The sequence below is a fragment of the Coenobita brevimanus genome, chromosome 47 (assembly GCF_032717465.1).
Source record: "Coenobita brevimanus isolate Jiangsu-jjx chromosome 47, ASM3271746v2, whole genome shotgun sequence".
NCBI classification, from domain to species: Eukaryota; Metazoa; Arthropoda; class Malacostraca; order Decapoda; family Coenobitidae; genus Coenobita; species Coenobita brevimanus.
In genome coordinates, this window is record NC_137000.1 from 13,277,175 (window position 1) to 13,421,353 (window position 144,179).

A 144,179-nucleotide genomic window follows, 5' to 3' on the forward strand; every position below is an offset into this window, starting at 1 on the left:
AACCACCTCAGTGAATTTCTCCTAATCTTCTCAACCACATCCACCCCACAACGTTCCTTCACTTCTTCATTCGTCAACCTGTCCCTCCAAGTCACTCCATATGCTCCTCTCAAGTAACTCATTTCCACTGCTCTCACTCTTGACTTGTTCCCCTCTTGCAAGGTTCACGCCTCGCTTCCATACGTCAGGGTAGGGACCACAATACTATCATGCAGTGACTTCTTAACTTCCATACTCACCTCCCTATTTCTCATCATTGCTTTCAGCGAACCAACAACCTTCCTTCCCTGCTGTACCCTTTCACGCACTTCATCCCCCAAAGTTTCATCCTTACTCATCACACTACCCAAGTACTTCAATGCACTCACATTCTCCATATCCTCACCATCCAACCTCACTGTACATTCTGTGACTTCATTCCTCTCAAACACCATAACTTTACTTTTGTTTACATTAACTTTCAGCTTCCTCCTCCTACACACTGTCCCAAATTCATTCACCAAACCTTGCAACTCCCATTCATCTTCACTCAACAATACTGTATCATCAGCAAACAGCAACACCAGAAGCTTCCAAATCTCACCCTCATTCATTAGAGCCACCCGCACATCCACTGCCCTACCCTGCACCTCCTTTACGACCCCATCCATGTATATATTAAACAGCCATGGAGACATCACACAACCCTGTTTCAGTCCCTAATTGAGATCAAAGAACTCGCTCAGCTCACCATCCACTCGCACCGTAGCCCTAGCTCCTTCGTACATACTCTTCACAGATTCAACAATTTCCCATCCACTCCATATATTCTTAATACCTTCCACATACCTTGCCTATCTATTCTGTCATAATCTTTCTCCAAGTCCATGAAGGCAGCATACACTTTCTTTCCCTTCTCTAGATACTTCTCCACTAAACATCTTAGAACAAATATCTGATCTACACACCCTTTTCCCTTCCTAAATCCCCCTTGTTTTTCTCCAACTAGCTCCTCTGTCATATGCCTAACCCTATCAATGAGTATTCTGCCATATATTTTACCAGTCACACTAAGAAGGCAAATACCCCTATGGTTACCACATACAGTACTTCTCTCTCCCCTTTCCCTTTGTATAAAGGAACAATTATACCTGATTTCCAGTCCTCTGGAACCCTTCCCTCTTCCCAAGCCAATCTACACAACTTCCATATCCATTCCACAACAATCTCACCCCCATACCTCAGCATTTCACCACACACTCCATCAATTCCTGGGGCCTTTCCCAACTTGATCTTCTTCATTGCTTCCACTACACCCGTCCTACTGATCTCTTCCTCCCTCCTCTCATCTCTTCTTCTCCCAGCCATTCCCCAACCACTTATACTCGCACTGCTGTCACTCTCTACATTCAACAAATCCTCAGTGCTCCTTCCATCTCCTCAATTTCTCTCCCTTCTCCACCAACAATCTATTATCCTATCTTTCACTCCCCTACTATTTTCCCTTTCACACTGCCTTACTTTCTTTACCTCCTTCCAAAACAATTTCTTACTCTCCCTCCATTTCACATTCAGATTCCTCCCAAACTCTTCATCCACTTTCTTCTTACTCTCCTTCACCAGTCTCTTCACCTCCCTTCTCCTGCTCACATATTGCCTACCTCTCTCTTCTCTCTCTCATCTTCTCCCCTACCTCTACTCGCTAACCATTCACTATATGCCTTCTTTTTGTGTTCCACAGCTCGTTTCACCTTATCATTCCACCATGCTGTCCCTTGCATCTCCTCCTCACTCCACAAACCACCTCACACGCTGAGCCTATCTCTTCCGTAAATATCTTACATACGTCTTCCACCCCTTCCATCTGCTCTAGCTCATACCTTCCCAATCTTTCTTCCACTATGCTCTTATACTCTGCCATTTTCTCACTATCTTGCAAATTCTCCATTCTTCTCACAGGAGCTGTTTGCTCCTGTCTTCCCCTTCGTCTCCTCAACCATTTTCTTTGCAGCTTTACCTTGGCCATCACTAAGTGATGGTCCGAGACTCCATTCCCCCGCCCTCTCCACACTCTTGCATCCAACACTTGTCTTCTCATTCGCTCATCCACACACACGTAGTCTATCATTGCCTTTCGTTCAACAAGTTCACCATCCATCCTCCTCATTACTCTCCATGTATACCGGTGGATCATCTTGTTTGAGAATCACTGCTACAAGCAGTAGTGTATAGGTCGGGTGTTTTTTGGTTTTCATTTTTTTTTTTCATGGTTTTCTTGGTGTTTAGCATTACTTTGGATATTTCTGTGTGTATTTTGATGCCTAAAAACAACAGATTGACCTGAAAACAGCACCAGAATTAGGCAGGGTACTGTACATACTGTAGTGTACAAGTCAGGTGTTTTTTGGTTTTGAATGTGTTTCTTTCACGGTTTTCTTGGTTTAGCATTACCGTACTTTGGATATTCCTATGTGCATTTTAGTGTATAAATATGGCAGAGTGACCTGAAAACAGGCCAAAATTAGGAGGGGTACTGTACATGCAGCAGTGTATTGTTAAGGTGTTTTTTGGTTTTCAATGGCTTTTTCATAGTTTCCTTGGTGTTTAGCATTACCTTGGATATTCCTATTTGTGTTTTGATTTCTAAATATGGCAGACTGACCTGAAAACAGTGCCAAAATTAGAAGGGGTACTGTATGTACAGTAGTGTATAGGTAGGGTACTTTTTGGTTTTCAGTGTTTTTTTTTTTTTTTTGCATGGTTTTCTTGGTGCTGAAAATTATCTTGGATAATCTTATGTATGTTTTGATGTCAAAATATGGCAGAATGACTGGAAAACTGTGCCAAAATAAGGAGAGGTAGCTACTGTACATACAGTAGTGTAAATGGGTGTTTTTTTGTGTGTCATTTTTCTGCATGGCTTTCTTGGTGTTTAGCATTATATTGGATATTCCTTTGTTTTTTCTGATGTCTAAATATACCCGAATGACTGGAAAACACTGTCAAGTTAAACATGGTTACGGTACAAATAGGTTTGGTATATGTTGGAGTGGCCCTGGTGAGAGAGGATAGTGTTTGGAAAGTCCCTGTACTGTTGTTTGCAGATGATACTGTGTTGTTGAGTGAAGACGAAGGGGAGCTGCAAGGCTTGGTGGATGAGTTTTTTTTTTTTGTTTTTTATTTTTTTTTTTTAATGACAGAACGGAGGAAGGAAAAACAAAAGGGGAAAAAAAAAATAATCCATACACCAGATTACTGGTGTCCTCTGTTCATAAAATATCTGTAACAGTTAGACTTGAACAGTTGTAGGTTGAAATTTGGAGGAAAACAACTCTGGGGAAGCGAGTTCCAGAGAGATGCAGTTCGGGGAATGAAAGAATTCTGATAGGCAGAAGTTCTGCAATATGGTTGAGTGACATTCCAGTCATGAGCGCTACCAGATGCCCGTGTAGCACGAGGGAAGGCATGGAGAGGGGGCACCATGGACGCAACTTCGTCTGAGCATTTGCCAAAAAAATATCTGTAAAATAATGCAAGGGAGGCAACATTCCTTCTTACTTGCAGGGGAGGTAGTTTATATGTAATGGCAGGGTTGTTAATGATTCTAACAGCTTTATTCTGAATTTTGTCTAGTTGTCTTAATGCAACCTCTTCACAACCATCCCACAAGGGTGAGCAATATTCAAGCTGAGAGCGCACATGACTCTTATAAATTATAGCCAACTGCTCATCGGCGAAGAAGTTACGGACTCGGTACAATAATCCAAGTTTCTTTGAGGCGGTTTTAGCAAGTGATCTGACATGAGAGGTCCAGCTAAGGGCACTGTTAAGTGAGACACCAAGAATTTCAATACTTTTGGAGATGGGAATATTAGTAGCACTGAAGGTAATGTACGAATCTGGCAATATCTGTCTATTAGTAAACTGTATATATTTAGTTTTACTAGCATTAAAAGAGACAAGGTTGTTTTGTCCCCATTCACTGATTGTAGATAGATCTTGATTAATGGAGATGGCTGTACTGAGTTGAGAGGTAGAGATATTAGACTTTGTAATTGGATGTCTGAGTGTGAATGAACTATGTAGTGTTGAGTCATCTGCATATGAGTGAATGGGATTGTGAGTGACAGATAAGAGATCATTAATATGAACCAGAAAGAGGGTTGGCGCCAGAACTGATCCCTGCGGCACGCCGGCGTTAATTGAGTGGAAATTTGAATATACATCATCTACTTTTACTCTTATTTTCCTGTCACTAAGATAAGAAGAAATCAAAGGAACAAAAGACGTTAGTCCATAGCAAGGGAGGTTGGACAGCAGGGAACGGTGCCATACTCTGTCGAAAGCTTTAGAGATATCAAGAGCTACTGCATGAGTTTCTCCAAAAAGATCAATTGACTGATGGATCATATGAGTTAAGAGATTGAGTATGTCAATGGTGGATCTTTCGCGGCGAAAACCGTATTGTCTATCACTAATTAAGTTGTTGGATTCAAGATGTTTAACAATATGCTTATTAATTAAAGTTTCAAATACCTTACCAAGAGAAGATGTGACAGCTATTGGTCTGTAATTGGAGGGGTCAGACGAACTTCCTTTCTTCGGAACTGGGTGGATATTGGCTTCTTTCCATGAATTTGGGAATAAAGAAGTACGTATGCATAGTCTGAATAATTTAGCTAGGACAGAGGCAAGTTCAGGGGAACACTTTTTCAAAACAATTGGCGGAATTCCATCTGGGCCTGGAGCTTTGTTGGTAGGTAAATTGTCTAGGATGGATTTTACGAATCTTGTCTGTATTTTAAGTGGGGCAATTTCGGGAGAATCAAGTTTGGGAGAGTGTGTAAGAAACGGAATCTAAAGGTGAATGTAGGGAAGAGTAAAGTCATGGTCTTTGAGAGAGGTGAAGTCAGTGAATGTACAGCGAGGTTGGATGGTGATGAATTGGAAAATGTGAGTACGTTTAAGTACTTGGGTAGTGTGATGAGTAAGGATGGAGGTTTGGAGGGTGAAGTGCTTGAAAGGGTACAGCAGGAAAGAAAGGTTGCTGGTTCCTTGAAAGCAGTGATAAGAAGCAGGGAAGTGAGCATGGAAGTGAAAAAGTTACTACATGACAGTATTGTGATACCAACTCTAACGTATGGAAGTGAAGCTTGGACGTTGTTGGAAGGACACAAGTCAAGAGTGACAGCAGTGGAAATGAGTTATTTAAGAGAAGCCTGTGGAGTCACATGGAGAGACAGGCTGACGAATGAGGATATAAAGGAGCGTTGTGGTGTGGATGTGGATGTGATAGGAAGCGTTATGAGGAAACACTGAGGTGGTTTGGCCATGTGGAGAGGATGGAGGGTGAAAGACTGACGAAGAGAGTGTATGTGAGTGAGGTGGAGGGGGGAAGAGGGAGGGGGAGGCCGAGGATGAGATGGAGGGATGGGGTGGAGAGGTATATGAGAGAGGGGGGTGTGAGTTGGGAGCAGGGCAGTGAAATGGCAGGGGACAGGGCGATTTGGAGGTGATTTGTTTGTGGCCACCCCAAACGGGATTGAGGCGTCTGGCAATAGATTGATAGATATGTTGGAGGTTGGGTATGGGTAGGGTCTGGGTATGGTAGGGGAACAGTGTACATTATCTGGATATTGCCACTATGTAGACATGCCTTTGGCACTATTATTTCTGGATAAATGAGGGATTACTATAGTTCATTAAATCGAGCATCTACTGTACAGATGTTTACAAAACCGTAAGAAACAATAATCTGAATTAATCTGTTGCACAGTTCTAGGTCAACTTTCTTCTTCGACAATTCTTCCGTAAATAAAAAATAAGCAAGATATTCTGGGGTTTTTAATGTGATGTCAAGACTGAAAATATTAACCCAAACCTAGTAATTTTTCTTTCTGTGAAAGTAAATAGAAAAGAATGAATCTCAAGCCATTTTAGGCATTAACCTACCCATACTCTACTTAACCAAACCTAGATTCACCTATACTTAACCAGTCCTAGAGTCATGCCATTCGAGCCAAACAGAGATGGATTTCCAATCGTATTCTATGCCGTTGGCAGAGTCCATCTTGAATCTGATTTCAGATTTGAAAACATGTGACAGACCCACTTCCAGCCCTCTAATTGACTGAATGAGAACCCTAATGCATGAGCAAAAACAAAAGCATACTGTCTATAACAATAATGCACCACCAAGAAACAAAAATACACTGCTTTTAATGGACAAAATGTAAGTAAACCACCAGCACACCATGCCCGTAGCCAGGGGAAGGGGGGTCGAGAGGGTCAGACAACCCCCACCTTCCTAAAGTTCACTTTCTCATGGTCTTTTTTTTAAATATCAGTGCAAAAGGCACTCCGTTGTTCAGAAGTTTTGTGCTGCTTCTCAACGCCGCATATGCATAAACGCAGACCCCCATGGCAAGCACACAGGACACCTTTCACCAGTCAGCTGCTATGCAAGTCCAGAGTCAGCTGAAAACAACCCTCCTTCTTTGAAAAGTCTGGTTACAGCCCTACACAGGCACACATTAAAGACCCACAATAACTCACTAATTTTTAATATGCAGAAAATATGTCTTAGACGAAGGTTGACTTAGAACTGTGCTATGAATTCTATCTATCTACAGCCAGATGTCATAATTCCATAAAGGGTGGGCATTTGCCTTTTAGTTGTTTTATGGGGAGGGGGACTAACCCTTTGCTAATGCACTTGTTGACACATGGGGAACATCTATGGGTTGGGTATACAGTTACCATCCAAATCTGTCAATAATTTCCTGGCTTACAGGAAATCATTAGGCTTGTCACTCAATGCAATGTCACCTGGAAAGGAAAGAACTCTAATAAAAAGTGACAGGACAGATGGGTGACATACAGGCTGATTCAGAAAGATAAAGGTGAAGAAAGAAGCAGACATCATTACATTGAGTGGATGATGGTTGCCACCACTTACTATTGCAATTAATTGATTCATATTAATATTTCTTAGGAATCTGGTGTTAATATATACTCTACTATCTCTATGATTTGCTACAGGGCATGTGGCTACACCTACAAAATTATGACCAGTGACAACCTGTAACTTTATTTGCTGAAGAAGGAGTGTGACAAGGCCCACCACATTTTGCTACATAGCTATGTACTCTATGTTAAGGTTTTGTAAACACTATCCCTTTCCCCCAAATAAAGCTCTAATATTAATGTTGTGCATTATTTTTACACTGACAATATTGCTAACTACAGTTTGTTCATCCAAAGGTCAAAATTTAGCAATATGAATGAAAACCTCTCAATGACATTAATTAGCTTGTAAAATTGTTTTAAAACATGCATAATAATAAAAACCACCATATGCATTATATGCATCAACTGGTGAGTTTAATAATACAGTATAGTGAACTTTCGACATATGCCAATTTCATAAACTAACATAGTGAACCTCTAATATATGCAACTTTCATAATTAAGAAACTTATTTAGTGAGCCCTTTATATGTGAATTTCATAATTAAACAGCCTGTACAGCAACTCTAATAATATATGCCAATTTCATAACTTGAAAAATTGTATGGTGAACCTTCAATATATGCCAATTTCATTATTAAACATGAATTAAGAACCTTTAATAAATGCGTATTCATTATTAAATAACCTAAAATATGAACCTTTAATACATGCTAATTTTACAATACATTTGTACAGTAAAACTTTAATATGACAATTTTACTCGTGATCACCTTGCGGGGACTCCTATATAGTGTTGCCAGACGACCAAGGCTAAAATTCCCCAACTTTCGTGGCAAAATTTCCCCAAAATTCCCCATGTGTTCACGTATATTTACCTTAAAACAATAAAGTAGTGATATATATGTGATAAAACATTAGTGAGCTGGAAGAAATGAAAGGGATTACTTCTATCAATATTTAATTTCTAATATAACAAAACTGTAACTCATTATGCTTTGCATACTTTTACATATATATACCGGTGTGTTTATAACATCGAGAGAACTTATGATATCCTAGAGAAATAATCTTCCTAAATGTAGTTGAGTTTTGGAAAGCAGCCGATGATTCCGTAATATATAGTGCTATGGTCGGCTGTGCAGCTATGCAGTTTCTGTATGATAAGCAAAAAGTGTCTCTTTATTAATAATCACTGCTTAGTGGAAATAAAGTACTTGATTTTGAATTTGTGTCGGTGTTTCAATATGGCCGCCAATTTCACACGCCCGCGGCGGAGAAAGCCACTCCATATTATATAGCTCAGTGGTTCCAATGCAGGAGGAGGCCTTCAAACGTAATGTATAATTGTATATATGTGCTTCCCATGGTGAGATTCACATATGTTTAGTTGATAATAAGAAATTACCCAGATTTTAAATTAAAAAAAATAACTGCGAAAATTCCCCCAAATCACAACCGAATTCCCTCTTTCCCTATTCACACCTTGAATTCCCCAAATCTAGAGAAAATTCCCCATGTCTGGCAACACTGCTCCTATACTACCGTAAAAGAAGTTCCATTCCAATGGAAATGCGCGGAAACATCTTGATTAAATTATACCTTTGCCAAATTGATGGCAACTGTATGCCGAACACAATCTTGATGTTGGATTAAATTAGTCAAACATCCAGGGGAAAAAAAAAAAAAAAAAAAAAAAAAAAAGGGCGTCTGGGCACCTATATAATCACCCAAGATGTGCTCGATGGACATCTACTGTGCTGTCATGTGCAGCAACATTAACTATGTTAGCGACAACGTGCCACCCAGCTTTACAAATCAGCTTACAGCTACCATTCTTGCACCGCTATAAATGATAAACAATTTTTTGATTTGTGTAATTAACCAAAGAAAAGTATTCACGAAGAGAGCATCCCGGGTTCCCATGATAAAATAACTAAATGCGGGTTCCCGTCTGCCATGTTTACCCGTGGCCATTGACCAATCACAGGACAGAACAACTTGCATCTACCAACTCAGCCAATCACAACTTAGTACATTTGTACAGCCAATAACAACCCAAGTCAGACCCATGACGTGACCAGATAAAATCAGTGCAATAATTCCGTGGTTTTCCCTTTATAGATTAGTATTTATCATATTACGTCAGTTACAGTCCAGACAAGATATCCATCATCACCTAACTTATTCGCATAATAAACAAGAATGAACGGCGAAAGTGGAAATGTGGACAAGAACTGTACGCGATGAACTGTGAGGCATCATTGATCAGTTGCCAACAGAGAAGGGTGCGAGTGCCTCAGACGGCTGCGGTGCAGGCACGATTAATTTCTTACAGCAGTTGATGAAAGTTCATGAGAGTTTAGTAAAACCATCATAAAATCACGTGAAAAGTAAGTACCAGTTTAATTAATTTTTAACGGTTTAGCAACTGCAAGGAGCCGCGAACTCTCCACTTCCAGCGGTGCTTTGTTAACCTAAGTCTTTTGTGTGTGTACTGTTTTAAAGATAAGCAGCAGTGGTAGGTGGTGGCGACCATCATCCACTCACTTGATGTAGTGCTGCCTACTTCTTCCTTAGCCATTATCATTCCTTTTCTCTCTGCCCTCCTCTCTTCCTATTTCTCCCATCTTTCCTGTCACTTCTTAATGCTTTCCTTTCCTTTACCGTACAGGTGGCTTTACACTGAGTGACAAGCCAAATGGTTTCCTGTAAGCCAAGAAACCGTTTACAGCGCTGGGTGGTAACCATATAACCAAACCATACGTGCTCCCTACGTGTCAACGAGTGGGATGGTGAAGTGTTAGTGCCCCTCCCCGTAAAACAAATAAGTCAAATGGCCACCTCTTACGGGATTATGGCATCTGGCAATAGATAGATAGATAGATTACACTGATATAATATCAAAGCGCATACTTTGCAAATCGAACCATCAGAAGAGGTGGTCTAATGCTGTATTTATATATATATATATATATATATATATATATATATATATATATATATATATATATATATATATATATATATGGTGTTTGAGAGGAATGAAGTCACAGAATGTACAGTAAGGTTGGATGGTGAGGATATGGAGAGTGTGAGTGCATTCAAGTACTTGGGCAGTGTGATGAGTAAGGATGGAACTTTGGGGGATGAAGTGCGTGAAAGGGTACAGCAGGGAAGGAAGGTTGTTGGTTCGCTGAAAGCAGTGATGAGGAATAGGGAGGTGAGTATGGAAGTCACTGCATGATAGTATTGTGATCCCTACCCTGACGTATGGAAGCGAAGCGTGGACCCTGAAAGAGGGGAAGAAGTCAAGAGTGAGAGCAGTGGAAATGAGTTACATGAGAGGAGCATGTGGAGTGACATGGAGGGACAGGTTGATGAATGAAGAAATAAAGGAACGTTGTGGGGTGGATGTGGATGTGGTTGAGAAGATTAGGAGAAATACACTGAGGTGGTTTGGACATGTGGAGAGAATGGAGAATGAAAGACTGACTAAGAGGGTATATGTAGGTGAAGTGGAGGGAGGGAGAGGGAGGGGTAGACTGAAGATGAGGTGGAGGGATGGAGTTGAGAGGTATATGAGGGAGGGGGGGGTGAGTTGGGGGGAGGGTAGTCAAATGGTGGGTGACAGAGCGACTTGGAGGCGTTTTGTCTGCGGCCACCCTTTGGGGGATTAGGGTGTCGGGCTATAGATAGATAGATTATGATAAGTGGGTGCATAAGAGCATGTATTGGCACTAGAAGTAGGCTGCAATATAATGTTAATTTTAAGTGTGTTTTATGTAAAGGTGAGAGGTGGGAAAGGATTAATCTTGCTGTAGAGTCTCATGGGTTTGGGGAGTTTTATACGTTTCATTTTGCTCCATTATTGAAGGCTCCAGTATGCTTGCATGCATCGGCCTTGTCACCTAATGGTGTCTCTCCATGCTGCTTGATCTCTTGCAGTTTCCCTGTTTAGTTCCATATTCCTGAGGCCACACTCAGTGACCTCGTCCCAGGTCTTTTTCAGTCTGTCTCTTGCTACCCTGTCCCTAACATTAACACTTCTCACTTTCTGCACCCAATCATCATCATCCATCCCCCTCACATGCCCAAACTATCTCAGTCTACCCATCATAACACCAGTACACTCCAGTCCCATCCTACCTCTCAACTCTTCCATCTCAGGCCTTGCACTCAGGGACGTACTGCACACTCGTCTAATCATTGCCATTTCTGTACATGTGAGCCTGTAAATATCCTCTTCCTTTACTGCCCAGATCTCAGTGCCATGCATTACACTCCTAACACATGCCACATAGAGGTCCCTTAGCACGGAGGGAGAGTCCTTTCATTGTCAGGAGAGGCAACAGCTCCCTGGACCTCTTCCAACCACTCCTAACTCTAGCCACTCCAGCCCCACCTCCAGCACATAACATGTCTCTCAAATAACAAAACTCTTCCTCACACTCAAGAGACTCACCAGCAGGTTCAATCCATTCACACCTGGCGATTTCCACATGCTCTCCCCGACACACCATACGTACCTTCTGTGAAATCGGTGTTATCCCACAGTCTGCCTCTAATACCACTACATGTCTTATGCACCCACTCATCACAAACACTGCACAAGATGAAATCACTTCCCACGTGCTTGTGGCAAATCGCACATGGCCACTTTCCCTCTTCTTTGACAGTACATCCCCCAGACCTAGATACCATCACTTTTATCTGCATTTACTCCTAAGCCCTTGTACCCCCATACCATCTCTCCATTTCGTTCGCCTCCTTTTCATTCTCTGCAATCAACACCAAATCATCAGCATACAGCAGCACAAGGTTATGAAGGAGTGCATGGGGGATGTGCATATGGTCTAAGGAATGCAGAAGGGGAAAGGATACTCGAGTTTGGGGAGACAACGGACATGATTGTGTGCAACACATATTTTAGGAAAAGAGACAGTAGGTTAATTACGTAGGAGTCTGGGGGAAATAGCAGTCAGATAGATTATTTTCTGGTTAGGAGGGCCGATAGGAGGTTAGTGAGGGATGTTAAAGTTATAGGAAGTGAGGAGTGTGTGCAGCAGCACAAACTATTGATTTGTGATATGGTGCTTAAAGAACAAGTGATGAAAAAGAGGACTTATGTACCTAGGAGGAAAATATGGAAGCTGAAAAACCTAGTAGTAAAGGATGCCTTCTATAGCGAGTTGAGGAGAGTGGTGGCTGAACAGAGAGCTGTAGACAGAGGCGTTAATGAACAGTACAGAGCCCTCAAGAACAATTTCTTGAGAGTTACTGATGTACGGTAACATGCAGTTGGACGAGAGGACCACCAAGACATAAAGTAACTTGGTGGTGGGATGAGGGTGTAGAAGCTGCAGTTAAGGAGAAAAGAAGGCTTTTCCAGGAATGGAAGAATGGTGGTAGCAAAGAGGAATATTTGGCTGCCAAGCATAGGGCTAGAAGAGAGGTATACAGGGCAAAGTCTGAGTCACAGAGACTATTACTTGATAACGTAAATCATGGGGAAAGGAAAAATATGATATTTAGGGTGGCAGGTCAAGTGAAGAGGGATAATCGGGATATTATAGGTGAGCGGTGTGTGAAGAATGATGAAGGAAGGGTAGTGATGAACAGTGAGGATATTAAAGATGCATGGAGAGAGCATTATAACCGGTTGTTGAATGAGGAGTTTGACTGGGACAGGGAAGGTTTGGAGCTAGCAGAACCAGTGTCTGGCCCTTGGCCTTTGATTGATGCTGCTACTGTGAGTGAGGCAATAGGCAGGATGAAGGTGGGGATGGCAGCAGGTGTGTCTGGGTTGACTGCCAAAATGTTGAAGGCCTCAGGCGATATAGGGGTGAGTTTAGTCACTGACCTGATAAATAGGATTATTTATGAGTATGTTGTCCCAGATGATTGGCTGAAGAGTGTAATTGTAAATGTGTATAAAGGGAAGGGTGATGCCCTGGAAAGAGGAAATTATAGAGGTATAAAGCTTTTAGATCAGATAATGAAGGTAATGGAGAGAGTTTTAGAAGGTATGATTAGAGAAAGAGTGAATATTGATGAGATGCAGTTTGGGTTTATGCCAGGTAGGGGGACCACTGATGCTATATTCATTGTTCGACAGCTTCAGGAAAAATATATTGGTAGGAGAAGGGATCTTTATTTTGTTTTTGTTGATTTGGAAAAGACCTTTGACAGAGTGCCTAGAGAGGTGGTGAAGTGGGCAATGAGAAAGCTTGGCTTGGAGGAGTGGCTGGTTAGGGTGGCTATGGCTATGTATGTGGGTGCTCACACCGAGGTAAGAGTGAATGGAGATTTGAGTGATGAGTTTTCCGTGAATGTTGGTGTGCATCAGGGGTCAGTCTTGAGTCCCAGTGTTGGTAGTGCATCAGGGGTCAGTCTTGAGTCCCAGTGTTGGTAGTGCATCAGGGGTCAGTCTTGAGTCCCATGTTGTTTATCATGGTATTTGAAGCCCTGTCACGTGACTTTAGAAATGGACTCCTGTGGGAGTTGTTGTATGCTGATGATTTAGTGTTGATTGCAGAGAACGAAAGGGAGGCGGAGGAAAGGTTTAGGAAGTGGAGAGATGGTATGGGGCACAAGGGTTTAAGGGTAAATGCAAATAAAACAAAAGCGATGATATCTAGGGTAGGTGGCGGTACTGTCAAAGACGAGGGAGAGTGGCCATGTGCAGTTTGCCACAAGGGCGTGGGAAGTAATTCCATCTTGTGCGGTGTGTGTGATAAATGGGTGCATAAGAGATGTAGTGGTATCAGAGGTAGACTGCGAGATAATTCTGATTTTATGTGTACGGCGTGTCGGGGTGAGCAGGTAGAGATTGTCAGACGTGAAAGGATTGAACTTGCTGGTGAATCTCTTGAGTGTGTGGAAGAGTGTGGAGATTGTCAGATGTGAAAGTATTGAACTTGCTGGTGAATCTCTTGAGTGTGTGGAAGAGTTTTGTTATTTGGGGGACATGTTGTGTGCTGGAGGTGTGGTTGGAGCTAGCTCTGTGGCTAGGGTGAGAAGTGATTGAAAGAAGCTCAGGGAGCTGTTGCCTCTTCTGACATTGAGAGGACTCTCCCTACGTGCTAAGGGGTCTTTGTATGCAGCATGTGTTAGGAGTGTAATGCTGTATGGTAGTGAGACCTGGGCAGTGAAGGAGGAAGATATTCGCCGGCTCAGACGTACAGAAACGACAATGATTAGGTGGATGTGCAGTGCGTCACTGCGTCCAAGGCCTGGAGGGGCTGGGTTTACAATTGAAGAGTTGAGAGTTAGGATGGGACTGGAGTGTATTGGTGTTGTGATGAGGAGAGGTAGATTGAGATGGTTTGGACATGTGGAGAGGATCGGGGATGATAACTGGGTGAGGAAGGTGAGAAGTGTTAATATTAGGGGTAGAGTTATGAGGGGTAGACCGAGAAAGACATGGGACGAGGTCATTAAGTGTGACCTCAGGGTTAAGGGACTGAACAGGGAGGCTGCAATGGATCGTGCAGCGTGGAGAGCCGCCATTAGGTGACCAAGACCGACACATGCAAGCATGTTGGAGCCTTTAAAAACGAAACGAAACAAAACAGCATCTCCCATGGGAGTCCATTTCTGAAGTCACGTGAGAGGGCTTCAGTGCCATAATAAACAACAAGGGGCTCAAGACCGACTCCTGATGAACACCAACATACTGTACATGGAAAACTCCATTCACTCGTACTTGGGTGCTCGCACCTATATTCTTGGTCATAACCACCCTAACCAGCCATTCCTCAATTCCAAGCTTTCTGATTGCCCATTTCACCACCTCTATAGGGACTGCATTAAAGGTCTTCTCCAAATCAACAAAAGCAAAGTACAGTTCCCTTTTCTTTCATAGATATTTTTCCTAAAGCTGTTGAACAATGAATATGGCATCAGTGGTTCCTTTGCCTGGCATAAACCCAACCTGCATCTCATCAGTATTCTCTCTAATCATACTGTCTAGAACTCTCGCCATTACCTTCATTATCTGGTCCAAAAGCTTTTATTATTTGGACAAAATATATGCTGGAGGTGATGCTGGAGCTAGCTCCACGGCAAGAGTAAGGAGTGGTTAGAACAAGTAAAGGGAGTTGTGGCCCCTGTCTGCACTGAGAGGGCTCTTCCTCTCTACTAAAGAGTACTTGTATGCAGCTTTAGTTTAAGATTATAATACCATACATGCTGCATTAGTTAGGACTGTAATGCTGTACATGCAGCTTTAGTTAGGATTGTAATGCTGTACAGCATTGAGACTTGGGCAGTGAAGCAGGAGGATATTCATAAGATCAAACATACAGAGATGATAATTATTGGGTGTGTAGTGAGTCCTTTAATGACAGGCCTGGGGGAGGGAGGGTTAGGATGGTGAATGAAGAGTTGACTGGAAGGATGGGACTTGAATGTATTATGGTAAAGTGATGAGAAGTCTTAAATTGAGATGATTTTGACCATGTGGAAATAATGAAGGATGACAACTGGGTGTAAAGGGTGGGAGGTGTGAACGCTGAGGGTAGAGCTGCAGGCAGTACACTAAATAGATGGGACGAGGTCATAGAGTGTGGTCTCAGGGTTAAGGGATTGAATAGAGACTCTGCTAGAGATTGAGCAGCATGGGAAGCTGCCATTGGGTGACCAAGTTCGATGTATGCAAGCATGTTGGAGCCCATATAAACAAAGCAAGTGAACAAAACGATGAAGCATTTTAGGCATTAACTTACGCTGGCCCCACTTTAACCAAACCTACACCTCAAGCAGTTAATTCTTAAGCAAAATAAACTTCAATCTTACCTTAGTTATCTACCTAATGTCCTTGAAAAGCAAGAGCAGGAATGGGAGAGCACCTGTTGCTCACAGAAGCCATGGCAATACTGCGTTGCAAGGCAGCAACTCATCTAGTGATTAGCTACAGTGTATCACGAGACTGTCACCTTGTTCACCAACTGTCTATCTTTAGTCAGACACTAGAATCCCGTAAGGGGTGGCCGTTTGACTTTGAGTTAGTTGTTTTATGGGGAGGGTATAGGGATACAGGTGTAACCTTCCACAAACCAACTTGACGTCTAGGGAACATATACGAGTTGGTTATATGGTTACCACCCAGCATTGTAAGTGGAACTTTCCTGGCTTACGAGAAACTATTTGGTTTCTCACTCAACGGAAAGCCACTTGAAACAAAGAAGAGTAATAAAAAGTGACAGGAAAGATGGGAGAAATAAGAAGAGAGGAGGGCACATATGAAGTGGTCAATAGCTTGAATTGTTGATGAGCTGAGAGAGAAAGAGATTGTCCAGGTGCTTGAGGGTGCAAAAGTGGATATATGTGAACTGACTGAGAAGTGGATATATGTGGACTGACTAAATGGAGAGGAGAGAATGTGAGAGAGTGGGAGTTTGGATGGGGTATATGTGCAGGAGTACCAGTAGGTGATAATGAGAGGGCAAAAGAGGGGATGTGTGTTGTTGTGTGCAAGAGATGGAAGAAGATACGCTAGTATGGATCAGTTGGTTCAAGGATTGTGTGGATAAGACTGAAAGTAGGAATACAAGCATGGGTGATTGTGTATGTACATGCCCCAACAAATGACCATGTGAACAGTGTGAATGAAGAGTTCTGGGCAAGTGTGGAAGCGTGCATGGAGAAGTTTGAGAGGAATGAGAGAGTGTTTTTGATTGGAGATATGAATGGAAAAGTAGGGAACATGAAGGTGTATGGAGTAGTTGGCAAGTGGGGTGTGCCTGCAGAAGTGGATGAGAATGGTATTGCTCTAGTGGACATTTGTGTGGGGAGGGGGTTGGTGATAGCCAAGTATACCCTGGTTTAACGATGCAGTTGGCTAAGTAAAAACTCATTGCTAGGTGGGGTATCATAGCCTATATCGGGGTAGATTTAACATGTAAAGTATAGGGATGCGTTTTTGAGCCTTGGGTTTCCCCTCCGACCAGGTCCTAAACCTACCGAAATGAGTCCAAAAACAAGCTTCTAGCAAAACTAAACCCCCAAATAGCTTTAACACAAACTGAACTAAGCCTAAAAGCAGTTTAATACTCACCTAAACCCAAAAATAAAATATGAAAATCATTAAATACAAGTCTGAAATAAATCAGGCTTTGTAAACTGTACCCTACAATGACAATGTTCACCCCCCCTGTGACTAAAACACATTAATGTAAGTCTAAAAGCAGTTTATAAATCAACCTAAACACAAAATTTAAGTCTAAAATATCATCAAACTTGGGGGGGGTGGAATCTAAATCCATCGTTAAACCAGGGTTTGGCCATCTTTAGGCGGGGTACGTTGGTATTTCTATCCCCATTGCTAAGCCGGGGTATCGCATTTAGGAGTACCGTATATCGGGGTATACCTGTGTACCTGTATATGTGGGAAGTGATGAGGAGGGTGGGTGGTGACTTGAATGAATGGAAGGCAGTGATCAATTATGTATGTGTTGATGACAGAATGAGAAGGTATGTAATGGATTCAAGAGCATACAAAGGTTGAAGAAGTGGACTTTCATGAAAGTCAGGGTTAGTGCAATGGGGTCATTCCATTGTGAGGAACGGTACATTCGGAGACAAGTTATTGAACCACTCTCAGTTATGTCTGCAAAAATATGCAATATAAACAAATGGTTTTTGCAGGTTATATAACCAAGAGTTCACCCAACATCATACCACAGTCAGATTGTTTATAGCCTATGTTTTAACGCCCTCGCACATTGTAAGTTTTCTGTAAGTTTGTGGGACATGATCAGAGAACAACCTGGACCCTCGCACAATGGAAAACATTCCCATGGATTTTATTTGTCCCAGAAATTGGTTATATTGGTATAAATTGTATACCATCATCTTCACTGATGTTTATACTTTACTATACGATCAGCCAATAAAAACACAAAATTGATGAGTGAAAGTACCAAAATGCAATGAGAATAATGTTGTTCACCATTGAAAATAACTTCCCAACACCCTACTGCAAAATTTTGCCTGCACCATGCAAGAGCTAAGCATATGTCTAGGTGCAGAATTATATGAACTTTCACATGGTGTTGTCAGAATTCCGATATGACCAATAGTTTTCAAGTAGATCGCCATAAAAATCCCCCCCCCCCCGTGCTGAAAACCAAGAGAAAGCCAAAAACTGTAGTGTTGGCCTTGAAATAGACACCCACCCCTATGATGCGTCAAAGATTGACACACTTCATGCTAAAACTGAATTTTTGGTGATAATTTTTGTCCAAAATTGCCAAATTTTCAAGTAGATCGCCATAAAAATCCTCCCCCTCCCACTGCACTGAAAGCTGAGAGAAAGCCAACAATTTGAGAGTGTTGGCCTTGAAATAGACACCCACCCCTATGATGCATCAAAGATTGACACACTTCATGCTAAAACTGAATTTTTGGTGATTATTTTTGTCCAAAATTGCCAAATCGACATCGTCTCAGACCACCGCTGAACATGAAGCGGTGTGTCATCTGTTACTCTTCAACCTAATACCATTTTGACTCAGTCTGCATCATCATGCATGAGGGGGATAATTTGGATGTTATATAGATTTTCAAAAGTTGCGTGAGGAACATTACCGCGATGCTACCCTCTCTTGTAGTTGTCATAAGTAATTTCAGTAAGTCTGTGATTTGAGTGGTTCAATCAAGGAATGCTTCATATTAATATATTAATAGATAAGGATCATAACCATACCCAGCAAATTTGATTATTGCTAATAACTGTTGTGCTGTTAAGGAACATGTGGCCATGGGACACATTACCAAAAAAGTGAGAAACATTACTTGTGCGATTTTTCTTGAAGTATGATTATACAGTCAACTCTTATTACAGTTACAGTAACTGTAAGTATCACAGACATAATCAAAATGTGTACTGATGTGAAATTTACATCATAACTAACCAGAAAGTGATTGATGGGGGCACTCATTGTCCATTCACTTGATGCAGTGCTGCTCTCAAGTGCCTGCCCTTTCCTCTCTTCTTCCTTCTTTCCATCCTTCCTCTTCTGTTGTACCTTCCTTCATTCTTTCCTCTTCCTTCTGTCTACAGGTGACTCTACACTGAGTGACAAGCCAAATGGTTTCCTGTACACCAGGAAACCATTTACTACACTGGGTGGTAACAATATAACCAAATTATGGTGCCTGGTGGTTTAGTGGACAATTAAGGCACGCCAGTTGGATTGAGCTGGTGCAGATTTATATCCAAGGGGTGGTTGGGGTTTACTGCTCATGTAATGCCACTCATGGATGAGTGAGGCTGGTCACTCTCATCTTAAATGTCAGGACCAAATTGCCTAACCCCGGGCTCCTGCGCACCTCATGGGGGAACACTGGACTAGATGTTGAGTGAATGAATGAACTAACCAGAAGACAATTCCCGTTTAAGTGAAATCAACATATTCAAGGGACATCAACATAGACTAGTTGATCGAGGAGGAAAAATTCACCCCTTTCAATGTATGTACCATTCTTGATACATGAGGAGTTGACAGAGTTTGCACAACCATGTCCTCTGCTATCTCATCTCTGTTTGGGTTGTCAGGGAAATGAAACTGAATATGATACACTCTGTTGATGCCCCTCTTTCTAAGGTCATTAGCTGATCATGCCCTCTACAGGCACTGACTCAGTGACTGCAGTTCATGATGTTTAGACAACTTGGTTGTTAATGAACCGGTACAGCAATGAACACTAATAAGGGGACAGGGTAGTCAGCCACCAGAGGGCAGGTTAATCACACATGTCCACTCCCTTACTCCCCCTCCTTACCCCCACACCGGATATCTGAAGGTTCACTCTGTTTCACATCTTGCTGCATGTAATGTTAGCATAATTTATTCTATTATTACATGTATTATTATGTGTATACATCCACCTTCAGCTCAGGGAGAAATAATTATATTGATGCTTCAGCAGGTTTCAGTAGAGTGATCCCACTGCATAGAATTTTATTCCAAATATTTATTCGTCTTCTAAACGGTGTACTAAAATCTAATTAACAGTGACAAGTTATATGACTACCAGCCCTAAAATTCCTACTCCTGCTGTCTCATGTGGGGAGCCACATATCAACCTGCTTACTCAACCCATGCAACAATTACCTTTACCAGCCACCTGTGCCACCCACCAAGCACACCAGTCTTGGCCATCCACTCTGCCCACCCACGAATGTAACCCACCAAGCTCAGCTACCAATGCTGCCCAACACTTCTACCCACCCTGGGTCCAACTACCCACGCAAAGCACCCTGGCCACGCAATCTTCTCAGCTACCCTGACAACCCACCATGTCACCACACACCCTGGCAACTGACACATTTCGATGACCCTGCTTGCCCACCAACGACGGTAACCCACCCTCCCCACCCACGAATGCCACCCACCCTGCTCACCCAACAATGCCATCCATGTCATCAACCCTTCCAGCCCTCCCATGTATCCACCCATCTCTCCCTGAATTCAGTGTAACTGCAGTGATTTCTTGTTTAAAGTTGTGCGTGAGAAACGTCGTATTTTACCGGTAATGTGGCTCAAGCTATGCATGTAAAGGTGTATGGAATGTAGGAGGACTACTGGGCCTTGGGAGCAGGCTGTGAAGCCTATGCCCAGAGTTGGACACATAAAAAAAAAAAAAAAAAAAAAAAGTAACGTGTGACAAAGCATTTGGCTTATCAAAGTTTCTTATGAGGTATCACAGGGCTACATTAGTAAGCTACTAGGGCCTATTTATAATATAAAGTTATGTTAGATTTCTCCAATTCGTAAGCTGTGTATGGGAATAATGTTAAAAAAAATGTCACATGTTACTCCTGCTGTGCCACCACATCAAGGTTGTGCCACAGTTTGACCGCAAAGTATATTTAAACAATTGTAGTGGCAAGTACAACTCAAAAAAATGTATTTCAATAAAAACCAGTGACAGCATTCCAAACAAATACATATTCGGGTCAATAATGATAAGAAAATCGCTAATTTTAGCATAAATTTCTCTTCAGTGACATGGTACGACATTTTTTATCCCTCACTCTCAGCAGACAGTTTAGAAACTTTTTCTGTCCAGATTCAGAAAATTCAGTGTTTAAACCTTAAATTTATATATAATTTTTATATTTTTGATCATTTCTGGGATTGACACTAAGGTTGACATTTTCATGGAATGACCCAATGAAGGAATATAGGGAGGGAAGGAAAGGAGGAAGTACGGTAATCCATACAAGGAGGGTAGAAAGGTTGTAGGAGGATGGGGGGAAAAAAGCAGAAAATAAGAGAGAAGTTGAGGAGTGATTGGGTAAACATGATTTGGAGCAGATGGAGGAGGTGGAAAGTGTGTGCAAGATATTCACAGAAGAAGTCTGTGCAGCACATGAGGTGATGTGTGGGGTGAAGAGAAGACAGAAGGAGGTGCAAGGAAAAGCATGGTAGAATGAAGAGATGAGACAAGCTGTGGCACAAAAGAAGAAAGCATATAGAGAGTGGATAGGAAGCAGAGACGTGAAGGAAGTTAAGAGATGGAAGAGAGAGTTATATGTAGAGAGGAAGAGAGAGGTGAAAAAATTAGTAAGAGTAAAAAGAGAGTAGAAGCATGTATGGACAAGTTTGAGAGGAGCGAGAGAGTGCTGTTGATTGGAGACATGAATGGCAAAGTTGGGACTGTACGAGTGGATGGAGTGGTTGGTCAGTGGGGTGTGCCAGCTGAAGTAGATGGGAATGGTAGTGCTTTGGTGGACATCTGTGCTTGTAAGGGGTTGGCAATAGCCAACACCTACTTTCATCATAAGATGATCCACCAGTATACATGGAGAGTAATGAGGAGGATGGATGGTGAACTTGTTGAACGAAAGGCAATGATAGACTACGTGTGTGTGGATGAGCGAATGAGAAGACAAGTGTTGGATGCAAGAGTGTGGGGAGGGTGGGGGAATGGAGTCTCGGACCATCACTTAGTGATGGCCAAGGTAAAGATGCAAAGAAAGTGGTTGAGGAGGCGAAGGGGAAGACAGGAGGAAGCAGCTCCTGTGAGAAGAGTGGAAAAATTGCAAGATAGTGAGAAAATGACAGAGTATAAGAGCATAATGGAAGAAAGATTGGGAAGGTATGAGCTAGAGCAGATGGAAGGGGTGGAAGATGTATGTAAGATATTCACGGAAGAGATAGGCGCAGCGTGTGAGGCGGTTTGTGGAGTGAGGAGGAGATGCAAGGGTGTGCAAGGGACAGCATGGTGGAATGATGAGGTGAAACGAGCTGTGGAACAAAAGAAGAAGGCATATGGTGAATGGTTGGCGAGTAGAGGTAGGGGAGAAGATGAGAGAGAGAAGAGAGAGGTATATGTGAGCAGGAGAAGGGAGGTGAAGAGACTGGTGAAGGAGAGTAAGAAGAAAGTGATTGAAGAGTTTGGGAGGAATCTGAGTGTGAAATGGAGGGAGAGTAAGAAATTGTTTTGGAAGGAGGTAAAGAGAGTAAGGCAGTGTGAAAGGGGAAATAATAGGGGAGTGAAAGATAGGAATAATAGATTGTTGGTGGAGAAGAGAGAGAAATTGAGGAGATGGAAGGAGCACTTTGAGGATTTGTTGAATGTAGAAAGTGAGAGCAGTGTGAGTATAAGTGGTTGGGGAATGGCTGGGAAAAGAAGAGATGAGAGGAGGGAGGAAGAGATCAGTAGGGCAGAAGTACTGGAAGCGATGAAGAAGATTAAGCTGGGAAAGGCCCCAGGAATTGATGGAGTGTGTGGTGAAATGCTTAGGTATGGGGGTGAGATTGTTGTGGAGTGGATATGGAAGTTGTGTAGATTGGCTTGGGAAGAGGGAAGAGTTCCAGAGGACTGGAAATCAGGTATAATTGTTCCTCTGTACAAAGGAAAAGGGGAGAGAGAAGTATGTGGTAACCATAGGGGTACAGTATTTGCCTTCTTAGTGTGACTGGTAAAATATATGGTAGAATACTTATTGATAGGGTTAGGCATATGACAGAGGAGCTAGTCAGAGAAGAACAAGGGGGATTTAGGAAGGGAAAAGGGTGTGTAGATCAGATATTTGTTCTAAGATGTTTAGTGGAGAAGTATCTAGAGAAGGGAAGGAAAGTGTATGCTGCCTTCATGGACTTGGAGAAAGCTTATGACAGAATAGATAGGCAAGGTACAGTATGTGGAAGGTATTAAGAATATATGGAGTTGAGGGGAAATTGTTGAGTGCTGTGAAGAGTATGTACGAGGGAGCTAGGGCTATGGTGCGAGTGAATGGTGAGCTGAATGAGTTCTTTGATCTCAATGTTGGACTGAAACAGGGGTGTGTGATGTCTCCATGGCTGATTAATATATACATGGATGGAGTTGTAAAGGAGGTGCAAGGTAGGGCAGTGGATGTGGGGCTGGCCCTAATGAATGAGGGTGAGATTTGGAAGCTTCTGGTGTTGCTGTTTGCTGATGATACAGTATTGTTGAGTGAAGATGAATGGGAGTTGCAAGGTTTGGTGAATGAATTTGGGACAGTGTGTAGGAGGAGGAAGCTGCAAGTTAATGTAAACAAAAGTAAAGTTATGGTGTTTGAGAGGAATGAAGTCACAGAGTGTGCAGTGAGGTTGGATGATGAGGATATGGAGAATGTGAGTGCATTCAAGTTCTTGGGTAGTGTGATGAGTAAGAATGGAACTTTGGGGGATGAAGTACATGAAAGGGTACAGCAGGGAAGGAAGGTTGTTGGTACACTGAAAGCAGTGATGAGAAATAGGGAGGTGAGTATGGAAGTTAAGAAGTCACTGCATTATGGTATTGTGATCCTTACCTTGACGTATGGAAGCGAGGCATGGACCTTGCAAGAGGGGAACAAGTCAAGAGTGAGAGCAGTGGAAATGAGTTACTTGAGAGGAGCATGTGGAGTGACGTGGAGGGACAGGTTGATGAATGAAGAAGTGAAGGAACGTTGTGGGGTAGATGTGGATGTGGTTGAGAAGATTAGGAGAAATACACTGAGGTGGTTTGGACATGTGGAGAGAATGGAGAATGAAAGACTGACTAAGAGGGTGTATGTAGGTGAGGTGGAGGGAGGGAGAGGGAGGGGTAGACTGAGGATGAGGTGGAGGGATGGAGTTGAGAGGTATATGAGGGAGGGGGGGGTGAGTTGGGGGGAGGGTAGTCAAATGGTGGGTAACAGAGTGACTTGGAGGCGTTTTGTCTGCGGCCACCCTTTGCGGGAGTAGGGCGTCGGGCTATAGATAGATAGATAGATAGAGAAAAAGAGAGTGGATGATGAATTAAGAAGGAATTTTAGTGTAAAGTGGAGGGAATGTACAAAAATGTTCTGGAAGGAGGTAAAGAGAATTAGACGGGGTGATGAAGAAGTTTGTAGGAGAGTGACAGATAATAATGATAGATTGATAGTGGAGAAGGAAGAAAAAGTGAGCAGATGGAGAAAACATTTTAAGGAACTGTTAAACCTAGAGAATGAAAATAATATAAGTGGCTGAGAAATTGGTGGGAGAAAGAGGGGATGAGAAGGGAGGAAGAGGTCAGTAGGATGGAAGCAGTGGAAGCAATGAAGAAAGTCAAAATGAGGAAAGCCCCAGGAATTGATTTAGTGTGTGGTGAAATGCTGAACCATGGGGGAGAGATACCGGTAGTAGTAGAATGGATATACAGGTAATCCCTTAATTCATCCGAACTTTTTTTACGCGATTTCGGTTATCCACGAATTTTTCATACAGTAATTAAAACAAAAAATTATAGTATTCAAATAAATAATTTTAATATATGAGAGAAATAAGTAAGATATAAAAATGCCTACCTGCTGCCCGTGTGCATACATATAGGCTATGTGTGTGTGTGTGTGTGTGTGGGAGGTCAGTCTACCACGCACCACACAGTCAGTTTGAATCCAACGGTCGAACCGTGCGTGACTTGTGAATCATTATTTGTGGCTTATTTTTCTGCCTTCCAGTGATTGCTTGCCTTGTTTGCCAACATGGGACCTAAGTGTAGTGCTAGTGATGCATGTGGTACCGGTAACACACCAAAACGGACTCGTAGAGTGATGTTGCTGACAGAGAATGTTAAAGTGTTGGACAAACTTAGGGAAGGAATGTCGGCGACAGTTCGCCATCAGGACGATTCCCCGTCATTTATTTACATACCATTGTATTTAGCAAGTATAGTACACTAGTTTTTTACTTATATGAGTTACAAAATCCCCCTGAAAATTAGTTATTAAAGTATTAATTAAACAATAATAAGCATATTTATAGAATGACGGAGAATCGTCCATGATTTGACGGTGAATTGACTTGTCGGTGAAGTCCCGGAACTGCATGTTTAGGGTGAGTGAGTCAACTGTTCGTACAATAAAGAAGGCATAACGTAGCATATGGGAGGCAGTGAGGGCTAGTGCACCAGACTGTGCTAAAATGTCTCCACCTACGCCTGTGAATTGTCTCGGAACCGTATGTTTGGAGTGAATGAGTCAACTGTTCGTACAATAAAGAAGGCAGAATGTAACATACGGGAGGCAGTGAGGGCTAGTGCACCAGACTGCTAAAGTGTCTCCACCTACGCCTGTGCTTGTCAGCTTTCAGTGTTAAATTTCTTACATTTTTGTTGTTTTTCATACTTTATGCTAGTTTATAAGGTGTTTGTAGTGCATAAACAATATTATTCAGATGTAATATACTTAATACACATGCATAATTACGTGCACACATGGGCAGAACGTATACGCGAATTTACCACATACGCAAAGGGTCTGGGAACGCAACCCTTGCGTGAATTAAGGGATTACTGTACAGTAAATCATCGATATAACGAACCCTTTTATAGCGAACTTTGGATATAATGATCCTCCATTTCCAGAGAGAACATCCGCCGGCTGTAGTGACCTTTGATCACTATATCCGGCAGAAATTCGCTCCCTGGCATGGTAAGTGTACTGTAACAGTACTGCATTATACTACAGTGCTTACTACATTATACTACAGTGCTCCCTTAACATACACAGGGGTTAGGTAGCAGAGACACCCGCCTATGTTAAAAATCCGCGGATAGCTGTTGCCCCCCTTAAAAACACCCCTGGACCCCCCTTAACCATTTGACTGCAGTGGCTGTGATGACAACGTACTGACTGTGCTCATTGCGGAGAAATAGGAAAAAAAAATTGTGATTTCAACTCGTGTTTTAACCCACTTATCGTTAACCTTGAGTGCTAAAATTTTTGTCAAACAAATGTCAGTCTTTTTACTATCGTTTGTAACATACTACATGTCCGTGGGCACTCCAAGCACAGAGAACGATTTGAGAGAATACAAGGTGTGTTATGACTGTCTGATGCAAGAAGTAGCCCAGAGAGGTGGAAATTTCCACCAAACCACAAGATTTTTTCCATACAAAATAGGGTTACAGCCACGATACCTCATCACAGTAATTTGCAGTAATAATAAAAATAAATCACTTTTAACCGGCCTCCAATTTTGTTACGATATTCCAGTGTTTACATTTGACTCCAGCAAAACAGTAACAATGTGAGGAAAATCATTACAAACTTTATCAAACTTCATGAATGACTTTTATTACCACCTGCTTTTATAAAGCTTATTGATATAATGTCATGAGTCATTGCATAGCATTGCCGCACAGTTGGCAGTCGTAAAAATGTTCGCTAGCTAATGCACTTAGCATCATGACTTCTCTGATTATTGCAAAAATATCACTAAATCACATGTAATTTTATCACAGTAATTCACAATACAATATAAAATAACACTTTCAGCCACTCTCGTATGGTTTCAGTGCGATTTGGGTGCGAATTGCTTCGTATTACTTACGAGAGAGGGGGAGAAGGGCAACAAATCGGTTTAGACCAGCTCATCGATGGGTACGGCAGAGAGAGAGGGGGGGGGAGAGGGCAGCAAACTGGTTTAGACCAGCTCATCGAGGGTACATGGAAGAAAAGAAATACTCCCAGCCTGTCCTAACTTTTCCCCTGATGAATTAGTGACATAAGTAAATGAAGTGGCCAAAAGGAAGAGTGTTATATTTGATTCACTGGATAATGCCATCACTAAAACAGCCATGAACTGTGCCTGGGATACTGTTACATTTGCAGGGAACAGTGTCAGCAGAGTTCAATGAGATAAAATGCTCTGGTAAATCCAGCCCCGGTACTGTATCCACCTGCGGATATTTAAAACAGTGTATGTTAAAAACGCTGATGTTAAGGGATGACTGTATAGGCATTGTATTTATATGTACAGCTTCATACGGGGTGGTATTTACTGTACATTTACTGTATAACTACATAAACCATTGAATTTTCCATGTGAAACTTCATAGAGTAAGTTGTGGTTGCACACCAAGGACTGAATGACCACGGATATAGCGACCTTGGGTCGGTAATCCCTCGGTTAATAATGACCATCAGATATAGCGAACTTTCGGATATAGTGACCCACCCCTCCTCCCAATTAGTTCGTTATATCGAGGATTTACTGTATGTGGAAGTATGCAGATTGGCCTGGGAGGAAGGTAGAGTCCCAAAGGATAGGAATGGCCTGGGAGGAAGGTAAAGTCCCAAAGTCAGGTATAATTATTCTCCTGTACAAAGGAAAAGTGGAAAAAAAAAGTGTGTGGTAATCACTGGGGCATCGGCCTTCATAAATGTAGTTGGAAAAGTATATGATATGATACTTATTGACAGAGTTAGGTAAATAACATAGGAATTAGTTGGAGTAAAATGGGCCACCCTTTACGAGATTAAGGTGTCTGGCAGTGGATAGATAGATAGAACAGGGAGGTATTAGGAAGGGAAGAGGTTGTGTAGATCAGATATTCATCCTCAGGTCTTTAGTGAAAAAGTTTCTAGGGAAGGGAAAGAAGTTGTATGTGGCCATCCTGGATTTGGAGAAAGCACATGACAGAGTGGATAGACAAAGAATGTGGAAAATATTAGGAATATATAGAAAAATTGAGTTATTGAATGCTGTGAAGAGTATGTATGAGGGTGCAAAGGCTGCAGTGCATATGGATAGTGAACTCAGTGAATTTTTCTAACTGAATGTCGGATTTAAACAGGGATGTGCCGTGTCTGTATGATTTTTCAATCTGTATATTAATGGGGTTATGAAAGAGATTCTGTACAAGGTAGGGCAGTGGATGGTGGAGTGGCCCTAATGAGAGAGGGTGGCAATTGGAAACTTTCTGTTCTATTGTTTGCAGATGATGCTAGTTTGTTAAATGAAGAGAAAGGGGAACTGAAAGGCTCGATAAATGATTTTAGGAGTGTGTAAGAAGTGGAATCTAAAGGTGAATGTCAGGAAGAGTATACAGTAATCCCTAGGTTATCTGGATGCTCCATATCCAAACGTTATGCCTTGGCTCTAGTTTATCTTAATCTGTATTTATTTGTCCGTATCCGAACATAAATTTTCTGACATTGCTAGTTGGGCGGCCTACAAATTTAAAAAATCGGTTTGGTGGCCGGCTAGCCTCTCTGGCCAAGTGCAGGTAATAAACCCTAACCCACAAGCTGAGCAGTTATGGCTGTCCGGCTCCTCACCAAATGGCCAAAGTACCCCGGCCTCCCAGATCACTTGGATGCTCCCAGCTGTGCATGGATAATACAGCCCCTAACCCTTAAGCTCAGAAAATATGGCTGCCCGGCTCCTCACCAAATGGTCAAAGTCCCCCAGCTGCCCAGATCACTCAGATGCTACTGGCTGCACGTGAGTATATAGACCCTAACCCACAAGCTCAGCAAATATGGCCATCCGCCTCCTAACCGAACAATCAAAGTCTTCCGGCTCCCCCAGATCGCTCGGCCGCTAGCGGCCGCTTGCAAATAATACAGACTCTAACCCGCAAGTTCAACAAATATCGTCGTTAGCCTTCTTACCGAACGGTGATGATTTGTGCTATTCTCATACCATCTATAACTTTTTATTTTATTTTATTTTTACCATGGCCATGTGTTTGTATTATAATTATTATTTTCTCTTATCTTACATAAGCCAGCTATTTACGTTGCAATGCATATTTCCTCATTTTACAATATCTGCGGTATTCATCTATGATTAGGAACCTAGGTACTAGACTCTTTATCTGTGGTATTTACTTTACCACTGTGTCAGGTGACACAGCATTTAGTTACCCCAAGGAAATTGTTACTGATAATTTTTTATTAACGAGACATTGTATAAACTGTTAATCTTGTTTATTTTTATATAAATGTTAATGTGGGTAATATGTAGCTATGTGTAACTACTGTATGTGTAGCTGTGAGGAGAGCAACGTGACTGATTTTGCTGAATTAGGTCTCGTCACTGCTTGGGTTTTGATTATGTAGCATTTTTTGAAACCCAGGGCTGAGAGCAAGCCCAGCTCTCTGTGAGTTACAACCAGGGTGTCACTGCCGGATTAAGGGGGGGGCCCAAGGGGCCCGGGCCCTGGGCCACCCACCGAGAGGGGGTCTCCCACCAGAGCAACTTGTGTTCATTTCATTTCGTGTTTATGCATTACATATTACAGCATTGGATGAATAGTCCCCGTTCAGTATTTCCTAACTAAAAGTGTCCTATTTATATATTAGGATTTAGGTTACCAGTCTGTGGTGTATGCCATTGGGGGAGTTGGAAAGGGGGCCTCCCTTCCAAGCGGGCCCCGGGCCTCCCACATGCTTAATCCAGCCGTGCAGGGTGTCATACAGGGCAAATATGTTGCAACTAGTCAAGAATAAAGAAGAGAAACTAGCGAGGATTTTGAACTTATCCTTGCCTTCAATCATTGTTTCAAAAGTCCCATGGTGGCCCGGATCACTCGGACGCTTCCGGGCGCACGCTGCCGTCCGCCTCCCTACCAAATGGTCAAAGTCTCCTGGCTGGCCAGATTACTCAGACACTCCCTAAGGTCATGATGTACGGAGCTCCAGTGTTGCTTATTTGCCTGGCTGAGCAAAATTGACCCTTGTGCCCATAGGCCAGTTTGACCCTTTTTACTTGTGTACTCATAGCCAAGCCTGGCTGAGCAAAATTGACCCTCGTGCCCATAGGTCAGTGTGACCCTTTTTACTTGTGTACTCATAGCCAAGTGTGGGTAGAGACATGGCAGCACAGCGTACACATAGTGATACTGTACCTCAGTTCCCGCCTTTCTCTCATGATTGTGGACGTGCTTGTAACCATGGCTGCTTCCATTGTTGCATTTGTGGTGGTTCTCTACCTTCTTCAGGCCTTGATTTTCCTCTGGCATATCATGTGTGTGATGATAGCCCTATCACAACCTGAGAAGTGAAAGAGGAAGGCTTTGACTCTGGGAATGAAATGTGAGATACTGTATTGAGCAAGGTTGATGTGGGCTGGACCACTTCATGCATTCTACAGGAATATGATCTGGTCTGTTCAACTTTGTTTGATATCAAGAAATCATGGCCCAAGCTGGCTCAGTATGGACTTGACCATGGCGATGCCACTTGGAAAGGGGACAGGAAGGTGATGTCTCAGCCCTGCCACGCTGCCATCGACCAGTTGCCTTTGGTTTGGTTCCCCCAACAACGGAGTGCTGACATGCTTGTATGTGGGACCAAGCTGAAGGCGGCAGCTGAGAAGTTTGCACACTTATATGATGTACATGACTTCAAGGCATCGGGAGGTTGGCTGTTCCAGTTCAAACTTTGACATGGACTTCCTGGGCATAAGATGCATGGCGAGGCTTTGGACATGACAGCGGAGGATGTTGAGCCATTTTGCCAGAAAGTGCAGCCCCTGATTGAGAACAAGAGCCTTACTCTTGGTCAAGTGTGCAGTGTGATGAAACTGGCCTCTTCTGTCGCTCCTTGCCCATCAGCACCCTGGCAGAAGAGAGGGAGAAGACTGTGCCTGGTCAGAAGTTGTCCAAACAGCATGTCTCGGTCTTGTGCTGTGCCAGTGCTAATGGGATGCACCGCATCAAGCCCATTATTGTTGGACGTGCAAAACAGCCATGTTGTCTCCATGGGTTGATGGATAGCCTGCCTTTTGTGTGGTAACATGCTCTGAAGGTCTGGTTTACCTGTAAGATCTTCAGAGATTGTTTCTACAGACACTTTGTCAAGGAGGTTATCCATTATCAAACGAAGGAACTTGGTATCCCCCGCGACCAGGTGAAGACACTCCTGACCCTCAACAGTGCCCCTGCACATCCGTCCGAGAAGGAATTTGTTGCCAATAATGGTCATATCAGGTGCATGTTTCTGCCACTAATACAACTCCTCACATTCAACCAATGAACCAAGGAGTTATCGTGACAGCAAAAAGACTGTACTGTCGGAGTTCCCTGGAGGAGGTGATGGTGGTGCTAGAGGACGAGCAAGGGGTCGACACACGTGGGGAGTGGACCTTGAAAAATCTTCGTTGTTATATCAAGTCTGCGGTGTTCAACTGGGCGAATGTTTGGAAGGAAGTCTCTATCAGAACCCTCGAAAGTAGTTAGTCTCATCTCCTTCAGGGATGTGAGGCGATGCACGACTTAGAGGATTTGACATGAACGATTTTTCCCTTTGTCTATGTACGGCAGGCATGGATGTGGACATTGACGATGTGAGAGAGTGGTTGGACGATGAAGGTGGCGATCCAGATTATCAGACGTTCTTTGATGAGAAGATCGTTGCTGCTGTCTCAGCAGGGCAGACAGAGGACAGCGACAAGGACGAGGGTGAGGACCCTGACTCAGAGCGCCCTGTATGGCATTGAGCAGGTGCCCAGATATGCCAAGCACCCTCATTGCAACAGGGAGTTGGTGCCACTGAAGCTGGCGATGGATCTGCAGGCAGTCAGGGATGCTGTCATCCTCTGTCAGAGTCATCGCACATGTTGTCAGATCAAGATTGACTCCTCCTTCAAGACTCCTACCTCCATGTATGCTACCCTGTTTTTTCCACCACCACCACCACCACCACCACCTCGTCTGCAGTCCTCACTCTTGGACCTATGGCTGATCACGTTGACAGCCGTTGAGTCACCATTAGATGTAAGCTTGCAGCTGTCTTCAGAGTCTCCTGAGGTGGGTAGGCCTCCATCCCTTAGCTAAACATCCCCACTCATCGGCCAGTTCCAGTAAATGGAGGAGGAGGAGGAGGTGCTTGACATTTGTTGGACACCAGCTGGGGGCTATTGGGCTACGACGCTTGTCCACCATTCACTGGGTGGTAAGTGCTGTACTGTGAATTTTTGGGGGGTTTTGTTGTGTATGCATTGTTTTCCTAGTGTCTAGCATTATACTGGATATTCCGATGTGTGTTTTGATGTCTGAATACAGTACTGTACAGTAGCTGAAAGACCAAAGAACAGTTCCACAATTACAGCTGAAGAGTCACACTATCCTGACCATGAAATAGGATACAAAAACCCACACTGGCAGACAAGAAAAGATGTATTCCAAACAGTTTCAGCGACAGCTGTCGCCCTCTTCAATGGATCTACAGACCAAGAGTTGGTACATACAAATGCTGAGAAGCTGATTATAGGCGCAACGACTTATCTTGTTCTCTTGTTCCTGAACTCGATTCTTCTGAATTCTCTACACTCTGGCTTCGGCTTTCCTGTCATTCTCTGACTAAATATATCTGTGCTGTTTACTTATCCCCTAATTCTACTGACCATCAAAAATTCTTCGACTATCTTACTTCTACGATGGAACACATTCTATCCATTTCTCCTTTCTCTGAAATCTCCATTCTAGGAGATTTCAATGTTCACCATCACCTTTGGCTCTCCTTTTCTTTCACGGATCCACCTGGTGAACAAGCCTACATCTTTTCTATCCTTAATGACCTAGAGCAGCTTGTACAGCACCCTACCCGTATCCCTGACCGCCTTGGAGAGAGCTCCAACATACTTGACCTCTTCCTCACAACTAATCCTTCTGCTTACTCTGTTAATCTTTTCTCTCCGTTGGGCTCCTCCGATCACAACCTTATTACCTTAACCCTGTCCTATCACTCCGGTACGGCCTGTGGACCCTCCAGGGAAACGTCGTCTGTGGCATTTTGGAGCCACGGACTGGGAGGCCCTCAGGCAGTACTTCTTTGATTTTCCCTGGAATGATTATTGCTTCCATGGCCGTGAGCCATCTGAGTGTGCCTTGCGCATTACGGAGGTAATTCTCTCGGGCATAGAAGCATACATTCCTTTCTCATATCCTTTGACTAACGCAAGAAAGCCTTGGTTTAATCACGCTTGTTCTAATGCTGTCCGCAACAAGGAGATGGCCTACAAAAGGTACCGGAGCCAACCCACCCCTGAATCACATCATCTTTACGTTTCTGCCCGGAATCGTGCTAAGTCTGTTCTTCTCTCTACTAAAAATAATTTCATCCATACTAAATGCTCTCAACTCTCCAACTCGAATTCTTCCCGCTCCTTCTGGCACCTTGCCAAAAATCTTTCTAACAACTTTACTTCATCATCCTTCCCTCCTCTTTTCTACTCTGATGGTTCTGTAGCTATTTCTTCTACTGATAAAGCAGATCTCTTCGCACAGACTTTCTCCTCCAATTCCACCTTAGACGATTCCGGTGCTGTTCCTCCATCACTTCCCCCCTCTGACTTCCTCATGGCTGACATTTAAATTTCTTCAGTTGATGTATTTTCTGCCATCACTGGCCTCAGTACTAACAAGGCATATGGGCCTGATGGAGTCCCTCCTGTTGTTCTCAAGAACTGTGCTTCTGTGCTCACACCCTGCTTAGGCAAACTCTTTTGCCTTTGTCTGTCAACTTGTACCTTTCCTTCTTGCTGGAAGTTTGCTCTCATTCAGCCAGTCCCAAAGAAGGGTGACCACTCCCAACCCTCCAACTATCGTCCAATTGCTTTAACGTCCTGTATTTCAAAAGTTTTCGAGTCAATTCTCAATAGAAAAATTTTAAGGCATCTTTCCTATCACGACCTTCTTTCCGATCGTCAGTACGGGTTCCGTCAGGGACGCTCCACTGGCGATCTTCTCACCTACCTTTCAGACTCCTGGTCATCCTCCTTTCGGGACTTTGGCGAAAGCTTTGCCATTGCACTTGACATCTCAGTCTTTCGATCGATTCTGGCATAAATCTTTAATTTCCAAACTGCCCTCCTACGGTTTCTATCCTTCTATCTATGCCTTCATCGCTAGCTTCCTTTCTGGTCGTTCTATAGCCACTGTTGTAGACGGCCATCGTTCTTCTCCTAGATCTATCAACAGTGGTGTTCCTCAGGGCTCTGTCCTAATACCAACTCTCTTCCTTTTATTCATCAGTGATCTTCTAAGCTGTACATCTAACCCTATCCACTCATACGCTGATGACTCCACCCTTCACCTTTCCATTTGGTTCCCGCAACGCCCATCTCAACAGTTACTTCAACAAACAAGGGATGAGGCTATGGCACACCTAATGTCTGACTTGGCTCGTATCTCTGACTGGGGTAAAAATAATATGGTTGTTTTTAATGCATTTAAGACTCAGTTCTTACACCTATCAACCCGACAAAATCTTCCACAGGTGTACCCACTAATGTTTAATAATATTCAGCTTAATCCTGCATCATCCTTGAACATGCTTGGGGTTTCATTTACTCGGGACTTATCTTGGAAAGATCTTATTACATCTCTTGTAAAATCTGCTTCCAAGAGATTGGGTGTGCTAAGCCAACTCCGCTCTTTCTTTACCCCTGCACAATTGTTGTCTCTATACAGGGATTTTATCCACCCCTGTGTGGAGTACAACTCTCATGTGTGGGGAGACTCCCCACATACAGCTCTTCTCAATAGGGTGGAGTCAAAGGCTTTTCGTCTCATTAACTCTCCTCCTCTTACTGACTCCCTTCAACCTCTGTCTCTTCGCCGCACTGTTGCATCTTTATCACTTTTCTATCGCTACTTTAATGGTCACTGCTCCTCTGAACTGTCTGCTTGCATTCCTTCACCTCTACGTCGGGCGCATAGCACCCGTCTGGCAGGAAACTCTCATCCCTTTTCTGTCCAACTCTCTAATGCAAGAGTTAACCGTTACTCCCAGTCTTTCATTTATGCAACAGGTCAGCTCTGGAACTGTCTCCCTCTGTCTGTATTTCCTGCTGCCTATGATCTCCAGTCTTTCAAACGCAGTGTGTCCAGGCATCTCAAAATGATCGGATCTTGAATTTGGCTGTCTATTGTATTTTGTTTTTCTTTTGGAGGGAACTGTTACTGTGGGCTCATGGCCTTTAGTTCCTTCTTCCTCGCATTTAAAAAAAAAAAAAAAAAAAAAGGATGAGGACACATTTTACCAACCACACCTGATGTGACCTCACCAGACTCTTCCTCTACTCTGTCCACAACCTGAGTGAGGGATTACAAGGGGCAGCAAGGACCTTGCCACTAATCCTCACATCATTGGACCTAATTTATACATTCCTTCACTATGGTTAAAATTATTATATCTCTCTATACATACAGCTTCCACTATCCTATGTTTCTTACAGATAATACATTTGTACAGTATATGGCTAGAATTCCAGTCGATTCTATGGTTGTTTTCTGAAGAGTGAACATACACTGCTTTATTTATGTTGCCTATCTTACAAGCATACTTGTGTTCCTTAATACGAGTGTCCAAATCCCTTCCAGTTTCACCAATATAAACCAAATCTCAGTCTCTACATGGAATTTTGTATATCCCTGCAGTTTCTTTACTAATGGGTTTATTCTTCACTAACATTGATCTTAAGGTGGAAGTATATCTAAATGCAATGTTTACATCTAAATCATGACTCACTGACTTCACCAAGCTAAGATTTGACACATACGGAACTGTGATGTATGGCTTATTTTGCTGACTTTGTGATGTTGGTCTAGGTATAAAAAAGGCTTTTCTGGCTGTAAAATACACTTGCCTTGTAAACCAACTGGGATATTTTAGATATAAAAATATTTTCCATATCTTAGTGCTTTCTATATCCAGATGTTGGGGACTACTAATTCTGAGTGCTCTAAGGAACATAGAAGAAATAACTGACATTTTAGTGGAACTGTGGTGATATGAATAATAATCTGTCTATCTATCTATAGCCTGACGCCCTGATCCCACAAAGGGTGGCCGCAGACAAAACGCCTCCAAGTCGCTCTGTCACCCACCATTTGACTACCCTCCCCCCAACTCACCCCCCCCTCCCTCACATACCTCTCAACTCCATCCCTCCACCTCATCGTCGAGCTACCACTCCCTCTCCCCCCCTCCACCTCACCTACATAGACCCTCTTAGTCAGTCTTTCATTCTCCATTCTCTCCACATGTCCAAACCACCTCAGTGTATTTCTCCTAATCTTCTCAACCACATCCACATCCACCCTACAACGTTCCTTCACTTCTTCCTTCGTCAACCTGTCCCTCCATGTCACTCCACATGCTCCTCTCAAGTAGCTCATTTCCACTGCTCTCACTCTTGACTTGTTCCCCTCTTGCAAGGTCCACGCCTCGCTTCCATATGTCAGGGTAGGGGTCACAACACTATTATGCAGTGAATTCATAACTTCCATACTCACCTCCCTATTTCTCGTCACTGCTTTCAGTGAACCAACAACCTTCCTTCCTTGCTGTACACTTTCACGCACTTCAACCCCCAAAGTTCCATCCTTACTCATCACACTGCCCAAGTACTTGAATGCACTCACATTCTCCATATCCTCACCATCCAACCTCACTGTACATTCTGTGACTTCATTCCTCTCAAACACCATAACTTTACTTTTGTTTACATTAAGTTTCAGTTTCCTCCTCCTACACACTGTCCCAAATTCATTCACCAAACCTTGCAACTCCCATTCATCTTCACTCAACAATACTGTATCATCAGCAAACAGCAACACCGGAATCTTCCAAATCTCACCCTCATTCATTAGAGCCACCCCCACATCGACTGCCCTACCTTGCACCTCCTTTACAACTCCATCCATGTATATATTAAACAGCCATGGAGACATCACACAACCCTGTTTCAGTCCCATATTGAGATCAAAGAACTCACTCAGCTCACCATCCACTCGCACCGTAGCCCTAGCTCCTTCGTACATACTCCTTACAGCACTCAACAATTTCCCATCCACTCCATATATTCTTAATACCTTCCACATACCGTGCCTATCTATTGTGTCATAAGCTTTCTCCAAGTCCTTCAAGGCAGCATACACTTTCTTTCCCTTCTTTAGATACCTCTCCACTAAACATCTTAGAACAAATATCTAATCTACACACCCTTTTCCCTTCCTAAATCCCCCTTGTTCTTCTCTGACTAGCTCCTCTGTCATATGCCTAACCCTGTCAATGAGTATTCAACCATATATTTTACCAGTCACACTAAGAAGGCAAATACCCCTATGGTTACCACATACTTCTTTCTCCCCTTGTCCTTTGTATAAAGGAACAATTATACCTGATTTCCAGTCCTCTGGAACCCTTCCCTCTTCTCAAGCCAATCTACACAACTTCCATATACACTCCACAATGATCTCTCCCCCATACCTCAGCATTTCACCACACACTCCATCAATTCTTGGGGCCTTTCCCAACTTGATCTTCTTCATTGCTTCCACTACTGCCGCCCTACTGATCTCTTCCTCCCTCCTCTCATCTTTTCTTCTCCCAGCCATTCCCCAACCACTTATACTCGCACTGCTGTCACTCTCTACATTCAACAAATCCTAATAGTGCTCCTTCCATCTCCTCAATTTCTCTCTCTTCTCCACCAACAATCTGTTGTTCCTATCTTTCACTCCCCTACTATTTCCCCTTTCACACTGCCTTACTTTCTTTACCTCCTTCCAAAACAATTTCTTATTCTCCCTCCATTTCACTCAGATTCCTCCCAAACTCTTCATCCACTTTCTTCTTACTCTCCTTCACCAGTCTCTTCACCTCCCTTCTCCTGATATACCTCTCTCTTCTCTCTCTCATCTTCTCCCCTACCTCTACTCGCTAACCATTCACTAAATGCCTTCTTCTTTTGTTCCACAGCTCGTTTCACCTCATCATTCCACCATGCTGTCCCTTGCACACTCTTGCATCTCCTCCTCACTCCACAAACCACCTCACACGCTGCGCCTATCTCTTCCGTAAATATCTTACATACGTCTTCCACCCCTTCCATCTGCTCTAGCTCATACCTTCCCATTCTTTCTTCCACTATGCTCTTATACCCTGCCATTTTCTCACTACTGTATCTTGCAAATTCTCCACTCTTCTCACAGGAGCTGTTTCCTCCTGTCTTCCCCTTCGTCTCCTCAACCATTTTCTTTGCAGCTTTACCTTGGCCATCACTAAGTGATAGTCTGAGACTCCATTCCCCCACCCTCTCCAAACTCTTGCATCCAACACTTGTCTTCTCATTCGCTCATCCACACACACGTAGTCTGTCATTGCCTTTCATTCAACAAGTTCACCATCCATCCTCCTCATTACTTTCCATGTATACGGGTGGATCATCTTATGACGAAAGTAGGTGTTGGCTATTGCCAACCCCTTACCAGCACAGATGTCCACCAAAGCACTACCATTCCCATCTACTTCTGCTAGCACACCCCACTGACCAACCACTCCATCCACTCGTACATTCCCAACTTTGCCATTCATGTCTCCGATCAAAAGCACTCTCTCGCTTCTCTCAAATTTGTCCATACATGCTTCTACTCTCGCCCAAAACTCTTCTTTCACTCTTGCCACTCGGTCCTCTGTTGGAGCATACACACATACAATTGCCCACGCTTGTATACCTACTGTACTTTCATCCTCACCCATACAATCCTTGCACCCACTGGTCCATACTCTTTTATATTCTCCATCCACTTCTTGCTTATCATCAGACATACTCCCTCTCTTGCCCTCTCATTCTCATTAAGTCCCGCACATACACCTAAACCATATTCCCATTCTCTCACCCTTTCACCTTCCATTTAGTTTCAGTCAATCCACATATATCCACTCTTGCATCCTCAAGCACCTGAACAATCTCTCTCTCTTTCACTTCATCATTCACTCCTCTCACATTCCACGTTCCCACTCTCAGAATGTCCTTTGTCCGTTCCTTAGTCATCAATGTATGGTCTGTTCTGGTCCGAGGTGCTTTATTCGCTTGTTTAGTTAGTTCTTTTTACGGGGTGGGGCATTAACCCACCACCAACCCTTTTAGTCGCCTCGTATGACAAGCAGGGATACTAGGGGAGTATTCTTGAAACCCCTCTACCCCCAGGGGTATGTACAAATTGTACTGGGTTGGTTTCTTGTATACAGAAAAGCTAAGTGTCCCAAGTTCATCCCTGTGCACAAATACATCTAAAAATGGAAGGGAACCATTATTTTCCCATTCAACTTTAAATTTAATTGAGGGAACCAATGCATTTAATTTTGTAAGAAAATCATCAAAGTTAACGTATATCTCTGGCCAAAATGAAAACACATCATCAACATACACTCAACTCCGTGCTATCGCGCCTAATTGGTCACAGCAAACGCGCATGATAGCTGAATACACGATAGCTGAACTGAACAATCAATGGGAAAATTTCTAATTGGTTTTTCGGTGGCCCATTTTTCTAACTTTTAACCACTTTATGCCTGCAATTTCCTGCCAATCTCTCCTCCAACATGAAATAAAGGATTATTATATTAATAATAACAGTATAATGAATAAATGAACAACATAAAAGGCCATCAAACTTTTATAAGGATTAAGGCTTGGGTGGTTTGATGGGTTCCGAGGCTTGGGAGTGGCTTAATTGCCGCCAGATCTCTTTAGCTGTCTCCATGATTTCTTAGTGTCCACAGCTAAAGGGGGTATCACACGGTACATCGTATCAGGAACGGCCGAGGAAGATTTAAGTGGAACAAAACTTGTACGCTATCACACACGTTCCTCCTCATACTGTTGCCAGAGCCCCGTCTCAGTTGCAAACATGTGATTACTTTATCGACATCACAGTTTTCTTGGCATAGGAAATATTAACTCTTTATAAGGGTTTCAAAACTATTGTAATTTATTCTAAAATACAGTGTTAATAAGTATTCAGTGTTAGGCTAAATTTCAGTGCTGTAGTACGATATATTCTTTTGAGTCAAATGGGTTTTGTTCACACTGTCACCGTTTTGCCCGTCGTATCCTCAGCAGGAATCCGTTCAGATGCATTCCAAATGCCCGTGGTATCGTCGGCACTTTTACCACGTTACCGTTCCGATTAACCATCGTATCCTCGGCAAACCTCGTATGAAGTGCCGTGTGAATAAGTTTCGCTTAGGCTGTCTTCAAACTCGACGTGTGATAGCGGTCTTGGGGTGCGTGATAGCATGTATGGTTGTGCATTTGATGTGTGCGTGATAGCAGATAAACGTTATAGCTGAACGCACGATAGCAGGGGGTTGAGTGTACCTATACCAAATTAAATTTTGAGGAGATATGGTGGTAAGAAGGCTGGATTCAAAATATTCCATGTACAGGTTACTAAGAATGGGAGAGAGGGGCAAGTCCATACCCATACCAAACTTTTGCATGATAAACTTATCACCAAAAGAAAATGCATTGCGCTCCACACACAGCCTAATAAGTTGGAGAAAGACATCATGTGGCATGCTGAGATCAGTGTTACAATTAGGTAATTTTTCTTCCAAGAAACTAATTACATCTTCAATAGGGACTTTAGTAAAAAGTAAATCTACATCAAAACTAACCAAGATAGGCAACATAAATAATGCAATGTATGTTCACTCTTGATCTGTAGATCCACTGGGGGTAGGGGGGTTTTTCAAGAATACTCCCCCAGTATCCCTGCTTGTCGTAAAAGGCGACTAAAAGGGTTGGCGGAGGGTTAGTGCCCCTCCCCAGAAAACAACTAACTAAAAAAACAAATAAGCCTCGGACAAGGACTGACCAAACGATGACGACCCAGGACCGGACAAAGGACTTGGTAATGGGTACTTGGAATGTAAGAGGAGCGAATGATGAGGTGAAAGAGAGAGAGATTGTCCAGGTGCTTGAGGGTGCGAAAGTGGATGTATGTGGCATAACTGAAACAAAATGGAGAGGAGAAAGTGTGAGAGAATGGGAGTATGGATGGGGTATATGTGCAGGAGTAGGTGAGAATGAGAGGGCAAAGGAAGGAGTATGTATAGTTGTGAGTAAAAGATGGAAGAAGAGCATAAGACAGTATGGATCAGTTGGGTCAAGGATTGTGTGGGTAAAGTTGAAAGTTGGAATACAAATGTGGGCGATTGTGTGTGTGTATGCGCCAACGCAAGATCGTGCTAGAAGAGTAAGAGAAGAGTTCTGGACAAATGTAGAAGTGTGCATGGAAAAGTTTGGAAGGAATGAGAGTGTTTTTGATTGGTGATATGAATGGTAAAGTTGGGAATGCGAAGGTGGATGGAATACTTGGTGAGTGGGGTGTGCCTGCTGAGATAGATGAGAATGGGAGTGCGTTAGTGGACATCTGTGCTGGGAGGGGGTTGGTGGTAGCCAATACCCTCTTCAGGCATAAAATGATCCACAGGTATACATGGCGAGTGATGAGAAGGGTGGGTGGTGAACTGACTGAAAGGAAGGCAATGATTGATTATGTGTGTGTGGATGAAAGGATGCGAAGATGTGTAATGGATGCAAGAGTTTATAAAGGTTGGGGGAGTGGACTTTCTGACCACTACTTGGTGGTGGCCAGAATCAAGGTTCAATTGGAATGGAGAAACAGAAGGGAAAGTCGAGAGGAAGGAGTACTTGCAAGGAGAGTGGAAAGGTTACAAGAGGATGAGAAAAAGGCAGAGTATAAGAGAGAAGTGGAGGAACGATTGGGCAAATATGAATTGGAGCAGATGGGAGACGTGGAAGGTGCGTGTAGCATATTTACAGAAGAAATATGTGCAGCATGTGATGTGGTGTGTGGAAGGAAGAGAAGATGGAGGGGGATGCAAGGAACAGCGTGGTGGACTGAAGAGGTGGGACAGGCTGTGGCACAAAAGAAGAAAGCATACAATGAATGGATGAGAAATAGGGGCGTGGAAGAAGTTGAGAGGCGGAAGAGAGAGTTATATGTAGAAAGAAAGAGAGAGGTGAAAAGATTAGTAACAGAGAGTAAGAAGAGAGTGGATGAGGAATTTGGAAGGAATTTGAGTGTAAAGTGGAGGGACTGTAAGAAAATGTTCTGGAAAGAGGTGAAAAGAGTAAGACAGGGTGGAGGTGAAGTTAGCAGGGGAGTGAAAGATAAAAATGGTAGATTACTAGTGGAGAAGGGAGGAAAAGTGAGCAGATGGAGAGAACACTTTAAGAATTGTTGAACATAGAGGATGGAAGTAATGCGAGTATAAGTGGCTGGGGAATGGCTGGGAGAAGGAGGGAGGTGAGAAGACAGGAAGAAATCAGTAGGATAGAAGTTGTGGAAGCAATGAAGAAAGTTAAATCTGGGAAAGCCCCAGGAATTGATGGAGTGTGTGGTGAAATGCTGAAGCATGGGGGAGAGATAGTAGTAGAATGGATGTGGAAGATGTGCAGATTAGCCTGGGAGGAAGGTAGAGTCCCGGAGGATTGGAAGTCAGGTATAATTATTCCCTTGTACAAAGGAAAAGGGGGAAAAAGAAGTGTGTGGTAATCACAGGGGCATTTGTCTTCTTAGTATAATAGGAAAAGTGTATGGTAGGATACTTATTGACAGAGTTAGAGAAAGAACAGAGAAATTAGTTGAAGAAGAGCAGGGAGGCTTTAGGAAGGGAAGAGGTTGTGTAGATCAGATATTTATTCTTAGATCTTTAGTGGAATAGTTTCTAGAGAAGGGAACGAAGTTGTATGCAGCTTTCATGGATTTGGAGAAAGCATATGACAGGGTGGATAGACAAGGATTGTGGAAAGTGTTAAGAATATATGGAGTAGATGGGAAGTTGTTGAATGCTGTGAAGAGTATGTACAATGGTGCGAAGGCTGCAGTGCGTGTGGATGGTGAACTAAGTGAATTTTTCTCTGTGAAAGTTGGGTTGAAACAGGGATGTGTCATGTCTCCATGGTTGTTCAATCTGTACATGGATGGGGTAATAAAAGAGGTACAAGGTAGGGTAGTGGATGTTGGAGTGGCCCTGATGAGAGAGGATAGTGTTTGGAAACTCCCTGTACTGTTGTTTGCAGATGATACTGTGTTGTTGAGTGAAGATGAAGGGGAGCTGCAAGGCTTGGTGGATGAGTTTGGGAGAGTGTGTAAGAAACGGAATCTGAAGGTGAATGTAGGGAAGAGTAAAGTGATGGTCTTTGAGAGAGGTGAAGTCAGGGAATGTACAGCAAGGTTGGATGGTGAGGAATTGGAAAATGTGAGTACGTGTAAGTACTTGGATAGTGTGATGAGTAAGGATGGAGGTTTGGAGGGTGAAGTGCTTGAAAGGGTGCAGCAGGGAAGAAAGGTTGCTGGTTCTTTGAAAGCAGTGATAAGAAACAGGGAAGTGAGCATGGAAGTGAAAAAGTTACTACATGACAGTATTGTGATACCAACTCTAACGTACGGAAGTGAAGCTTGGACGTTGTTGGAAGGACACAAGTCAAGAGTGAGAGCAGTGGAAATGAGTTATTTAAGAGGAGCCTGTGGAGTCACGTGGAGAGATTGGCTGACGAATGAGGATATAAAGGATCGTTGTGGTGTTGATGTGGATGTGATAGGGAGCATTATGAGGAACACACTGAGGTGGTTTGGCCATGTGGAGAGGATGGAGGGTGAAAGACTGACGAAGAGAGTGTATGTGAGTGAGGTGGAGGGGGGGAGAGGGAGGGGGAGGCCGAGGATGAGATGGAGGGATGGGGTGGAGAGGTATATGAGAGAGGGGGGTGTGAGTTGGGAGCAGGGCAGTGAAATGGCGGGGGACAGGGCGACTTGGAGGCGATTTGTTTGTGGCCACCCCAAACGGGATTGAGGCGTCTGGCAATAGATAGATAGATAGATGTTAACTCTTCAGAAAACGACCATAGAATCGACTGGAATTATAGCCAAATATTGTACAAATGTTGTAACTATAAGAAATGTAGGATAGTGGAAGCTGTATGTATAGAGAGAGATAATAATTTTAACCATAGTGAAGGAATGTATGAATTAGATCCAATGACGTGAGGATTAGCGGCAAGGTCCTTGCCGCCCCTTGTAATCCCTCACTCAGGTCGTGGACAGAGTAGAGGGAGAGCCTGGTGAGGTCACATCAGGTGTGGTTGGGAAAACGTGTCCTCACCCTGCTTATAAGCAGCTTCTCGGCATTTGTATGTACCACTCTTGGTCTGTAGATCCACTGAGGAGGGCGACAGCTGTCGCCGAAACTATTTGGAATACATCTTTTTTCGTCTGCCAGTGTGGATTTTTGTATCCTATTTCCACAATTAGGTGGGGGACTGTATACCTACCAAAAAAATTATGGTTACCTCTGGGTGCGATGAACTCTGAAATGATTTGAAAAAATGAAACTGTGTTCATTTGGTACTGGTAGTAGTTCAAAACCCTTGGTCCTTATGTCATATTGTATCACAGCACAAGGGTAACGAATATTATTTTGTGGGTACTCTCATCTTAAATGCCGGGACCGACTGCTTAGCCCCGGGCTCCTACTCTCCTCATGGGGCAGTGTAGGATTGGATGATGGATGGATGGATGGATGTACTTGCAGGATGGGTATGGGTGGGGTATTGGTAGGTAGGATATTCCTCCATTTCCAGATTTCGTCTATATCCGGATAGACAATAAAACCTCACTATAATGGACTAATTGGGGCCTAAGCCATTCCAAAAAAAAACGAAATTCCGATAAAAGCAACATCTGGACTTCCCCTTGCTAACCCAGACTTTTTGTGATATATCAGACGTTAGTCCAGATCACAACAACGGTTTTTAAACTGTTTTCACTACCATCGCAGTACTGTACTGTATTATACGTTCACTATAATAATCAAATGGTATATATAGTGATACTGTACTGTACACTGATAAACATGGCTATTATTTACCTTTATTTACCTTATTGTGGTGAACATAGGTGAAATGGTCAGGCAGTCCAAACCGCTTCTGGTTTTATTAGACTTCCAATATGTTGTATAAGAATTTAATCTGGTCGGCTCCGACTGCGATAAAAACGAATTCCTGTCTATTGAAGTCCGTTATGTTGAGGTTTACTGTACTGATGGCTCTGTTACATCGGATAATCGAGGGATTACTGTAGCTATGGTCTTTGAGAGAAATGAAGTCACTGAATGTATGGTGAGGTTGGTTGATGGGGAAATAAAATATGTGAGTGTATTTAAGTACTGTAGCTGGGTATTGTGATGACTAAGGATGGAAGTTTGGAAGACGAAGTTGAAAGGGTACAGCAGGGAAAAAAGGTTGCTGGTTCTTTGAAAGAGTTGATAAGAAACAGGGAAGTGAGTCATGAAAGTAAAAACATCATTGCATGATAGTATTGTGAAACCATCTCTAACGTATGGAAGTGAAGCTTGGACCTTGTTGGAAGGACACGAGTCAAGAGAAAGCAGTGGAAATGAGTTATTTGAGAGAAGCATATGAAGTTATATGGAGAGACAGACTGACAAATGAGGAAATGAAGGAACATTGTGGTGTGGATGTGGATGTGATAAAAAGTATTTAGAGAAATACATTGAGGTGGTTTGGCCATGTGGAGAGGATGGAGAGCGAGAGACTAATGAGGAAAGTGTATGTGAGTAAGGTGGAGGGGGGGAGAGGGAGAGGGAGGGGGAGGCTGAGGATGAGATGAAGGGATGGAGTGGAGAGGTATATGAGAGAGGGAGGTGCAAGCCGGGAGAAGGGCAGCGAAATGGCGGGGGATATGGTAGACATGAGTCGATTTGTTTTTGGTCACCTCTTACAGGATTGAGGCATCATGCAATAGATAGATAAATTGTTACACTGGCCACATCAGGGTAATAAGACATGTGCGGTTTAATGTAGCTAATACCCATTCCATTACAGTTGCAGTTAATGTTTTCACTTTCATGACTCTTGAAGTAATACCCATTCAGTAACATATCATAAAGCCTAGCTCACACTTCTCATAATTAAGAAACAATGCAACATCACAAGGGGATGATGCAGTGAGGTTGTGTAGCTGCTTACATCTTTGAAAAAGACACAGGTGAAGAAGTGGTTGACTGAAGCCCACTCCTTCAAGGTGTGTGGGAAGAGAGAAGTCCAAGATTCCTAGGGCAGCTAGATGCTCCTTTAAGATGGTGTGCTTAGGGTGGAGCGTGGGGCAGTGCAGGATAAAGTAGTATACAGTTTCCACATGGACAACACAAATGGATGGCTTCAGTTGGTGGAGATGGTATGTCAGGCCTACATGTCCAGTACCAAAGCATGTCAGGGCTAAAACCAAGACACAGAAATGCCCAAATTCAAGGGTGGCAAGCCAAGTACAAGTCACACGATCCAATGCAGTGTTTGGAAGATTAGCATCCCATGCCTCCCGAAAAGCTGTGGCCAAGTAGACAGTGTGTGTCCTCTCTTACACATCATGTGGTGGAGAGTCTATCTATGCCACCTTGTCAGCAGTCTCGTTGCCCCACATTCCCACATGGAAGGGCATCCACCACCGCATGGATGAGGTGCTTAAACAGGTTCTGGACACTTGCACTTTAGTACTTGATGAAACAATTTTTCACTTCAGAATCATTATTAATGCAACTAGGATCAAAGTTGACAAAAAATTATCACAAACACCAAATTCTGCAAGAATATAAGACAGTACACTAGCCAAAAGCCACACCAACACAAATGCACAAATTATTTTCAGTTTCAAACATTTCAAAATTATTTCCACTCCCTGTCGTAGTACACTAATGTATGGTTACCAACTGGCTAGAATAAAAAAATGATAACTCCATTATTATTTATGTCCAACGGAAATGTCATAGAAGATAAGATGTTTGCTCAGATGAGATCTGCTGGTAATTATACAATCCATCCATCCATCATCCAATCCTACATTGCCCCATGAGGAGCATAGGAGCCTGGGGCTAGGCAAGTTGGTCCTGACATTTAAGATGAGAGTGACCAGCCTCACTCATCCCCGAGTGGCATTACGTGAGCAACAAACCCCAACCTCTCCTTGGATGTAAACCTTCACTGGCTAAATCTGATTGGAGTGCCGTAATTGCCCAGTTAACAACCAGGCGCCAAAATTAGGTTATATGGTTACCACCCAGTGTAGTAAATGATTTCCTGGTTTACAGGAAACCATTTAGCTTGTCACTCAGTGTAAAGTCACCCACAGGCAGAAGGAAGAGGAAAGAATGAAGGAAAGAAAGACAGAGGAGGGAGAGTAAAGTCACCCAAAAGCAGAAGGACAAGGAAAGAATGAAGGAAAGTAAGACAAGAGGATGGAAAGAAAGAAGGATGGAAGAGAGGAAAGGGCAGATGCCCAAGGGCAGCACTACATCGAGTGAGTGGATGGTGAGTGCCCCCACCTACCACTCACTCTCAAAATATCCTGATCGATTATATGCTGAAATAAGAATAATACCAATAGGTCTGCTTGGCAGACAGACTAGTGTTAAACAAGTACAGAACTACTTATTGTAGCTTAAACTCTTGCAGTAGTATATATTGATGCAGCATAAAGTTTCTATCCGCATTATATTCGTGATTTGTTATCAGTGATGATTTTAACATAATTTATTGGAACCATTGTGATCTTAAGGCATGTAAGCACTAACAGGTTTTCGTTAGGAAAGTGTGGGAGTTAGATTATTAAAAGTAAATTACTGAGATGAATCAGAGCATGAAATTTTAAGCTTAGCAGTAACTATAGGCCTTCATCAGTACAGTACAAGCCATATCCCATTCATTACTTTAGACAATTTCCAAACTTCATGAAGTTGCCCATTGTTAGTCAGAAAAAATAAAGATATAATTGTAGTGCATGAGTAACTAGAGATGTTTTTTAACCCCTTAAACGTGGCTATGTACGGCCGATCCCCCCGCTGTGGCGGAGTTGTAGCGGAGTCTGAGTACTTGTGGGAAAATATTTGCCAAAAATCAGAGATTAACCCTAGAACATCAAAATTTTTATGGCATATAGTACTTACATTCAGCTTTCTCCTGAGACAGATGTTGAGCCTTCGTGGACTACCAAAGAACTTGTGAAGACTTGCAAAGTTGGGTAACAAAGTCTTCACTTTCACACCTCCAGAAACCCGGTTTTCTTTCTACCACAGCCTCAATCTGTCACAGTACACTTTATACAACAACGTACAGGTTGTTTGGAATCCGTATTTGTACAATAAGCACTGAAAATAAGGCTATAATGAACGGAGCGCACGGCCGACATGCAGCGCGGCGGCGATCTGCCCGTCACTGAACACACATTTCCCTTTTCACGGCTAAAAACACGTATACTACATTATTTTCCTTCATAGTACTTCGCAAAGGTTCGCTTGGCACTATTACGGCCATAAAAATCACTGTCACTGCCAGTATTGTGAAGCGGGAATGAGGAAGACCACCGCGGCGCGAGTTTATTCAGCCTTACGGCAGGCACTTTATTCTCGCTCCGGTCGGCCACTCACACTTCATTTCTATCGCTCACTTTCACTCTAGCTGTCAGTTTTTTGCCTTATTCATCAGTGTCACTGTCCATTGTTATAAAAATAATATTTTCTACACAACAAACTGTCACTGTTAGAACATAGAATAGGAACATATGCTTTCAACTTATTACACTGGAGTGACTGTCACTCGCAATACTTATATTATTACTATGTACAATTATTTACACAAAAAAACACTGTCACTGTCAGTGCTTTTACAAGTACATACACTAATTTACACTCATCAGACTGTCACTGTCAGTACGTAAAAGAAAACTAAACACTAGTATCACTGTCACTCTCAGTATTATTTCCAAGAATCTTACCCTTATTTTCAATATCTAGTCAGGCTGTGGTAGTCAAAGAAACACGGGTAAGCACAGAGGGGAATTTTGCACTCTTTGCACTGCAAGGAGGTGTGCCTAAATGTTCTGTCCTGCCTGGTAGTGTGGCTGCACACATGACACCTCCTGAGTGCTTTTCCCCTCTTGGCAGTGGCAGGCAGTGGCTCCAGGTGGTGTCGCTGAAGGTAGGCCTGACACTGTAGGCGGTCTGGAGGTGTCTGTGGGTGGCGCTTGGGACCTGATGGCAGTACCTGCCCTTAACGCTGAAGCAGCTGGTAGACACAAGTCTTTGAAAATCGTCGGAGAGAGTAGTTTGCTGGCTTCCTGTTCTTGATCTTATACAGGATGAAGGCGTTCAGCATGCACATATCAATCAAGTGCAAGAACACCTTCCTGTACCAGCGACGGTTCCTCCTCAGGCAGTCTATCTCTCCGATGATCATGTCAGACTTGTCCACCAGCCGCATATTGACATTGTAGTCAGTGACAGCATCAGGCTTCATCACAGGCTCACCAGTCCTTCTGTCGACCTTCCCTGTGGCCAGCATTTCCCCCTTGTGTACTGTGGTGAGCACATTCACGACTCTCTTATCGTGCCACCTGATCGCAAGCATCTTGTCAGTTTTCTTCAGGTGCATGTCTCCCCGCTTTGATTTTTCAGCCTCGGGGAAGGCAGGGTAGTGTGCCCTATTGCTCCTGACAGTGCCACAGGATCCGACGCCGTGTTCAGAAAGGTACTTGGCGAGTTTAGGAGCTGTATAGTAATTGTCCGTATACAGGATATGATTCTCGCCAAAGTACTTTTCCAACAGCACTTTCACCACAGAACCAGAGAATCCAAGGGGGTCAGTCTTGTCCAAATCGACATTGCTGGCGGTGTAAATATCAAAGTCTAAGATGAACCCCGTCCTGCAGTCGCACAGCACGAAAAACTTGATTCCAAAGTTGTGCCGTTTGCTTGGAATATACTGCACAAACCGAAGACGGCCCCTGAACAAAACCAAGGACTCGTCAATCACCACTTTCTTGAAAGGGCGCAGGAACCTCGTAAACTTATCCTTGATCAAATTCAGGATTCCCCTCACTTTCCATAATGGGTCAGTTCGGGAAGGCTCATCATTGTTCGCGAAGTGAAGGTAAGTCATGAGCTGCCTAAAACGATCACGGCTCATGTATTTATTGAAGATTGGTGTGGGGCAAAGATCGTCTGAACTCCAGTATTCCTCGAGCTTATGTTTCCAATTGTGGGGCATCAATAACATCAACCCAATAAATACAAAGAGTTCCCTGATCGTTAGAGGCACCCATGCTGCCATCCACGATGTGGATGGCGTTGCAGGCTCACCTTCTCCTTCACGAACTGCCCCTCGTACCTGTTCGTCTCGGTACAAATCTGCTCCATTACCTCGTTGTCAAGGAAGGCCAACAGGTAGTCCAAGCATTCACCATCCTCTTGGACAGGGAAGTCAGCCTGAATTCCACACCCACTGTCATCAAAGGGCAGATCATCCGGCACAAAATCTGAGCCCTCTGACCACACGAAGGCATCAAGAGTGCCCTGCCTTGGCTGGGAGGTGCTGGGGGCGGCAGGGGGTGAGGCAGGTCGTGTGGGAGTGGGTGAGGCAGGCGGTGAGACAGTGCGTGAGGCAGAGGCTGTCCTAGGTCGTGTTGGTGTAGTGGTGGTGGTGGTGGTGGTGGGGAGATAAGCACAGGGTTCAAGGTCACTCGCGGTGGCGTGACTGGCGAGTTGCCTAGTGCGAGTAACCTTAGGAGCTAGCCTTACACTAGGGGACAAAGTTCTAGCCCTACTAGCACGAACACTGGGCCTACGGAAACCTCTACTACGTAAACTCGACTGTCTACTTCCCTTCCGAGGTGGTGAAGGCGACTCCGAAGACTCCGGAGAAAGGGCAGCTGAAGAGGAGGACGAGAGAATGGGGCTGGGAGTGCGTGGCGGGCTGGCGGTGGCGTGACGTGGCGTAGGGGACAATGGCTGTGAAGCGGGGTCACCACTCCTTTTCCTCTTGGCCCCCTTTCCATATTCTAGGCCCCTTTTCACAGGAGCCTTGCCTGTTGAGGTGCTTGGCACAGAAATAGTCACTTCTGGCACCTCAGACTCAGCACTCGATTGCGTGTCTGACTCTGCCAGGCTAGACCAAACACCGACGTCACTTCCATAATCCATGGACGCTTTCAGTAATTCACTAGCTATTGCCGAGTCACTCAGTCCCTTAGCAGTTCCTTGTAAGGTTTTGTACAAGGTGGAGGTCACAAAACCCTTTTTCGGAGAGCTGGAAGGCACAGACTCAGAAGAGCTTGAATTCGACATGGTGTCACCTTGAAAGATTCGCGTGGACTGACGCTAAACAGGGGCAAACCGCGCGAAAAAATGCTAGTGTGACAACTGGGGAAACAAGCGTTTCCAAGTAGCATAAAGTGCTTGCAAGAGGAAGGCGCAGATTGACACGTATGAGCCGTCCGCGCACTGCCATATTGCACAACGAGGGAGGGCCGCGCAGCGGTGCGTGGGTGGGTAAAAAAAATGAAACTTGGCAACAACCGAGGTCAGTAGTACAAAGGTCAAGTGTGCTAAAAGTAGCTCAAGGGTGGCGGTACTGATAGACAATACCAGCTGGAGCCTGCTTGCCCGCGGTTATTCAAAATTTACTAGAATCGCAAACGCAACAATCCGCCGTTATGTCCTTTGGGCCGAGTGTCGCAAATGAGACGATCCGCATTTAAGGGGTTAACCCTTTGATTATGAAAAATATCATCCTAAACTTAACGTAATCCTCTAATGGTACTGTATCCAAAGTAAAATGAAGCTGATGCTGTGGTGCTGAAAGGGATAAAGTCAGTTCACCAATGACATGTTCTCACATAATGGTATGAGCATATAATTTAGTACCGTATACACTTGGTTTGGTCCTGAATTACTTCAGTGCAGTGTGGGATGCAGGCCCAAACATGGCCAAATATGGCATTACCTGTCAATGCATGAAACTATCTGACACAGCACAAACTGTGTGACTCTTCAAGGGGGTTCTTGGTGAGGGATGATGGTGTCTGTGAGTGATGGTGTGGGGCGTTGGTCTAGGTGAGGGTGCGAGTTGAGTGATGGTCTGGGTGATGATGTGGGGTGAGGGTGTGTTTTAGCTCCACACCTGGTCTGGGTGATGGTGAAGGTGATGCTGTGAAATGGGTTATGATGAAGGGTGAGGGCTTGGTCTGGGTGATGGTGTCGGGTGAGGTTGTAGTCTGTGTGAGGGTGTTCTGCTTCCACACCTGGTCTATGGAGTAGGTGATGCTGTGGTCTGGGTGAGGGTGTGTTCTGCCTCCACGCCTGAAGTTAATTACAATACATAATGTTTGTAATTGTGTTTATCGTCATTTGCTACATTAAAGCCCAGTTTGAGGTGGTTAGGGCAAATGTTGGGGTTATTAGGGATGACTCTGGGGAAGGATGTTCACCACAGGTTGTGTATCTACCATAAAGTCAGTTTACATAACACTGATCCTGATATCAATCAGTTAGCCTTGTTACAGGTAGGCTGACTGTACTGAAGCAGTATACAGTACTGTACTTCATTACTACTCAACACAACACATACAACAACACTGTTTTTTCTACACTGAGAAATGACTCTCCGGCGGTCATTTCTCGAAGATTTCTTCTAGCCGGTGACATTGAGAGCAGTCCAAGACCCATCAACAAATACACATGTCCAGCATGCTCAAAACCTATGTAAGCCAACAGACAAAGGGTAGTAGTAGTAGTTGTTCCGTAGCCAGTCTGGTCCCTGAGGAAGGCCACAGCTGAGACTGGGCTTTCCCACAGAGCTCTCAAGGAGTGTCTGTTGTGTTGTTGGTGCAGGTGATTGTGTGAATGCAGTCTCCCATAATGTGCTTAATAGTATGAGGTGCTGTGTTGCATCCTGGACAGGCATCAGTGACAGAGTCATCCAGCCTCTTCTGATAAGAGGGCTGGATGATTCCCACATTTCAGCTTGGCCAGGTGGACTCTGTCCACATGAGATAGACAGGATTCAGAAAGGTGGATATCAGGAGGCTTTGCATGCAGCTGTGTGTTGTCTTTTAGTGACTGAATGGAGTGGCGAGCAATTTGAGTATTGAAATGCTTCTGGAAGCTAGTGTGAGGTGGGCTAGGGGGGAGAGACGACAGTATTTGTGTATATCATGTGCTGGGTGTTGTTTTGATGTTCCTTGGTGTGTGTGGATGTGCTGCTATATAGTGTAGTGGATGGTGTGGGTTTGTGGAGGTTGCTGTGAGAATTTGTGTACCTCTTACTTCTAGATGATCCTTGACTTTGAGGACTTTGGTTTCTTGGTGTAGGTGGTCTGTGGGTGTAGTAGTTGTGCAGCCTCTGATTGTTTTTAGGGCCTTGTTCCGAGTGGTCTGTAGAGTGATGTAGTGTGTTTTAGTGAGGTTAGAAGTCCAAGCAGGGCTTGGATAATTCATCAGTGAACGTATATATATTGTTTGTATACTGTGGTGGTGGTTTCTTGTGGTAGGTGGGGGTGCTCACCATCCATTCACTTGATGTAGTGCTGCTCTCGGGTGTCTGCCCTTTCCTCTCCTCCATCCTTCTTTCTTTCCATCCTCTTTTATCTTTCTTTCCTTCATTCTTTCCTCTTCCTTCTGCCTATGGGTGACTTTACACTCCTTCTTGTCTTTCTTTCCTTCATTCTTTCCTCTTCCTTCTGCCTGTGGGTGACTCTACACTGAGTGACAAGCCTAATGGATTCCTATACACCAGGAAACCATTTACGATACTATGCTGGATGGTAACCATATAACCAAATTTTGGCGCCTGGTGGTCTAGTGGATAATTACAGCACTCCAATCGGATTGAGCTAGTGAAGGTTTATATCCAAGGGATGGTTGGGCTTTATTGCTCACGTAATGCCACTGAGGGATGAGTGAGTCTGGTCATTCTCATCATAAATGTCAGGACCAACTTGCCTATCCCCGGGCTTCTACGCTCCTCATGGGGAAGTGTAGGATTGGATGACGATGATGATGGTGGTGGTTTTTTTGGTGTGTCCAAATGTTGTATGGGCAAGTGGCCTTAAGGCATTGGATCTTGGTGTTATTTTGTCTTTAATGTTTGTGATGTGTTGTTTAAATGACCAAGGCTGATGGGCAAGTAATGAAGTTTCCGTCAGCTGAGGCCAAAGGTGAAGCAACTGGGGTACTGAGTGATCATTTTGGCTCTAATGGCACTTTCTGCGTATCAGAGCCAAGGATTACGCTGCAAAAAAATGATTGTGATGGGCCATTCCTTTTCCTTGGGTGACTGACATCATCCCAAACATTCTGAGAAAAAACGATAATATTAAGGTGCTCGTTAATCGAGGTTGTACCCTCAACCTTTCTTCACAAGAACAGGAAATGACACAAAAACTGCTGTCATGAAGATGTCACCAGAGGTGAGATCCTCCATTGTAGAACAGGGCAACTATATCTATGTGGATCATACAAGATGCCGAGCTTTTGACAGATTCTGGGTTACACTGTGGCATCACTGTCAGGGCTTTGGTCATACATCTGAGAGGTGTTCTACAGAAAATTATGAACCTAAATGTGTTTTTCTGTGCTGGAGCCCATAAATCTAAGGATTGTAGTAACAGAAATTCTCCTAAATGCATCAATGGCACTTCCACAAGACATCAAGAAGCTAATTGTGATCCACAGTTGGTTGCCCATTTTGCATCAAGTAAAGATTGTCCAATTATGATTTCTCATAGGAATATTTATTTATCTATAGCCCGACGCCCTAATCCCGCAAAGGGTGGCCGCAGACAAAACGCCTCCAAGTCGCTCTGTCACCCACCATTTGACTACCCTCCCCCCAACTCACCCCCCCCTCCCTCATATACCTCTCAACTCCATCCCTCCACCTCATCCTCGGTCTACCCCTCCCTCTCCCTCCCTCCACCTCACCTACATACACCCTCTTAGTCAGTCTTTCATTCTCCATTCACTTCACATGTCCAAACCACCTGAGTGTAATTCTCCTAATCTCAACCACATCCACATCCACCCCATAACGTTCCTTCACTTCTTCATTCATCAACCTGTCCCTCCACATTACTCCACATGCTCCTCTCAAGTAACTCATTTCCACTGCACTCACTCTTGACTTGTTCCCCTCTTGCAAGGTCCACGCCTCGCTTCCATACATCAGGGTAGGGATCACAATACTATCATGCAGTGACTTCTTAACTTCCATACTCACATAGGAATATACTGATTGAAAACACCAATTTTGACCATTCAAATAACTGACTACATCCCTCTTGAACCAGTTCAGGATGGATCTTTTAAATATTCGTTCCATCCGTAATAAGATAGACTATGTTAATGAAACTAAATCAGGACGAGCTTGACATTTTGTGCTTGGCTGAAATCTGGTTGTATGAGTCTGATATTAATATTATTCATAGTGCATTGCCAAAGACACATTCCATTTTAAGTATTCCCAGGCCTGCTGCTGACCATCTGGTAAGAGGCGTAGCACATAAGTACTCGGCAGCACTTGCAAACGCTTATCTCATAGACTCAGACCTTACCCCATCTTTATTTGAATTTATGGAAGTATTAATAAACTTCCATAAGATTACCATTAGATTTACAGTTGTGTATTGACCAGGTCATTCAGGCACAGATTGAGGTTTTATGGAGGAGTTTGGGCAGTTTCTTGAAGTGCTTTCTCTTAAATCTGGAGGACTTCATGTTTGTGGTGATTTCAGTTATTGGGTTGACATTCTGGAGTCAAAACCAATTTCTTCAGAATTCCTAGAGTTGATCACCCTGAATAATTTTTTCAATCATGTGAGTGATCTGACTCGTTTCTTGGGACATGTCCTTGACTTGATCTTGCCCTCTGTTGGTTGCATGCATGTATCTGATGTGGAAGTTGACTCAGTAGACCCCCGCATCTCTGATCATTCTCTAATCACTCTTAGTTTTGATATCCTGAAATCCCCTTCCTATAAAAAGGTCATCAGGTTCAGAAATTATAGGAATGTTGACTGCCTTTTGATGTGTCTTGAAATTGATCATCATTTAAACTGCATTGATTCTTCAAATCTTTCTTTTGATGAATTGGTTAATATATATATAACAATAAGCTTAGGTCAGTTTTTGATCATTATTGTCCTGAGTAGTAAAAACAATCATTGTACCTGTACATGATAATTCTTCGTGGTATGGTCCATCCATAAATTCTTCGCGTAGACAATGCAGAAAGGCAGAACGTGAGAGGCACTTGCAGCGGACCTAATAACTCGTTTGCGTCATGTTTTTGCGAGAAGAGTAGTTGTTCACACTGTAAAAGCCCAAAAGGGTAGGTATTATCAAAATAAAGTTGACTCATTTGGTGGTGATAAAAAAAAAAAAAAGTCTGCAGTTGTGAACAATTTGGTTGGTCGGAGGAATGTAACTGTTAAACCAACTTCTGTATCTGAATCCCAGTTGGCTTCTGATTTTGTCTCATTTTTTACAACTTGGATATCTTGCATATATCTCGCATAAGAAATGATTTAGACAACAGTTATGATGTGTACTTAGTTGACTTCCAGTCACTGTGCACTGGCGGTCATATGCTTTCAACATTTCATCCACTGGATGTAAATAAAGTCAAATGTTATATCAGAGAACTTAACAAAACATTTGCCCACTCGGCTCAACAGGAAGAAGGCCGCCGAGGCATCATGCTTGGTATCTACCGGAAGTTGTTCAATGCTGAAGCGAAGAAGCATGAGAGAGAGGAGTCTTCCCAAGTTTGGGAATTACGAGAGCAGCAACAGCGAGCAGCAGTGGAAGCTTCCGTTGACCTGGAGGACCCTGAAGAAGGCGTGTAGCACGACGCAACTGCCTGATGTGTACGAGCACGCTGCAGAATTTATCTGCAACATAATAAATAGATGCTTCATAGGAAGTAATTTTGTGCAGTCTGAGAAGTGTGCTTTGCTTAGGCCCCTAATCAAGAAACCTGGCCTTGATGTCAAGAGCATGAAAAATTATCGTCCCATCTCTAACCTGTCTTTCTTATCCAAGATTATTGAGTGTGCCATACTTGATCAACTCCTACCACTACTGGAACACAACAGAGTTGTTCCTGTTGTTCAGTCAGCATACAGAAAATACCTTTCTGAAACTGCATTAACAAGGAGTCATAGTGACTTGGTGGCAAACACCTGTAGTGGGATGTCCTCTCACCTAGTTCTGTTGGATCTGTCTGCAGCTTTTGATACAGTAGATCATAAACTGTTGTTGGATGGTCTTTATTTTTATGGTGTTTGTGATAGTGCTTTTTTGCTTCTTAAGTTGCATCTGTCAGACAGATCTCAGAGAGTGGTTGTTGATTAGACTAGCTCTGATTATGCTCCCCTTCTGTTCAGAGTTCCTCAAGGATCAATTTTGGGTCCAATTCTATTTGCTCTCTACACGAGTAGTTTATTGTCTTGATGCTCACGATGTGTCCTATCGTTTTTATGCTGATGACACTCGGCTCAGTGTTAAGATGTCAGATATTGATGATGCTAAGACTAAGCTTGAATCTCTAGTGTCTGATATTAAGATTTGGATGGCTAGGAGGAAACTTAAACTGAATGATGGTAACACTGAGATCATCATCATCAGAGGAAACGGAAGGGGTGACGACACTGATAACGCCCTGGTTTTGAACATTGGTGTGTCACAGTTTCATCCAGTTCTATTCGAAATCTGGGTGTTTGTTTTAGTTCGAAGTTAAATTACAAAGAACATACTAATCAAGTTGTCAGGGTGTAACTTGCATATCAGAAATCTGTGCTCTGTAAAAAAAATTCCTGAACAGACGTTGCCTCTTAACATTGGTCCATGCAGTGGTCTTGTTTCATGTCGATTATTGTAATTCACTGTGGATTGCATTTCCAAATAATATACTACCAAAAGTTCAGTCTGTGTTGAACAGGGCAGCACGGCTTATCTTTGGTCTCCCCCCGAGGACCTCGACTACCTCGTTCCTGAGTTGCATTGGTTACCAGTAAAGGCTAGAATTGAATTAAACTGTGTCTTATTACATGCAAGGTTCTTAAGTTTGGTGAACTGAAGTATCTTGCTGAATTGTTAAAACTCTTGTCGGTAAGCCCAGGTGTGATGTTACGTAGTGAAGATGATTCCATGTGTCTTGTCGAGCCTGGAGCCATTCACCAATCATCTTTCTCTGATCGTTCTTTTGTATATAGAGCTCCTAGATTATAGCTACCGTATAGATTGCCATTCCATGAGAGAACTCTCTTCTGTTGAATGTCTTAAGAGACAGCCGAAAGTCTTTGTTTTTTCAAAATGCTATGACCTGGAGAGAGGTACTATGACATGATTATGGGATTTAATTATTGCCACTTTCATTTTTTTTTTTTTTTCACTGATGGAGCTTGTATATGAGAGATGTCACTAGTCTTGTAACTGTAAAAATAATGTATATGTATGTTGAGCGCTAGTGATTCCCATAGGAAGAACTGGCACTTTCGAGAAACAAAAGACCAGAATATTATTAAACAAAAGACCAGAATATTATTATTATTATTATTATTATTATTGACTCGGGAACATTTATGTGAAGCTACAGAACATAATGAATGTTTTTGGCATATCTAATAGAGCCAGGATTCATGGGGCTTGAATGATGAGTGAATGGAAGTGTAGTCCATTGGATTGGGCAAATTTGGGCTGTCTGGACATTGCTACTCCTCATCTTGCCCTAGAGTGGGAAAGGAGGTCTGGATGATGATGATTATCTATCCATCCATCATTCAATCCTACGTTGCCCCATGAGGAGTGTAGGAGCCCGGGGCTAGGGAGTTGGTCCTGACAGGGAGGCTTTTAGGAAGGAAAGAGGTTGTGTAGACCAGATATTCATTCTTAGATCTTTAGTGGAAAAGTTTCTAGAGAAGGGAAAGAAGTTGTATGCGGCTTTCATGGATTTGGAGAAAGCATATGACAGGGTGGATAGACAAGGATTGTGGAAAGTGTTAAGAATATATGGAGTAGATGGGAAGTTGTTGAATGCTGTGAAGAGTATGTACGATGGTGCGAAGGCTGCAGTGTGTGTGGATGGTGAACTAAGTGAATTTTTCTCTTCGAAAGTTGGGTTGAAACAGGGATGTGTCATGTCTCCATGGTTGTTCAATCTGTACATGCATGGGGTAATTAAAGAGGTACAAGGTAGGATAGTGGATGTTGGAGTGGCCCTGGTGAGAGAGGATAGTGTTTGGAAACTCCCTGTACTGTTGTGTGCAGATGATACTATGTTGTTGAGTGAAGATGAAGGGGAGCTGCAAGGCTTGGTGGATGAGTTTGAGAGAGTGTGTAAGAAATGGAATCTAAAGGTGAATGTAGGGAAGAGTAAGGTGATGGTCTTTGAGAGAGGTGAAGTCAGTGAATGTACAGCGAGGTTGGATGGTGAGGAATTGGAAAATGTGAGTACGTTTAAGTACTTGGGTAGTGTGATGAGTAAGGATGGAGGTTTGGAGGGTGAAGTGCTTGAAAGGGTACAGCAGAGAAGAAAGGTTGCTGGTTCTTTGAAAGCAGTGATAAGAAACAGGGAAGTGAGCATGGAAATGAAAAAGTTACTACATGACAGTATTGTGATACCAACTCTAACGTATGGAAGTGAAGCTTGGACGTTGTTGGAAGGACACAAGTCAAGAGTGAGAGCAGTGGAAATGAGTTATTTAAGAGGAGCCTGTGGAGTCACATGGAGAGACAGGCTGACGAATGAGGATATAAAGGAGCGTTGTGGTGTGGATGTGGATGTGATAGGAAGCATTATGAGGAACACACTGAGGTGGTTTGGCCATGTGGAGAGGATGGAGGGTGAAAGACTGACAAAGAGAGTGTATGTGAGTGAGGTGGAGGGGGGAAGAGGGAGGGGGAGGCCGAGGATGAGATGGAGGGATCCTGGAGAGGTATATGAGAGAGGGGGGTGTGAGTTGGGAGCAGGGCAGTGAAATGGCGGGGGACAGGGCGACTTGGAGACGATTTGTTTGTGGTCACCCCAAACGGGATTGAGGTGTTTGGCAATTGATAGATAGATTATTATTATAATGTAGAGTGATGCCATATGAGATCTACACTGAGTGACAAGCCAAATGGTTTCCTGTAACTAGGAAACTATTTACTACACTGGGTGGTAACCATATAACCGGGGTTTCTGGCAGGGTTAAGTGTCCCCCAGATTCCCCTGTCCAAAGTCACTTAATCATGGCAGTCGTTTCAGAGAGCCTCGGAGGGCCCAATACCTGCCCAGGGCCCCAACCAAATAGGCAGACTCACATGGCCATGTTGAATGTGAGAGGTGTGAATAAGGAAAGAGGCTGGAAGTAGTGAATGTATTCAAGAGTGCGAGATATGCTGTGATGGCATTGTGTGAAACAAAGATGAAAGGGTGCGAAGTGGAGGAGTGGGAGGGTGTGAAATGTGTAAGATCGGGAATGAATGGGAGAGGAAGATGTAAGGAAGGAGTTGCTTTGTTGATGAATGAGGTGTGGCAGAGTGGAATGAGAGACTACAACTATGTCAGCTCAAGGTGTATGTATGTCAAGTTCAAGTTTGAGAAGGTGAAAGTGGCAGCGATTGTAGCGTATGCACCGTGTGAGGACAGGAGTGAGAGGGAGAGAAAGACAGGTTTTGGGATGAGCTGGGTGAAGTAGTGGGAGAAATGCCCATGAGCTATAAAGTGATTGTGATGGGGCATAAGAATGGAAGAGTAGGCACTGGCCCTGAGCATGACATGATGGGTTGTTATGGAGTGCCAGAAGAAAATGATTATGGGAATCGACTAAAGGATATGTGTCAGGAGAGGAGGTTGTGCATTTGTAATTCGTATTTCAAACATAAAGATGCACATAAATATACTTGGTATAGAGGAAACGGGGATTGTGGTGAAAGCCTGATTGATTACGTGCTTGTAGAGAGGTCGATGATGGGAATGGTTGCTGATACGAGGGCTGTGAGAGGGCAACGTGGAGGTCTGTCAGATCATATGATTGTGGTATGCAAGATCAAGCTGAGAGGAGTGAGGTGGATCAAGAGAGAGAGAGGAGCAGTCAGGGAGAGAGGTTGAAAGTTGAGAAGCAGAGGATCAAAGAAGTGGCAGATGATTACAGGACCAAAGTAGAGGACGAGTTAGAATCAATGAACTGGAATGAATTGCACCTGGACAGCCTGTGGAATGCATATAGGGATTGCTTAGTTAGGAATGCTAAAGTGGTGTGTGGTGTGGCAAGAGTATCAACAAAAAGAAGGGTATGGCATGGTGGGATGAGGAGGTTAGGAGAGCAGTGGAGGAAAAGAGGAAGAAGTGGCTACAGTGGTTACAGGATAGAGGTTCAGTTGAAATAAGAACTGAGTATATCAAGAGCAAGAAACACGTAAAGAGACTAGTGAAGAGGAAAAAGGAAGAGGTAAATGATGATCTGGGAAGAAAAGTGAATGCAAACTACTCTGAATGTAAGAAGTTAGTGTAGAGAGAGGTGCAGAAATGTAGAAGTGAAAGCAGAAAGTAATGTGATGGTGTGAAGGATGAAGGTGGTGCGTTACTAACCCATGGTGATGAAGTAAGGACCAGATGTAAAGAATATTTTGAAAGCCTGATGAATGGGAATAGAGAGAGCAGAGTGGATGTAAACATGATTGTTTTTGAGGGTGTGCAGAGAAGGAATGCAGTGCCAGGAGATTTGACACTTGCACAGGTGAAGAGTGCTGTGAAGCGACTGAAATATGGGAAAGCTGCTGGGGTTGATGAGGTGTATGTAGAGATGCTTGCGTGTAGTGGAGAGAGTGGAATGAAGTGCTTGTTGGAGATATGTAAGAAGGCATGGATGAATGAAACTGTGCCTGCAGAGTGGAAAAAGGCTGTGATTGTACCCCTGTACAAAAATAAAGATGAGCAAAGTGAGAGCAAAAATTATAGTGGTATAAGTTTATGAAGTGTGGTAGGGAAGGTATATGGAAGAATTATTATAGAGAAAGTAAGAAAGACATCAGAAGTCCTAGTGAGTGATGAACAGGGTGGCTTTAGAGTGGCAGAGGATGTGTGGATCAAGTATTTGCAGTGAGACAGATAGCAAAGAAGGCTTGTGAGAAGGACCATAAGGTGTTTATGGCATTCATGGATCTGGAAGAAGCATACGACAAAGTAAACAGAGAGGGATTGTGGAAAGTTTTGCACACATATGGTGTAGATGGTAAACTGCTAGGTGCTGTCAAGAGTTTTTATGATGGTAGGGAAGCATGTGTAAGGGTTATTGGGCATCTAAATGAATGGTTCACGATCGGTGTGTGTGTGTGACAAGGTTGTGTGATGTCCCCATGGTTGTTCAATATATATATGGATGGGGTGATGAGAGAAGTAAAAACACGAGTAATGGAGAGAGGGATGGCATTGGTAATGAATGGTGATAGATGGAATATCTCAAATTTGTTGTATGCTGATGATGCAGTACTGCTTGCAAGTACCGGACAAGAACTTGGTAGGCTAGTGCAGAGTTTTGCTGATGTCTGTGAGCGTCGTGCCGTGAGAGTAAAGGTAGAGAAGAGTAAAGTGATGGTTATTGAGAGAAAGGGTGACTCCCAGTGTTATGTCACAGTGAATGGAGAGAGACTGGAATTGGTGAGTTCAAATACTTGGGTACAGTGACAGAAAAGAGAGGAAAACGTGTAAAAGAAGTTGAAAGTAGAGTGATACAAGGAAGAAAAGTAACTGGTGCAATGAAGGCCTTGATAAGAAACAGAGGCTTGAGTGTTGCAGCTGCACAAGGCTTACATGAGGGAGTGTTAGTGCCAACTCTAACATATGGGTGTGAGACTATGGTGTGGCATGAAAATGAAAAGTCAAGAGTAAGAGCAATGGAGATGGGACTGCTGAGGAATATATATGGAGTACAGAGGGTGGATAGGATACAAAACAATGTGATTCGTGAAAGGTGTGGAGTGAGGAAGTCGGTGGACACGAGAATCGAAGAGAGTGTCCTGAGATGGTATGGTCATGTGGAAAGAATGGATAACATTAGAGTGGTGAAAAAGGTATACCTGAGTGAATTTAAAGGAGGGAGGAGGCGAGGTAGGCCAAGGAGAAGATGGAGAGATATGGTGGATGAGTGTTTGAGGAAGAGAGGTTTGGAAGTCGGTGAGGCAAGGGAAATGACGAGATCGAGCTGGCTGGATGAATGTTGTGAGGAGAAGTGCATGATCAGGGATTTTGGCATCCTTGTGAGCATGGCAGTGTCCAGATTGACTCAATCGGATACGTTTGTGTGAAGCTGCAGAATGTGATGAATGTTTTTGCGTATCCGGTAGAGCCAGGATTCCGAGGGCTTGAATGATGAGTGAATGGAAGCGTGGCCTATTGGACTGGGCAAGTTTGTGCTGTCTGGACATTGCTATGCCTGACACCCTGCCCTTGGGTGGGAAAGAGGTCCGGATGATGATGATGATTATGATGATGACGATGATGATGAAGATGATGATGATTATTATTATGTTACACCAAGGATTTTGGGTGTGTGGGTGTGTGGTAGGGGAGTGTTGTTTATGGTGAGGTGTGGAATGTGACTGTGCTCTGCTGTCCAGTTCGTGAGAAGGATCACTGTAGATTTGGCTGGGGCTATTTTGAGCCTGTTCGTGGTGAACCATTTGTGTAGTGGGTTGCGGTAAGTTTGGAGGATGTGCGTGGCTGTGTTTGCATTTTGCTGTGTACATGTACCGTAAGTGTTACGTTGTCCCCATTGGAAGCTATGTGTATTCGTGGTGTGTGGGGTGTTGGTATGTCATGCATGTATAGGTTTAAGAGAGTAGGGGACAAAACAGATCCTTGCGGGACTCCGTTTGTGGCGTTTCTGATGTTCATTGACTGACCAGCAATTGTTACATGTGCACATCTGCCTGCATAATAGATTGCCAGCCATCTTTTTGTGTTATTGTGCATGTTTATGTCAAATATTTTGTTTGTGAGGTTGTGGCAGGGAATGGCATCAAAAGCTGTACTAATGTCTGGTGTGACTACGAGTTTTCTATGTGGTGGCCTAGCTGAATTGATGCCATCAAAAACTTTCTAAGGTCTGTAGGAAGAGTGTTTATGGAGTGTAGTCCCTAAAACCATGTTTTGATTGGGCTGGGGGGATGTGAGGTGAAACTAATTATAATACCAGTTGTCAGTGATTTTGGAGGGGGTGCAGAGGAGTGTGATGGGCCGGTGTGAGGAAGGTAACATGGGGTCTTTGTTGGGTTTGGGGATAGTGAAGATAGTGCCATGCTTCCAGGTGTTCGGTATTATGTTGTGTGAGTAGCTGTAGTTTGATATATTGGTGAGTGCTTGTATGCCTTGTGGTCCAAGGTGTTTAAGGTGTATGTTGTCTGGTCCACAGGCAGATGAGTGCTTAAGGTTGCTAATGATGTGCTTCATCTGGCTGTAAGCGAAAGGTTCGAAGTCTGGGTCTGTGGGGAACTGTCTCTTATGTCAGATGACACGTCGGTCATCGCGATGGGGGATTAGATGGCTGATGTGTGAAAAGTGAATGATGAGACTGTTTGCTTGTTGTTTGTTTGAGTATATCGTCACCCTCATAAAGAAATTGCCTAAGTCAATTTTTGGCAGTTTCTGGATTTTTGCCTTAATCAGCTCTTCATCACGTGGCGCACCTATTGGTATGGCTGCCATTGCCAGGTCTAGGGTGTGAGTGGTCTAAAATGCACCTCAAGTTTCAGCCTAAGTTATTTAAAAGTTAAGAAAATGAGTCAGGTTTTTCTCGATTTCCCGAAAACTAGAAAAAATGACTTAGGCAAATTCTTTATGAGGGTGACGATATGGTGTCTGTCGTTGTGATGGCAGCGTGTGATTGTGTAGTGTTGTTTTTGGAGAGTGTGATGCTGTTTAATGTTTTGTAGAGTTTGCAGTGTTTGTTTTGTGATCAAGTGTTAGGAAAAAATTATTCCAATTTAGTGTTTGCTGTTCTGATATTTTATTCTTAATTTGAGTTTTCAGTTCTTGTATTTGTTGTATGGTGTCTTGTGTATGGGGTGTTGGGGAGTGTCGTAGTGTGTTGCGTTGACTGATGAGGCCTTGAATTTCTGGTGTGAAGTTGGGGTTGTGTTTCTTTCTGTTGCCTCTGGGGATGTCTTTTGTCTGCATTTTTAATAATTGTATTGAAAGTGTGCACATTGGTGTTGATGTTTGTGATGGATATACTGTTTAATATTTCAAAGTGTTGTTCTGTTTCAGTTGTGAAGGCCACCCGGTTGGCTCTCTTATAATTAGTGTATGTGTGTCTGTGGCCATCTGGGGTGATTCTGGATTTGGTAGTGATGATGACTGAGAGGTGGTCAGAGTCAAGAGTTTTGACCACTCTCTAGGATGTTGTGGGCTTTGGGGAGTAAAAGGTGATGTCTGGGGATGATGGGAGGAAGAGGGCTTGGTGTGGGATATGGGTATGTTGATGAAGATTATTGAGGATGAAAAGATTACCAAGTGTATTCTTGGTGTATTTTTGCCCTTTCCTGTACTGCCATTTCTCCTTTGGCTGCAAAGATTTAGAGGTGCCAGGCTGCTCTCGTACAATACCACTGCTACCCAAAGAACCACTCTTGCTTGCCATTTTGAAACAGGTAAGTTGTGACGAAAATACAAAGAAAATACATACAACTAAATTGCAGTGAAATGCATGTCCACATATGGTTAGGCTCATACTTTTTCTTATAATTTTCCTTCACTTCTAGCATTTTGGTTCGCATCAAAAATATTATCTTTGCTTGTTTTGGTTGGAGTCTGGCCCTGAAAGCACATGTTACATACGATATTAGGTTAGGTTCATACTTTTTCTTAAAATTTTCCTTCACTTCTAGCATTTTGGTTCGCATCAAACATAATATCTTTGCTTCTTTTGGTTGGAGTCTGGCCCTGAGAGCATCAAAATTCGCGAATTTGCATCGAAAAGTAAGGTAGGCAGACCACTCCAAAATGCATCGAAATTTGAATCATCGAATTCTAAACTGTCGAAATTTGAGATATTACTGTATATATATATATATATATATATATATATATATATACACACACACACACACACACACACACACACACACACACACACACACAAAGAAGAAGGAACCAAAGGCCAGGAACCTGCAAATTGTTCTTTCCAGGAAAAAACAAAAACAAGGTAACAGAGAACCAGATTCAAGACCCATTCATTTTGAGATGCCTGGACACATTGAGTTTGAATGACTGGAGATCATAGGCAGTAGGAAATACAGACAGAGGGAGACAGTTCCAGAGATGATGCATACATAAAGGACTGGGAGTAACAGTTAACTCTTGCATTAGAGAATGAGAGTTTGTTGCTAAACGGGTGCTACATGCCCACCATAGTGGTTGAAGGATGCAAGCAGACAGCTCAGAGGTGCAGTGACCATTGAAATTGCGATAGAAAAGAGATAAAGATGCAACAGTGCGGCGAAGAGACAGGTTGAAAGGAGCCAATAAGTGGAGGAGAGTTAGTGAAACAAAAAGCCTTTGACTCCACCTTGTTGAGAAGAGCTGTATGCGTGGAGCCACCCCACACAGAGATGTACTTCGCATGGGCGAATAAAACCCGTATATAGAGTCAGCAACTGCGCGGGGGTAATGAAAGCATGGAATTGGCTTAGCACACCCAGTCTCTTGGAAGCCGATTTTACTAGAGAGGTGATATCTATCTATCTATCTATTGCCAGATGCCATAATCCCGTAAGGGGTGGCCATTTGACTTTGAGTTATTTATTTTGCGGGGAGGGGCAGTAACCCTTCACCAACCCACTTGTTGACACGTAGGGAGCACATATGGTTTGGTTATATGGTTACCACCCAGCGTTGTAAATGGTTTCTTGACTTACAGGAAACCATTTGGCTTGTCACTCAATGTAAAGCCACCTGTAAAGGAAAGAAAAGCAATAAGAAGTGACAGGAAAGATGGGAGAAATAGGAAGAGAGGAGGGCAGGCACAGAAAAAGAGTGATAAAGACTAAGGAAGAAGTAGGTAGCACTACATCAAGTGAGTGGATGATGGTCACCACCACCTACCACTAATGTTCTTTCCAAAATAAATCCCGAGAGAAGGAAATCCTAAGTAAGCTTGAAGATGATGCAGGATTGAGCTGGATATTGTTAAAAATTTGAAGGTACTCCTGTGGAAGATTTTGTCAGGTTGAAAGATGTAAGAACTGAGCTTTTGATGCATTGAAAACAGCCAGATTATTTTTACCCCAGTCAGAGATATGAGCCAAGTCAGACATTAGGTGTGTCATAGCCTCATCCCTTGAATGCTGGAGTAACTGCCGAGATGGACGCTGCAGGAAGGAAATGAAAAGGTGAAGGGTGGAATCATCAGCGTATAGGTGGATAGACTTCGATGTACAGAGGCGGGTGACATTACTTAATGTCTGTGCGCGAGGAGGCGGGCATCATTATATAATGTCTGGCCATTTTCTCTGCTAATTTATTGGTGAAATTGGGCGATATGGCATCCTTGTCACCTACTGTCCTGTCCTGTACCCACCGAAGCCTTGAAACAAGTAAAGTAGAATATACATACATAAGTTGTGTTATAAGTGTTCAAGTAAAATAGAATACTGTATACGAACGTAAGTTTTATTGTTGTAAGTGTTCGAGTAAAATAGAAAACACATACATAAGATTTTGAAGACATTGAACAGTGTAAAGAATGGATAAATGATAAATTTAGTGTTCAGTGGTGAAGAAAAAGAAAATGAGTGAGGAGTCTGCTAGCCTTGCCCCAGGTGCGCTGATGATAAGCTGCCTGCCTGCGCTCCTCCCTCACTCATCCCCTCCTTCTTCTGCAGCCAGCAGAGACATATTACCAAGTAAGTAACACCTCTTACTTTCGTTTTTCATCCATTTTTGTTGATTTATCCATGTTTAGGCTTTTTCCTTGATAAGTTACTTTTCCGAAAATACAAGGAAACCCGAGTTTACAATACCCCCAGATGTGATACCCCAGAGTAGTGATGGGAGTAGAAATACCACCCTACCCCACCTGTCATAGGCATATCCCTGGTTTTGCGATGGGTTTTGACTTTTTACCGATTCTGATGATATTTTAGACTTAAATTTTGTGTTTAGGTTGATTTATAAACTGTTTTTAGACTCAGATTAATGTGTTTAGTCATAGGGAGGAGTAGTTGCAAAGAGAGTGGAAAGGTTACAAGAAGATGAGAAAAAGGCAGAGTATAAGAGAGAAGTGGAGGAACGATTGGGCAAATATGAATTGGAGCAGATGGGGGATGTGGAAGGTGTGTGCAGGATATTTACAGAAGAAATATGTGCAGCATGTGATGTGGTGTGTGGGAGGAAGAAAAGACGGAGGGGGGTGCAAGGAACAGCGTGGTGGACTGAAGAGGTAAGACAGGTTGTGGCACAAAAGAAGAAAGCATACAATGAATGGATGAGAAATAGGGGCGTGGAAGAAGCTGAGAGGAGGAAGAGAGAGTTATATGTAGAAAGAAAGAGAGGTGAAAAGATTAGTAAGAGAGAGTAAGAAGAGAGTGGATGAGGAATTTGGAAGGAATTTGAGTGTAAAGTGGAGGGACTGTAAGAAAATGTTCTGGAAAGAGGTGAAAAGAGTAAGACAGGGTGGAAGTGAAGTTAGCAGGGGAGTGAAAGATAAAAATGGTAGATTACCATTGGAGAAGGGAGAAAAAGTGAGCAGATGGAGAGAACATTTTAAGGAATTGTTGAACATAGAGGTTGGAAGTAATGCGAGTATAAGTGGCTGGGGAATGGCTGGGAGAAGGAGGGAGATGAGAAGACAGGAAGAAATCGGTAGGATAGAAGTTGTGGAAGCAATGAAGAAAGTTACATTGGGGAAAGCCCCAGGAATTGATGGAGTGTGTGGTGAAATGCTGAAGCATGGGGGAGAGATAGTAGTGGAATGGATGTGGAAGATGTGCAGATTGGCCTGGGAGGAAGGTAGAGTCCCGGAGGATTGGAAATCAGGTATAATTATTCCCTTGTACAAAGGAAAAGGGGAAAAAGAAGTGTGTGGTAATCATAGGGGCATTTGTCTTCTTAGTATAATAGGAAAAGTGTATGGTAGGATACTTATTGACAGAGTTAGAGAAAGAACAGAGGAATTAGTTGGAGAAGAACAGGGAGGCTTTAGGAAGGAAAAAGGTTGTGTAGACCAGATATTCATTCTTAGATCTTTAGTGGAAAAGTTTCTAGAGAAGGGAAAGAAGTTGTATGCGGCTTTCATGGATTTGGAGAAAGCACATGACAGAGTGGATAGACAAGGATTGTGGAAAGTATTAAGAATATATGGAGTAGATTGGAAGTTGTTGAATGCTGTGAAGAGTATGTATGATGGTGCTAAGGCTGCAGTGCGTGTGGATGGTGAACTAAGTGAATTTTTCTCTTTGAAGGGTGGGTTGAAACAGGGATGTGTCATGTCTATATGGTTGTTCAATCTGTAAATGGATGGAGGAATAAAAGAGATACAAGGTAGGGTAGTGGATGTTGGAGTGGCCCTGGTGAGAGAGGATAGTGTTTGGAAACTCCCTGTACTGTTGTTTGCAGATGATACTGTGTTGTTGAGTGAAGATGAAGGGGAGCTGCAAGGCTTGGTGGATGAGTTTGGGAGAGTGTGTAAGAAACGGAATCTGAAGGTGAATGTAGGGAAGAGTAGAGTGATGGTCTTTGAGAGAGGTGAAGTCAGTGAATGTACAGTGAGGTTGGATGGTGAGGAATTGGAAAATGTGAGTACGTTTAAGTACTTGGGTAGTGTGATGAGTAAGGATGGAGGTTTGGAGGGTGAAGTGCTTGAAAGGGTACAGCAGAGAAGAAAGGTTGCTGGTTCTTTGAAAGCAGTGATAAGAAACAGGGAAGTGAGGATGGAAGTGAAAAAGTTACTACATGACAGTATTGTGATACCAACTCTAACGTATGGAAGTGAAGCTTGGACGTTGTTGGAAGGACACAAGTCAAGAGTGAGAGCAGTGGAAATGAGTTATTTAAGAGGAGCCTGTGGAGTCACATGGAGAGACAGGCTGACGAATGAGGATATAAAGGAGCATTGTGGTGTGGATGTGGATGGGATAGGAAGCGTTATGAGGAACACACTGAGGTGGTTTGGCCATGTGGAGAGGATGGAGGGTGAAAGACTGACGAAGAGAGTGTATGTGAGTGAGGTGGAGGGGGGAAGAGGGAGGGGGAGGCCGAGGATGAGATGGAGGGATGGGGTGGAGAGGTATATGAGAGAGGGGGGTGTGAGTTGGGAGCAGGGCAGTGAAATGGCGGGGGACAGGGAGACGTGGAGGCGATTTGTTTGTGGCCAACCCAAATGAGATTGAGGTGTCTGGCAATAGATAGATAGATAGATAGTCTTAGGTGGAGTGACCATTGTCATTTGGGGTACAGATTCTCGCCCATCAGATGAGGTACAAAACAGTGTGGACAACTAGGCAACTCATCAAAGAATATTTCATGTTTGACCATTGGACTGTCATCAAACCTATCATGGAATATATAATAATAACGTTAAATAAATACAGGTATTAATAATTACGAAAGCCTTAGAAAGTATTTCATGCGTTGATGAAAATCATGACATCAGTAAATCATGTGTTTACATTTGGGCTGTTCGAGGAAGAACACTTTGGGAATACAAAGGAATTTCTAAATAAAGGTAGGAAAATTAGAGAGAAGGAAATAAGGAACTCAGCAACCAGAACAATAGCTAAAATGACATAAAGAGGGACCATTGAAAAAACTGTCCGGATCGCATCATCAGTCGATAAATAATCATATGTTTACATTCGGGTTGTTCAAGGCAAAGTGCTTTGAAAATATGGCAGTCCCTCATTTATCTGGATGTGCCTCTACCGAGGTCACCTTGAGTTGTGTTTCTGCATGGCTACTCGGCGTCTAACAGACCACAAGCCACAAGTAAGTGTATGGTAAAAGTGCCTGTCCAACTGTTCATAGAAGGGGAAGAATCCTGCCCACAGCCTCGCTTCTCCCCCCCTCCCTTCCCTCCTCCATACCCTCCTGGCTTCCCCCTCATTCCCTTAGTCCCAACACTCCTCAGCGGTGATAACACTATCTTGTGTGTTTTCAAATTTTTTTGCCATTTATTCGACTACTGTTAGCTGTATTGAAATTCTGAAGTGGCCACTAGAATCAATCTATCTATCTATATACCTAGGCTGCTTCCCCCAAGGAAAAGGAGGTAGCCGAGACAGGACAACACACTCCCCATTTGCTCATCCATTCAAACACATTCATTTGCATCTTAGCCCCAAAGAGGAGAAGGGACAGATCCTCACCGTATTACACCGCACAAGGGTCAACTGCGCAGTGCAATCAGTGACATCCGCAGCAGGGCCCGACAGCAGAGCTGGTTTACTCCTGCCACATCATAATAGACCCATCCCCTTACCCGCACCTGACCTGACTAGCTGATCAGACCAAATGCGGGAGAATATCCCCTCAGGGCTGTGTCATCATTTATTCATTCACAATTTCTCTCCACTTATTTCTGTCACGCACAGCCACTCTTCCTTGCTCAACAGACATCCCTCTCGCATCCAGCGCTCTCTTCACACTGTCCATCCATCCTATTCATGGCCTCCCTCTCATCCTTACACCTCTCACATCAGATCTAGTTATCTTTTTCACCAATCGCTCATTATCCATTCTCTCCATATGCCCAAACTATCGCAACATCCTCTGCTCAACTCTACCAGCCATCTCCCGAACAACTCCAGTTCTCCTTCGCAGTTCATAATTTCTCACTCGATCCATACGCATCACTCCACACATACTCCTCAGACACCTCATCTCCATTACATTCAAACTTTTCCTCTCTACTACACCCATATTCCATGTTTCAGCCCCATATAACGCAGTCGGTACCACAACACCCTCATACAGCCTTCTCTTTACATCCATTCTAAGCGAACGACATCTAAATATTTAAAACACTCTACCTCCTCAAGCAACTCACCATTCAAAACTATATTCATCCCCCTACCATCTACCAACCTCGTACACTTCATCACTGTACGCCTATTCTCATTTACTTTCAATTTCCTCCTTTCACACACCCTTCCAAACTCCTCTACCAACTGTCTCAATCTCTCCTCTGAATCAGCCACCAGTGCAGTATCATCTGCAAACAGCAGCTGCCACGAGAAAGCTCACGAAGTTCTGCATCTAGATACAGTATAAGCTTAACTCTAGAAAGGTGGTGGCAAAATTTTACACTAGGATGGTGGGAAGTTATATGAAGGTAAATTTTACTCCTGAACACTTTATTCTCCCTGCATTTCTATACTTTTGCTTATCAGTTTTGTGTGTTTTTATTAGCTTATAGTATAAGCACAGCGAAGATGACAGTATACCATTTATACCAATATGCAGTAACTAATTTCCGGTGACATATTTGGCCGTGGAATTTTTTTTGAGGCCTGGGAGCTGTCACTCGTCACAGATAACCAGTTTTAAAACCGTCTTCTGTTTTTTTATGGATTTTTCCTCACTATGCAATGTTTCCATGATATTTAGCATTAATGTATTTACCTATGTGTGTTTTGATGTCTCAGTATGGTAGAATGACTGGAAAATGGTGCCAAAATTAGGAGGGGTACTGTACTGTACATACAGCAGTGTACGGGTTGGGTGTTTTTTGGTTATCATTTTTTTTTCCTTGGTTTTCTTGATGTTTAGCATTACTTTGGATATTTCTATGCGTGTTTTGATGTCTAATATGGCAGATTAACCTGAAAACAGTGCCAATATTAGGAGGGGTACTGTCCATGCAGTAGTATATAAGTCGTTTTTTTTTTTTTTTTTTTTTTTTTTTTTTTTTTTTTAATATGGAAGATTGACCTGAAAACAGTGCCAAAATTAGGAAGAGTACTGTATATACAGTGGTGTATAGGTAGGGTGTTTTTTGGTTTTCAGTTTTCTTTTTTTGTATGGCTTTCTTGGTGTTGAAAGTTATTTTGGATAATCCTATATATGTTTTGATATCAGTATATGGCAGAAAGACCAGAAAACAGTGCCAAAATAAGCAGGGGTACTGTACATGCAATAATGTATAGGTAGGGTGTTTTTTGGTTTTCATTGTTTTCTCTGCATGGTTATCTTGGTCTTTATCATTACTTTGGATATTCCTTTGTGTGTTTTGATGTCTTAATATGCCTGAATGACCTGATAACACTGCCAAATTAAGCATAGGTACTGCACAAATAGTATAGGTTAGGTTGGAGGTTGAGTATAGGTAGGGTCTGGGTATGGTAGGGGAATAGTGTTCATTATCCGGATGTTGCCACTACCCAGACTGCCTTTGGCTTTATTACAGCTACCGCAAATTGACTTAGGACTTCCCCCCACAAGGTATTAAAAAGCTCAGAAATCATAGTATATCACAATGTTTGTTCATGAAATGCAATTCATTAATATGAAATCATGTTTCCTTTGTTTTTCAGGACCAGTTGGATGCATTTTGGAATGGAATCACATAGATCTCTAAAGTAATCTTAGGACATTTCTTTGCACCAAACATTTGTCAGTTCAGTCTTAAGGTCATCCAGATTGGATGTCTTCTTCTCTGCCAAGATTTTTTTCATCTTTGCTCATTAGTTTTCTATCGGATTTTGATCTGGACTGTTGCCAGGCCAGTCGAGGACCTCAATCCGATTATCCTGAAGCCATTTTGTCACCTTTCTTGAATTGTGACATGGAGCTGAGTCGTGCATGAAAAAGTCGCATACCATGAATAACAAAAAGTTTAACAAATGATCTTTCAGAACTTAAATATACTGGCCAACATTCATCATCAAGTTCTTAGGAAAAAAGTAGAGGCTTCCCCTTCCCATTTCACCTGAGAAACACCCTCATACCATTACTGATTGTGGATGCTTAACAGTCGGTACCGTGTAAGAAGGGTCATATTGACTATGGGAGGTAGGGCGACGAACCTTGGCAACACGTCCTGGAACACTAGAAATGTGCTTTCATTAGAAAATATAACTTTTCTCCACTCATCCGATGTCCAGTGTGCGCACTTCTTGGCAAACTGAATGCGCTGCTTCTTCATGCGGTCAGTGAGAAGCAGTTTCTTGGCTGCGGTGTGGCTTGGCAAACCCAACTCCTTTTGCAAGCGGTGTTGGATAGTTCGAATTTAGACGTCATGTAACAGCTGGGGATACATTCTCTTCAGTTCTGCTGCTGTCAGTCAAGGATTCTTGATTAGTTCACTCTTCAGAAGTGTATGTGTACCTCTGGAAGTTGTCCTCTTCTTTCCATCGCCATGCTTGTGCTCTGGTACATCAGGTGGCAGGCTGCGCACTGCAGCATGTATCTTCATTATGGTCGATTTTTCGCGTCTAGTACTTTCAAAAATCGTGTTGATAGGGAGATTATCCTGCCTACATGCAATGATATGGATCCTCTCATCCCTTGAGCAGTACTTTCCAGGCATGACAACTCGACTCTAGGAAAATAACAGGGCAAACAGTAATGCATATGAAAAAAGAAGGAGGTGCAAGCTCGAAGTGATGAGAATGTATACTCCCAGTCTCACTTCTGGGCAAGCACTGACGTGCTGAGTGTTTCACCACTTCCCGCCAACACCAAAGGAGTTGCCAGTAACTTCTTGGGCAAGAAATTCACTTGGTAGAGGTGGAAACACAAAGACAGACAACTCTCCCATAGCAATTCTGTGTGTAGGTCCTAAGTCAATATGCGGTGGGTGTATGTCTGGATAGATGAGGGATCACTGTACAGGGGAATTTCTAAATAAATATTGGAAAATAAGAGAGGAGAAAATAAAGGAGCTCAGCAACCAGAACAGTAAATAAAATAACAGAAAGAGGGTATGTTAAAAAAGGCTATCCCAATCGCATCATTGATCGATAAATCATGTTCACATTCTGGTTGTTCAAGGGAAAAACACTTTGAAAATATGAAGGAATTTCTAAAAAAAAATGTTGGAAAATAAGAAAGAATAAAGTCAAGGAGCTCAACAACAAGAACAGTAACAAAACTGACATAGAGAGGGTCCGTTGAAATGGCTGTCCCGATCGCATCATCGATTGTATTCCTCGTCAAGAGAATTCCTTATCAAAACGTCAACAATTCTCCGTCACAACAAGTAGCACCTTGGATGGTTCTGCATCATTCATACATTATTATGCATAACATGTGTATTTAATTGTCCCAGGACTGTCTGATAGTGGGATTGTACGCAGTGCTGCAGCTGCTGCTTCCGAGTTTGAATACGAGTTGGAGATCACAGTCTTCAGTTACCTTGACTGGGTACAAGTGAGACAGGCACTGGTTTTAGGTTTAGTTAGTGTCTTTTACGGCTGTTACGCCATTTAGACTGGCTTCAATTTTTTTTTTTTTTTTTTTATTTTTTTTTTTTTTTTGACTCATTTAGGTGGGTTTAGGACTTGGTTGGGGGGGAAATCCGAGGCTCAAAAACGCATCCTTGTACACTTTACATGTTAAGTCTACCCCAAGATACGATACCTCACCCAGCCATTTTTTTTTTTTTACTTAACCAGTTGCATTGTTAAACCAGGGTATGACTGTATGCCGCCCCACACAGTTGTGTAATTGTTAAAGTCGCTAGCCCCTAAGGGGTTAATGAATATAAGGAAGAGAGTTGGCAATACAACAGATCCCTGAGGAACACAGCTATTGATAGCTCTAGGAGAAGAATGGTGGCCGTCCACAACAGCAGCTATAGAACGAGCAGAAAGGAAGCTGGAGATGAAAGCACAGATAGAAGGGTAGAAGCCTTAAGAGGGCAGTTTGGAATTTAAAGATTTATGCCAGGCACGATCTTTGAAAGCAGTGATAAGAAACAGGGAAGTGAGCATGGAAGTGAAAAAGTTACTACATGACAGTATTGTGATACCAGCTCTAACGTATAGAAGTGAAGCTTGGACGTAGTTGGAAGGACACAAGTCATGAGTGAGAGCAGTGGAAAGGAGTTATTTAAGAGGAGCCTGTGAAGTCACATGGAGAGACAGGCTGACGAATGAGGATATAAAGGAGCGTTGTGGTGTGGATATGGATGTGATAGGAAGCGTTATGAGGAACACACTTGAGGTGGTTTGGCCATGTGGAGAGGATGGAGGGTGAAAGACTGACGAAGAGAGTGTATGTGAGTGAGATGGAGGGGGCGGAGGGAGGGGGAGGCCAAGGATGAGATGGAGGGATGGGGTGGAGAGGTATATGAGAGAGGGGGGTGTGAGTTGGGAGAAGGGCAGTGAAATGGCGGGGGACAGGGCGACTTGGAGGCGATTTGTTTGTGGCCACCCCAAACGGGATTGAGGCGTCTGGCAGTAGATAGATAGATAGACGATCGCAAGCCTTTGAGATGCCAAGTGCAACAACAAAATTTTAAAAATTAAAGAACAGACTCGAAAACTTTTGAAACACAGGATGTTAAAGCAGTTGGGTGATCGTTAGAGGGATGGGAATGGTCACCCTTCTTTGGGACAGACCGAATGAGAGCAAATTTCCAGGTAGAAGGAAAGGTGCAAGTTGATAGATAGACAAAGACGAAAGAGTTTACCTAGGGAGGGTGTAAGCACAGAAGCACATTTCTTGAGGACAACAGGAGGGACAGCCTGTGGAGCATACGTCACTATAGATGAAATGTGACCCCACCGAACAAAATTTTCACATCCATTTTCCTTTTACTTACTCTCAAACCTTCATGATATTCCACTCATTTCTCCTTAACCAACACACCCACACTGCCATATCCAGGTACTCGAACCCCGTTAAACTATCTATCTATCTATCTGTAACCCGACGCCCTAATCCCGCAAAGGGTGGCCACAGACAAAACTCCTCCAAGTCGCTCTGTCACCCACCGTTTGACTACCCTCCCCCCAGCTCACCCCCCCCTCCCTCGTATACCTCTCAACTCCATCCCTCCACCTCATCCTTGGTCTACCCCTCCCTTTCCCTCCCTCCACCTCACCTACATACACCCTCTTAGTCTTTCATTCTCCATTGTCTCCACATGTCCAAACCACCTCAGTGTATTTCTCCTAATCTTCTCAACCACATCCACATCCACCCCACAACGTTCCTTCACTTCTTCATTCGTCAACCTGTCCCTCCATGTCACTTCACATGCTCCTCTTAAGTAAACTCATTTCTACAGCTTTCACTCTTGACTTGTTCCCCTCTTGCAGGGTCCACGCCTCGCTTCCATACGTCAGGGCAGGGATCACAATACTGTCATGCAGTGACTTCTTAACTTCCATACTTACCTCCCTATTTCTCATCACTGCTTTCAGTGAACCAACAACCTTCCTTCCCTGCTGTACCCTTTCATGAACTTCATCCCCCAAAGTTCCATCCTTACACATCATACTACCCAAGTACTTGAATGCACTCACATTCTCCATATCCTAACCATCCAACCTTACTGTACATTCTGTGACTTCATTCCTCTCAAACACCATAACTTTACTTTTGTTTACATTAACTTTCAGCTTCCTCCTCCTACACACTGTCCCAAATTCATTCACCAAACCTTGCAACTCCCATTCATCTTCACTCAACAGTACTGTATCATCAGCAAACAGCAACACCGGAATCTTCCAAATCTCACCCTCATTCATCAAAGCCACCCCTACATCCACTGCCCTACCTTGCACCTCCTTTACAACCCCATCCATGTATATATTAAGCAGCCATGGAGACATCACACAACCCTGTTTCAGTCCCACATTGAGATCAAAGAACTCAGCTCACCATCCATTCACAAATTAGCCCTAGCTCCTTCGTACATACTTTTCACAGCACTCAACAATTTCCCTCATGTATTCTTAATACCTTCCACATACCTTGCCTATCTATTCTGTCATAAGCTTTCTCCAAGTCCATGAAGGCAGCATACACTTTCTTTCCTTTCCCTAGATACTTCTCCACTAAACATCTTCGAACAAATATATGATCTACACACCCTTTTCCCTTCCTAAATCCCCCTTGTTCTTCTCCAACTAGCTCCTCTGTCTTATGCCTAACCCTATCAATGAGTATTCTACCGTATATTTTACCAGTCACACTAAGAAGGCAAATACCCCTATGGTTACCACATACTTCTCTCTCCCCCTTTCCTTTGTATCAAGGAACAATTATACCTGATTTCAAGTCCTCTGGAACCCTTCCCTCTTCCCAAGCCAATCTACACAACTTCCATATCCACTCCACAACAGTCTCACCCCCATACCTCAGCATTTCACCACACACTCCATCAATTCGTGGGGCCTTTCCCAACTTGATATTCTTCATTGCTTCCACTATTTCTGCCCTACTGATCTCTTCCTCCCTCCTTTCATCTCCTCTTCTCCCAGCCATTCCCCAACCACTTATACTCGCACTCCTCTCACTCTCTACATTCTACAAATCCTCAAAGTGCTCCTTCCATCTCCTTAATTTCTTTCTCTTCTCCACCAACAATCTATTATTCCTGTCTTTCACTCCCCTACTATTTCCCCTTTCACACTGCCTTACTTTCTTTACCACCTTCCAAAAGAATTTCTTACTCCCTCCATTTCACACTCTGATTCCTCCCAAACTCTTCATCCACTTTCTTCTTACCCTCCTTCACCAGTCTCTTCACCTCCCTTCTCCTGCTCACATATACCTCTCTCTTCTCTCTCTCATCTTCTCCCCTACCTCTACTCGCTAACCATTCACCATATGCCTTCTTCTTTTGTTCTACAGCTTGTTTCACCTCATCATTCCACCACGCTGTCCCTTGCACACCCTTGCATCTCCTCCTCACTCCACAAACCACCTCACACGCTGCGCCTATCTCTTCCGTGAATATCTTACATACGTGTTCCACCCCTTCCATCTGCTCTAGCTCATACCTTCCCAATCTTTCTTCAACTATGCTCTTATACTCTGCCATTCTCTCACTATCTTGCAAATTCTCCACTCTTCTCACAGGAGCTGTTTCCTCCTGTCTTCCCCTTCGTCTCCTCAACCATTTTCTTTGCAGCTTTACCTTGGCCATCACTAAGTGATGGTCCGAGACTCCATTCCCCCACCCTCTCCAAACTCTTGCATCCAACACTTGTCTTCTCATTCGCTTATCCACACACACATAGTCTATCATTGCCTTTCACTCAACAAGTTCACCATCCATTCTTCTCATTACTCTCCATGTATACCGGTGGATCATCTTATGCTGAAAGTAGGTGTTGGCTGTTACCAACCCCTTACCAGCACAGATGTCCACCAAAGCACTACCATTCCCATCAACTTCAGCTGGCACACCCCACTGACCAACCACTCCATCCACTCGTACATTCCCAACTTTGCCATTCATGTCTCCAATCAAAAGCACTCTCTTGCTCCTCTCATATTTGTCCATACTTGCTTCTACTGTCACCCAAAACTCATCTTGCACTCTTGCCACTCGGTCCTCTGTCGGAGCATACACACATACAATCGCCCACGCTTGTATACCTACTTTCATCCTCACCCATACAATCCTTGCATCCACTGTTCCATACTCTCTTATATTCTCTTTCCACTTCTTGCTTATCATCAGACATACTCCCTCTCTTGCCCTCTCATTCTTGTTGACTCCCGCACATATACCTAAACCATATTCCCATTCTCTAACCCTTTCACCTTCCATTTAGTTTCAGTCAATCCACATGTATTGACTTTTGCATCCTCAAGCACCTGAATAATCTCTCTCTCTTTCACTTCATCATTCACTCCTCTCACATTCCAAGTTCTCACTCTCAGCTTGTCCTTAGTCCGTTCCTTAGTCGTCAACGTATGGTCCGTCCTGGTCCGAGGTGCTTTATTCGCTTGTTTAGTTAGTTCTTTTTATGGGGTGGGGCACTAATCCACCACCAACCCTTTTAGTCGCCTCGTACGACAAGCAGGGATACTGGGGTAGTATTCTTGAAACCCCCCAACCCCCAGGGGTAGATGGCATGAACACCAAAAAACAAGAACTCACACAATTCATCAAACAACAGAACATACACATTGCCATCTTACAAGAAACAAAAATAAACAGAGCACAGAAAACACCAACATTTCATAACTTCACCACCATTCAACAAGACCAGGCCGACAGCGGGGGTGTGGACTCATCACCCTGGTACACAAATCCATCAACTTTGTAGATACCAGTGCACACACAAAGTCACTTAACCCCCCATGTCACACCACAACAGAAATACAATCAATTAAAATATACACTGGTAGCAAATCACACATAACAATCGCTAACACATACATTCCCCCCCAATCGTCCCCCACAGTACCACACAATTACTCTCCACAGATACACCACATCACTAACATACCCAACATTGTCCTGGGTGGTGATTTCAATGCCAAGTCATCGGCCTGGCATGTCAACAACCCTGACACAGACAGAGGGCTGGTACTACAATCCCAGACAGATCATCTTTTCATACTGAACAATCTAGACCAACATACCCATATCCCACACCAAGCCCTCTTCCTCCCATCATCTCCAGACATCACCTTCTGCTCCACAAACCTCGCTCCCACTACATTATGGAGAGTGGTCAAAACCTTAGATTCTGATCACCTTCCAGTCATCATCACTACCAAAACCAGAATCACCCCAGCTGGCCACAAACACACATACACTAACTATAAGAGAGCCAACGGGGAGGCCTCTGTAACTGAAACAGAACAACATTTCGAAACACTAAACAGTGCACCCATCACAAACATCAACACCACTGTGCACACTTTCAATACAGTTATACAAAACGCAGACAAAAGACATCCCTAGAGGCAACAGAAAGAGACACAACCCCAACTTCACACCAGAAATTCAAGGCCTCATCAGACAAAGAGAGACACTGCGACACTCCCCAACACCCCATACACAAGACACCGTACAGCAAATACAAGAACTCAACACTCAAATAAACAATAAAATATCAGAACAGCAAACACTAAACTGGAAAAATTACCTTCAAACACCTGACCACAAAACAAACATCAGCAAACTCTACAAAACACTAAACAGCATCACACTTTCCAACAGCAACACCACACACTCCAACAGCAACACCACACACTCATACGCTGCCATCACAACAACAGACACCATACCCTCAAACAAACAACAAGTAAACACTCTCATCAATCACTTTTCACAAGTTGGCCATCTAAACCCCCATCCCAAAGACCGACATATCACCCGATGTAAGAGACAGCTCCCCACAGACCCAGACCACGTACCTTTCACTTACAACCAGACGAAGCACATCATTAGCGACCTCAAACACTCATCTGCCTGTGGACCAGACAACATAAGCAACATTCACCTTAAACACCTAGGACCACAAAGCATACAAGCACTCACCAACATATCAAACTACAGCTACTCAAACAACATAATACCCAACATCTGGAAGGATGGCAGTATCATCACTATCCCTAAACCCAACAAAGACCCCACATTACCCTCCTCACATTGCCCCATCACACTCCTCTGCACCCCCTCTAAAGTCACTGAATGACTGATACAACCAGTCACACCTCACATTCCCCTAGCCCAGTCACAACATGGCTTTAGGCCACAACACTCCACAAACACCCTTCCTACAGACCTTGCACAGAGAGTTTTTGATGGCATGAATTCAGCTAGGCCCACCACACAGAACACTCCTAATCACACTAGACATTAGCAAAGCTTTTGATGCCATCCCCCGCCACAACCTCACAAACAAAATACTCAACACAAACATGCACAATAACACAAAAAGATGGCTGGCAAACTACTTAGCAGGCAGATGTGCACTCGTAACATTTGCCGGTCAGTCTTCTAACATCAGAAACTTCACAAACGGCTTCCCCCAAGGATCTGTTTTGTCCCCCACACTCTTTAATCTCTACATGCACGATGTACCCACACCCCACACACCACAGATACACATAGCTCCCTATGCAGATGATATAACACTTATATGTACTCACCAAAATGCAAACACAGCTGCACACATCATTCAACCTTACCTCAACACACCACACGAATGGTTCACCACAAACAGGCTCAAAATAGCCCCAGCCAAATCTACAGTGACTCTTCTCACAAACTGGACAGCAGAACACAGTCACATCCCAAACCTCACCATAAACAACACCCCTGCCACACACACACACACCAAAAATCCTTGGTGTAACATACAATACATCAGTGTCATTTAAACACATCACAAACATTAAAAATAAAATATCACCAAGACTCAATGCTTTGAGGTCACTTGCCCATACAACATTCAGACACAACCAAGAAACCACCACCACGGTATACAAACAATACATACATTCAGTGATGAATTATGCAAGCCCTGCCTGGGCTTCTAACCTCACCAAAATACACTACAACATTCTACAGACCATACAGAACAAGGCCCTAAAAATAATCACAGGCTGCATAGCTACTACACTCACAGATCACCTACATCAAGAAACCAAAGTCCTCAAAGTCAAGGATCACTTAGACATGAGAGGCACCCAGTTTCTTGCTGCAGCCTCCACAAACCCGCAACATCCACTACAGTACATGTCAGCACATCCACTCACACCAAGGAACATCAAAACAACACCCAGCACACGATACCATACACAAATACTGTCATCTCTCCCCCCTCAAACCAGCTTCCTGAAGCATATCCACACTCAGATCACTCACCGCTCCATTCAGTCACTTAAAGACAACACACAGCTGCATGCACGGCCTCCTGACATCCACCCTTCTGCATCCTCTCTTCCTCGTGAGGACAGGGTCTGCCTGGCCAGGCTGAGATATTGGCACCATCCAGCCCTCTTAAGCTACCAGAAGAGGCTGGATGACTCCATCGCTGATGCCTGTCCAGGATGCAACACAGCACCCCATGCTATTAAGCACATTATGGAAGACTGCATCGCACACAATCACCTACACCAACAACACAACATACACTCTTTGAGAGCTGTGTGGGAAAGCCCGGTCTCAGCCATGGCCTTCCTAAGGGACTTGGGGCTGTTCGGCCAGACTGCCTAGGAAACTACTACTACTGCCATATCCATCTGCCCTACCCTACCAAAGTATCTTGTATCGACAGTCCTCCTGGTAATCATTCTGGCTGACCCTTCCCTGTATCTAACCTCCTGCACACATTCAACATCCACACACCTCCCACTCAGTGCCTTGACCACTTCCCCCACTTTACCCCTCAAACTACCCACATTCCATGATGCTGCTCAGATCTTGGGTGATTTAGTTTCCTCAGGCTTACATTGATTTTCCTCCTTTTTTTATAATTGGTAATAAAATAATGGTCACAGACCACAGGCTCCTCCCACTCGCAAGTCCCAAGTCCAGGCATGGGACCTGGGACCCATAGCCCACCAGTCATGACCAGTGGCTGCATCAGTGGCCTCAGGGCACCCTGCCAAGACAGCTACAGGGACACCCTCCATGTGCGCCATGGCGCTGTAACTGCCTAGCTATTATACATCCACTGATTGGGCAGCCTCCTGGGGTGCTACTCCCTGGTTCAGGCACTTCTCTACTGGGCAGCAGTGGCAGCCTAGGAACTGCAGTGTCCTGTACTCTCTAGCATAGATCCGAGCTCCATTCCAACCTAGCCCCAAAAACTACGTTGGTGGAGCCCGCGTCACGCCACCCCTCAATAGGTCCGGCATTAGGTAGCGGCAGCAGAGTTTTCTGGCCTCATGCCCTTGCTGGCATCAATCCCTGTGACATTGTGGGGTACGTTGTGTGATATGTAAAACACATGTTGGGTAGTGCATTAGATAGTTACAGGAAAGTGTTTGAGAGAGTATGTTGGTCTGCTCGCTATGTTAGTGTCACACTGAAAAGGTCAGCAAAAGGGTATGGTCAGATATTCTGGTAGCTAGTGAAACTGGAGCTCCAGCTGTCCCTGTCACCGACATTCCCATAATTTATGGCAATACACATTCATCTAAGTCTGCATTATTGAAATTTCTATTAATGCCAGTAATTAGTATGACCATTGAGTGATTTGCTTCTGACTGTTGGTGGCCTTAACCAGTCACCTCAATCCTTAGGCCTATCCCAAACCATGACTCTGTGTGTGTGTGTGTGTGTGTGTGTGTGTGTGTGTGTGTGTGTGTGAGAAGCAATATTTCATTATGGGAAGGTGCACATTTTATGGCAGGAAATACAGTAGGTTGTGTTGTTACGAAAATTTAGGCTTGGTTTGGATAACCCAGCACTATCTATCTATGTCTGTAGCCAGACACCATAATCCTGTAAGAGATGGCCGTTTGACTTTGATTTAGCTGTTTTACGGGGAGGGGCCAAACCCACTTGTTGAAACGTAAGGAATAACATGGGTTGGTTATGTGGTTACCACCCAGCATTGTAAATCCTGGAATACAGGAAACCATTAGGCTTGTCGCTCAATGTAAAGCTACCTGAAAAGGAATGAATAGTAATTAAAAGTGATGATAAAGATGGGAGAAATAGGAAGAGAGGATGGCAGAAACAGAAAAGATTGATAAAGGTGAAGGAAGAAGTAGGCAGCACTTCATCAAGTGAGTGGATTGATCAGAGTAGTTTTTTTGCCAAAAATAGTATTTTAAGATGGCATCCATCTGTCTTCGGCACACCACAAGATGACCAAAAATAGTGTTTTAAGATGGCATCCATCTGTCTTCAGCACACCACAAGATGACCAAAAATTTTAAGATGGCATCCATCTGTCTTTGGCACACCACAAGATGACCAAAAATAGTGTTTTAAGATGGCATCCATCTGTCTTCGGCACACCACAAGTTGACATTTGTCTCCTTGGACACCATTTGGGATTGTAAACTTTGCATACCTCAATAATAATCAGAAAACTATGGAAAGCAAACTTTAAGAAAAAAAGTTGAACTGGTAAGGTCTTGCTGCTGCTTAATCTAAACTGTACATTTACTTTAGTGAATCTACAGTTACGGACAAGATGAGTGGCTGGTTAAGGGTTCGATTAGGCATGTGTACCTGGCAGCAGATTAAATATTCTCACTTATTGTGCCCCTGTTATCACTTTCTGTTAACCTGACCATACTTATGTGTGTTTGTGGTACATACCTGAACACTATGTATGTATTAGTGGGTTTGAATTGTTGTAAGAAGATAAATTTAGCTTGCAGTTGGGGTGCCTGGTACCAGGTAAGGTAAATGCCCCAGGTTTTATGTATTCGTTTTCACTAAGTTCTGTTATCACGCTCCATGTTCGGTACCAGTTACATATGATAACCAAGGGATCACTGTACACTATTTTATGCATGAGATATTTATTTGCAGTACAGTTGGTTGCCTGTATTTACATCATTTGCATTACAAACATCTCCATGAATGCAAAACTCTGTGCATAGCCCTCTCATAAAACTGCCATGTAGTCAACCATTCAGTTGCTTTAATGCACACTCAACCCTCGGCTATCACTCCCAATTGGTCCCGCTATGGCTGCGCTATAGCCGACACCGTGATAGCTGAATTGAAAAATTTATGGTAATAATTCTAATTGGTGCCATGACCTTAATATTTACCCCTAAGATACCCTTTTTGTACCACATATTAACATGTAATAGTCTAAAAATGAGCATGTTTTATGATGTGATCATGATTCTTATAAAAACCTCTCACAACTGATTCATTGATGTTATATTTCTTCCCCACACTTCACTTGGTCTCACCATTGTCTGTAAGTTTCACATTTCCAGTTTATCTGCATAACTTAGGTTATTCCTCTTCTTTATTTCCCTGCCAGGTGCTGCAGCATTACATTGGTGGGGGGATGGGGAGGGGGTACGTTGACCATGGTCATATCACAAAAAAGGTTATTGTTCTCGCTATCTCTGTTCACGGTCTGAGGGCGCGCACTTGAATGGTTTGGTGGGCGTGAGACTCGGTCAGGCGACCAATCAGCACTCATCTGGCACTGACGTCACACGACCAATCACTGAATGAATCTTTTCTTGGCTAGGCAGAGCACTGGAGCCCGGCCTTTTTTAAATTTTCAAACATTTCCGGTGTGCGATAGCAGGCATTTAGTGCGTGATAAAGATATTTGGGTATTTCTCTTATACAGGCGTGATGGCAAGATACGCTATAGCAGAACCCGTGATAACCAAGGGCTGAGTGTATTGTAATTTTTTAAGCCCATTGCATTGCCACAAAACATTATCTGATTTTAGAATATGCTTGTTTAAGGTGTGCTTTCAGATGGTTTAAGAACCTTTGTTCTGGGACAGTTTATGAGGAAAAAAATATATATATACATGAAGAGCTGACTGAAATAAATTCTTGAAGCATAAATTTAAGTATTCCATTTATTGTATTAGTAATTAATACACAAATATTTTCAGGTATCCAATATGGGCAGCAGACCTCAGAGGCCAACAGGCTCATCTCCACCATCAAGACCATCTCCAGTTCAATCAGATGATCAGACATCAAGCTTCTCCACAAACTCAGCAACATACACCTCTCTTCAGCCACCAAGCAGCTCCACACACTCAGCCACATACACTTCTCATCAGATTCGTAGGACAGCGTCTTCTTCAGCAGTAAAAAGTACTGTTTCTTCAACCCAAAACTCATGTGTAGCAAAACAGGTACCAGTAGTTGCTGAGCCTGCAGGACAAACAACAAAGCACTTAGTAAATAACTATATCATCCCTGCTGTTCCTAAATGTGAGAGAGAGGAGGCACAGGATATTCAAAGTTCTCGTAAGATGGCGGATAAGGTTGGCCTACGAGTGTGTCCACAGTATAACTCAAAAAATGGTTGTCAGATTGCTCTGTGCAGGAGGCTGCATGTCTGCAGTTTCTGGGCCTTGAAAGCCTGCCGCCATACCAACTGTCAGTTTGATCACACTTTCATGTCCTCACACAATAGCAAGATCATAAAAGTAATTATAGGTGATATGCACTTGGTAGATGATATAATAAGAGCAGCACTGCAAGATAACCATAAAGAAAGGAAAACAAAGAAAAGTAATGATAGTATTTGCATGTTTAATATTATGAAAACATGTACTAAAAAGCCTTGTTCCTTTGTTCACAGTGCCAAGCCTTACTTATGGGAAGTTCATGACGGCAATGAATGGGTCCAGTTTTCACATAAACAGAGTGACTTTCTTGAACAGGCATATTGCCATGCCTCAGTGGATATTGTTGAGCTTCTTCCACTGCAACACGTTCCTGGATCAAATTACAGACTTAAAAAACTACAGTATCTCTTGTCTCGTGAAAACTCGTGGCATATTGACATGAATAAAATGAAGCTCATTTCTGGCAGTACCTCCCTGCAAGTCCGGAGATTGTCTACAGTGTCAGATGTCACATCAGATCTTCCCATTGCCACAAGATGGCTGTGGTACTGGCAGGAAGATGATGGCTCCTGGAAGCAGTATGATAGTGGAAACCAAAATAATTTATTTATACTGTCTCTCTCTGATCAGTTTGAAATGAACAAACAGTTCTCTAACAAACAGTATTATAACTTTGAAGCTGGTGGACAGTATTATGAGATAGATTTAAACAGTATGACACAAAGAAATGAGAAAACCCATAAACAACGTAAAGTACAGAGAAGACCTGCATCTACATTGGTGCAAAGCTTAGAAACTAAGTTTGATGAGCTTTTCATGTCATTACCACCAGACAAAAAGTACATGCTATTTTCTGTGTTGCCTGCTACATCTGAGTTCATATTTATAGAGAATCTGATGAAACATTCCATGAATGGTGTAACCATAACATCCATCAAGAGAATGCAAAATGATCATTTATGGAAGGCCTACCAAAATAAAAAACGTCAAATGTTGACACTGTATGGTGGTGATGTTGCTAGCATTAATGAACAGTATCTCTTTCACGGTACAAAACACGGTGTCATTGATCAGATCTGCAGTACTAACTTGGATTGGAGGCTGTATGGAAGTAATGTTGGACATAAGTATGGTCAAGGGGTTTACTTCACAAATATGGCACGTATGTCTGACAGTTACAGTGAATGTCAGAACAATGAGAAGGCAGTATTTGTTGTTTGTGTACTAGTTGGATCCATGACAGTTGGAAACTGTGAAATGGACTATCCACCATTCAACCCTAAAACTGCAAGACGTTTTGATACTACCTGTAATGACAAAGCAAATTCCCAGATATTTGTGAAGTACAATAGAGATGAATATTATCCACTATACATTGTAAAGTATACTAGCAGCTGCTAGTGGTAGACAAGATTCTGAATGAAACTTTTGCTTAAAAATGTTTTATTTGCTATACAAGATATACAGTTTTCAGGAACATCTATGATGTCTTTATATGCAGTTGATATACATAATGTTAAGCTTTTCATTTTTACTGTGTGCAGTACTGTACTTGATCCCCTGACACTGGCATTATTTTGAGTGAGACTGCCCCCTCAGTATGGCAGTATTTCCCAAAATAGCCTTTTCTCAGCCCTTCATTTCTGGGAAAGTATAGCATTTAGGGAAATAGATGAAAGACATCCGTACTCACCAACTCTTCTTCTTGTGACTGAAAGTATCCCCAGGTCTCCAGGTGGTCGTATTGATGAGTAAGGATGTGAAGAAAATGAGTAACTTTTGGTGCTTGAAGCAGGATGTCTTTGGCTTCACTGTCAGCGTGATAACTTCTCCACTACTAGATGAACTAGAGACACTGGTGTCCAGGGCATGCCCTATGACACTATCACGGAGCCCTTTCCTAGTATCCATGGGTAGAAGCATGATGGGTGGATGAGAAGTTCCTGAAAACATCATTCAACACCTGGCTAAGTCACAGAGAAGACTGAGGTACGCTTGAGTGAGGTGGTGGGAGTCTCTCCCTATGTTTTGGTGATGAGATCAAATGGCGGCCACTTCAAACTGTGGCGGGAATACATTTGCAGCTCCCACCGACACCCGGCAGTCTCTATCCACTCTTTTTGCATCAGTCCTGACCGACAGTCGGCATATAGAGGTTAAGGACTTTTATATATACAGTACAGTATGGACAAATTCAGTAATGTATGTAATGGTTCTAAGAGGTTTTAGTACATGGTGTAATGCAATACTTGTAAAATAGTTGATCAGATATTATGTACAGTCGTGGCCATAAGTAATCACCTATCCTCCTGTACCCCGTGCCTCAGACTGGCTTGTTTATGCGCGGCAAGTCACACTGGAGTAAGAGGGGCTGAGAAGAGAGGCCAGAGAGAGAAGGGAAGGTGGGTGGGGGGATGTGGGGTGGAGTGAGGGAGGGGAGGGAGAATGAAATACGAAGTTGTGGCCACATAATTTGTCAATTTTCTTTCATTCAGGGCATCATACAAAGGAGTTACTATTCTGTAGATTAAGGTGCATCACACCTTGTATAGCGGCGTCAGATAACAAGCTTTAGATAGGTGGTGATATCATGGACTGGCTCGTGAGAGAAATATACTGATGTGATATCAATCATTAGTGCGGAGCCAGATATTTGTGTTTATCCGTGTATTTTGACTTCAGACGCAGAATGGAATCTTGATGGCTTTGACTTCCGTAATGTTTGTGTAAGAAACATCGTCTACCCTTACATGTAACTACTTTTTGGAAATAATAATATATACAACCTTTGACATGGCTGTGTTCACCGTAAATATGATCACCCTCGCGATTTACAGTCCCTCTATACAGTCACCATCATGTCAATTCAATAATCATGTAATGACATCTTCATATTAAAAGGCTATTTAAAATAACTGTGCATAAAAGGTAAATAAATTTGATGTCTGTGCTCATGGGTGGATATGATAACGGTATCTCTCATAATCTGTTAGAGGGAAAATGGAACAAAATCCTACCCAAACTTCCAGAATATATCTGTGTCAATGGTTACCGACGCTGGTCAGGCGAAAGCAACCAGGAAAGGCTTAGTAAGTAGTCTAGTGGCCTCTAGCCTTAAAAACCTCATGCAGGCGTCGCGGCACCGGGGAAACAATGTTGTTGATGGTTTGCTGGTTTCGTTTGAACAGCTCCCACTCGTCCTTGGTGTGGTCCTGAAGGAGGCGGGCCTGTGTCCTCTCGTTCTCTGGCTTCCTCACGTTGACAATCTGGGCCCACACAATCTCAATGGCTCTGCACTAGTACAGTATTTGATATCACGTCAGTATACTTCTTTCACGAGCCAGTCCTTGATATCACCATCTGATCTGTCACGTCAGTATACTTCTCTCACGAGCCAGTCCTTGATATCACCATCTGATCTGTCACGTCAGTTTACTTCTCTCACGAGCCAGTCCTTGATATCACCACCTATCGAAAGTTTGTTGTCTGACGCCGCTACACAAGGTGTAATGCAGCATTATATAGCGAATAGTAACTCCTTTATCTGATACCCTGAATGAAAGAGAATAAACGAATTATGAGGCCCAGCTGCCCGAATATTTCGGGAAGAGATATGAAGGGGAGGCACAATTGAAGCAAGTTCGTCAGAGCACTTACGGTAAAAACAGCGATAAAATAATGCTAGAAAAGCAACATCTCTACGTACCGGTACTGATGATGGAGGAGGGTCCTGGGTAATGGCAGGATTATTGACTAATCTAATGGCTTTATTTTGAATTTTGTCCAACTGCCTCAATGCAACCACTCCACATCCACTCCACAGTGGCGAACAGTATTCATTCTCCCTACCTACCCTCCCTCCCCTCCCTCACTCCACCTAAGCACCATCGCTCATCCCCCTGCCCACCTTCCCTTCTCTCTCTGGCCCCTCCCTCTCAGCCCCTCTTACTCCAGTGTGACTTGCCGAGCATAAAGGAGCCAGTCTGAGGCACGAAGTACAGGGGGATAGGTGATTATTTATGGCCACGACTGTACATTCTTAATGAAGTACTGTACTGTATTTATTATTTATATAGTGGTTTTGTAATCTGTATACTGAAAGTGCATAGCACAGCTGTAAAAGGGATTCTTCATTGATTCAGGTACCTTATTGGAGAAGCAACCTTGTTAACCAAAACTACGATAATCAAGTACTGTGTTTGAAATTCAGACTTGTGTTAATCAAGTACAATACTGGAAAACCACTATTAAGACCTACCTGCTACTGGCAACCTGCCCAAAGTCAACTTTTTTATCTTGTCTCTTGCAAAATTACCCAGAACACCTTCCAAACCAACAAATGTTATAACTGCTACAATATACAGTACTGTCAATCAAGCAATCAGTTGCCAGATGCCATAATCCTGTAAGGGGTGGCCATTGACTTTGAGTTATTTGTTTTAAGGGGAGGGGCTCTAACCCTCCACCAACCCACTTGTTGACACGTAGGGAGCACGTATGGTTTGGTTATATGGTTACCACCCAGCGTTGTAAATGGTTTCTTAGCCTACAGGAAACGATTTGGCTTGTCACTCTATGTAAAGCCACCTGTAAAGGAGAGAAAAGCATATAGAAGAGACAGGAAAGATAGGAGAAATAGGAAGAGAGGAGGGCAGCCACAGAAAAAAATAAAAAATAAATAAAGGCTGAGGAAGAAGTAGGCAGCACTACATCAATACAATACTGTGCTGCAATATAAACATATTGTAATTCTCACACACACACACACACACACACACACACACACACACACACAGTGCATACATGTGGACTGCCCTCCCCAACACACACACATAGGGAACAGTTACACAGTCCTGGAGTGATGCTGCACTCTGCTGAAGCTAAGAGTGATGTCACACTATTCATGGTTAGTACTGTTCCTAACTTCATTTATGGAGGAACAGTGGATTTCACCACCCACATAAATTAAAAACATGCTGAAAAATGATGCATTATTTGAGGGCTTCCTGTGTTATTAAGTGTTCACAAAGCTGAATTCTTTGTTGCTAAATCATTTTTCTGTCTGTTTATCTCTCTATTGCCAGATGCCTTAATCCTGTAAGGGGTGGTCACAAACAAATCATCTCCATGTTGCCCTGTCTCCCGCCATTTCACTGCCCTGCTCCCAGCTTATGCCCCCACTCTCTCATATACCTATCCACTTCATCCTGCCACCTCATCCTTGGCCTCCCATTCCCTCTCCCCCCCCTCCACCTCACTCACATACACATATATCACCAGATGGCTTAATCCCATAAGGGGTGGCCATAAACAAATCTCCTCCATGTCACCTTGTACCCCGCCATTTCACTGCCCTGCTCCCAGCACACACACCCCTCTCTTATACACCTCTCCACTCCATTCCTCCACCTCATCCTTGGCCTCCCCCTCCCCCCCTCCACCTCACTTACATACACTCTCCTCGTCAGTCTCTCTTTTTCCACGTTCTCCATGTTGCCAAACCACCTCAGTGTGTTTCTCCTAATGCTTCCTATCACATCCACACTACAATACTCCTTCACTTCCTCATTTGTCAGTCTGTCTTTCCATGTGACTCACATGCTCCTCTCAAATAACTCATATCTACTGCTCTCACTCTTGATTTGTGTCCCTCCAACAAGGTCCAAGCTTCACTTCCATTAGTTAGAGTTGGTATCACAATACTGTCATGCAGTAGCTGACATGGATGGTCAGGGAACTAATATATATATATATATATATATATATATATATATGTATATATATATATATTGGAGTCTCTGTGGTACAGTGGTAGAGTGTGCGTTTCGTACATGGGTGAACCAGGGTTCGCGCCCTGCCAGGGTAATAAACTTTGGGAGTGTTCACCCGACCACGTATTGCTTTGGCAGACACAAGGGGTGCTGTGGTTGAACCAGTGTCGCTTACTATAGAGTATGCTTGCACCCAGTCGGCTCGCGCCAGCCGATTACACTAGGTTCACAGACTACACACACATCCAAAGCCACTCCAATGCTACAATTACACTTACAAGCACTTCTCACCCTACATACAATCTCTACTAGACAGCTTAAGCCACTTGGTAGAGATACATTGGCTGTATCGTCCCCACTTCGGTCGGGATAGGCTGGTCCTGCAGTGGATACTGAAACAGCTGATGATGATGATATATATATATATTTATATCTATATATATATATAGATAGATATAGATATATCTATCTATCTATTGCCAGACGCCTCAATCCCATTTGGGGTGGCCACAAACAAATCGTCTCCAAGTCGCCCTGTCCCCCGCCATTTCACTGCCCTGCTCGCAACTCACACCCCCCTCTCTTATATACCTCTCCACCCCATCCCTCCATCTCATCCTCGGCCTCCCCCTCCCTCTTCCCCCTTCCCCCCTCCACCTCACTCACATACACTCTCTTCGTCAGTCTTTCACCCTCCATCCTCTCCATATGGCCAAACCACCTCAGTATGTTCCTCATAACGCTTCCTATCACATCCACACCCACACCACAACGCTCCTTTATATCCTCATTCATCAGCCTGTCTCTCCAAGTGACTCCACAGGATCCTCTTAAATAACTCATTTCCACTGCTCTCACTCTTGACTTGTGTCCTTCCAACAACGTCCAAGCTTCACTTCCATACGTTAGAGTTGGTATCACAATACTGTCATGTAGTAACTTTTTTCACTTCCATGATCACTTCCCTGTTTCTTATCACTGCATTCAAAGAACCAGCAACCTTTCTTTCCTACTGTATCCTTTCAAGCACTTCACCCTCCAAACCTCCATCCTTACTCATCACACTTCCCCCCCCCCCCCATAATAATCATGGCGGCGAACTCATCACACTACCCAGGTACGTAAACGTACTCACATTTTCCAATTCCTCACCATCCAACCTCGCTGTACATTCACTGACTTCACCTCTATCAAAGACCATCACTTTACTATTCCCTATATATGTATATATATATGCAGTGAACCCAGACATACCTACTGCCTTCCCCAGCTGCATCCTGCCTATTGCCCAGCTTACAGTAGCAGCATCAAAGGCTAAGGGTCATACACTGGTTTCTCTGGCCCCAAACTTTCCCTCTTCCATTCAAGCTTCTCATTCAGCAACCATTTATAATGCTCCCTCCAGACGTCTTAATATCCTTATTGTCCCTCACTGCCTCCCCTTCATCATCCTTCACATACTGCTTACCTTTGATATCCCTGTTTTCTGTCTTCATCTGATTTGCCATCTTAAATACCATATTCTTCCTTTCAGTGCTATTTAAGTTATCCAATGAATCTCTGAGACTTAGATTTTGCCCTGTATACTTAATTTCTAGCCCCACATTCGCCAACCAAGTATTCCTATCTGTTACTTCCCCTTTTCTATTCTCGGAAAAGTCTTCTTTTCTCTCCCACTAGCCACCATGTCACCTATGTCTTAAGAGGGCCCCTTGTTCATCCACACACCGAGTCAATAACTCTCAAGAGATTGTTCTTGAGAGCTCTGTACTGTTCATTAACACTTCTGTCAATAGCTCCCTGTTCAACCACCACTCTACTCATCTCTGTAGAAGGCATCACTCACTGCTTGGATCCACACACCGAGTCAATAAGTCTCAAGGGATTGTTCTTGTGAGCTCTGTACTGTTCATTAACTCATCTGTCAGTAGCTCCCTGTTCACCACTCTACTCATCTCACTGTAGAAAGCATCACTCACTGCTTGGTTTTTCATCTACATTTTCTCCGGGGTGCATAGGTCCTCCTCTTCATCACCTGCTCCTTAAGCACCATGTCACATATCAGTTATATGTGTTTCTGCACACAATTCACTCTACAACTTTAGCATCTTACACCAACCTCATATCAATCCTCCTTATGAAGAAATGGTCAGTTTGGCCAAAATTGCCCCCAGACTCATACATAATCAACCTACCAGTACTCTATCTTTCTCTAAAATATGAATTACACACGATCATGGTCATCGCCTCCCTAAATTCAAGTATCCTTTCTCCTTCTACATTCCTCGTCCCATATGCACATCCTCAAAAAAAAAAAAAAAAAAAAAAAAAAAAAAAAAAAGGACCTCCACATAGATGTTTTGTATATTGCAGAGTGAGTCTTTGTGAGCACTGTTGTTGGCAGGGAAGAGTACCAGGTAAGATCACATGGCATCAGAGTACAGTACAGTACTCTGTTTATCAATGTAACAATGAGCTAACTTGAACCAGAACAGGAGTAGAATACTGTAAAACTGGCTGTTACTGCTCTGGAAGCCCATATTTTTTGCTGCTTTTTGCTGTTAATTCCTTGGTAAATTACAAATATTGCTACTTAAAAATTTCATTGATTCCTATACATCTGATTTGCCAGTTCTCTCAGTTTACTATACCCAGTATAAAAAAAAAAATGTGTATATATATATATATATATATATATATATATATATATATTTTGGACAGTGGCATGGCCTTATGCTCTAAATAGGAGAAAGGGACCAAGGTGGCGTTAAGCCCTAATATGAAGGACACATTGCTACCAGATGTGCACACATCAAATACACTAAAATTTCAAATGGGGGTTGTTTGGAGGCACCATGGGTCTGATGGGGGGGGGACAGCCCCTTACATCCATGGTTATGACAATGATTTTTTACCACAGTACAGAATGAAGACCATGTATGTGTTTTCACAATATGGTATTTTTATATAATCCCTCTGGTTTTATTTTGTAATGCCTAATATCCTCAAGGAGATATTGTAATGCATTCTGTAAAAGGCCTAGTGTAGTAGGTGAGGACAGGTCAGATTGATGAAGGAGATGCATGTATTCAGTTGTTTTCAACAATATAATATTAGGGACTCAGGAGCTCCATGGAGTAACTCCAATGCAACAAAATTCCACTTGGGAAAATGGGTGATAGAATATGTAATTCTGGACACATGGCACTTTCATAGTTACTCCATGTAGCACCACATATTACTTTTATGACACTACTCCATGGAGGAACTCCAAAGGTGCCATGTGTTTTTGCAGACCTGTTCTTTAACTTCCATTTTCTTGGTTTATTGAATTAAACACTTTTGCATTTCCTCTATGGAGCTCCTCATGTATTTGTCCTTCCTTGCAGGGATCATTGCCTTGCTATTCCATCAGGAGCATACCCCCCCGTTTCCTTGCTCGTTGTTGTCGTGGGGGGGCTTCGGGGCTTCGGAGACATCGATGGGGACTTGATGTGTAGGGGAGCCATAGCAGGGTACCTTATTGTACTCCAAAAGTATAGGAGTCTGGTTGCTGGGTGGATGTCATATTTGTGCCTTCACTTTGCTCAACCCTCTCCCCTTTCCTTGGGTCCCTGTCGGTGCCTCAACTAATTTTGCAAGGCCCTTTTCTTCTACTATTGCTTCTCCTTTCCTTTTCTCCTATCCTCTCTATTCTATTTTTGGCATTAAAAAGTGTGGAAATTTTCACGTTCATCAAAATTCTCATCTGTGACCTCGAGTAAGTTGCAACAGGAAGGACATGGGTGTGCCCGTGGGCTATTGGCCTGGCCAATTGTGGAGGTCACGGTGGTTCGGCACTACCCCAGTATGTGGACCTTTGCAGGGACAGATCTCTGCAGAGGCGGAACTGCTGCCAAGCAGCAGCTTTCGGTTCCAGGGGTGCTGTTGCTTGGCTGTGGGACTCGGCCAATAGCCGGTGGCCCAGCATTGTGCTGGAAGACTTGGTCCTCCCGCACAGTGTTGCTATCCCTTGTAGGGTAGGGTAGGGAGTGCATACTAGGAGCCTGACCTCTACTTGGGTCGTTGGCTGGACCTGTGGACTCCGCGTTCCGCCCAAATAGTCCTTTCTTTTTCAACAGTCACGATGAGTTTTCCTGTTTCCTTAGAAAATTATGGATAGTGTTATAGATTCCCCCTCCCCCGGTTCTGCCGATTGTTTGACCCCAACGACGACCCCGGCCTCTCTTCCTGGACTGGATACTGATACCTTTTCTCACCCCATTATGGTGACGACTCAGAGCTCCCTTTTGACTGTGGCCTCGACTTCTTCCCCTTCTCCTACACATTCAAGCATACTAAACACCTCGTCCTCTTCGCCTACTGTGTCTTCCACTCCTCCAGCTCCTGCTTCTTGTACGTCAATCAGCCCTTCTACTATCGTCACACTTCACCCTTACCTTCCTTCTTTATCTCCTGCATCCTTCAGTATCCTCTGTTTCCCTCTCTCGACCTCGTCCTTCTTCCTATGTTGCTGCTCCTTCCCTCACCTCCTCAATTTTCGGTGCACAGACGTGGTCAAAAATTTTTAACATACAGGACACAACCGACGACCTCTCACTCCACCTCAGCCTCCTTCGACAAGTAGGCAGGGATGTCACCTTCTCGGCCCGTCCGAATGGTTCCCGCCTCCTTGTTGTTAACAGTGCTGCCCAAGCCGAGAAGGTTACATCCCTAGTCAGTAATACAGGACAACCCATCTCCATGTCCCCAGACACCCAACTCAATTCTACCACTGGTACTGTACGTCTGCCATCCTCGATGTCCTTCGGCCAGAGGGCTTTCCCAGACTGCGCCAATGATATTAAACTAATTCTGTCAGAACAACATCACCCAATACATTCAGTTCAATGTTATTCAGTTCCTCCTCGTGGTCGACACCAAGAACCTGCAAATATTGTTAAAATTATTTTTGCCTCTCGCGATCTGCCCCCCACAGTCATCATTGGAGGCACTATTCTCCAAGTGCGAGAATACATTCCATCTCCTCACCAGTGCACATCTTGTTGGCGCTTTGGCCATCCAGCCAAGTACTGCAGATCATCTGCAGTCTGCACCAACTGTGCACTGTCCAGTCATGCCATCTCAGACTGCACTTCCACCATCCGATATTGCCCTAACTGTCAAGGCGGCCATTCTGCCACCTACCGACAATGCCCAGTTTACCTCTTCGAGGCAGAAGTGTCCTCCGCCCGCTGGAAAACTGGCCTCTCCCTTCATGAGGCTTGTCGTAAAGTTCGCGGTCTCGGTCATCACCCGAACGTCACTTATGCACGTGTAGCCCGTCCTCTTCCCATAGTAACTTTGAATAACACAACTATTTCTTCATCCCCTTCTGTACCTGTCTGTGTATCAGCTGTCCCCTCTTCATCGCCTCTCTCCTCCTGTCTTCCCCCCACTCACTCTATCCCTACTCCTGTACCTGTTGTCTCCTCTTCCCTTTCCCCTAGTACTTCCACCCCTCCCTCTTCTCTACCTAACCCTCCCTCTACCTCAACCCCCCCGTTACAGTCTCCTCTTGTTCCTGTCTCTAATTCTTTCTCTGTTTTAGATTCCTCTACCCCTACCTCCTCATCATCCTCTTCCTTACCTATTCCCTCTCCTCGTCCTTCCCCCCATTCCCAACCTCGTCCCTCCTCTCACCCCAGTTCTGTCTCTTCTACCAGCCGTTTGGCGCCTCTGGCCCAACGTACCATCCGACCCCCAGCCTCCTCTAATAGTAAACGCAGACTACCCACTGTGTCAGACTCTAAGTCCTCTCCCACTCATCATCCTACTTCTCCAGCTCGTAAAGTTCGAGCGATGAATGCTCGTCCCTCTCAATCGATACACTCTGCCACGACAAAGTCCACATCTCAGCAGTCTTCTCAGTCACATCCCCGGACTACTCCACAGCCGGCTAATTGTAACAAAAAACCCTCCGGTGATGACGACAGTGAAACAATTCCTAAGATAATGGACTACATTTTAACTTCTTCGCCAGATCCAGCAAACAATGCTGCACCCTCTCTTTCCACCCACTCTGTGCCACTTGATCTCCCTCCTACTCCTCTCCCTCCTTCATCCCCCCCTCCACCTTCCATCTCCTCCTCCTCTTTACCCCCCTCCTCTTCCATCTCTTCCAGTACTCTATCCCCTCTATCTCTCCCCATGCCTCCAGGCTATGGTGACCATCCTGCTCGTCCACCAGTTCAACCTTCTACCCCTATTCCTACCATCGTAACGACTCGATAATGCATGTTATTATTTTGTAATATTTCCAGTTTAACATATTTTACTTCCTTTGTATATTTTATCATTAATTTCTTTTTATCTTTCCTAGACTCTGTTTTTTCTGTTAGGTCTTATTTTTTATTTTGGTGTTTTAAAGTTTTAATGTCTATTTTACAATGGAACATACGCAGTTTTACGGCCCATCGCAATGACCTTCGCTATCTTCTTTCAGTTTACTCTCCATCCTTAGTTTCTCTACAAGAACCCCGTTTGCCTTCCCCTCCGGTACCTATACCTGGCTATTGTTTCTTGTTCTCCCCTGCTTCTCTTTCTGCATCAGCTATCCTAGTCCATCATACTGTGTCTTTCGAACATCTGTCCATTAATACCACCATTCCATGCCATTTTATTCGGGTTTTTCTCAAACATTGGATTACAGTGGTTTCTTTTTATTTCTCTCCATCCCAGCCTATCGATTTCTCTGCCTTATCTCTTTTACTATCCCAATTACCCACTCCAATTTTATTGTTGGGAGATTTTAACTGTCGTCATGCCTTATGGGGCGACACCATTACTAATTCGCGTGGCCGCCAACTTGAATCTTTTATTTTTAATAATAATTTATCCTTATTAAATACAGGAATGTCAATGCACATTGATGATAAAACTCGTACTTTCTCCTGTCTGGATCTCTCCCTGTGCTCCTCTTCTGTTTCTCTAGATTTCCATTGGTCTGTCCTTTTGGACGCCGTATATAGTGATCACTTTCCTATAAGGCTTACTTTCACTACATATTGTCCCATACTCAGGTCCCCTCGATGGAGTTTTCCAAAAGCTGACTGGCCAACATTTACTTCTTTAACCGTTCCTTCTATACACTCTTCTTCCTTTGCTACTGTTTTAGATATGCTTACATATTTTAATGTATTAGTTCTGAGTGCAGCTTTGACAGCGATTTCTAGGTCGTCCTGTCCTTTTACTTCGAAGTGCGTACCTTGGTGGGATTCGGACTGTACTGTGGCACTCCGTGTTAAACGTGCACGTTGGAAGAGTTTCCTGCGCAAATGCAACACCCCGGATGAACAGAGTGCATTCCTACTGTTTAAAAAGGCTCGAGCTGTTCTTCGTAAGACTGTTAAATGGGCTAAACGCCGTAGCTGGAGATTGTACGTTTCCACCATTACTACCAATACACCCATTGCATCCGTCTGGAAACGTATACGCAAAATAGCGGGTAAACATCTTCCCATGCTCTCCCCTGTCCTACATTTGGATGGGGAGTCAGTTGCAGATGCTCATCTAGTTGCTAATGGCTTAGGTCTTCATTTTAGTAATGTTAGTAGGGGCTCTCATCTCTCACTTGACTTCCATACCCTTAAAGCTGCTACTGAATGTACCCCAGTTGTCTTCAAGCTGTCGTCTAGTCAGTCATATAACGCGCCATTCACGCTCCATGAATTGTCGTCTGCCCTTCGCCTTTGTAAGAACACTTGCGAGGGCCCTGATGGCATACACTATAATATGCTCCATCACCTTTCCCCCCAGGCCATGGCCTTATTATTAACTATTTATAATCGTATCTGGACAGAGGGTATTTTTCCTCCCTCTTTTCGTAGTGCCGTCATTCTCCCATTTCTTAAACCAGGAAAGCAAGGCCATGCCCCTCAAGATTATCGCCCCATTGCTCTTACTAGGTGTCTTTGCAAATTGCTCGAGCGTATGATAAATCATCGTCTTATGTGGCTCCTAGAATCCAAGCAACTTTTGTCCTCTTCACAGTTTGGTTTTCGAAAAGCTCGCGGCACCTTAACTCCCCTCCTAAATCTAGAGACTTATATCCGTTCAGCCTTTGCCATTCGACAATCTGTTATTGCGGTGTTTTTTGACCTTGAGAAAGCTTATGACACAACCTGGCGCTATCATATTTTACGCACAGTTCGTTCTTGTGGTATTGATGGTAACCTTGGTGTTTTCTTAAAGAATTTTCTATCAGCTCGCTTCTTTAGAGTCTGTGTCCAGCATACTTATTCAGATCCATTTCCACAATACGAAGGTGTTCCCCAAGGCAGTGTTCTTAGCACTTCTCTGTTTTTATTGGCAATTAATGGGATTGTTTCTTGTCTCCCAGTTGGTGTCTGCTCTTCTTTATATGTAGATGATTTTGCAATATATGCCTCAAATTCTGACATCTCTGCCCTTAGTGCTCTTATTCAACGTGCAGTTTCCGCTGCCTCAGAATGGGCCACTTCTCATGGCTTTCGGTTCTCTCCTCTTAAGTCTCATGCTATTACTTTTACTCGCTGTCATCATATTTCTCAACCACCTCTTTTTCTTTATGGTACTCCTCTCCCATACAAAACCTCCGCTTCCTTTCTTGGCCTTCTTTTTGACTCTCGTCTTACTTGGAAAGATCATATTACCTCCTTGAAAACCTCAGCCTTGCAACGCCTCCATCTCTTACAAACTTTGTCTCGTGTCGTGGGGTGCTGATCGGACTACTCTTCTTCGCCTCCATATTGTTCTCGTTCTCTCCAAACTTGATTACGGTTGCCAAGTTTATTCTTCTGCTTCAGACACCGTCCTCCAACAACTCGATTCTGTACATCATCACGGTTTACGTCTGGCTCTTGGTGCCTTTAAGTCCTCCCCAGTTGAGAGTCTATGCTGAATCAGGAATTCCATCACTCTTCCGCCGTCGCGCTCTACTTTCTCTTCGTGCCTATGCTAAGTTGCACTGTTTTCCTTGTACCCCTTCTCTCCTTCCCCCCGGTCTTGACTTAGGTTTTCTTCTCCTAGGACCAAGCCGCCTTTTGCAGTTCGAGCTCGTACTCTCCTCTCACACTCCTCCCTTACAATTTGTAATGTTTTCTCTTTCCGCATGTCTTTTTCCTCCGTGGCTACTTCCGCGACCCCATGTTTGCCCTTCCATTTTCCCTTATTCCAAGTCCAATTCTCCTTCCTTCATTCTCCGTTCCCGGTTTTCTGATCATCTCTCCCACCATTCCTCTGCAATACCTATATACACTGATGGTTCAAAAACCCCTGCAGGTGTTGGATTTGCGATTCTCTTTCCTAACACTTCTTATCATTTTAGCCTTCCTGCTTATACAAGTGTTCTAACAGCAGAGTTATATGTCCTTTTGTTTGCATTACGGTATATTTACCGAGCATCCTCTTCCTCATTCTGATTCATATAGTGCTCTATCCCTTCTCCAGTCACCTTCTGCCTCTCATCCATTAGTCCTTCGTATCTTGGAATGGTTGTTCCGTATCTCCTCTCGTCGTAAAACAGTCCAGTTCTGTTGGGTCCCAGGACATGTGGGTATCGCGGGCAATGAACATGCTGATCAGTTGGCTCGCATGGCAGTTAGCAGGGATGTCTCTCCTTCCTTCCTCATTCCAGTTTCTGATCTTCTTCCTGCTCTATCTTCCTTCCTTCAACACCGGTGGCAGTCTTGTTGGGACTCTATCACTAATAATAAACTGCGTGTTGTTAAACCTTCTGTCTCCCCCTGGTCGACCCCCTGCCACCGTAACAAGAGGTGGGAGACCGCTTTAGCTCGTCTCAGAATCGGCCATACTAGACTTACCCACTCTTACTTGATGTCTGGTGGTCGCCCTCCCCTTTGTACTCGGTGCAATACTATTCTTTCCATACGGCATATTTTCCTTGATTGTCCTCTTTACACTATACAGCGACGTGTTGCATTTCCTTTTTTGTCTCGCATCCAACGTACCCCTCTTCTTGCAGACTTTCTCCGAGATTCACCATATTTTTCCTTCCGTAATATCATGTCCTTCCTTACCTCTATTGGTCTTCTTTCTGACATCTAATTCTATTCCTTACCTCAGTAGTCCCATGTGTGATATGATATACTTCTTCCATTGACCCATTTCCTACATGACGCCGTGTCTGTGTTCCTGACCCACCCAATGTACACAACTTGTAGCCGATGATCCGGCTTTGTGCTGGATTTTGGCACTAGGTTCCTATTGTTCTTCTTCTTCTTCCATCAGGAGCATAGAGGCAAAGAGCTAGGCTTCTTTTTCCTGACATATCAAATTGTTATACAGAAACTTTTGTAATTAAATTTTAAGACCATTGTACTCGTATTATTTACCATTGAATCCTGCCTGTGGTGCTGAAGAGAAATGCTTTTATATAGTAAAACTGATGTAACTGAGAAGCTCCACTGTCTAGTTATATAAACATCCCTCATCTTCCATCCTGTTGTCTGAAGAAGTGAATGGTGGGCTACAGGAGCATAGAAACTTAAGCCTGCAGCACAGCAGGTTCACGTCCTGATGAACCTGGAACCTCAACAATGTATCATCATCATCCAGACCCCTTTTCCAACAGAAGGATGGAGTGTTTGTTTTGTACCCTGCTACACCCAGACTTTAATATACATATTAGTAGAAGCTGGCCATCCTGAAGGGATAAAACCCAAATCATAAGTCCTACATTATGTTTTTACATTATTATTCTGGCTGCTATCTAATGATATTCTTCAATTCAAGAAACCCTTACTTAGTGATGAGGGAGGAAACTTTATATTAGCCACTTCAGAAAAATTCGAACTTAACATCACCTAACAAGATCATAACCTTCCCTTAAAATTGCTACTTTGAACAAAACCCAGGCACCCACAGACAACTTGGAAATTTCAGGTACGGTGGAAGATGCATAACTGCCCTTTGGACACCAACCATTCTTCTCATAAAAACCATGAGTGGGTAACTCTTCAGATTAAATATGTAAACCAAGTCCTCTAATATGTAGATAATTTATCTTGGTTTTTGTGTACACAGAATCCATGTATCAAGGTCCCTTGAACCCATTACAATACAGTGAATTTGCGAACCAGTTCTCCAGGCAGACCCCAACGTACCTACTTAAAACCCTTTATGACCTCATCTAGACTACAGATTATAGATGTATGTGACTGTCATGCTACGTGTTCAGAGGTCAACTTCTTGTCCTCTGAACACGAGCGACTGATCTGGGGTTCCCTTCCAGACCGGGTCTAGAGCATGCAACTAGAGCAGCGTTTCTTAATCTTTTCCGACCTCAGCACCCACCTGTAATAAGGTCTTAGTCCAGCACCCCTGTACATTTGGTTACTGGGACTACAGTTGCTACATTACTGCAGGGTTGAAGTCAAGTGAAGTACTGCCTAACAGTTTATTTTATACATTCTAAAAAAAAAAAAAAAATCAAGGATGCCAATACTATGTAAAACCAAAAAGAAAAAATAAGGCAGCATTTTCCAGCACCCCTTAAAACTGATTTCAGCACCCCAGGTTAAGAAACGCTGAACTAGAGGAACAGAGCATAAAAACTCGGATCAACCAACCTTACATGTATATTGCCTTAGAATCAACACAGTACTTAATATCAACACAATACACTGTACAGGTCAAGGGCACAATAAGACAGGAGGACTCTGGTTTGGGCAGCTGGGGATTTGGGCTTCTCACAGGTGTCATCCAGGTGTGGGAGGGGTCTCGTCTGGTATGCCCTCCCGCAGGAGGCATGGGACCACTGCCAGCGGCCGGGTTGTCTGGAGTGGGTTGCTGGGTGGTGTGGAGGGAGGCCCTTCCCTAGTGGGGCCTCAGTGGGGAGGTCAGCCCTCAGGACGGGCCGAACAGAGCAAGCAGGCGCGCTTGTCTGTGTCCGGTCCTGAAGAAGGACTGCTTGCCGATGGGGCTTGGGAGGTCATGGTCCGGAGTCCTGCGGACACCCCTGGGTGACTGAGGGCTGTGGTCTCGCTCGGGTCGAGCCGCTGTCAGGGGCTGCCTGAGTCATCCCTTCCTTCAGGAGTCTGACAGCGAGAGGTGTCGTTGGGGCGCTGGCTGCAGAGCACGGATCCCCAGACTCACCATGGGGCCTTGTGTTATGCTGGTGTTTTTAAGGCGACTTCTCGTCGTAAAAACACTAGCCACTGAAGCGGGGTCCTCTTTCTAGACCGGAAGTAAAGCACCAACAAAGGAACAGGACATAAAAACCAGGCAGTATACCTTAACACACCTATTACCTTAATTCTAACCGTAACAATACACGCAGAGTGATATTTGAGATACAGGGGAACAGAGACACAGAGTTAATATTCAGCACCACAAAATAGTTAAACTTAGCAAACACTATAATGTTCATACAGGGAGATGGTGAATTATCTATAGTATGGTTTATACGTCACTTTGAGGCAGGATATAAATAGAATTGTTCACATAGGGAATAAACAAGACTGGGAGTCTGTATGGGAAATATTACTATAAATGAGGTAGGGTGCGGATAGCGACACTCGACATTGTCACCTTGTCACGGAGACACTCACACTCAGGCTTTTGACTGGCCCGCGCACCCTCACCTCAGGTGTTCGCAGAAAACTCTCTTATGTGGGGGGACTGGGATAATTACAACAAAGTTCATTCTCTGCCCTGCCAACACTGAGTTCTTGTGGGCTACTATCAACTACACTGTTCTTCACTTAGTCACTGTGCACTGTTCTTTTTCCCGACTTGTTCTTGACACAGGGGGGGGGGGAAGGGGTCACTGTTTTCCTATATCTCCTGGGTAATGTTCGCTCTAAGTCACACTCGTAGGTTAGGTGCAGGGAGGCTCTCCCGTCTGGGGGCCTCGACCTGGGAGGCGGCCCTTGTGCTAGGGCCGCGTCGGTGGGGTGCAGGGAGGCCCTCTGGTCTGGGGGCCTCGACCTGATAGGTGGCCCTCGGGACTGGGACCAAACAGCCGGAGTAATCGGGCCTGTCGTCTTTGGCTCCGTGGAGTGAGGGAGCCCGGATCGCCTTCATCAGGAGCTGGGGAGTCTGGCCTGGGCATCCAGGGACTGCGGGCACCAAGGGGGAGAGGCGCCGTCAGGACTGTGCTGTGGCAGCGTCTCCTACGGGGCTCGGGCAGGAACAAGGAACTCCCGGGCGTAGGCGGTAAGTCCGATATCGGGCCTTGCCACCACTCTAGCGTCTCCTCCAGGGCTATATTCCCGGGTGGTGATGAAGGGCTCCCACAAGGGAAAGAGGCTGGAGAAGGACTCGTGTCACTCGTGTCCTCTCTAGTACGTCCTGAGGCCTAAGCCTTGGGTCGCCTTACCCTGGTACGTACTCTGGCTGTAGCCGTGGACTTGCCCGGCGTACGAGGAACAACTGAAGGGCGTACTAGGCCGTCCCTTCCCCGCCGCGTATGTAGACCGTCGGCGCGGTGTTGCTCCCGTAGTAGGGGACAAGTCGGAGCGAGGGGCACAGAGGCCACACTCTCTCCAATATGGACTGAAACTACCTTCAGGGGCTTCTCTACCCTGGTACGTGCCCCGGCCGGAGCCGAGTGCCTACCTGTTTTACTGAGAACACCTGCAGGGCGTACTAGGTCGTCCCCTCCCCGCCGCGTATATGGACCGTTGGCGTGGTGTTGCTCCCGTAATAGGGAAGGGCTACACGTACGGTAGCACGGGCTCTTTACCCTGGTCTGTACTCTGGCCGTAGCCGGAAGCTGATCTGTCCGTTCAGGAACAACTGACGGGCGTACTAGGCCGTCCCTTCCCCGCCGCGTATATAAACCATCGGCGCTTAGTTGCTCCTGAAGGGGAGAACAGCAAGAGAGGGATGCACTGGGGCAACTCTCTCTCTCTGGTGTACTAAGGCCGGAGCCTTGGGTCGCCTTACCCTTCCTACACTTTGTAAGGCCGTAGCCTTGGGCCTCCTGCCCTTGGGCCTCCTGCCCTAGAGGGTGTAACAAAGCCATCAATACGGTGTTACCTGGGATTGAAACTTGTTCAGTCCCACCCCTATTCTGACGACCATTGCTCCGTCCGCAATGTAGTCTCCTTTCCCTGATCACCTGGGGTTGAGGCAATTGCGGGGAACAAGGGCCCAGGATCGTGATGTCCTGGTGACCCTCTTGAACGGGGTCACTAACCTCACTGTTGTGTCCTCCTGGGGTGGTGGTGCGGTGGCAGCCCGGTGGTGGGGTGGGGGGGGTGAGGTGGGAGGTCCGGCGGCGGGCACGGCGGGCATTTTACCACCCTCCGCATCGTAGAAGTCACGACCCCGTGACTGGAGGTGGTAGGTGGTGGAGGTGGATGTCTGGTGGGCCGGGGTAAGGTGTTGGGTGAGGCTGACCCAGTGGGTGGTGAAGGTGTTGGGCTCCTGATGGGGGTTGAGAGTGAGCCAGAGGGAGGACAGATGGTCGGTCCGGCGTAGGAGCTGGAGCAGGTGGTGGGTGTTCCGGATTCTGGCCTGTGGGCGGTCGTGGGGTCGCCAATGCACTATCGTTACCTTCATCTCAGGGAATGGTGCCTTGTGGAGAGATGAAAGATGAATGCTGGAGAGTGATGGGAGGTTGGTGGTTTTATGGGGAATGATTCGGTGGGAGGAGCGTTGTCCTTTGGGGAATTGGGACTTAGGAAGATTCCATCGTGCTTGGTGGAGAGGGAGGGTTATGGGGGAGGTGTTTGGGGCGGGGGGGGGGTATGTGGAGGTGGTGGGTGCCGGGGTGGGCGTGTGATGGGCGGAGGTGTTGGGGTGTACCTCAAGGGTGGGCGTGAGAGGCGTCCTGATCTGGTGGTGGTGGTAGTGATGGTGGGTGTGGGTGGCGATGGTGGTTGTGCACGTGGTGGTGGTGAGGGCGTGCGGCTGTTCGGGGGGGAGGCGGGTGGGGGTGCGGTGTGGCGCGTATAATGAGAATGGTCAAGGGGGAGGGGGGTGGTGGGTGTGGAGGTGGTGGGGTGGTGAGAGGTGGGGTTTTTGGGGGTGGTGGCTTTGGGCAGTGGTGGTGATGTGGGCGGTATGGGTGGTGTGGGTTGGGAGGTGGTGGGTGGACAGGTGTTAGGGAGGTGAGTTGTGAGTTGTGAAGTGGTGGCGGTCTCGGCCGGTGGTGGTGGGGTGTCGGGGGGTGGGCTGGTTGTTGGTGAGTTGGAGGGAGGGGGTGAGAAGGAGTAGGAGTAGGAGTTTGGGGGGTAATTCTGAGAAAGGTCGGGATGGACAGGTGTGCGGCCAGGGGTGCAGGTTGGCCGGGTGCGTGGGTGGTCAGTGGTGGGTGGGTGGAAGGGTCGCACGTGGCGATTTCTGTATGTGCGGTGTTGTCCCTGTTGATCTATAATGACCTGGTATGGGTTGGGTACTTGAACAATTTTGAATGGTCCATTAAATCGGGGGGAGGTTTTGGAGGGGGTGGGCAGGTTTGCAACGACAACAGACTGACCAGGTTTGTATGGGTTGGAGTGGGTCATGTCGGGTGCCAGGTCTTGTTGAGAGTGTAGGTGGTGGAGGCGGCGTTTGAGGTGGTGGAGAGGGTCAGTAGTGGAGGGTGGGGTGGGTGGCTGTAGGTGGTGGCGGAGTGGTAGGAGTAGTGGCGATTCCCCAAAAACTCTTTCATGTGGAGTTATCCCGTCTTCTCGTGGGCATGTGTTTAAACCCCACTGGATAATCTTGACGTGGGCAGGCCAGTCTTCATTCCCTGTTTGCATAATGCGTGTGCGGACCTGGTTCATAAGGGAGCGATGGCTTCTCTCGCAGATGCTGTTACCTTGGGGCCAGTAGGGGGATGAGTGGGAGATGTGGTATCCGAATATGTTCGCCAGTTCTTCCCAGACTTTTCCAGTAAATTCTGGGGCATTATCTGAGTGCAGTGCTTGGGGAATACCAAAATATGGGAAGACATGGCGGGTGAGGGCATCGGCAACTGATACTGCACTGTGATCTTTGGCGGGGCATGCGATGATAAACTTTGAATATACATCCACAAATGTGATTATGTATTTGTACCCTGCTTTGGGTGTGAGGGGGCCGACGACGTCTAAGGAAAGTAGTTGCCACGGTTTCTGTGCTGTTAATTTTCCTGAAGGGCCGGGTGTACGGGTGATGTCCTTTCCTAAAGCACAGGCTCGGCAGGATTGTATAATGTTCTTGGCGATGGTGGATGGGTTAGGGGTCCAGTACATGTCGGTAAAGACTTGTAGGAGTTTTTTAGTTCCCAGGTGGATGCCGTTATGGGCATGGAGGTGGAGCATGGTGTCGTGGGCAGTGGTGGGGCTTAGGACGATGTGTCCATTTGGATCGAACAGGTGTTCGCCATGTGGGTGGAGTTTAGCGAATATGTTCGGTGGGATCCAGGTAGGGCGTTGTTTGTTGTGCCACATTTGGACTAGGTCTGGCTCTGTCGAGATTGCATTGATTGGTAGACGGGATAGGGCGTCAGCGTTTGTGTGGAGTTTGCCTGGTCAGTATGAGATCTCGAAATCATACTCCTCGAGTGTCTCTCGCCATCGTGTAAGTTGTGCGTTGGTGGTGTTTGACTGACGTAACCACTGTAGGGATTGGTGGTCTGTAATGACTATCACATGGGTGCCTGAGGTGTAGGAACGGAAGTATTCGAGGGACCAGATGATTCCCAGGCACTCGCGTTTCGTGGCCGCGTAGTTTCTTTCTGCAGGATTCAGGGTGCGGCTGGCACAGGCGATGATATGTTCACGGCCGTCTTGTACTTGTGCAAGGACAGCCCCTATGGCGATGAGTGATACGTCGGTATACAGGCGGAATGGGAGGTTGTAATCTGGGAAAGCGACTATTGGGGCAGAGGTTAACTTGGACTTGAGGGTGGTGAATGCAGTTTTTCTTGGTTCAGTCCATACGAACGGCTCGCCTTTTTTTGTTAGGTCGTGTAGGGGTTTGGCGATATCTGCAAATCCTTTGACGAACCGCCTGTAATATGATGTTAGGCCTAGGAAGGCTCTAGTTTCGTGCACGTCACGAGGTAGGGGAATGTCGGCGATTGCATGTAGTTTTTCTGGGTCTGGGGAGATGCCTTCAGCGTTAATTAGATGTCCAAGGAAAGAGACTGATCTCTTGGCCAAAACGCACTTTGTTGGTTTTAGTTTTAGTCCTGCCTGGCGTATACGGTGGAACACTTGTTTGAGGAAGTGAAGGTGGTCGGCCCAGGTATGACTGAAAACGATGACGTCGTCCAGATACGCCAAACAAGTCTCCCAGGTTAGTCCGCTGAGAACTGACTCCATCAGGCGGAAGAATGTGGCAGGGGCGTTGCAGAGTCCGAAGGGAAGAACGTTGAATTCATAATGCTTCCCGTTTGACGTTGAGAAGGCGGTTTTGTGTTTGTCGTCGGGGTGTACAGGGACTTGCCAATAACCCGATTGCAGGTCTAGGGTCGAGAACCAGGTCGACCCATGTAAGGAGTCAAGCGAGTCATCGATTCGGGGTAGGGGCGTAGCGTCTTTGATAGTGACGTCCTTGACTCGGCGGTAGTCTACACAAAAGCGCATAGTCCCATCTTTCTTCCGTACGAGTACAACAGGTGAGGACCATGGGCTAGTGGAGTTGGAGATAACACCAGCATCGAGCATATCCTGGACCTGCCGGTCTTCTTCTGCCCGTTGTTTTGGATTTTTTCGTCGTGATGGTTGGCGAATTGGAGGTCCGGTCGTGTGTATCTCGTGGCTGAGATAGGTAGTGTGGCCAAGGTCGGTTGGGCCGGAAGAGAACAGGTCCTGAAAGTCCAGGAGGAGTTGTCGGAGGCTGTTGGTTTGGGAAGGGGATAGGTGCGATGGTAGGTTGGGGAGAATGGGATGGTCGGGGGGTGGTGCTTGGCATGGTTCGGCTTCTTCTGTGTCGCCGATGATGAGTCCTCTTGGTAGGGTTAGTGGGGTTGTGGCGAGGTTGGCGATACGGATTTCATGGGCATGTGGGAGAAGGAAGGTGGGGCTTACTAAACAGGAGGAGAGTGGTCCGGTGGGGATGGATGGTGAGAAGAGGACGGAGGTACCTGAAGGTTTGTTCAGTTTTACCCAAGCTTCATGGTGGGGTGGAATGGTGATTGAGGAGGCGATAGTGGCAGGAAAAGATGGGGAGGGGTCCAGATGATGTGTGGTGGGGGGTGGTGATGGAGGGGGATGGAGTGAGGCATTGTGTGAGGTTGGGTTGGGGTAAGATGTACAGGTGGGTTGGGGCAGGTGAATGTTTGGTGGTTGTGTGTTTGCGTGGTGAGGGGGGGGGGTGTTCTTGCTTTTTCTTCGATGAGATTTTTTTTTCTTGTTGACTGATGCTTGGTTGGGACGGGCTGGACTGAAGTGGAGGCGGCGCTGATGGCAGTCAATGGTGGCGTGGAGTTTTTGGAGAAGGTCCAGCCCAAGATATCCATCATATTGATTGCATGTCGAGTCGAATATGATGAATGGGTGGTTAGTGGATACTCGTTGGTGGGTGTTGGTTTGAAGGGCCTGTGTTTCCCCACGGATAGGCAGGGGGCCATCCCCCCCGTCAATGAGGTTGGCTGAAGTGGGGAGAAGGGGGCCGAATGCAGAGGTGTGGCGGGAGTAGAAGTGGGAGTAGAGGCACAATCTGGCTGCTCCCGAGTCTACCAGTAATCGTGCCTTGACCCCGTTCAGACAAATCTTGTTGACTGGGGGTCTGTAGCTATGTGAGGTGGCCCCCACCACCGTGGGGAGGTGCGGGGGCGGGCCTAAAAATCCATCTGCTGAGGAGTGGGGTCGTCGTGGTCGTCATCGTCCGTTCCTGAGTAGAGTGTTGGTGGTGCGTCATCTTCCGGGGCATCATCGTCTAGGGAGGAGACTTTCTTACGCCCTTGGTGAAAGTTTCTGCACCTGCTAGCCTTTAGCTGTTCTCTTATGTCGTGTAGGGGGCAGGTGCGACTGCAAGCCGTGAACTCCCAAGGATTAATAGTGATGAGATTACCTTGTTCCTTGGGGATGGGGCGCTTTTTCTGCAGGTAAGCCCTGGGCACAGTAGGAGGTGGCTCTGTAGTTGGCTGGTGAGGCAGTAGCTTAGGTTTGGGTGGAAGGTTTTGTTTTGTCGGGAATCGTGTCACCGCGTGGAGTGGTTGTGGTATGGGACGGGCGGCGAGGAGACGTCTGACGAGTTGCAGGTCGTTTTCCATGTCCCCTGAGGGATCATAGATTGAGAAGTGCTCCCTGACTGTGCTAGGGAGAATCCTCAGCAGGGCATTAAATGTATGTATATCTCGGGCATTTGTAGGTGCCTCGGGATAAGCGGCGCTGACGAGGCGCCGAGCCTGGACGAATGTGTCGTCCAGGTTCCCGTCGTAGGTGAGGGCGTCGAGTTGACAGAGGGCGACAACTCTGCCTATTGATGGCGTGAAAGCCTGTCTCACTATTTGTGAGAATTGATCCCATGACAGTTCTGGGACGATTTTTGGTGCGACAGTGGCAATTATTTTTCCCAGGTTAGGTAATGTGACTGCAATTTTTTCTCTGTCTGAGTTGAACCCATGTCTAGGAGGAGTTTGACCATATCTAAATATACTTCTATGTCGCATTGGTCCGGGTTGAATCTCGGTAATTGGATGTGCAGTTTGGCTGCCATTGTGCAAGTTTCCTTTTTATCGTTCCTCCATGCTTTTGCTCGGATCCAGAACCACCGCTTGCCACCAGTGTTATGCTGGTGTTTTTAAGGCGACTTCTCGTCGTAAAAACACTAGCCACTGAAGCGGGGTCCTCTTTCTAGACCGGAAGTAAAGCACCAACAAAGGAACAGGACATAAAAACCAGGCAGTATACCTTAACACATCTATTACCTTAATTCTAACTGTAACAATACACGCAGAGTGATATTTGAGATACAGGGAAACAGAGACAGAGTTAATATTCAGCACCACAAAATAGAGTTACACTTAGCACACACTACAATGTTCATACAGGGAGATGGTGAATTATCTATAGTATGGTTTATACGTCACTTTGAGGCAGGATATAAACAGAATTGTTCAAATAGGGAATAACAAAGATTGGGAGTCTGTATGGGAAATATTACTATAAATGAGGTAGGGTGCGGATAGCGACACTCGACATTGTCACCTTGTCACGGAGACACTCACACTCAGGCTTTTGACTGGCCCGCGCACCCTCACCTCAGGTGTTCGCAGAAAACTCTCTTATGTGGGGGGACTGGGATAATTACAACAAAGTTCATTCTCTGCCCTGCCAACACTGAGTCCTTGTGGGCTACTATCAACTACACTGTTCTTCACTTAGTCACTGTGCACTGTTCTTTTTTCCCGACTTGTTCTTGACACAGGGGGGGGGAAGGGGTCACTGTTTTCCTATATCTCCTGGGTAATGTTCGCTCTAGGTCACACTCGTAGGTTAGGTGCAGGGAGGCTCTCCCGTCTGGGGGCCTCGACCTGGGAGGCGGCCCTCGTGCTAGGGCCGCGTCGGTGGGGTGCAGGGAGGCCCTCTGATCTAGGGGCCTCGACCTGATAGGTGGCCCTCGGGACTGGGACCAAACAGCCGGAGTAATCGGGCCTGTCGTCTTTGGCTCCGTGGAGTGAGGGAGTGTGTGCCCTAGAGGGTGTAACAAAGCCATCAATACGGTGTTACCTGGGACTGAAACTTGTTCAGTCCCACCCCTATTCTGACGACCATTGCTCTGCCCACAATGTAGTCTCCTTTCCCTGATCACCTGGGGTTGGGGCAATTGCGGGGAACAAGGGCCCAGGATCGTGATGTCCTGGTGACCCTCTTGAACGGGGTCACTAACCTCACCGTTGTGTCCTCCTGGGGTGGTGGTGCGGTGGCGGCCCAGTGGTGGGGTGGGGGGTGGTGAGGTGGGATGTCCGGCAGCAGGCACGGCGGGCATTTTACCTTGCCATATCTCCTCCAACTGCAACTCAACCAGGGAACTGCCTCTGTGGGGGAGAGAGAGAGAAGGGTGTCCCGCTTGGCCTCTGGATGCGTGAGGCAAGCATGGAACGTCCTCTGTGAGGGGTGTCAAAAAAAAAGTGTTTTTTATAGGTTTTTTGTTTTTTATTGCTTTTCTTCCAAATTTCCAGGTATGAATATTTGGTCATTCTTATACCATTTTCAAGGCAAAAGTTCATATTTTTGGGGTCAGACATTAGTCAAACATTCTGACTGAAATATCGACCATGGCAACTGAGCACCACCATGACATAGCAACATCCCCCCAGGAGGCGACCATGGAGGGGCTCTGAGGGTGCGCACGTTGCCAAGGCAGTATGGATCTACGTCCCCAACTACCTTGCACCCTTATTCCCCAAATGGACCCAGAGGGAATGTTGCAGTCTTCGTACATTACCTTCCAACCGGACTAGCCCTTGACAGGTTTGGGGTGGGGTTGAAGATTCAGTCCCGAGCAGCACCCCTGTGACGGCCTCTGGCTGCACAATAATAAAGATTGCCTCTAGCCGCCCAAAATAAGAGACGGCCTCTAGCTGCACACAAAAGGTGACGGCCTCTAGCCGCACAACAAAAGTGACGGCCTCTAGCCGCACAACAAAAGTGACGGCCTCTAGCCGCACAATAATAGAGATGGCCTCTAGCCGCTGAAGTGCTGCCGACTCCCCCCCTCCTGCAGAAACCAGTGATGACCCCCAGCTGCACTCGGGGAGAGTAGGATATGCCCCCTCTCCTTCTGCTGCTGCCTCCGGGAGTAGGACACCAGTGATGGCCTCCAGCCGCACCAGCAGGCAGGTGACAGTCTCCGCCCGCACCTCGACTGCACATCACTCCCCCTGCAGGACACCGGTGACAGCCTTTAGCCACACCCATGGTCAGGTGATGGCCTCCCCCTGCACCTTGCCCACGATCTTGCTAGGAAGTCGGACCCTGGTGATGGCCTCTAGCCACATCGACAGGGAAGGGATGGCCCCTAGCCACCCTCCCCCTGTTGCCCAGGGGACCTCGGCGACAGCCTCTACCTGTGCCAGGGAACGACACCACCACCAAAGCCTCTCACCCCCTGAGACTTCCCTGATGGGGGACGACCCTTGCTCAGCTCACTCCTGTAGCTGAGCGGGACGTTCCTCCTCTCCTCTCCACAGAGGCAGCCCCCAGGAGGAGCCTTCCTGCCTGGAAGAAGTGTGGCGAGGTCCTGTGCTGTCCCCAGGAGTGTGTGCCATCCAGCCGGCGCCCATGGGAGATGACCAGCTGACGGACTCCTGCCAGAGGTAATGTCGCAGTCCGACCCCGATGGCGGCCCAACAGGAGGGAGCCCGCAGATGCCAGACTCCCTGTGGAGCCCCTGCAACCCTGGAGAGTGACCTCCCCAGCCCTAGACAATGGCGACTTCCTCCACAGGGTGGACCCAGACAAGCGCGCCTACTCGCGCTGTTTGGCCTGAGCCACGAGGACCAGACTGCCCAGCCAGGCCCCACGAGTAGAGGGCCTCTCATCATGCCCGACTGAAGCCCGCAGCAAATTTCGTCACCTGTGAGTGTCATCCCGTGGCCTTTGAGAGAAGGGAAACCAGATGGGACCCCTCCAACACCTGGCTGACACCTGGGGACCAGCCAGCTCCTGCGGCCTAGCTAGAGTCCTCCAGCCTGCCCAGTGTAACAGTGACTGCCCAGTACATATTTGACTACAGTGCTCGTGATATAATCCCGAACAAACACTCCAGCGACTATGTAGTGTGCCTCTGTATCCATAGTGCATACTGTGTTTTACCAGCGCTCCTACCACGGCATAATGTAAGGTGAGACACTAGTATTCAGACTGATACTAGAGCCCAAGTAACGAACTGTGTAAGATCTACCATCACTTGCCATACAGTGTCCTTATGACTGGATAGTATCCTGCGTGCTATCAATAGATCTTTTCCACGTGACGTCACGAGTTATGTGACTTTTGTTTACAGAGCCAAATTGGACGGCAAATTGTCGGACATCTAGAGAGAGACAGAATATCAGAATCCACAATGGTATTCCACTGTTGTGCCTTCGGCTGTAAGACTAAGCAGAAAACTGGAAGTGAAGTAAACTTCTACCAGTTTCTAGCCAATGAGGAAAGGCTAGAGAAGTGGATAACTGCCATGAAGAGGGAGAATTGGCAGCCACGGCCTATTCCCTGCTCTGTTGCAAGCATTTCATATCGGGTGAGCCGATGATTTGTGAGTAAAAACGGGCATATTTACCATTTTTAGCAGTTGCAGGTGTCGTGGGATATCCTAATTGTGTTAATGTCAGAGCACAAGACTCACACGGCCATGAGTATGCGTGGGAAAAGAGGGGGAGAGTCCATGTTGTAGGCCTTGTTTTGATATTATTCCAGAGTTTCACCTAAACCAAATCTGACATCAAAATAGCAGCGATCATCAAGAATGTTAGATGCGTAAGTAAAACCGATTAAATTACAGGTTAGGTCATACTTGAAGTTAGGTTAGGTTAGGTAAGGTTAGGTTACGTTTGATTAGGTTAAAGCTTATATTATTATTTTTTCAATGTTTTTCACTGTGATTCATTTTAAACTTATATTTGTGTCATGATCTATCTATCTACCTATATACCTAGGCTGCTTCCCCCAAAGAAAGGGAGGTAGCCGAGACAGGACGACACACTCCCCATTTACTCATCCATTCAAACACATTCATTCACATCTTAGCCCCAAAGGGGAGAAGGGACGGATCCTCACAGCACCACACCGCACAAGGGTTAACTGCACAGTGCAATCAGTGACATCCGCAGCAGGGCCTGACAACAGAGCTGGTTTACCCCTGCCACATCATAATAGACCCATCCCCTTACCCGCACCTGACCTGACTAGCTGATCAGACCAAATGCGGGAGAATATCCCCTCAGGGCTGCGTCATCATTTATTCATTCAAAATTTCTCTCTATTTCCGTCATGCACAGCCACTCTTCCTTGCTCAACAGACATTCCTCTCGCATCCAGCGCTCTTCACACTGTTCATCCATCGTATTCGTGGTCTTCCTCTCAGCCTTACACCTCTCACATCAGATCTAGTTATCTTTTTCACCAATCGCTCATTATCCATTCTCTCCATATGCCCAAACCATCGCAACACCCTCTGCTCAACTCTACCAGCCATTTCCCGAACAACTCCAGTTCTCCTTCGCACTTCATCATTTTGCACTCGATTTATTCACGTCACTCCACACATACTTCTCAGACACCTCATCTCCATTACATTCAAACTTTTCCTCTCTGCTACACCCATATTCCATGTTTCAGCCCCATATAACGCAGTCGGTACCACAACACCCTCATATAGCCTTCTCTTTACATCCATTCTAAGCGAACGACATCTAAACATTTTTTTCATTCCTCCCAGCACCTTTCCTACTTCATTCATTCTAAACTTCACTTCTGCATCTATTCTTCCATCCACAGCAACATGTGACCCTAAATATTTAAAACACTGTACCTCCTCAAGCAACTCGCCATTCAAAACTATATTCATCCCCCTACCATCTACTAATCTCGTACACTTCATCACTTTACTCTTATCCTCCTTTACTTTCAATTTCCTCCTTTCACACACCCTTCCAAACTCCTCTACCAACTGTCTCAATCTCTCTTCTGAATCAGCCACCAGTGCAGTATCATCTGCAAACAGCAGCTGCTTCAGATTCCACTCTCCACCATCAACATTCACCAGACTCAGACCTCCACCTAAAACTCTAGCATTCACCTCCCTTACAACACCATCCATATAAATATTAAACAACCAAGGCGACATCACACATCCCTGTCGCAGCCCCACTCTCACGGGAAACCAATCACTCACAGCATTTCCCACTCTTACACACGCTTTACTATTTACATAAAAACTTTTCACCCCTTTTAGTAACCTAATATCAAGTCCATACAATCTTAAAACAGTCCACAAAGCCTCCCTATCAATTCTATCATACGCTTTCTCTAAATCCATGAATGCCTAAAACACATCCTTGCCTTTTGCTAAATACTTTTCACACACTTGTCTCACAGCAAACACCTGATCAACGCATCCCCTACCTCTCCTAAAGCCACACTGCTCATCACCAATCACTCCCTCTGTACCCTCTCTAACTCTCTTAATTAACACTCTACCATAAACCTTACCTACAACACTCAACAGACTTATACCCCTAAAGCTAGTACATTCATACTTATCACCCTTGCCTTTATACAACGGGACCACACAAGCACTTGCCCAGTCAATTGGCACCATACCTTTCACAAGACACACATTCAACAATCTTACTAACCAGTCAACAATAGTCACTCCACCACCCTTCAGGCATTCCAAAGCACACCCATCCATACCTGCAGCTTTCCCTGTTTTCATCTCCTTTACTGCCTTCTCCACTTCCTCCTTCGTGATCAAAGAATCATTCAACTCTCCCAACACATTTATTCCTTGCACCCTTCTAGCTGCCACAATCTCAGCCACCCTTTCCTCATCTACATTTAACAATCTTTCAAAATACTCTCGGCATCTCTTCCTTACTGCATCCATCTCAGTTAACATCCTTCCATCCTCTGCTTTTACTCGCTCTTCCTTCCCATACTCTCCCTTTCGCACCCTTTTCACCTCCTTCCAGAACATTTTCCTATTCTGTTGAAAATTCTCAGTCAGCTGCCTACCCCACCTCTCATCTGCTGCCACTTTAGCATCACGCACAGCCCTTCTCGCCCTATTCCTCTTTTCCTTAGACCTCTCATATGACACCTCATCCCTCCTCTGCAGCCACACTTCATATACACGTCTCTTCTCAACCACAGCCATACTTATTTCCTCGCACCACCATTCACTTAACCTTTTCTTACACCACCACCCTCACGTCTCACACCACACACCTCTTCTGCATGCCCCACCACAGCACTCTTAAACAACTGCCATTCCTCCTCCACACTGCCATTTTCCTGATCTTTCACTGCGTTCCACTCATCTTTCAATTTCTCTTGATACTCGTATCATTTTCTCTCTTTTATCCAACTCACTCACTTTCAAAACCTCCCTGCCACACCTAACCCTCCTAGCTCTTACCCATCTCTTACCTACTCTTAACTTTCCCTCCACCAGGTAGTGGTCAGACATACCTCCACACTCCCCTCTCAGAACTCTCACATCCAACATTCTTCCTATTACATTCCTAGACACAACCACATAGTCCATCAAAGCTCTATCAACAACCCTTCCACCTTCCTGTCTCACCCATGTATACTTATAAATATCTTTCTTCTCAAACAGCGTATTTCCAATCACCATCTCTCGCTCACCACACATCCCTATCATTCGTTCCCCATTTTTATTTCTTCCAGGCACACTGTGCATACCTACTACACCTTCAACTGCTACATTCCCACTCTAGCATTCAGATCTCCCATCATTACCACATTCACATTCGCTCCAACACTCTGCAGACACTCATCAACATCATTCCAGAAAAGATTCCCTCTCTTCTTCATCCCTTTCACTACCAGGCCCATAAGCACTCACAAACACCCATAACTCACGTTCAAATTTCGCTTTCACCCACATCAGTCTCGATGACACCTCCTTCCATTCAATCACACACTGCTGTACTTCCGGACTCACTAACAAGGCCACACCTTCTCTTGTCCTTCCTCTATCAACACCTAACAATCTTCCATTCATACTTCCAAGCACAGACTCCTCCTTCCCTTTCATCTTCGTTTCACTCAAAGCTAACACATCCAACTTTCTTCTCACAAACATTCTCCCAATCTCCTCCCTTTTAGCCTCAATCGTACTACATCCACGCACATTCATAGACCCAATCTTCAGGGTACGGGGATAACTCAATCCTCCATCCCTTTCTCTGGCCTCTCTCTTTTTAGGAACTACAAAACAGAGGGGGTCCCTAGTCCCCTCACCCCGCCCCTTTTAGTCGCCTTTTACGACACGCAGGGAATAAGGTGGCAGTATTCTTCCTAACACAACCTGGCCGCAGAGTAGTAGTACCAATCCATAGTGCGGCCAGATTGTCCAGGGGGACACAATCTGGCCATGATGGATGATTTTAATTTTAGTGCAGTACAGAATATTGTTCAAGACTTCAGTATAACGCTTATATACCACTGTGAGCCTGTGTGCTAAACAATACTGCAATTAAAACTGAGGCAAAATTACTAGTATTATTATTTAAAATTTTCTATTTTATTTAGAAAAGAATGTTGCTCCACAGAAAGCAAAACTGTCAATACATGTAAGTTTTCCACTTAGTACAAAAATACTTTAATTACACATAAGAGGATAAATAATGTACTTATATCAACAGCCCCCTATATTTTTCTTTTACCAGGTATGTAGCTACTAAGATTTTTTTTTAAATATAAAATGTAAAATCATATAAACTATATTGCTGAAGTCTTTTAGTTTTATGTTGAGATACTCATCAGCATGAAATAAATTACCTTAATTTAAATTTGTGCCAATGTTATGTTTCAGTTGTAATGTAAAAGTTAACTTCAAGAGTAGTTTTGACAGTTTTGGCCTATACTATCAATTATGCATTTTATGTAAGACTACTTAAAACATCAGTATATAGGCTGTATGTTTCTAGGTCTATAATTACTGTAATTTCCAATTCAAATTTTTTTTTGGTAAATTTCCACAATTACACCCAGCTCACCTTGAAGCTTAAAATTTTCATTTTTAAGTGTTTTATAGTGTGATTAATTTGAATCTGATATTCATTTCTATCGGAAATTGCTTTTTTTTTTTTTTATTCCAAACCAAGATAACCCAACCAACTTAACCTAACCTGACCTAACTTAGGACATAACTTAAAGATTAAGAAGTGAGGATAACTGCAATAGGCCAATATCCCCATGTTAGGCAGTTCCCACAAGAGTATGACCAATTTACCCTGCTTACAATACCCCATGCAGGCCCATGCTAGGCAGCTCTCACAGGAGTGTGACTACAAGAATGACAAATTTTGTATGCAACCCATACCTGTCATACACTTACCTAGCCTATGCTTGCAACTTTCTAAATAGGGACCAGCAACTAGGGTACATCAGTGGGAAACCAATTCATCAACTACTCGATTCCCAGTCAGTGTAATACAATCCCTCCCCCCTTGGTCCCATGTCAATAATTTGCTGAATACCAAGTCGATTTACAATCTACAATGCATATATACAATATGACATGTATGTTTACCTTGAAGGATGCCCCGGTGAACTTTGATGGAGTGTTTACCAAATAGTGATAGCGATCGCCATATCTGTGATCTGGTTTCGGTCCCCAGTCCTTGAAACTGGTGAATTTCTCCCTAGATCTAGTGTAAGGATCTAGCCCCAAACAATTTATCTTGTTCCCGTGCAGATCTTGGTGGTGCTGATTCAGATTTCTGCATATATCTGACAGTTTCATCTCTGACCGCCCTGTCTGGACAGCCATTACTGCGAGGAGTTTGCCATCCAATATGGAGCCGTAAATAAAATCATGTGATTTCTGTGACATCACTGGAAAAAGTCTATACCGACGCACCACTGAACTCGAGGATGGCTGCCGCTGTGTGGCTGCGGCAGCGTGAGATCCTGCCGACGATGGGAAAAGCAGATGTGACAACCATCCCGTGCCAGGTCGTGAAAAACCACACCGTCAACTTTCTAAGCGTATATAAATCAGTCACGACTGGTACTATTTAATCACTGCACACTGGGCTTAATAACATACAGTTCTATAATTTCTTCATGCCTAAGAGACTAATCCGCCAAAGTACAATGGAAGCAATACTAATCCTTGATTTATTAGACCATCCAAAATATCAGTACTCTTGATTTGTGCGCATGCACGGAGCAGCGACTCGTATTGCCACCGCGGGATATTTAATATGCAGTTATTTAGAATGTATAACCCAGGTTTCACGGGTCAGCTGTGTATATATTTTACATATTTTGTACGTTGTTATAACACCGAGTCTGTTAAAGAAAAAAGAAAATTTATATGACATGTGGAAAATATTTTTCCCCAGAGCAGTTGCGCTCTCTGTTTTTATCATAGTTATCCCTGGTTAAAGGCAGAGGAAAAATTGAGACCGTTGTTAATTGTTCAAGCGGTTTTAATAACCCAGAAATTACGTTATCTTTAATAATTCTTGTTATTGATAAATTAAATGCTACTGCATTTAACCCCCGTGGACAACCATACATTGTAAAATACATGTAATTATGTGGTATTTTCCACTGACCTAAACTGCGTCTGCGCGTTAGATGACGTGGCGAGTAGGGAAAGATACTCCTGTTAAGCAGATGTGAAATTAAGATATTTACACAGTTTAAAGGAATATTTGGTCCAACTTTAGTTTAAGTAAAACTAAGATTAATTTGTTAGATTCGCCCTGTACATATCATGATGTAATCTAACTGTATTTAGTACTGTAATTAATTAATAGTTGGCAACCTACCATTCCACGAGGTAGGTAGATCCTGCCGCACTCTCACTCTGCTCCCCCTCGCTGAGGGGGGTCACCTTGACGTGGTGGCGGGGCTTGAAGCGTGGCTGGCAGTGCCACCTACTTTGGAGGCATGCCTACCTTTGTAGGGTTCGGCATTTGTCAGTGTCATGGACCAAGCACCCCCTGCATCACTGGTGGAGGGGGCCTGCTGGTGATGCTAGTCCCTGCTCACTTGCCATCTAGGGCGGGACTGTTGCCTCCCCACGTGTTTGCCATGCGTGGCGTCCCGTAATGCTGGGAGATGGGAGTCCTGGAGGTTGAGCGATGCTGCACGGTGCGCCCTGCAGCTAGCAATACACCTCTTTGGTCCCTTATTCTGGCTAGACGGGCGGCCTGGTTGGGCCCGACCAGGTCAATAGGCTAGTCATGCGTTGGCTAGGGTCAAGTGGGCACTGGGGGGCCTGGTGGCTCCTATCGTCCTGGAGTCACCCTTGTCCAGGCCCCCCGGTGGTTACCTGCGTATACTCTCCCACTACCTTTGGGGTTGCCAGTGGTGTTGTCCCTGGCATACGACCTCCTCTTGCTGGGCTCCATGGTGGGTGGAGGGGTGGGGGAATGAAGTTTTTTGTTATATCACATGGCACAATTAAATAAAACTGTTGACAACGATGGATCTGTCCCCGGCCATTTCTCAGACTCTGCGCCCCTTATTGCCACTCTGGAGCCTTTTTAGACCCCTGAGTACTTCCGTCCTCTGCCCCAGCATTCAACTGGGACTGGGAGGAGGTCTCGTAGGGTTGCTTTGACTCCAAGGTTTGGTCCAGAGGAAGCAGTAAAAGAAAATTTCAAGAAGTATCTAGTGCTGAAATCCTCTGCAAGTGGCTCAGTGCTGGATATGGGCATATTTAATCTGTACCGTGCCATTGTGTCTGCATGTGGCCGTGAATCAGTGATATCCACCCAAGGGGATGGTAGCCTCCTAATTGAGGTTTCCTCCCCAGAAGAGAGCTCACGTCTCCAGACTCTGACCTCCGTTTCCGGTCATAGTGTATCCTGTACACTTCATGGCACTTTTAACCAGAGTAAGGGGGTCATTTACTCCCGGGACCTCCTCCAATACCCTGAATCACAGTTACTAGAAGAACTACGGTCTTATGGTGTTGTAAAGGTTGACCGGGTACAGAAGAAGATAGATGGTGTTCTGACCCCAACTCCGACGCTGTTTCTGACTTTTGTACGCTTAACTTTGCCTGCTTCCGTGAAACTTGCTTGGCTCTCTCTGCCGTGAAGCCTTATGTTCTGAACCCAAGGCGGTGTTTCCACTGTCAGGGGTATGGACATGTAAGCAAATTTTGTCGGCGTGCACTGGCTGGTCTTCCTGGTGTCTGTATCTCCTGTGGTGAATCGAGTCATATCGGTGATTGTCCAGGACCCCTTAAATGCTATCACTGTGGGGGTCCTCATGCTGTATCTTCAAAAAACTGTCCTTGCTACTGCCTTGAAAAGGAGGTTCTGAGCATTCGCACACGTGAGAAGGTTTCTTTTCCAGAAGCAAAGAGGAGGGCCCAGACTCTCTTCTTTCAGCCTGGAGTTACTTATGCTCTGCCCTTTCAGGGGCACCTGTACACCGTACTGTGACCCAGAAGTTGCCACGACCCTTTACAGTGACCACTTTCCCAACTACTGATTTGACGGATATTACCCCTGAAATTACTATGGTCCTTTCACCGCAGGAAGTCCGTTCAGGGTGTGGCAGAATTTGGAATTCCCCCGAGTGCGACGTTGCCAATTTGACCACCAATTATCGGATTATCACTACCTACCCCCATCACACCTGTTTCTCTCTCTCTCTCTCTCTCTCTCTCTCTCTCTATATATATATATATATATATATATATATATATATATATATATATTATTTATTTCCAATTTTTTTTCCACACCACTTATGAGGTAAAAGTCTAGGCGCGTTTTATTTTTAAGAGGTTTCCCCTGTCGGCCTAATCCTCTCTCTGATCTTTAATCATAATTTTCTTCGTCATCAGAACTTTCTGTTATATTGACGAAAGAGAGCGAGAGAGAGAGAGAGAGAGAGAGAGAGAGAGAGAGAGAGGGAGAGAGAAACAGGTGGGATGGGGGTAAGTGATAATCCGATAATTGGTGGTCAAATTGGCAATTCTACGGCGTGGCAACATGGGAAAAAAGCACTGCCACGTGTCATAAAATTCATTCAAATCGTTGTTAAAATTCTAAAAAGTGATACTCAGTGTACTATATAGCTTCCTTTACTATATACAGAATATAAAAAACAATTCAAATAGCACATAGACAGGAAATAAGAGAGAAAGGGGCATGTACTACGGTTGATTTGGCAGCATCGCTAGAGGTGATTCACCAGGTGGGCCCCACCCTGAACGGACTTCTTGCGGTGAAAGGACCATAGTATATGTGAGAATGTTTCACGCCCACCCACTGCTCCAACTGTTCCTACCTCCTCTTCAGAAGCTGACGGTTTGCACACTTATGTGATGGTGGCGGATGTACACGTTGATGTAACTCATCCTGTCTTGTCCAGTATGCACAAGGCTCCTTCTGTACCCAATAAACGTCACCGTAACACGTCAGAGTCCTCAGAGCCTGACAACCGGCCACCCAAGGTGTCTGTTGTCAAACCTTGTATTGCCCTCTCTCTTGTTCCCTCTGCCTCAGAGGCTGAGGGGTCTAGCCAGGTGGAAGATGCAGCTGGTGGTTCACCTGTGGTCAAGTCCCCGCCTGGAGATGGTGTTGGAGAAACCGTTGGTGCTTTAGTTCTGAAAAGTACAAAGTCATCCTCACAGGGTTCGAATCCCGTTGACACTCTTTCCACTTCTGGGGCTTCTAACAGAGGCACTGGCCGTCCCATATCACCCAAGGCGGCCTCCAAGCCACTTTCCAAGCCGTATGTTACTCCACCTCAGAGGAAGAGTGTTGGAAAATTTTCCTCTTCCTCATCCTCACGTTTGTCCACGGATGCTCGACATAGGGTGCGGGTTCCTGGTGCTGGGCAGTCTCTTCCCAAGGGCCCTCCTAAGCATCATTCCAAACCCGTTCGTATGTCAGGGGGTGTAAAGTCCCGCACTTAATCATAATTTTCCCTTTCACTATGGGTTCTATCATCCAGTGGAATTGTTGAGGTTTACGTGCCAGCTATGAGGAACTGTGTCATCTAGTTTCTCAATTTACTCCTTTATGCATGTGTATCCAGGAGACCATGGTTGGTGAGGCTGTTCCTCCCGGTCCTTCTGGCTACAATGCATTTTATTCTGATCCTGTGCCAAGCCAAGGTCGTCATGGAGGGACTGCTATCTTCCTCCGCCAGGATATTCCATATAGTCATCTGGATATTTCTGGTCCCCTGCAGGCAGTTGCTGTCCGGATGTTTTTACGTCGGCAGTATACAGTTTGCAGTCTTTATCTACCTCCCAGCACTACTGTTGAAAGGGCAGATCTGGAACACCTTATTCATGGCCTTCCTTCTCCCTTTCTATTACCAGGAGATATGAATGGACACCATCCACTATGGGGTAACAGTGAGGCCAACCCTCAGGGTATAATGCTGGCCTCTGTAGTGGAACATGAGGAGTTGGGCATTTTAAACTCCAATAAAATGACTTATTTCCATAGCCAGACAGGAACTTTTACTGCCATTGATTTGTCCTTATGTTCAGCTGATGCTGTTTTAGATTTTAACTGGGATGTGTTGCCAGACCTGTATGGCAGCGACCATTTTCCTTTACTCTTAACTGCTGGTGCAGGTGGACCTCAGCCACGTCTTCTTCGCTGGCTTCTGGATAAGGCTGACTGGCCACGTTTCAGGGAATTAAGTTCCATTTCCCTTTCTGTCAATGAATTTGGCTGTCTTACTGAGATTGTCATATTTCAATAAAGTGTTGCACTCAGCAGCCCGATTATCTATTCCAAAAACGAAGGGTCAGTTTCCTAAACGTCCGGTTCCTTGGTGGAACTCTGAGTGCAGTTCCGCAGTGAAAGCCAAACGAGTCGCCTTCTCTCGACTTCGTCATCACCGTGGGAATCCTCAGTATATGATAGCGTATCAGAGGGCACGAGCTCATATGAGGCGGGTTTTAAAGGCGGCCAGGCGTTCATCCTGTAAGAGATATGTTTCCTCCAGGTGTGGAACGGAGTAAGGAAATTTTCAGGGAAATTTACTGTTCCATCTCCTCCCGTTTTATCTGCAGCAGATGGAACTGTGGCTGATCCTTTTGCTGTTGCAGAGTTGCTTGCTGAACATTTTGCCAGTGTCACAGAGGAATGCAGATACGCCTTCAGCTTGCCACCGTCGGCGCCTAGTCTCTCGTGGTCTCAGTTTTGCCTCTGCTGGGGGAGAGCCTTACAATGTTCCATTTTCAATTTCTGAACTCCAGACAGCTCTGTCGCAGTGCCATGATTCTTCTCCTGGTTATGATGATATTCCTTATGCCTTTCTACATCACCTGTCTGATGAGTCCCTTTTGTTTTTGCTTTCACTGTATAATAAGATCTGGTGTTCTGGGGAGTTTCCGGCTTGTTGGAATGTTGCTGTGGTTATCCCCATCCCCAAACCAGGTAAGGACCACCTACAGGCAACGAATTATCGGCCTATTTCTCTAACGTCATGTATATGTCAAGTTCTGGAAAAGATGGTCAATGTTAGGCTTGTGTGGTTTTTTGAGAGAGGTGACTTATTATCCCCTGCCCAGTATGGTTTTCGAAAAATGCGGTCTACCTCTGATGCACTGCTGACCTTGGAATCTTCTGTTTGTGAGGCTTTCTCCACTAACCAACACCAGGTCACGGTTTTCTTTGATCTAGAGAAGGCATATGACACTGCTTGGCGTCATGGCATTTTACTTTCCCTTCATGAGTTTGGTCTTCGTGGGTGCTTGCCTATTTTTATCCAACAGTTTTTATCTAACCGTTTTTTAAGGGTCAGAGTGGGAGGATTGCTTTCTAATGCCCGTGAACTAGAAGATGGAGTACCACAAGGGAGTATCCTAAGTGTTACTCTGTTTGCTGTAGCCGTTAACAGTGTAATCAGTGTACTTCCTGACGGTGTACGAGGATCATTATATGTCGATGACCTCTCAATATCCTTCACCGCATCTAGAATGTCTCTGATAGAGAGGAAGTTGCAGCTTGCCCTTAATAGAATTTCTGACTGGGCAGAGTCTCGCGGTTTCCGGTTTTCTTTAACAAAGACAGTGGCTATGCATTTTTGTCGTCTTCGTGGGGTTCACCCAGACCCAGACTTGTATCTCTATGGTAGGAAAATATCCTGTGTGGAAGAGACACGGTTTCTGGTCCTCTTATTTGATAGACGACTAACCTGGGTTTCTCATATTCGCTCTGTTAAGGTGGCTTGTCTTAAAGCTTTGAGTCTTTTGAAGGTTTTAGCTCATACCTCTTGGGGTGCTGACCGTCAGACCCTGCTCCTCTTGCATAGGTCTCTTATTCTTCCTAAACTTGAATATGGATGTGAGGTTTACTCCTCTGCAACAGATGCTCGTCTCCAGTTGTTAAATTCTGTGCATCATGCTGGTGTACGTCTGGCAACTGGGGCATTCAGATGATTCCCGATTACAAGTTTCTTAGTAGATGCTGGTGTACTCCCCTTGGATTTGCGATGCCAGTTGCTAATGATGAGGTGTTGGTATCGTCTTCACCGCATTCCAGACTCAATTTCTTGTGCCATCGTCTCCCAGGATTCCCAATCTTCTGCTTATGACACCCGTCCTAATCTCCCGAAGCCATTTGGTTACAGGGTCCGGTCTGTTATGCTAGCCCTCTCTGTCCCGAGACTGGCAATTTGTCCACATCGGATCCCTAGGGTGGGTTCTTGGTTACTCCCTCGTGTGACGTTTTGTAGGTCCGTTGTTGAAAAAAAGGACTCGCTTCCCTCTCAGGTGTCCCTCTCTCTCTTTTTAGAACATGCCTCTATTCATGAGGGTTCTGTCCCCGTCTATACTGACGGGTCTAAGACTGATACTGGAGTAGGATTTGGTGTTGTTTTCCCCTCCTTTAGTAGGGGCGGTAGCTTTCCTGACATTACTTCAGTGTATACGGCAGAGCTGACTGCAATTTTATATGCTCTTAAAATCATTTTTACTCTCTCCGAATCCGTTTTTGTGATTTATAGTGACTCACGTAGTGCTCTGTCTGCACTGGAATCTTTTAATGCATCCTATCCATTGATTTTATCAATTTTAGAGTGGCTTTTTCTTCTTGGCCGTCGGGCAATGAGAGGGCAGATACTTTAGCTAAAGCTGCGTCTTCTCAACAGCCCCCAACCGACTACCCCCTTCCTGCTTCAGATGTAACACCTTACCTGCGGTACGCAGTTGGTACGTGTTGGCAGAGACACTGGGATGTTGTTTCTCATAATAAACTGAAAGAAATCTTTCAGAGAGTGGTTGTGCCAAGAGCTCTTCTCTCCATGTCTCGGTGATTGGAGGTGGCTCTTGCTAGGCTTCGCATTGGGCATTCTCGGCTTACACGTGGGTTCCTCATGGGTGGTGAGACTCAACCGTACTGTGATGACTGCCTTGTTCCCCTTACTGTCCGTCACTTGCTGGGCGAGTGTCCGAGTCTGGGGGACCTGCGTCAGAGATTCCTCTATAGGCATAAGGGGGCAGATGGTGCCTACTGTTTGTCCTCAATGCTCGGTGTAGCCTCTAGCGATTTTAGTGATGTTTTTAGTTTTCTTCAGGAGGCGGGCCTCCTTCCACTTTTATAAGTAATTGATATTTTATAAATTATGCTTTTATTATTTTCGGCGTTTTATTTCTACTAACAGATTTTAACTTTATTTTGAATATGCATTTTTTTTTATTTAGCTGCACCTTTTACTTTGGTGTCCGGCGGCATATGACCCTGGCAGTTGCGCCGCCAGTTTTAAATTATTTTCAATCAATCAATCAATCACTCTGCTCCCAGACCTTGTGGAGTTAACACTCTGTTCCTAGTCACTCTCAAGCTAGCACGGTTGTATATACGCACCATAAGGACGCTTGCTTGCTCAAGCAATTACACTAAGCAGCCTCATCGTCATCGGTTAACGATCACTCCCTCTTCACTATAGTAGGACTCGCCTAAATATGCGGCTGTGGTGTGTCCCGCACCTGTGTACAGTGGTGCCACGTTTTCTATATCGTTATCTCTCTCTCTCTCTCTCTCCTGGCGGGAGATGTGAGCCACCCTGAGTACTTTTGATTCTTTTATAAGTTATTTATAATTGTGCTTTCATTTGTTAATTTGGTTTTGTTATATTTAGCGATATTTATCATTTTTTGTATACGGCGACAGATGACCCGTTATTGCAGTACCATGATTGATTTTCATTCATTCAATCCCTTTCCCCTTCCTCCATCTCTCTCTCAGCCTGACAATGCCTCCACCATCACTCCCCCCCCCTCATGCCGACAATGCATTCAACCTTGCCCCTCTCGTGCCTGCTTCTCTCTCTCTCTCTCTCTCTCTTTTATCGCAAGAGACATTTTGGATTATTCCTCGCCCTTAAAATTACGGTAAAAGCCAGTAAATGTGAGCATTTTCCCCTAGCAACACCTGTACAAGCTATGGTTGGGGCTATGGAGGTACGTACTGTACTTTACCTTAGGCCAGACTGGGTGTGTCAGTACTGCCACTCACAAGAATTATATGAATTATTTCTTTTACTTTGGATATTGGCATTTATCTTCTTTTTTCAGGCTCATTATCTTATATCTATAACTGTGATATTATTAGCCACCCTAAAACTATGCTAAAAACCATTAAAAGTGACTACAATTTCTTTTAGCAACACTGTACAATATGTATGCCATGTTTCTCTGGTACTGTATAAATATTTTATGCATAATTATATTACTGTTGATTCATCCATCTAAATACACAAGTGTAAGTTTTATTCATCTGAATTTATCTTATTTGTGATGCCTTATACATAAATAGCTTCCGTTTCACATCGCAAGTTGGGGAAGCGTGGCACCATTGTACACAGGTTCGGGCCACACCAAACCCGCAAATTTACGCGAGTCCTACTATAGTAGGACTCGCGCACGTTTGCGGCTGTGGTGTGGCCCGCACCTGTGTACAATGGTGCCACGTTTCCCCAACTTGCGATGTGAAACGGAAGCTATTTATGTACAAGGCATCACAAATTCGATAAATTCAGATGAATAAAACTTACACTTGTGTATTTTGATGGATGAATCAACAGTAATCTTATTATGCATAAAATATTTATACAGTAACACAGAAACATGGCATACATATTGTACAGTGTTGCTAAAAGAAATTGTAGTCACTTTTAATGGTTTTTATTGTAGTTTTAGGGTGGGTAATAATATCACAGTTATGGATATAAGATAATGAGCCTGAAAAAAGAAGAAATATACCAATATCCAAAGTAAAAGAAATAATTCATGTAATTCTTGTGAGTGGCAACACTTACACACCCACTCTGGCCTAAGGTAAAGTACGTACCTCCGTAGACCCAACCATAGCTTGTACAGGTGTTGCTAGGGAAAAATGCTCACATTTACCGGCTTTTACCATAATTTTAAGGACGAGGAATAATCACATTTATAATCATAAGCTAATATGTAGGACAAAATAGTAGGCATATGCCAATACCGGTAAAAAAAAAAAAAAAAAAAAATTATTCACTCGCGAGCGGCAACACTTCCACACCCAGTCGGTGAGAGAGAGAGAGAGAGAGGCAGGAGAGGGGCATGCATTGAATGCATTGTCGGCATCACTAAATATAACAAAACCAAATTAACAAATGAAAGCACAATTATAAGTAACTTATAAAAGAATCAAAAGTACTCAGGGTGGCTCACATTTCCCGCCAGGAGAGAGAGAGAGAGAGAGAGAGAGAGAGAACGGTATAGAAAACGTGGCAACACTGTACACAGGTGCGGGCCACACCACAGCCGCAAACGTAGGCGAGTCGTACTATAATAGAACTCGCATAAATTTGCGCCTGTGGTGTGGCCCACACCTGTGTACAGTGTTGCCACGTTTTCTATACCGTTATCTCTCTCTCTCTCTCTCTCCTGGCAGGAGATGTGAGCCACCCTGAGTACTTTTGATTCTTTTATAAGTTATTTATAATTGTGCTTTCATTTGTTAATTTGGTTTTGTCATATTTAGTGATATTTATCATTTTTTGTATACGGCGACAGATGACCCGTTATTGCAATACCATGATTGATTTTAATTCATTCATTCTCTTTCCCCTTCCTCCATCTCTCTTTCAGCCTGACAATGCCTTCACCACCACCAGCCCCCCTCATGCCAACAATGCATTCAACCTTGCCCCTCTCGTGCCTGCCTCTCTCTCTCTCTCTCTCTTATTGCAAGAGACATTTTGGATATTTTCTTTTAATTATTATTGTATATATTGTAAATTTGACATCATTTCCACACCATCCTTGAGGTCAAGGCCACCGACTGGGTGTGGAAGTGTTGCCGCTCGCGAATATTTTTTTTTTTTTACTTCGGTATTGGCATATGCCTATTTTGTCCTACATATTAGCTTATGATTATAAGTGTGATTATTCCTCGCCCTTAAAATTACGGTAAAAGCCAGTAAATGTGAGCATTTTTCCCTAGCAACACCTGTACAAGCTATGCTTGGGTCTATGGAGGTACGTACTTTACCTTAGGCCAGACTGGGTGTGTCAGTGTTGCCACTCAAAAGAATTATATGAATTATTTCTTTTACTTTGCATATTGGCATATTTCTTCTTTTTTCAGGCTCATTATCTTATATCCATAACTGTGATATTATTACCCACCCTAACACTACGCTAAAAACCATTAAAAGTGACTACAATTTCTTTTAGCAACACTGTACTATATGTATGCCATGTTTCTGTGTTACTGTGTAAATATTTTATGCATAATAAGATTACTGTTGATTCATCCATCAAAATGCATCTGAATTTATCGTATTTGTGATGCCCTGTACATAAATAGCTTCCGTTTCACATCGCAAGTTGGGGAAACGTGGCACCATTTTACACAGGTGCGGGCCACACCAAAGCCGCACATTTACGCGAGTCCTACTATAGTTGAGAGTGCACGTGACTTATAAATTATACTTAACTGCACGTCAGTAAAGAAGTTATGGACTCTACAATAATTCAAGTTTCGTTGAGGTGGTTTTAGCAAGTGATCTGACGTGAGAGGTCCAGCTGAGGGCATTGTTAAGTGAAACACCAAGAATTTCGATACTTTTGGAGATGGGAATATTAGTTGCATTGAATATACGAATCTGGCAATATCTATCTATTAGTAAATTGTATTTATTTGGTTTTAGTGGCATTAAATGAGACAAGGTTATCTTGTCCCCATTCACTGATTTTAGATAAGTATTGATTTATGGAGATGGCTGCACTCAGTTGAGTGTTAGAGATATTAAACTTTGTAAATGGGTGTTTGAGTGTGAATGAACTGTGAAGTATTGAGTCATCTGCATATGAATGGATGGGATTGTGGGTGACAGAGATCATTAACATGAACTAGGAATAGTGTTGGCGCCAGAACTGATCCTTGTGGCACGCTGGCGTTAACTGAGTGGAAATTGAAATATACATCATCTATTTTTACTGTTATATTTCTGTCGCTGAGATATGAGGAAAGCAGAGGGACAAGAGACGTTAGTCCATAGCAAGGAAGTTTGGACAGCAGGGAACAGTGCCACACTCTGTCTAAAGCTTTAGAAATATCAAGGGCTACTGCATGAGTTTCTTCATGTTGGTCAATTGATTGATGGATAGTATGAGTCAGGAGATTAAGTAGCCCATATCAATGGCGGATCTTTTGTGACGAAAACCATATTGTCTATCACTAATTAAGTTGTTGGATTCAAGGTGTTTAACTATGTGCTTTTTGATAATTTCAAATACTTTCCCAAGAGAAGATGGGATAGCTATTGGTCTGTGATCAGAGGGGTCAAAGGAACTTCCTTACATTGTTTATACTTTCATCTTCACTCATACAACTACAAAACTATATATACTGATTTGTAAAGTGATTTTAAAAATGAAACAAACAAAATGATCCTTCATAAAATCATGTGAATATCATAAACTGTCTATTCCACCACGCTACCGTATGGAAGTAAATATTGCAGTTAGATATAAAACTGCTGGCTATCACTGAGCTTTGTACTGCTACCGTATGGAAGTAAATATTGCAGTTAGATATAAAACTGCTGGCTATCACTGAGCTTTGTACTGCTACCGTATGGAAGTAAATATTGCAGTTAGATATAAAACTGCTGGCTATCACTGAGCTTTGTACTGCTACCGTATGGAAGTAAATATTGCAGTTAGATATAAAACTGCTGGCTATCACTGAGCTTTGTACTGCTACTGTATGGAAGTAATTATTGCAGTTAGATATAAAACTGCTGGCTATCACTGAGCTTTGTACTGCTACTGAATGGAAGTAAATAGTGCAGTTAGATATAAAACTGCTGGGTATCACTGAGCTTTGTACTGAGCTTATATAATTACAGTTATCAAAATGGCCGGGTTCAATTCAGAGTTGAAAACAAGCAGCCGTTGAGAGGTGACGAGCAGCGCGGCAGTGTCCCATCAGCGTCTTCAGAGCGGCAGTGTCCCATCAGCGCCTTCAGAGGCCCTAACAGATGTCTGGCCGCAGTCTGTACAGGTACACCCCAGAGGCCATAACCGATGTGTTCCTGGCCGCAGTCTGTACAGGTACACCCCAGAGGCCATAACAGATGTATTCCTGGCCGCAGCCTGTACAGGTACACCCCAGAGGCCATAACAGATGTATTCCTGGCCGCAGCCTGTACAGGTACACCCCAGAGGCCATAACAGATGTATTCCTGGCCGCAGCCTGTACAGGTACACCCCAGAGGCCATAACGGATGTGTTCCTGGCCGCAGAACACCCCAGAGGCCATAACAGATGTGCTCCTGGCTGCAGCCTGTACATGTACTATTGGCCACAGAAGTTTCGTTCCTCTCATTGTGGGAGATTTGATGAATATGGCAACGTTGCATTCTCCCCCTCTACACCCCCTCCCTCCACCCGTCTCCCCAGATAGCTTCTGAGGTTTATGAACCTCGTTGTGAAGCACCTGAACGTCCGAGTTTACTGCATGTTACTCGATATGATGGGCATGATATATTATGCCTGTTGCTAATGGAAATTTGCGAGTTTCATGACTGTATTCATTTTTGCAGGAGTTATTAGAATGTATAAATGTGTCATGCCATTTGTACCAAATCACAGTAGTACTACCAAATACTAAAGCATCTGGCGTTACTTCCGACATTCTTCCAGTGTTATTAATGACTACACTCTTATAATCTGCTTAGGCCGACCAGTGATACGAACAAGTTAAGGATTTTTTTTTTTCTCTCTCTCTCTCTCTCATCTATTCATTCATTTAGGAATTCATTAATATCGAAAGAGTGAGACCAACAAATTTAAAATAGAAATTAAGAATACACAAAAGTCTGTCAAAGTGATAAGCACATTAGAAACTGGCAACATCCAAGGGTGAACATACTAGATGAAGTAATATTTTAATAAAAATTAAAGAAGATTACCCGACAGAACACTGACAACCAGATAATTTGATTGTGTCGATAATATAGGTGATATGGCAGCCCTATCACAATCTAGGGCTCAGCCATAAAATCCCTCGTTACGACAGTAAACTCGGTGTAATCTTTTACCTTTCTTCCATCTTGCGTTTCTCTGTAATACCAGTATCCACTAGAATAAGACCACTGATGAGGAGGGATCCAGTAATGAAGACATTATGTGAACGGATGTGTCAGTCAGAACGCATGTATGAAAAATAAAGAAACGGCATCAGAAGTGTGACTGTAAAAAAGCATAATAATACGGTGCCGTCTAACAGGGGTGGAGGATGAAAAGGCTCACATAGGAAATGATGAAAGACAAATAAAAAGTGAACAATGATGAGTATGAAATACTCTACAGACAAAAGAAGAGACTGAGCGACGACAATAACATGTCGAAGGACAAGGATAGACGTGGAAAGGCAAGGTGAGAAGGCGAAGGATAGGAAGACTGAAACCAAGTATATAAATGATATATGAGTAAGTATTTGTCGGTAGTAATAGTCATTCTATTTGTAATATATATTACTGTATGCAGTTTTACAAAAGGAAAGGCAAGGTGAGAAGGCGATGGATAGGGAGACGGAAACCAAGTATATAAATGATCTATGGGTAAGTATTTGTCCGTAGTAATAGTCATTACATTTGTAACATATATTACTGTATACAGTTTGACAAAAGGAAAGGCAAGGTGAGAAGGCGATGGATAGGAAGACGGAAACCAGGTATATAAAATAATGATATATTGGGAAGTATCATCAAGTAAGTAAACATCGTTAACTCTGAATTATTTCATCATATTTATATATTTTTCCGTAGTAGTATCATTATATCTATAACATATATTACTGTATACTGTTTAAAAAAATAATACACACCATTAAGCATATATATATATATATATATATATATATATATATATATATATATATATATATATATATATATATATACATATATATATACATATATATATATATATATATATATATATATATATATATATACATATATATATATATATATAGAGAGAGAGAGAGAGAGAGAGAGAGAGAGAGAGAGAGAGAGGGGGGGAAGAATTCAAATTGTAAAGTGCGAATTCTCCGAACCATCTATAAGGAAGGCGTTTATCCACCCCTCTTCCTCCTCCTCCCCTCCCTCCAGGATTTACTCCTCTCAGAGATCCCGAGGTGTTTTGATATCTCATGGCACGGTTTTGTTCTCATAACCAGTTGCACCACCGCCAGGAAATGACAACCTTAAGCAATGGATCCACCTCAAGACAAGTTAGCAAAGCGAGGCCAAATTATTGGCATGAAGGAAGCAGGCTCACACTGTAGCAGAGATAGCAGCACACCTCGGTTTAGCATCTAAGCCAACTGTGCAAAGACGGTGCAGATTCAAAGATGGAGGAATCTGCCTGTCTACTAGATCGCCCTAGGTGTGGAGCACCGAGAAAAACCACCCACTCAAGAGGACAGACAAATAATTAGCCGAAGTTGAAAACGATCCTTTCACCAACGCAGTTGCTATCCAGGAAAAGGCTGCATATAGAGATGTGTCTGCAGAAACTGTTAGGAGGCGACTTCACGAAACAGGACATCATCACCGAACTCCTGCAGTGAAAGGGCTACTTGACGATAGACATCGTGAGGCCAGGCTTCGCTTTGCTCATCACCAGCATGTTGACAAAGATTTATCATTCTGGGGCCGAGTTATCTTCCTCAGATGAGAAGTCATTTTCTTCGTCAACCCATGTAGCCGACTTCACTGTTGGAGGAGTAAACGGCACTAGGTATAACAGGCGCAACATCTACGAGGTGGCCAGAAGTGGCCATGTGACGGCCAATGTGTGGGGTTGGATACACCTCTATGGAAGTGGAGAAATGGCAGAAATAGACGGGAGGTTCAACTCTGAAAAATACATAGAGATCCTGGAAGAGGTAATGCTGCCTAGTGTACGAAGTTTTGCCCTGCCTTATCCTGAGCAGATCATCTATATGCAAGTGTGTGTGTTTGTTGTTTATAGTAAATATATATGCCATATACTATTAGTCACTTTTACAATTAAACACTTTTTCATGATTAAAAATAAGTGCATCGGGGTCCTATTCATATGAACTGTCTCATCGTAATTTCAAGACCAGTTTGACAACCATTTGGGTATTTAATGGCTCTTACTAAATTCAGTATACTAAACGATAGATGATTTTTTACTGCAATTAGTCTTAATCATTCCCTACAAGCAGTAGGAATGAACTTTACCGGTCACGTGTGAACACTGTAAGACAATCGTTAACCTGTCCTGTTTTCTCTCCATTCCTAGGATAATTCGCCCATCCACACAGCGAGAATTGTCAGATGCTGGTTTGAGGAGCAACGACATCTAGAGCTTCTGGAATGGCCTAGCAGGGGATGTGACCTCAACCCTATAGAAAATGTATGGGGAAGCATTGTTAATTCATGGGTGCCTGGCCAGGAGAGAACCTCCCGCCAGTTACTGGATCACAGCAGGGCTGAGTGGGAGACATTCAGACGCAATGCACACATCATATATAATGATGTTTCATCTATGCCACAGCGATTGCAAGAGGTAATAGAATGCGATGGAGGGTGGCCTAAAAAAAAGATTTAATTTTGAACAGGTTGAAACTTTTATTGTAACCATGTTTGGTTACCTGACTGTATCAATATCATTTAAGTTTATTTGTTTACCGGGTGGGAGAAGTTAAGGATTGTCCTTTGAATATAAGAAATGAAATGCATGACCTTTTACACATGTATGAACGTGCGTAAATAACCAAAGGTATCGGGTCAAAATTGGAAATAATATATCTATGTTTTCTTTTAAGGTTCTCCTTGCAGGGAAAATGTCACTTCATGTTGTAATAACTATAAAATAAACACTATGTATTACATATTTTTCCTTATTACATTGACATGGAGCTTACTGACGATGATTCACTGGTTTTCATGCACGATGCGTGCCATATTATGTTAACTGTAATACATAACTGAATAATCTTCCATAATACAGTATATTTGGGAAAATAAATTGTGCATCTACATTTGTTTCATAAACATAATCATTTGTCATGAGCTGCCTCTGACTTGGTTACCGGATAATTTTATAGTTTCTCTCTATCATTGTTTCTCTCGGTAATTTGTTTTTCTTCTTCCACCACTCCCCTTCTCTCTCTCTCTCTCTCTCTCTCTCTCTCTCTATAAATATATATATATATATATATATATATATATATATATATATATATATATATATATATATATATATATGCATAATGGTTACCTTTAAAAAAAAACAAAAACAATACAGTAATGTTATAGATACAATGATACTACTACGGACAAATATGTAAATATGATGAAATAATTCAGAGTAAATGTTTACTAATTTGATTATATTTCTCTCTCTCTCTCTCTCTCTCTCTCTCTCTCTCTCTCTCTCTCTCTCTCTCTATATATATATATATATATATATATATATATATATATATATATATATATATATATATATATAATTTCAGTCTGCCAATCCTTCCCCTTCTCATTTTCTTTCCTCGTTTATTTTTATCAAACCGTTTACAGTAATATAGGTTATAGGTAGATACGCTGACTACTACTACGGACAAATATACAGATGCGAAGAAATAATGCAGAGTAAATGATGCTTTGTTATTTAATTTTAGTTTACACATATATCTTTTTAACTATATACAGTAATATGTTACCAAATATTATGACCATTAGTACGGACAATATCCATTTATCTTTTATATACATGGCTTCAGTCTAACTATCTCTTCGCCTTCTCTACCTTTGCCTTTCCTTTTGTCAGAAGCTGTATACAGTAATATATATGTTACAAATGTGAATGACTATTACTACGGACAAATAACTTACCCATAGATCATTTATATACTTGGTTTCCGTCTCCCTATCCATCGCCTTCTCACCTTGCCTTTCCTTTTGTAAAACTTGCATACAGTAATATATATTACAAATAGAATGACTATTACTACCGACAAATACTTACTCATATATCATTTATATACTGTGGTTTCAGTCTTCCTATCCTTCGCCTTTCTCACCTATGCCTTTCCACGTCTATCCTTGTCCTTCGACATGTCTATTGTCGTCGCTAAATTAACAGTCTCTTCTTTTTGTCTGTAGAGTATTTCATACTCATCAGTGTTCACTTTTTATTTGTCTTTCATCATTTCCTATGTGAGCCTTTTCATCCTCCACCCCTGTTAGACGGCGCCGTATTATTATGCTTTTTTACAGTATCAGCACTTCTGATGCTGTGTTTCTTTATTTTTCATACATGCGTTACTGACTGACACATCAAGGTTCACACTAATGTCTTCGTACCATTACTGGATCCCTCCTCATCAGTGAATGTCTGTATTCATAGTGGATACTGGTATTACAGAAGAAAACGCAAGATGGAAGAAAAGGTAAAAAGATTTACACCGAGTTTACTGTCAGTAACAGAGGGATTTTATGGCTGAGCCCTAGATTGTGATAGGGCTGCCATATCACCTATATTATCGACACAATCAAATTATCTGGTTGTCAGTGTTCTGTCGGGTAATCTTCTTTGATTTTTGTTACAATATTACTTCATCTAGTATGTTCACCCTTGGATGTTGCCAGTTTCTAATGTGCTTATCACTTTGACAGACTTTTGTGTATTCTTAATTTCTATTTTAAATTTGTTGGTCTCACTCTTTCGATATTAATGAATTCCTAAATGAATGAATAGATGAGAGAGAGAGAGAGAGAGAGAGAGAGAGAGAGAGAGAGAGAGAGAGAGAGAGAGAGAGAGAGAGAGAGAGAGAGAGAGAGAGAGAAAAAAAAAATCCTTAACTTGTTCGTATCACTGGTCGGCCTAAGCAGATTATAAGAGTGTAGTCATTAATAACACTGGAAGAATGTCGGAAGTAACGCCAGATGCTTTAGTATTTGGTAGTACTACTGTGATTTGGTACAAATGGCATGACACATTTATACATTCTAATAACTCCTGCAAAAATGAATACAGTCATGAAACTCGCAAATTTCCACTAGCAACAGGCATAATATATCATGCCCATCATATCGAGTAACATGCAGTAAACTCGGACGTTCAGGTGCTTCACAACGCGGTTCATAAACCTCAGAAGCTATCTGGGGAGACGGGTGGAGGGAGGGGGTGTGGAGGGGGAGAATGCAACGTTGCCACGTTCATCAAATCGCCCACAATGAGAGGAACGAAACTTCTGTGGCCAATAGTACACCCCAGAGTCCATAACAGATGTGTTCCTGGCCGCAGTCTGTACAGGTACGTCCCGGAATACCATTGAAAACTTATGACTATCATCACAGTCATGATTATTCTACAACAAGGTGACAGCGATCATCAGTGATTTACTGTATCTCATTAATTTCGGCCTCTCCTTCCCCCCCCTCCCCCCGCCTGCTCCTTGGCAATAGATACCACTGTCACCCCCTCCCCCGTGGCAGCCACCTTGTCGTGGTGAGAGAGGTTACGTGCCCCAGTGGTCCTGGCACGGTCTGCCATGCCGCACACCTCGTTAGTGAGGGCATAACCAAGAGCTGCCAACCACATGTATGTTGACGTATACGTTTGTATAACTGAACAGCATTGTTGCCAAGTTATGCAAACGACCTCCCTGCCTATCCCCTAAAAGGAGGCTGGTGGGCTGCAGAAGACCAACTTCGGCCTGCAGTCCATCGGGTGCACGTTTAGGTGAGCCTGTGGTCACACAACAACACGAGTAAATCCGCAAAGGCACCAACATCCCCTTTTGACTTTGACCTTTTTCTCCAAAGATCTACAGCAATCACCTACTCCTCTGAGGGTCTTAGTGCCATATACCCATATTATGGCTTGCTGCTAGTTCTTCAGTATTCCTTCCTTCCTCTGAGTTTTTTTTTTTTATAACATTTGGTGCAACTGTATCCAACAGTTGTGCAACAATACTGCAACCAGATAAACAGACAGAGAACCCAAGCCAAAACCATGACCTTCTTGTCGGAGGTACCAACAACTACACGATTATGATCTGCTTGTGTAAGTGTCGAACAATGCCATCTCCTAAGGTAATTACATGATGAAAAGCAGATCAGAGGGTTTTTCTGTTACTAACAATCTATGTTTGTGTGTATGTTTGTTTGTATGTATGTATGTGCACTCACAAGCACTGATTACTGTTGTGGGGTGTCCCCTTCCTACCCTTGTATACCCAGGGAAGAATAGAGGGGGGACGAAACGAGCTTCACCCCATTCTACCCCAGCTCCCAACCCTCCCCTAAACCCTACCCCAAACCCCTACCCCCCTACCCGTCATTCTTAACTGGCAGCTACAGCTTAAGCTGACCTCATACTTAAAACTCTTGGTCACACTGGTACTGAAGCTTCCCTTACTTTGATGGCTTGGCGAGTGTTCCATTTGTTCTTGTCTCATGTACAGGAGCAGAACATCTCACACGAGTGAACTACCTTTTAATTATTTGTTTTTCAAATAATTTCCTATTTCTCCGAAGGCTCATACTAAAATTCAAATAACTGCAGCGAATAAAATTTTCTTAAAACTTGAATGACTAAACGTTCATTAGTTATGCATTATGTGAAAATTGCTCTGCTCTCAAACAAGCTGTACTCAGGTGTACTCTTGAATCAAGACCAAGAGGCTTACAACACCCTGACATGTATCAAAGTGATAACGTAAACACGCTCTAACATCACGTATAAATAACTGTTAGTTTTGTGTACTTATTCTCAGTCCTGCGTGAATTTCAGCGCTACGTATCCTTATCATAAGGGTGGTACTGGCATGTTGTAATGCTGAATTAAGCTTCACCACAAGATCATGCAGGATCACAATATTGGGTTAAAGCAAACAAGGATCCCTGACGTTTTGATCTCGCTTACTGGCCAAGTGTATTCACAGCGTCAAGTTTATTAACTAGTAACGGCATATATATATATATATATATATATATATATATATATATATATATATATATATATAATGTATATATATATATATATATATATATATATATATATATATATATATATATATATATATAATATATATATATAATATATATATATATATATATATATATATATATATATATATATATATATATATATATATATATATATATATATATATATATATATATATATATATATATATATATATATATATATATATATATATATAATATATATATATATATATATATATATATATATATATATATATATATATATATATATATATATATATATATATATATATATATATATATATATATATAATATATATATATATATATATATATATATATATATATATATATATATATATATATATATATATATATATATATATATATATATATATATATATATATATATATATATATATATATATATATATATATATATATATATATATATATATATATATATATATATATATATATATATACAATATATATATATATATATAAGGCAAACGCTTGAATCTTATTTGTTCTAGTTCAATCTATATATATATATACAAAAATACCATGTATATATGCTTCTGAATAGGGATTATATAGAGGTCATATATATATATATATATATATATATATATATATATATATAGTAGATCGTAGCACCAGTCGAGCAGGGCAGTATTCCCAAGGTGGATGGAAAGCGATGACAAACGCTTGAATCTTATTTCATCACCCTCGAGACTAGTTCAATCTTCATCCCTCTTTGCTGAACCTGTACTCAGTGTTTCAGTAACACAGAGAGTCAGCATGCTTCCAATACAAGTTTCTCTAACTGTCAACACCAATCTACATGCACAGTACACACTGTTAGGAGTATCTATATCTATCTATAGCCCGACGCCCTAATTCCGCAAAGGTGGCCGCAGACAAAACGCCTCCAAGTCACTCTGTCACCCACCATTTGACTCCCCCCAACTCACCCCCCTCGAGACTACCTCTGACCATCCCTCTTTGCTGAACCTGTTCAGTGTCCCTCCCTCCACCTCACCTACATACACCCTCTTAGGCCAGTCTTTCATGCTCTCCACATACAAGTTTCTCTAACTGTCATTTCACCAATCTTTTCAACCACATCCACATCTACACTTCCTTTTCAAATTTTAAAAGAAAAAAGGAAAATGGCGCACCCATACAATGCCTCGGAGTCCCCAGGTGGAGGGGGGCATAAATGCCCCCACCATCCGTCCCTCTCCTGATGACGACTCTTTGAGCTGCCTGGATCCACTCTGTTTCGCTTCTTCTTCATTTCTGCAACATTCGCAGCCTTTCCTCTAACTCTCTCTGTCGAACACCACCTCTCCTCTTCTAAAGCTCACCTTCTCCTCCTTACTGAGACTCGGCTGTCTGAGGCAACTGACAGCAAACCCTTTTCTTTATCCTCCTACTTTCTCTATACTTATTTCAAAGCCAAAGGTGGATGTTGTGTATATGTACGCAACGACCTATCTTGCTCTCGTGTTCCTGAACTTGATTCTTCTGAATTCTGTACACTCTGGCTTCGGCTCTCCTGTCATTTCATTCTCTGACTAAATATATCTGTGCTGTTTACTTATCTCCTAATTCTACTGACTGTCAAAAATTCTTCGACTATCTTACTTCTACGATGGAACACATTCTATCCATTTCTCCTTTCTCTGAAATCTCCATTCTTGGAAATTTCAATGTTCACCACCACCTTTGGCTCTCCTCTCCTCTCACTGATACACCTGGTGAACAAGCCTACATCTTTTCTATCCTTAATGACCTAGAGCAGCTTGTACAGCACCTGTATCCCTGACCGCCTTGGAAAGAGTTCCAACATACCTACCTTCTTCCTTACAACTAATCCTTCTGCTTACACTGTTAATCTTTTCTCTCCATTGGGCTCCTCCGATCATAACCTTATTACCTTAACCTGTCCTATCTCTCCGGTACGGCCTGTGGACCCTCCAAAGAAATGTCGTCTGTGGCACTTTGGAGCTGTGGACTGGGAGGCCTTAGGCAGTACTGCTTTGATTTTCCCTGGAATGATTATTGCTTCCATGGCCGGGAGCCATCTGCATGTGCATTGCGCAATACGGAGGTTATTCTCTCGGTTATGGAAGCATACATTCCTTTCTTATATCCTTTGACTAATGCAAGAAAGCCTTGGTTTAATCACGCTTGTTATAATGCTGTCCGCAACAAGGAAAGGGCCTATAAAAGGTACCGGAGCCAACCCACTTCTGAATCACATCTTTTTTATGTTTCTGCCCGGAATCGTGCTAAGTCTGTTCTTCTCTCTGCTAAAAATAATTTCATTCGCACTAAATGCTCTCAACTCTCCTACTTGAATTCTTCCTGCTCCTTCTGGCACGTTGCCAAAAACCTTTCTAACAACTTTATCTCATCATCCTTCCGTCCTCTTTTCTA

General features: G+C 43.9%; 1 protein-coding gene across 1 annotated transcript; it reads left to right on the plus strand.

Annotated features, from left to right (window-relative positions):
- Nucleotides 1-9,085: 9,085 nt before the first annotated feature.
- Nucleotides 9,086-88,328, plus strand: LOC145398945 (protein mono-ADP-ribosyltransferase PARP12-like). Its single transcript, XM_080271682.1, has 2 exons — nt 9,086-9,340; nt 86,348-88,328. The coding sequence occupies exon 2, from the start codon at nt 86,357-86,359 to the stop codon at nt 88,214-88,216; it is 1,860 nt and encodes a 619-aa protein (XP_080127808.1). The 5' UTR covers nt 9,086-9,340; nt 86,348-86,356; the 3' UTR covers nt 88,217-88,328.
- Nucleotides 88,329-144,179: the final 55,851 nt, after the last annotated feature.

Coding starts and splice junctions, on each gene's coding strand:
- LOC145398945 (XM_080271682.1), top strand. CDS start 86,357: ATGGGCAGCAGACCTCAGAGGCCAACAGGCTCATCTCCACCATCAAGA.